Here is a 141,198-nt window from a genome sequence, read left to right on the forward strand (position 1 = left end):
GCACACACACTGCAGTAACGGCAGAGACATATGCAAGCTGAGAAAGTCCTCAAAGTCTGTGTGGCCCCAGGTCCAGGCTGGTGGGAGGATGCTCCTGGAAAAGCCCAGTTGCATGGCAGCCCCAGGGTGACTCGTGGGCTTCTGCTCTGGAGAGGAGACTGTTCTGCAGCTCCTGCCCTGCTTTACCTCACTTTCTGATGGGCTTGGAGGCAGCACCCCTAGGATGTGCAAAGGAAAGATGCTGCTGTTTAGTGATCTAACATGGCACCTTCTCCGCACTGGCTGAAAGGTGATTTGAGATGTCCAGCAGCCTCCAGGATGCTGCCTGCACAGAACATGGGTGAGTTCAAGCAAGCGACAGCAAGAAACAGGGGTGGGTGAAGGGACACCAGGGTTCTCAGTAGTGCAGCCACCCCGCTCCTCTTGGCCCTTTGGACGTAATGGGGACACCGCAACCCTGCGGTGTCTGGGACTCTTCCACTCCAATTGAGCAATTTACTGAAATACTGGGGTTCAGAGCTGGAAGGGAGGCCAGCCTGCCCATCCTAGGATTAGGGATGAAGGTCTGCTTGCCCTCCAAACCTCACTGCAACTGTCCTTCAAGCTACGCCCAAAAGGCCCTCCGTCTGCAGCCTGGTTCCCCCTCTGGTCTTATGGCTGTTACTCACCTATGTTGATGTGTCCTTCTCCTTAAGCTGAAGATCCCCATAAGGACAATCCCTACTATTGTTTGTCATCCTTGGGGAATCATGATATTGCTGAACACCCCAGAAATAAAGGGGAACAGAGATAAAAGGGGTTTTCCTTAAATACAAGGGTTTACTCATGTTTATGTCTTGTGGTGTGATAATGTAGGCAACAACCATCCCAAAGGTCAAAGCAACATCCCCCGAATACTTACAGCAGTGCAGATGTTGATCAACAGCTGGGCCCGGAGACAATGGCCCCATCCCATGCTTTCTCCTTGTTCTGGCTCAGCTTTCTTTGTGAAGAATGCAAGCAAAAAACAGCTGGAGGTCCCAACCCACTGTCCTCTCCAAGCTGCAATCTAGGGCTGGAGGGCAGAAGTATCCCAGTCGTTCTTCCTCCAAAACACTTAGCTGATTACCTACAGCTTGTTGCCTTTGGTCAGATTATCCTCTTGGAGTAGGTTGTACAGCATCCCTCAATGAATGAAGAAATAAAAGGGCAAAAGAATCTCAGCTTTAGGAAAAAGTCAAAAGAGCCCATGAAAATCACCCTCCTTTCTCCAGACTTCATTGCCTGCACAAGTCCAGCCAGCAGGGAACGATCACATTCATACCATTCTTACTCCTTTCCAACCCAAATTAAAAGTCAGGCAGCAGCCAAGAGGAGGCTTTTCAAGGCAAACCCTTTGCCTGGTTCTCACCACATTTTGTGCAAAGGGATGGATTTCTTCCACACACACAAACCGTTTTCAGAGCCATCTCTCCCATGTCAGCTCACAGCACCAGACAGTGAAAAGCTTCTGCCACGGCCATGGACAATTCAGCTCTGGGGAGTCTCATTTCCAGGGACAGATAAACAAAAAGCCACAAAACATCGGGAGAAATGGCTAATGACAAGCAAGTCAAAGAGGTAGGTCCAACACATTAGCAGCGAGCCTGGTGAGGGTTGGTGAAGCAGAGGGTAATGACAGCAGCCTACCACAGCCCAGAGAGGACCGATTGTGAAAGCAGGGCAAAAGGGATGCGTGAGGAAGTGTCTGAAGGGCTGCAAAGCCACAATTGTTGCAGAGATGCTCTCGGTTTCAGGGACAGCTGCTACCATCCTCATTCAGGTTTATTCAGGCTCTGGTCTACCAGAGCTGGAGATGCCTGGGCTGAAGCAAAGGGTTAGAGATAAACCCTCTTGCACCCATTCCTCCGGCTTGCACGGACTGGTGCTGGAAGCCACCAGAGGGTGGTATCAGGGTCCAGGTTTTCTCATCTTTTTATCCCAGGGAGTGCTTGCGCTAGTGGGTCCTGGCACCTTCCTGAGGGCTTTTCTGCCCAAGCAGGGTTAGAGAGAGAGGGTGCATCCAGTCAGATGGATCCCCTTAGCCTTTGGGACAAAGCACAGGGTTTATTCCCTCTGGATCCGTTGTCTGATGCCAGCTGCCCTGCTCTGGCTCTCAATACAGGACACTTTTCCAGCCCAGCAGCCCTCACAATCCTGGCGAGCCCAGGTGTGGGTCCAGATTACAGGGGCCCCCACTCAGAGCGTTGTCACTTCACTGTCACCTCCCCACCACCCTCCTTCCTGCCAGCCTGACCCTTTGCACCCTTCAGCTAATTACAGGGCTTTCCGATTTCCCGCAGGACACAAACGGAGCCCTCGCTGCTGCTGGACCCCCTCGAGTCCTTTCCCAGCTCTTCCCTTTTGGGCTCGCAGTCGAGGGGCTAGGATGGAGAGGAGGGGGCTCTGCATATCCAGCACTCGACCCTGCCTTTTCCCAGGCAGAAATTCAGAGGGGACCTCGCTAGGAGGGGACCCCGACAGCTCCCTGGGGCGCTCCTTGCTATTGTGGCTCCTCTCCCCTACCCCGGGCGATGTGTGTTTGTAGTTACCAAATGCAAATCACATTTCCCACCCTCCTGGCTGAATCTCTCACCCTCAGAAGATCCTTCCCCTGTTTTTTCTTTTTCTCACCAGCTCGTTTTGCAATGCTCTGCGGAGTTCACAGTCCCTCTGGGTTTCTCCTCCCTCTGATCTGAAGATGCTCAGAGGAGGTGGCTGTTGGGAAGGTATTTAAGCAATCCTCTTAATTAAGTACCTGCATCACCTCTCTGGGGACACAGAAACTGCATCTGTTTTGCAGCCCAGCAGCCGAAGACTCCCTTTTGTGAGGAATGCTGGTGACTAACCCCTAATTGCATTTTAAAAGGAAAACTGGAGATAGCTTCTTGGCCTTCAGCAGCTGTGAGAGAAGACTCGCAGCTGTGGCTCTACTGTCACTCTGGGAAGGCTAGATGTCAGCAGCCAGAGCAAGTCAATGGCTCATTAACAACTGATAATGGTGGTTAACTCACTTGGTTAACTATGTGAGCCTGTGCTTCACCCCTGAGCATTTCACCTCCCAGCTCCCAGGCTCCTCAAGCCACCTTTGCCTCTCGGCTTTGCTTCTCTGTTGATACAGAAACCTGGAGCACATTAAGCAGAGGGGATGGTTTACAAGAAGAGCTCATGAATTGATACCGTGCCCCAGCAGAGGCTGTTAAAAATGATTGAATGAATATGGAAATGAGTACAGCTGGGCTCGGGGCTGAACGCAGCCAACTCCATTCAGTGCAAACCACAAATAAACCAAAGCGCGCAGGCGAAGCCGCCCGAGCCTCTGGGTCATGGTGAGAGCTGCAGGGAATTGCCTCAGGATTTCCATCATGTTTACCTGCCCTTGTGTTGTGGCTTTTCCTCAGCACCTGTGTATTCACTCATCTTTTCTCTCCAAAGGCTTCATGAACAGGAATCCCTTATCCCATGCAAGCGCTTGGCCAGATTCCGTGCTAGGGGACACGAGGGGCCAGCGGAGCCCCCATCCCTGGCTTGGGTCTCATTGCTGCTCACACTCACGCTTGGCTGGCCCAGCCCGCGATCACAGGATCAGAACATAATCCCAGACTGCCTCGGTTTCCAGGCACCAATGCTGAATCCCAGGAAGCTGGATTCCTTACTGGCCTCAGAGACCTGAGGGAGCAGGTGATAGAAACCTTCCAACAGCTTTTCCATGTGTGTGCAGGAGCTGAGCCTGACAGTTTTCTGTAATTAAAGGGCAAACTTGGGCCGATCACCAGCAGAGAAAAATAAAACACATCACAGAAGCAAACTGTTCCTCTGCTTTGTGCAAGGGTACAGAACCAGGACTTCAGGCTTCTTTTGATGCAGCCCAGGATACGGTTGGCCTTCTGGGCTGCGAGTGCACATAATGGAGGAAAGACATTCTCCTAGGAAACAGGACAGAGAGGTGTGACAGAATACATTTATTTAAAAACACACACCAGAATCTCACTTACATTAATACAGAGACAAGTTTCATCCTCATTTCCCTAGTGCCCTGGAGTCCTGTTCTCTCTTCAGGCTGGAGTGCCAGCACACCTGGTGTTAAGAGGATGGAAGAAGTGGGCTGAAGACCTTAGTGTTCTAAAAGAAGGGAGAGGAAGGACAAGCCATGAGTAAGCCACAAGCTGAGTGGACTTCCACCTCCAACAGAAGCTCAGAAGGCAGATGCTACCACGCTGCCGTGGCTGCCTTGTTAATATGAGGCTGCTCGATGCAGTTTTGCCAGGCTGCCCTGCTTCAGCAGCCTCTGGGACTGCTCCTGTCCTTAGGTCTGTTCGCTGCCATCAGTCAAAGACAAGGCCCATGTCTGCGAAAGCAGCAGTGAACTCCATGCAGGTCATAGAGAAGACTGATGAGTCTCCTGGAGCAACAACTGGTTCTGCTTGAGTCCAATCCTGGTTTTCATGGCAGGTGCTGTGAAGGGCACCAGATCAGTGTTTGGCCCAGAGGAGGAACGTTCAGTGGTGTTGGGTGAGAACAGAAACCTGCCCCGAAAGGAGCTGCCCATGACCCCCTCACCCGAAGCAGCTTTCTTCCCCTGCAGCCTTCTCCCAACGGGCAATTCTCTACCCCACTTCCCATCCATCACTCTTGGCTTTCAGGCCACTGTCAGGAACCTCTGCAAAGAGACAATGGCAGCCCAGGGTCCCCATTCACCCCTGGAGAAAAGGCCCTGTGCGTACACAGTGATAAATAGTTTGTCCCCAGCTGGAGACAGAGGGCCGGACGCCCCCGATCAGCTGCGGGAGGGCAGCCCTTTGTCTTTCTCCAGAGAGATAGAGCAGAGGTCGGCCTCCGGTCTCAGGCTTCCTGGTAGCTCTCAGTTTGGGGTCTTCCGTGGAAAAGCGAGAGGTCCAGGCTTCCCGCACAGCCTCCTTCTTGCCGTAGCTCACAGCATCCCTCGGAGCTGGCGTTCGGTCTCCAGCCGTGCCCCAGCGGCGCAGAAATCCTCCCGCCTGCCTCCTCTGGCGTTATTTACAGACGTATCTCTCCACCTTCCGCCGACACTTCTTGCACACCACGTAGCAGCACCAGTGGTACTTGCAGTGACACCGCTCCACCACCTCCTCCGTGTAGGCATTGTAGCCGCGGCCGCAGCACAGCAGGTTGCAGCTGTCGCTGCCCACGGAGGTCTTGTTGCACGGCCTGCCGAGAGGAGAAATCACAAGTGGGAGCTGAGGGACCATCCCTGCCCACCACAGCTACCTGAGCTTACGTCCCCGTATGTCTGCTGGTAAAGCAGGGCTGGTACCAGCTCGTGTCGCTGCTCAGCCATGGCCAAGGTTGGACTCACTGTGTATCACGCTGGGGGCAGAAATTTCCCATGGAGCAGGAAGGACGGATGGTTAGGACCAGGAACTTCTGCTGCTGTTCAATCTAACAGGGACCGCAAGTCACAGCCCCGGCTCAGCCTTCTGACAAGGCTTCCCCCTCCCTCTGGAAACTCCCCTGGCCCTGCAATTGTTCCAGAAGGGAGATATCTAGGAAGCACCGCAGCCTCCAAGGACTGCTGAACCCTCTGGTTACAGGCAGGCAGCACCCAAGCTTGCAGGGAGAGACGGTATTTCCCTTTCTGACTCCTCACTGGGTGGATCCTGTCCTGGAGAGTGGAGCTGATGGACTCCCAGTGAGGGCTCTCCCTTGCCTTTACACCTGCATAGCTCTGTAAAAATAATACCTACCTGCCTTCCTGCTATCCCTAGGACTTGAAGATGCAAAGACTTCACAGCAGTCCCTGTGGTGTCCTCATCTGTCAGAGGACATCCATACCAGCTTCCCCAAGCAAGCTCTCAAACCCAATGGTACAGATGCTCACGAAATGGGAGGCTGAGTTAGAACACATTTGCTGCAGTTTCTTACCTGTCCTGTGTCCCCACAGACCCCAGGTGGGGATTCGGTGTGCAGTAGTCAGGGGAGTTGCTGAGATAGACCAGATCCATCTCTGTCACTGGCCTGACACCCACTTCTTTGGGTACCAGCTGCTTCCTGGGCCCTGTGAGCCGGTGGGTCACCTTGATGGCTGCCAGGTACTTGCTCTTGAGGTCAGAGGCAATTTCATCCAGCTTTGGTAGTCCTTTCCAACAGGTCTTCACTGAACAGGAGCCTGAAACACCGTGGCATTTACACTTGGTATCCAGGGAGTCACTCAGCACCTGCAGAGGACAGGAACTAGGGTGAATTTGCTTCTCTTTCTCCTGGTACCCACCTACTGATTGATTTGCAAGAGCATCCGCGGGATTTTCAAGAGATGAAAGAGCTCAGCTGGTTACTGCCTCTTTAACTGAATATAATGGGGCCATCAAGGACCCAGCCCTGCTCTGTTCCCCTTGTGATAAGAACCTCACCCTTGGGGAACTCCCTGCTGAAGCTCCTAGTGGGGCTGGTGGCTCCCTGGCCAACACGTGTGCAGGATGAGCACATCTTCACCTGGGGAACACGAGGGCATGAAAGCTCAGAAACACACAGGATGGGCCTCTGCTCCCATGAGAGGGGTGGAAAGAAGCACTGGGAATACTGGAGTGAAGTGGCAGATACCTTGCCCTAGTCTGGAAAGGGTGAAGGGATGTCTGGGGAGGGGTAGCAGTGGGGGATGTCTTTGAACACTGGCACTCTGTTTTAACCATGCAGTTGTCTCTGCACCTTAAGGACAGCATCCCGACAGCCTGGCCAGAGTCTGCTGCCTTACATTAGGCACCTCTCTGCCCCAGGCTGCTGTAAGATGGGCTGGGTCCTAGGAACCCAGGTGGGCACCGTACCCACCTGCCGGCCCACCGCATTGTTTTGCAGATTCATGGCCTTGAGCGCTGGTGTCCTCATCTTGCTGGATTTTAAGGGGCTGTCAGCAAAGGCGGCGCCAAGCTGGAGGCCGTAGTGCAGGTTGTCCCCACAGCCGCCCCATCGGAAGCCTGGCCCGGGCACCTCGGAGGGGACAGAGCCACAGGAGCAGTGAGGAAGCTCTCCCAGGGTGCAGGCTTGGGCGATGGAGTGCGTGACCGCGGCGGCAGCCAGCGCGTAGACAAAGGCAGATTCCCGGGTTCCTGGGAAGAAGAGGGGGAGAAGTCCTTCCTCCCTTCCCAGCCAAATACTCCTCTCAGATCTCACAATGCAAATGAGCGGTTTCCTTCTTGCAGCAGGATAAAACGGGGGCCCAGAGGTTTTCATGTGCTGTATTTTTGACCTGTGCCACCTAAGATGTTACAGTGTCCGCCTACAGCCTGTATCCCCACTTCTTCCCTCTTTTTTTTGCAGCCTCCAGCAGCTGTTTTTGTTGCTGTCAGTCATCTCCTGCAGACCTAACTCGTAGCATTAACACTAGTCTACTGCAGCAGCAAAGAAGGCCAACAGAATGCTGGGGAGCATCAAGAAGGGCATCACCAGCAAAGATAAAGAAGTCATTATCCCACTGTACTCAGTGCTTATCAAGCTGCACCTGGACTGCTGTGTCCAGTTGTGGTCCCCACTATACAAAAAAAGATGAGGCCAGGCTGGAGAGGATGCAGAGAAGCCACGGAGATGGGGAGAGAGAGGGCTAGGAAACCTTCCATAAAGCTGAGAGAACTGGGTTTGTTCAGACTAGAGAGGAGAAAGCCAAAGGGAGCCTTAATACCACGTACCAGTACATAAAGGGTGGCTGCCAAGAGGAAGGAGACTCCCTGTTTACAAGGAGTCACCTGGAAAAGACAAGGGGGCTTGGGGATAAGTTGCTCCCAGTAGTGGGCAGCTACGGTCGCGCTTGATGATCTTAAAGGTCTTTTCCAACTTAGTGATTCTATGATTCCGATTGGATTCCAGAAGAAGTTTTTTCCCCATGAGAACAGTGAACCATTGGAATGTCCTCCCCGGGGCAGCAGTGGATCCCTCTGCACTGGCCACTTTTAAGGCTCACCTTGGCAGGGTGCTGGGCCATCTCATTTAAATTATAGATCACCCAGAAAGGTTGGACCAGGTGATCCTTGAGGTTCCTTCCAACCCAATATTCTATGACTGATGATATGATTCAGTGTAATGACAGCAAGTTCCTCCAAACCTGACGCCCGCTATCTGAAAAGCAGCGCTGTGCAGTGAAGCACTGCCTGCCTGGGGCAGAAAGAGGAGCACAAACCCAGCGGACAAAGCATCCTTTACCTTTCAGCAGGTCGGGGCCAAAGCTGGGGGCGTGCTGGATGGAGGAGCAGTTCCACCTCATGTCAGCCAAGGTCTTCTGGCAGACGCTCTTGGTCTGGTGGGCGGCGCGGACGATGCTGGGCATGACCTCCAGGTTCCTGCGGCACAACTCGAGCTGGTCCGGCACCAGCCCCGCCAGCAGCCGGCAGTGGTGGCTTTCATTCCAGGCCACCCAGCTGCCACCCTCTGTCAGCCCCCTGTGGGGACACAATGGGGTCAGCGCTCGGGGGGGACCAGGGGGACCCCAACCAAACAAGGAGACCCCAAAGGGGGCCAACGGGGAGGGTGTGTGTCCTCAAAGGAGACACTGCGGAGGGGGTGCATCCCCAAAGAGGGGACATTGGGGAGGGGGTGCATCCCCAAAGAGGGGGGACTGGAGAGAGAATGTGTCCCCAAAGGGGGCACTGGGGAGGGTGTGCATCCCTGAAAAGGGGGGCACCAGGGAGAGTATACATCCCCAAAAAGGGGGCATTGGGGAGGGGGTGCATCCACAAAAGGGGGGGGGGGACTGAGGAGGGGGTGCATTCCCAGAAAAGGGGACTGGGAAAGGGATTTGTTCCCAGAAAGGGAGACTGGGGAGAGGATGCATCCCCAAAAGGGGGGACCAGGGAGGGCGTGCATCCCCAAAAGGGGGGCACTGGAGAGGGGTGCGTTCCAGAGGGGTGGACCGAAGAGGGGGCGCGTCGCCAAGAAGGTGACACGGGAGGGGATGCGCTCCCAGCAAGGGGAGCAGGAGAGGGGGAGCATCCCCAAAACGGGGACTGGGAAGGGCTGTGAACCCAGAAGGGGGGCACGGGGAAGGGGTGCCTCCCCAGAAGGATGCCCGGGAGGGTTGGGGCTGTACTCACAGCCAGCGGACGGCGGCGACCAGCCCCAGCTGGCAGAGCAGCGCGGCCCCGACCAGCCGCATTGCTGCGGGGGCCGGGCGGGCAGCGCCTTTATAGCCCGGCCGGGAGAACAAAGGCGGGGGTTGGGGCCGGGGGCAGCCTCAGCATCCCCAGCATCCCCAGAAAAAGCGCCTGGGGGGCGAGCGGGGGGTGCGGGAGCCGCTGTGGCAGCGGGGGGACAGTCCTTGTGTGCCGGTGGGAAAGGCAGAAGGGGTTGGTATCAATTTCTGACTTTTTCCTCTTGCTTTCTTTGCAAGAAGCTTTAAAACCCACGGTTTGACCCCGAAAGTGCGAAAGTGTCAGCCGTCTGCCTGCTCGTCTCTGAACCCCAGGAGGGCAGCGAGGACTCTGGACTGTTGATGCACCCACTGAGGTCTCACCAGCCTGGAAAGGACACGGACGAGCACCACACAGGGACTGAAGATGGTCAGGCACAGGGAAACCTGCCCCAGACAGCAACTCTGCAGCTTCAGCCCCTTTCCTCCCAGGCAAACCAACTCACTGACCCGTCATCTCAGCTGTGGCTCCATCATAGAATCACCAGGTTGGAAAGGACCCACGGGACCATCGAGTCCAACCATTCCCATCAATCACTAACCCATGTCCCTCAGCACCTTGTCCACCCGTCCCTTAAACCCCTCCAGAAAAGGTGACTCAACCCCCTCCCTGGGCAGCCTCTGCCAGGGCCCAGTGACCCTTTCTGTGAAAAACTTTTTCCTGATGTCCAGCCTGAACCTCTCCTGGTGGAGCTTGAGGCCATTCCCTCTTGTCCTGTCCCCTGTCACTTGGGAGAAGAGCCCAGCTCCCTCCTCTCTACAACCTCCTTTCAGGTAGTTGTAGAGAGCAATGAGGTCTCCCCTCAGCCTCCTCTTCTCCAGGCTAAACACCCCCAGCTCTCTCAGCCGCTCCTCATAAGACTTGTTCTCCAGGCCCCTCACCTGCTGACAGGTTCCAGACCTGCAGAGGAAGAGGATGAGCAGACGGGGACACGTGAAGAGCTGTTGGCGTGCAGCCCCTGAGCACTTTTCCAAGTAACAGGGTCAAAGCAGCCACTCCTGCTGCAGGAAGGTGCTGGCTGCAACGCAGCAGCTCCGTGTGCCACTCCTCCTCAGCCCTGCGAATTTTGCTTATACTCATCACAGGGTCTCGAGGGCTGAGGTAGAAAAGCCCCATGAAGCAGCACCCGCTGGTGGGACCAGATGCTGGTGCTGTGTGGGGCAGGGTGAGAGCACGCCGGGGCCCTGTGAGCAACAGCCTGGTGCTGGGACACTCCTTGGGGTCTGGGATAAAGCTCGGCTCCTTTGCCATGAGGTTATCCCTTGTGCTTGGTGGGGCTGAGATCAGACTGGTGTCACCACAGTGACACGGTTGAGCTTTTGCCTTTCTTCTCTGTCCTGCTGGCACTCACTGCTCTCTGAAAGTCCGTGGTGTTTCTCTGACATCCCACCTTCCCGGTCACGGCTTTAGCGGATCCTTCCCTTACCTTGACCCACAATCAGATACGGCGTCCACGCTTCTTCCTCACACTGGCCTTAGCGTGTATTTCATTCTAACCCTGAGGATTTTGATGTTATGAAATCGTATTCTCTGTAAGTTCCTTTTTCCGCCTTGGGAAAATGGGGAAATGCCTTGGGTGCCAAGGGGGAGATTGCGGGGAAATCTGAGCGGCTTCTGGAGGGATTAGGAATTTTCTGACCAGGAAAACCTGCTTTTATCTGTGCTGGGAGGTGCTCGGGTGCTTTTTTTGGGCAACATGTGCTCATCAGGCAGAGGGAAGGCATTGGTTCACCAAACACGTGCAAGGCAGGAGTTGCTAAGCAAAGGCAATTCTGCGTGCTGGGCATGTCTAACCAGACACCTCCTTCTCCAGGTTCCAGCCAGAGGGATGCTGAAGGCCCAGTGGCTTCCAGCCCCTCCCAGTAAGTCACTCTGTCCTAGACTCCTTTGCAGGAGGTGCCCTGCATCCAGCCTGCCTGGAGCAGCTGCTTTGCTGGTTGTTGCTCCCAAGTCTCCCAGTGCCACTTCTCTGCTGAGAGATGAGGAGATCTCGATGGAAACATGGGCTTGGCTGGAGATGCTGATGCTCCTGCCGGCCGTGTTGGTGCTGCCGTGTCCCAGCACAGCACTTTTCCCCTCCACGTTAACCATATTGCTTTTGAGCAAACTCCTTAAGGTGGAGAAGATGTCTTATTCTGGGATCTGGAGGATCTCAAATGGGTCAGCACGGCCAGCACTTACTGGGGCTGGATGGCAGCTGGGAAGGCAAAAGCACCTGGGGTCCCAGGGGATCCAGAAGAAGCCATGAGCACGTCAGGAAAAGCTGCTGGAGTGCAGTGAGGACACATGTGAGAATGGTCTGGCAGGTGAAGGCATCTCATAGCTTTGCTGGTGCTGGGAGCTGTGATCAACACTGGAGCAGAGGGGTTTGGTATCACCCCGTCCCCTTCCTCTGGGATGTCAGGTCGCTGTAGGAGCAGGGGCACGAGAAGCCAGGAAACAGGGAACAGCATCCAGCGATGACTGCTGCCTCCTGTGAAAGGTGATTCTACCAATCCCTCTTCACAGAAATGCTTTGCAATGACTGAGTAATAGGGGGAAAAAAGAAAGGCTTCCTTTTGAAGCAAAAGAATCCTTCATTTGATGTCAATTCCTCTTCTTAGCTCAATCCTTGAAACAACCATAGGGTAAGTGCTAAAAATACCCCTTCCCTTTCCACGTCAGGCGCTCTCTTGAGGAAGGAGGTGGGTGGGAGGGGGTTCCCGGTCCAGGAGAAAGGCTTCCCTTCCCCAAGCTGCCTGTGCCACGGGGCCACCGCGGGGAGAAAGTGCAGCCACGCTGCTGGGGCTGCATCTGCAGGCACTGAAAGAGGGAAAAACCAAAGGGGAGCAGGTGAGGAACGTTGGAAAAAGTCCACCTGTCTGGTGTTGGCTGCCTTAGGGACACAGCCAGGGTGGGAAAACTCAAGGAGGAGCTCACAGGAAGGTGAGGAGAAGACCAGCTGCTGGGTTGGAGCTTCCAAGCACACAGAGCTTGCTTCTGGGATTAAGCTAATCAGTGGAGGATCATTAAATAGTTGGCCTGGATGGCCAAACGATTGTGTCCTCCACTACTGGGACTCAGACAGGGGCCAAAGCAAATGCCTGTGTGTGGTTTGTGACCTGCACAAGCACACAGGGACTCGTCCCCACGTACCACCCCAGCTGGCAACGGCTTGTAGCTTCTAGGATGAGGAGAGGCATCTTCCTACAAGGACCTTCCAGGGGTTCCTCTGCCACCCACTTGCTCATAATCCCCCTCAAGCCCTTGGCAACCTCCCCTACCCCACGCTCACCTACTGACTGACCACGTGAGGGGCCATATCCTTTTTCCTGGGAGGTGGTGACAGCACCGGGTTGCGGTGACGCAGGCGGTGGTGGCGCGCTGTCATGTGGCACGGATGTCTTGGTGAGGAGGCAGATTGCGTGTGCCAGCCTGCTTCCACCTTGTCCTGGAGGCTGTGGATGGGATTCCCGCTGTGGGCAGTCACCTCGGAGCATCCCGTCCCCTCTGGAGGCTGGAGAGGTGGCAGGTGACTGTCCTGCAGCAGACAGCTGCTTTCCTTGAGTGAAACCATCCTCCTTCCTCTTTTGGATGTCGTGGTGGAGTCAGTGACCCCCCCACAGGACAGATACTGAGATGCAGGCTGGGGGCAGTGGGGATCTTCAAGAACTTGCTCCTGGCAGCTGATCTGCTCAAGACCCACTTACACATGGTGCTGTCCTCCAGCTTCACCTGGCCCAGCGGCCTCCCTCCCACCTGTCCAGCTGGAGGAGTCCTGGAGCTGGGACCAGGACCCGGTTTGCACCTCCCTGTGTGTCCCAGCTGTGATGCTGGTTCACCTGGCGAGGCTCGATGTGCTGCTCTGACCGTGGCAATGCCCCGTATCCCACCAAGGCCGCCCAGAGCAGGCTCTGGAGCACGCCCCGTCCCCAGGGCCCCGGCACAGCTGGTTTGGGGTGATCCAGCTGCACAACATGTGTCGGCATCTGCACGCCCTGCCAGCAGCCCGGGACAGGGATGTTGCAAGGCAAGGGAGACGCGGGGAGCTGCGTTCCTCATCTGCTCCCTGCCAGCCTCCTCTGCCCCAAGCTCTGCGTGCTGGAGAGCCGGCGGCAGGTCCCAGCCTGGCCGGAGACCCACCAGAGAGGAAGAAAGTGTCATGAATAACATGCCCGACCTCACTAACTAGGCCAGAAATAGCTGCCAGGGGAGTTTTGTTGAGTCACGCAGAAGAGGCCGTGGCAGTGAGCGATAATGGAAAGCAGCAGCGGCGCAGCCCTACGGGTGGGAGGGACACGGAGGCTGATGTCCTGAAGGTGACACATGGGGACGAGCCCCATCCCCAAGCCTCAGAACAAACACCACATCAGCTGGGACGTATAAAATGTGGTGTGGAGCCAGGGTATGGTGAAAGGACAGTGGTTTATGGGATCAGACGCGTTTGGGAACGCGTATGGCAGCGATATCAGCAAAAAAAAGAAAAGAAATGATACCTTCCACACCTGTGCAGGTGTTGTCTGTGCTCGAGGGGACTCGCTCGAGCTCTCCGGTCAGTGGAACCCAGAGCAGGGGCTGCTGGGCAGAGGGAGGGAGGCAGCGTTCTCTGCTGTGATGGTCTCGTGTCTCGAAGCAGCCTAAAACATGTTGTCTTCTAACAGAGTTGGGGTGATTTAAGCAACCTCCGCTCTGTCGAAACCCAGAGGATGAGAAGCGCTCCCCTTGCTCTGCTGGGCTGGGGCAGCTCGAGGAGCGAAACCCACCGGGCAGCAACCAGGAAATTCTTCAGCTTTCGAAAAAGATGAACTTCTGTCCCTCATGTCCATGGAGAAAAAGGGGAAAAGGAAAAAAACTCCTCTAATTGAAGTGAGTTGCGGCCGAGGTGATTTCCACACGAGCTGGCACAGCAGCTAGCTGGAAATTTTTGATAAAATCTATTTTTCATTTGAAATTGCAGATCCAGTGAAATGTGAAGGCTTTCCACTGGAAAGAATGAGCTTGGCTGGATTTCTCAACTACTTCTCTAGAAAATGTGTAAATGATCGCAATATTTCACCCACACCAGATCTTTTTTCAGCCCAAAATTTATACTCCTAGTGTCTTCCAGCTTGACACAAAAATGCCACATTTTTGGCATCATCACTTTATTTGTTTGAACTTCGATATTCTACAGATCTTTGACCCTTGTTTGGGATGAAGAAGAAACTTGAGATGCCAAGACATCCCTGGGATAAGGAAGACATTTCCCCTAAACTGTGGGAGATCAGGCTGAGGAGCAATGAAGAACATAGGACACACCTCTCCCAGTAATACCAGTCAGTACCACAGCTGGGTTTCTCCTGACCTCGTGCTGGTTTCTGCTGGTGTGACTGGGGTTCAAAGGGGCAGGGTCTGGCCAGCCCGGTCACCTCGTTGTCCCCTGCGTCAGGATGATCCACAGGTGCTCATCTAGAGCCCTGCTTCCAGCCAAGCTGGAAGCATGTTTCTACTCCCATTGCTGGGAGAAGAGGCCATTGCCCTGGGTGCTGACATGGATTCGGTTCTTCTTCGGTACCTGTGAGACCACAACCTGGAATCCTGGTTTTCTTTGAAGGAGGAAAGCACGTGGACTTATAAACATAATAACCTGACACAGCATTTCAGAGTCGCAGAATGGTTTGGATTGGAAGGGATGCTTGGAGCCCATCCAGTGGATGCAATAAGCAGGGACATCTTCAATTTGATCAGGTTGCTCAGAGCCCCATCCAACCTGACCGTGAATGTTTCCCAGGGAGCTGGTGCCACCCCCAGGGCACGGGACCCGCTGAGAAGTGCGGAAGAGACCAAGGTGGGATGGTGGCTTCTGGCGTCCTGTGCTTCATGCCCAGAGCCCAGCTGGCTGCGTCTCCCCTGGGACGTCGTCTGGGGTCCGTGCTGGAACAGGGAGCACCAGGATGGGAGAGGATGAGGGCTTGTGGCCATGAGGGGGTGACCGGCATGCATGGGGATTTTGGCAAAGGAGAGGGACACGGGAGCAGGAATAGAAAAGGGATGGGTGCGTGTGGAAGCGGAAGATCCAGCAAAGGGCCACGCTTGCGCGGGGGGCTGGGTTTTCACCCGTGGTGAAGGCTGCTTGCCCATGCCAAGGGTCCCTGCAGGGTGGTGGCACTCAGTACCAGGCTCCCCTGCCATGCCCCGGGCAGCAGCACGGCTGGTCATTCACCGCGATGAGGTGCAGAGCACCAGATCAAAGGGAAACTGAGGCGAGGATGGAAACACGGGGCCATCAAAGGCTCCCTTCAGAGCTCGATGCCCATCAAAGCCGGGAAACTGCAGCCCCAGCGGCAACTCAGGCTGCATGGGGAAGGCATATGCTTTACAGCAAAAATGCCCTTTGCTTCACAGTAAAACCACTATAGGCTTGAAAGGAAAAAAAAAAAAAAAAAAAAAGACAGTTAAGTAGCTGGGATTTTAAGTGACTTCCAAGCCATTTTGCTCTCACATCCTCTAAACCACCAGGTGTGTGGAGAAGTAGGTGGCCTGAGCCAGCTGGGGACTTCTGAGGTGGAACCGAAGAGATGTGAAATGTAAGAGGTTTTATCACAGCCCTATTTTCACTCTCCTGCAGAGCCAGCCCCGGCCATCGGGTGCTCAGCAGCACCTGGGTGCTGGGCAGGGGTGCATCACCTCCCTGCCCTGGCAAGCTGGATATAAAATCATCGAATCACAGGATCATTCATATTGGAAAAGAGCTTTAAGTCCAGCCTTTAACCCAGCACTGCTGACTCCACCATGAAACCACATCCCTCAGCACCACATCCACAGGGCTCAGCCCCTTCCCTGGGCAGCGGGGTCCCTGTTCCAATGCCCGCCCCCCCTCCCAGAGCATCGCACCCATCCCACCACGACAGCAGCCACCCCCCTTTGCCGGGGCACCTCACCAGCCCACCTGGCACCTTCTGGTGCTGAGGGTGGAACCCACCTCAAATTGCTCACAACCCAGCGTCGGCCAAGGACAGGTTTTCCTCTCTCATTCTCACGCTCCCAGTGGGTGAGACAGTGGTGCCCCGGGTGGTTTTACGCCCTGCCAACTCCACAGCATCGTTGGATGACAGCTTGTCAGGGAAAGGCAGGAGAGGAGGGTGGAGGGTCCTGCAGAACCCCCCTCTCAGCTGGGCACTCAGTGACCAGAGCGACCAATAAGACCCGTTCCCTGCCACTGGCCATTCCTGCCGGGCTGGGAATGCCCTGGGGAGCAGGAGAAGGGATTCAACCAAGCTATTAAACCTTCTTAAAAGGCAGATAGTGACTGCTGGGAAAGCTGTGACCCACTCAGGTGGCACCAATAGAGACAATTCCCTCTGTGTGATGGATTCAGGGTGGGGCAGATCAATTCGAGCAGCCTCCAGCTTGTTTTCTTGTCCTGGGTGATGATAACCTACGACAGCAGGTAAGAAACCCCACCTGCAACTGTTTGTGGTACATTTAATTTCTTGCGGGGAACAGAACTGATGGGGGCACCTTCCTTCTAGAGAGGGAGACGGGGACCAGAGACCCCCTCTGCCCAGCCCAGGGTTCAGCACCAACCATGCTCCTTCTGTTGGGCTTGTGAATGCAAAACACATGGGATACCAGTGGGGGTTGGAGACCAAAAATACAATAATATTAATTAATATTATTAATAATAATTAGAGTTCTGCCTGAGCAGTGCAGTTCCTCCTGCCAGGGCTGGGCTATACTTTGGTGATGCTCTCTGTCGGCCTCGCCTCGCCTGGCCCCTCTGTTTTGGGGCACTGGGGGAAGACCCCAACCTTGTTGTTGCAGAGTCCTGCACCCCCTGGGGAGTCCTGCCCTTTCTTCAGAAGGCAGCAAACCGCAGAGCTGAGAAAGAACAGGCTCAGTACGACCACAAGCAGAGCCAGAAAGCCAGTGCCCTTGGGACGTGGACAAAGCCACCGAGGGCTGCTGGTTATCTTGGTGGAGAAGTTCCTGCTCCCGTCCTGGTAGGCACAAAGGGCTTCGTCCAGGTCCCGCACGCCCACGCCGGCTGCCCGCAGTGCGTCCAGCCAGGCCAGCGAGCAGCAGCTGAAGGGGTTTCCAGCGATGGACACGTCCTTCAGGCTGTGTGACCAGCTCGTGAGCGCCAGCTTCTCCAGTGTCAGAAGGCTGTTATTGCGAACATCCAGGCTTTCCAGCTGGGAGCAGAAAATCCCTGGGGGCAAAAGGCTCAAATTATTGCCTGAGAGGTCCAAGACCTTGAGTGTGTGCAGGCAGGGGAGCTCTGCCTTGCTGTCGTCCATCTGGTTGCCCCTCAGCGAGAGTTTCTGCAGGGAGAACTCCAGCCCCTGCAGCGCTTCCTTAGAGACAAACAAGCCCTCGTTCCCCGAGAGGTCGAGGGAGAGCAGCCAGGTCTGGTTGAAGGTGTAGGGGTGCAGCCTGGTGATGTTGTTGTTGTGAAGGCTCAGATGCTTCAAGCGAGGCGCGTTGTCGAAGGGCGTGCAGGTGCCTCCTGGGGCTGGCGTGTGAGAGAGCCGCTCGCCCCCCTGGCCCTCGCAAGGCTGGAGGCTGTTGGAGCCCAGATCGATCCTTTCCAGCTGCGGCAGAGAATCAAAAAACCAGCGCGGCACCACGCGGAGGGCATTGTCGTGGAGGTCCAGCGAGCGCACGGAGAGGGTGTCGTGCTTCAGAGGAGTATCCGAGAGGTTGCTGGACTCTGTGCTGCTGGTGAGCGACTCCATGGCCACGTCCCGGAGGCAATTCCTGGCCAGGCTGAGGCTGTGCAGGGAGCCCAGGCTGCGCAAGAAGGGGAATGGGAACAGTTGCAGCTGGTTATTGCTGAGATCCAAGTCAGCTACACGTGTCAGACCAGCCACGGTATGCAAGGTTCTATTAAACCTCAACATCTCCTCGTAGGGAAGCGCAAACTCCCTTGGATGGTGTGAGCCTGGGAGCAGGGAAGCAATAAGGTTGTTGGAGAGGTTTAAGTGTGTGAGATAATGGGCTTTGGGGAGCTCTGGAAAATAGAGGAGTCTGTTATAGCTCAAGTCGAGCACTTGAAGCAGGTAGGGCTCTGCTCCCTCCTCCGAGATGAAGAGCTCCAGGGCGTTGTGACTGAGATTTAAAACTCGCAGCTGCGTGAGGCTGAAGCCAGAGATACAGTGGAGGGAATTCAAAGCCAAGTTCACCACCTCCAGCTCTTCCAGAGCCTCAAACACTCCCTCCTCGATTTCCATGATGTAGTTGTTGCTGAGGTCGAGGTTGCGCAGCTGGGACGTGCTCCAGAAGATCCCTGCCGGCAGCCTGACCATCTTGTTGCCGGAGAGATCCAGAGTCCTCAGCGTGGTGAGGTTGCTGATGTACCAGCTCGCCATGTGGCTCTCCAGGTTATTTGCTGACAGGTCCAGCTCCTCTATATTCCTGAGCAGACGAAGAGCTCGCCCATTTGCACGGTAATTGCGATCCAGGCGGTTCGATCCCAGGAGCAGGGAGCGCAGCTGGGGCAGCTGGGACAGGGCTGTATCCAACACGGTTTCCAGCTGGTTGGAGCACAAGTCCAGGTACTCAAGCTGCCCAAAGCCTGGCACGTAGCTGTCCGACAGGTTTTGGATGAAGTTGTTGGAGAGCTCGAGGTACCTAATTCCTTGGCCAAGCTCCTTTGGAAACTCGTGCAGGCCAGCCCCTTTGCAAGACGTCTTTGTGGGGCTCTGCGGAGAGACGAGAGAAGCCGTCAGCGTGAGGGGGGGCTACAAACCACAGCTACAGCCAAGCCGCTGCTGTCAAAGATGGGCACGAGCAACATGGAAATGAGCACAGGTCCTCCTTCCCAAGCCTGCGATGGGAAGGGCCAGACCACCTATGGCCTCTGCTCAGAAACAAGGAGCTTGTCCCCAGGGTTAGGGTGGGCTTTCTGAGGCTCTGGCTGATACTGCTGAGTTGTTTTTGGTGGAGCAAGGAGGAGACTCTGTCTTTGGCCCTGCAGGTCCTCCCAGGAACAAACCCAGGTTCTGGAGGGCCTGGTCCAGAGCATCCCTGTCCCGTCCGGGCAGAGGAGGGGCACCGTGCTGGTGGGCTCCCCCTTCCCTCTCCCTCCAAACCAGTTTCCTCCACCAGTTTGGAGTCGCAAGTCTGGATGTGGAGCAGCTGGTTTCTGCCTCCCCTACCCCACCACCTTTCTGGTGGGGGTGGAACATAAACCAGCTGCTCTGCGTCCAGACTCCCAACTGCCTTGCTAACACCCGGTGGGACCCCACACTCCCTCCTGTCTCCTAGCAAACATCTCGAGCTGACACCCCCGTGGCACGGGCTGCTGGAACAGCAGGACGGGGACATGGGACAGTTGGATGCTGGGGACCGGCTAGTGGGAGACCAACTTGGAGACAGGAGAGCAGAGAGGAGAGCAGAGCCAGGAAGGTTAAAGAGATGGAAGCTGAGGGAGACGAGAGCTGTGGGGAGGAGATGCACCGAGGGATGCTCGCAGCCCCATTTGGACCCAGCGGTGCTGCTGGTGCCATCCCAGCCCAGAGGCTCCTCAGAAAGCAGCCTTACCTGCTGGCACAGGCTGGACCTGGGCCTCACCTCCCCGTCGGACTGGGCTCTGAGCATGGATGGGAGCAGCCAGAGCAGCAAGCACCCTCCTTCAGGCAGCCGGTGTGCAGAGAGGAGCATGTTGGGCTGCGGGCACTGCCAGCCCCGTCCCGCTCCTCCAGCTCCCTCTGGCAAGCCGGGCACGAGCCGGGCTCTGTATAAATAGGCTTCAGGATGGGACGGGGGAAGGAGATAACGCATGTGGGTGTTGGTAGCTACGGAAGTGGGAAAAGAAAGACATAAGATTGCAGAGGGGGAAAAACAGTGCAGAAAGTCACAAGGAAGGGAAAGAGAAACAGCAGGATGGGGAGGAGGCAGGGCTGCACCGGCGCCCAGGTGATCGCTGGAGCCGCTGCCCGGCTGGAATGCCAGGCGGCAGGGTTGGTACTTGGGAAAGCCAATAGGGTTTGGGGAGTTCCCCTGCGTGGACCTGCTCTTCCTCCAGCTGCCTCTGCCCTGTGCCAGCTCTGGCCAGGCAGCTGGTGCCGCGGATGCCGAGGGCTCCCCAGCCATCCCGGGTCAGGGACTGAGCTCTTGGCTGCCAGCGATCACCACAAGACTCCCAGCACCTCCAGGGCTGCAGGTGAGCTCACCACACCGAGGTGAGTGAATTCCCCTCCCTGTGCCACCGCAGCCCAGCCGAGGGGACTCTCCCATGGCACCTGCCCCTCCTTGGGGCAACACCAGCTCTCCAGGGCTCACCACCCGTTCCCAGCGGGATGCGCAGTGCTGGCATCCCCCTTCCTCCCTCCCCAGGGATCCGCTGCACCGCAAGCGCTGACTCCTCGCTGCCACATCCCGTGTCCCTGCCAGGCCTGGGGGGACGCCTGCCGGGTCACCTCCTTATCCAGAGCAGGAACCAGACGGGGACTTTCCCTGCGGCAGCTCCAGGTGGTATCTGGGTGCCCAGACCTGCACACCACCCACAGGGACTTTTTCTGCTGTGACATCTCCATGTCCCTGTGCCACCTAACGCCGCTCCCTGCACGCTGCGTGGGCTGTTCTGCAGAACACACACATTTGGGGTCTTTGGCTCATTGTGGCTGATCGCCTTCCCGTTCAAAGGAGAACCTCCAGGCTGCTCCACAGCTGCCCAAGGACGCGTTGCGCTGGAGTTTTAGCTGTGGAGCTGATGCTCCAGTCCTAGCTGGGTCTGGCAGGGAAAAAAAATTATGTATATAGATATATATAAATGTTAAATATATAAATATATATACATGTACTCACATACCTACACGTCTAGAAGATGAAGCAGCCCAGCTTCTGCTGCTGTTGCCCCTCAGGTTCCTCACAGCCAGGGCAGTGAGAGGCACTAGGTCACCTCTGGGATGTGGTTCAGCTCAGGGCACGCACGGCGGTGATGCCAGCTCGCCGGGCTCAGCCGGAGGCCAGGGCCAGAGCTTTATGGCGATGCCCTCTCTGCTCACCCATGTGGACCTGGGCTCCAGCAGCAGCCGGGGCCAGAGGCGGCTGCGAGCCACCAGCCCGTGGTTGTTGGAGGCTCCGTGAGGACAGCACATCTGTGTAGCTGTGCAATCCTGCGCTCCAGCCAGGGAAACACCGACCTCTGGATGAACCTTTGCCTCCAGCATCCCTCGTCCCCTATCACCCATCAGCAGCCGAGCAGAGCCCTGAAAGCGGAAGGTGGCACCGGGGAGGAACCGCACCGTGCAAGAGCTCCAGCCCCTGGCACAGCCCCCGGCTCCCGCACCCGGGGAACCCCAGCCCTCTCCTCCCCGCACCCCCAATTGCTGGGCGCGGGTCTGCACAGCACGCCCGGCCGATTAAATCAGCTGAAAGTCCCTCGTTTTGATCAGGGACTGTTGCGGAGAATCCCTGGGCATTTGCATCCCAAGGCCGTGAACCCCCTTTGCAGGAGTGCCCGGCTGAGCGCCCGCACGCACCCAGGGGCTTTGCAAGGACCGGGTTGAGGGCAGAGCGAACCGCACGGCACGAAGGGGAGAGATTTGCTCCTGCAAATCACAGGGCATCCCACTGGCTCAGGATCCAGAGCGATAGAATCATGGAAGGGACCTCAAAGCCCATCCAGTCCCACTCCTGCCACGGGCAGAGACACCTCCCTCTGGATCAGGGGCTCCAAGCCCCATCCAACCTGGCCTTGAACCCCTCCAGGAGTGGGACATGTGACTTCTTGTCCATAAAGACACCCCGGAGGCTCTCTTGGAGAGGTCACCACAGGACCAGAGGGACGAGCAGCAGGACAGAGGCTTGGCAGAAGAGAGGATAAAGCCACTTGCCCAAGGTCACAGCCGTGCCATGGGGTGACAGAGCTTGCTGCCATCCTGGGTGATAAGGAAGCAGAAAAGCATCTGGTGATGTTCACACATCCAACCTGTAGTTCCTTCCTAACGAGCGGTGCCAGCGATGCTGTTTTCTGCACACTCGCCCCCACGAGGGGACCGGAGCCTCCACACCAGCAGCCGCAGCAGCTGCACAGCGAAGAGTCCCGAAAGAGGGAGACAGGCTTTGCTGCATCCCGTCGCGGAAGCGCAGTCAAAATACTTCCCACAGAAACTCCTGGTTTGGCTGGGGAAGGAAGTCCCGGCCAGGACAGCAAGATCAGGAAAAAGCTTTATTTGCAAAGAAAATATTGACAATTTACATAAACTTACATCCTAATTTATATACATTATGTATATTTTATATACAGGTAGTGTCTTGGAGAAAGATGTCGAAGGACAAAACAGCATCAGTACATCACCGTGCAGCTGAAACGGGTAATGGGGGCAGTCGGGTCTCTCTTCCCACAACTCCTCTCCTGTTACGCTTCTGTTGGGGACTCAGAAGCTTCCTCCTAGCCTGGGAGTGAACACGGTGTGGGGGGTGTCCAGCTCGTAGCTGGGGGCAGCCACGAAGCACAGCTGCAGTTGTCCCCTTCCCCCAAAGGTGGGGCCAGGATGGGAGATAGGGCAGGTGCCACCAGCCTGGAGCCAGTGGGAAGGGCTCTCCGTGCTCCACCTCTTACCGGGAAGAGGGGAAGCAACGTGGATGAGCCAATGCACTTAGCTCATCACCCTCCCAATCACAGAATCCTAGAATGGTTTGGGTTGGAAAGGACCTTAAAGCCCATCCAGTCCCACCCCTGCCATGGGAAAGGACACCTCCCACTGGATCAGGGGCTCCAAGCCCCATCCAACCTGGCCTTGAACCCCTCCAGGGATGGGGCAGCCACCCCTGCTCTGGGCAACCTGGGCCAGGGCTCCCCACCCTCATCATGAAGAAATTCCTCCTTATGTCTAATCTAAATCTCCCCCTCTCTGATTTAAAGCCAATGCAGTTCAGGTGCCCTTTTCTAAGCACGTGATGTTGGAAGTCCCTTGAAGGAGACAGTGGGTGGGAGGGAGACCACAACTGCTTACCTGGGTGAGAAAGGCACAGGAGGGAAGCAAGAGCCAGGTAGTTCAGGGTGGGGATGTAAAGCCCTTACTGAAGGGAATCCTTTCCTGAACGCAGCAGCTGAGCTGCCTTCCCTATAAATTGCCTCCCTAGAGAGGAGCTTGGGAGGAAGAGGGGTTTCAGGTGATGTGTTCTACACGGCTGCAGCTGGAGCCCAGCTGAAGGGCAGTAGAGCCAAGGCACGTGGGTAAAAGCAGAGCCAGCAAGTACCACCAGAGGAAGGCTGGCACCGGGGAACCCAGCAGTGACTGCTTTTTGTTCACTGTCCCGGACACACAGACGTTTGTCTATAAATGAAGCGCTTCCTTCTCAACCAGACTAAGAACTGAGATACATCAAAACTCAAAGACATCAGAGGGAAAGACTAGAGCAAGGCTCTTCCTGCTGGAGTTTGTTGAAGCCTCCCATACATAACCCCCTCACGCTCCTCTGAGTTCTTTCCAGGCCATTTCAGCTCCAGTTAAGGGGAAGAGGCACCAAAGACGGTGGGACAGCATCTGGAGAAGCATCATACAGAAGAAGCCACGCTCCAGCCCAGGTAACCTGCACTGTCACCCTTCATTAACGAGAACTTGCTGGTAGAGGCCAAAGGGTTTCAAGTATAAAGAGTCTCCATGGCGGCTACAGGACTGGTGATGGAGCCGCTCATCCCAGGGATGAACACGCCTCTCAGTAGCAAGGCCACCAGCAATCAGGTATTCCCTGCTCTCCATGTCCAACTCTGTGTATCCAAGCTGGCCCGCACCAAGCTCACGCTTTGGTGTAATACGAGCATCAGAAAAAGCCCGTAAGCACCTTCCACGGCTCACGCTGCGGGAGGCGAGACCCGCTCCCTTCTGCTCTCTTCCCGCATCCCAGCGAGGGAACAGCCACGCATGGGGCTCTGACAGAGAGAAGGGATTCTCCCTCTGCCCCCTCCTGCCACCATCAGGAGCAAATCACAGATCCTACCAGTGGGGGACAAGGAATGCAAACTCCATCCGCTGCGCTCTCTCCCGTTATTTATGCTTGCCCCTAAGTCTTGTTGTTCAGGCTTATTCTAAAGCAATTCTGTTAACGATTTGCTTAATGTTCTCACTATACACGGTTGTCCCGATTCATTCTTGTCAGAGGAACATGTCCTTCTTAATCCATTTTAAAGGAAATAAACCACAAAGACTAGTTAAGCGCCCTTAAGGCTCCTGCTAGCCCAACATGTTAAGGCTAGAAAAGAGAACATATTGAAAAAGAAATAGCAGGCAATTTTTCATGCAGTTATTTTACAAACTGCACGCCTCCTGTGAATAGCGAGGCTGTAGCCAAAGCTGGGTGCCCCCAAGAAATATTTATCTCCCAATAACTGCAATACTTGGCAAGTGAGATCACTCGCTATGGATGGGGAAAAGCCACGGAGCCAAGAACGCTTCAGGCAGGGCGGACCCTGCTCCAGCCAGATCAATCGCTGCAGCCCCGCGCTGAGCCCTCCGCGCCCACGTCCCTGCAGGTGACCACGGCCGAGCCACCTCTGCCTGGAGACGGAGCTCATCACCAAGACATCGGTTTGGGACTTGTCCCATTTGCTACACAGGCTGAAACTTCACTACTTTCTTCAGCTTTTAGAAAAAACATGTTCTGAAATGAAATCCAGTTAAAAAAAACACCCAGCACAACCAAGCGCAAACCAAGGCACGACACAAGAGAGCAATTAGCGCTTCAGCCTCTTCCTCAGCTCGAGCACATCTTATAGCTTTTGGTGGCCCCAGCTGAGGGGAGGTAATGAGAGAGAGTTGCTCAAGAAGCCAAAAGAAACAATAGCATCCCAGCTCTTCTCTTAGTCATCACAAATCGAGTTATGACTGGACTCAGCAGGGCTCGGAGAACAGAAAAAGTGGTGACTTCATGCTGGACCAGACTTAAATACAACTCTTCTGCTAGAGACTCCATCACCACTTATTGGAGTCTTTTAGGTAGAAGGGTGCCAAAAGGAAAAGGGTTGGGGGGAGGAAGGATAAAACCCACATCTAAAAGCAGGACAGTTGCTATTAAAACAGAAAAAAAAAAGTCCTGTTTGAATAATTTTATTCTTAAACATGACAAACTTCTTCAGAGTGTTTCCACAAGGACTCGTGTCTGCTCTATGCAGCTCGGTGAAGCCTGTAGAAATGTGTTCTGGTTTGCAAAATATTAATTAAAAAGACAAAAAACCCCAAAAAACAAAACCCCAACAAAACACAAATGGCTGGAACAGCAGCAGAACTTTAAGGCAGCCCCATTAGGGCAAGGTACACCTCTGGGGTTATGGCAGGAGCTGAAAGTAGCAGAGGCTCTGGACCCGGTAATTGGCATTTTCTCTGGGACTTGGGTGATTTCTGGAATGTGGAGGCAGTTTCCCATCTGCCAAGCCTGCTCTATTTCATATTCACCTTCCTCGCGCACTTAACTGCTTTTGCAGCCTGCTTCCAAGCTCTAGGTAGAGGCACTTCGCCACCTTTGCACTCCTGAGGATGAATGTAAACACCACCGACCCTGTCTTATTCACCTCCCTTTGCACCCCGTGGCCATTACACTTCCAACTGGGAAGGCAGAAAACCAGAACCCCCCCTTTCTTGCTTTCGTTAGCGTGCAGAAGCAGGACAATTTGGACTCGAGTCTGTCTTCTCCTGCTACCGCTTGGTATGCTCTTGCTAGTGCAACATAAAGCAGAGACCCACACCACTCTCCACAAGCCTCGTGTGAAGATCACAGAGCAGAATATCAGTGCAGTAATACTTGAAATACTGAGACAAGGCAGACACCACAGCCTTTCTTCCTCACAACGCTTCTTCAACTAGCTTTTTGATCCAAGTCTCCATGCAAGTCACAGAAGACAATTGTGCTTCCTGCGTTCACATATAGGAATAAATAGCTCTGGATCAGTTTTCTTTATGGCCGGATTACAGAACCCCCTGAAATACTGATACGCTTATGAACAGCAGCACTGTGCAGTTCTGTGAGTATCCTTGGACTCGCCAAGTTCATCTAGGACGCTGGTGCATCTCCTAGGCGTATGGCCCCAAAGAAAGTTGTGTGCTTGCTCATGTTGATGGAGATGTCAGCATGGACCATTTTCACAGCGATCTTCTGCCTGGCTTTGAGGAGGCAGACCCCAGCTGTGTAGCAGGTATTGAAGTTGGTCTTGCCGGTCTCAATACTCCGAGTGCATTGCAGAAAGGGCTTTTCGTCCACCACCACCTCATAGCTGGCAAAATCTGTGAAGTTTATGTAGTATACCTGATGTGAAGCAGGGAGAAGAAAGGTATTAGGGAGCATATTTGGGCACGTGGAAGAAGTCCACATCCCTTTCAGTGTCTACATATGTGTTCCCTCTGCTAACAATCCCTTCCTTGGCCCCAGGACACCTATACTCATGGGAGGTTGACTTGTTTGAGGCAGAAAGAACCCCAAGCCAGCCAAACATGAGGAAACTCTGTGTTCTAATTCATACTAACAACAAGCAGGCAAGCGTCTGTGGATCCACTTATCTAAGGCTGAGCTATGAATCCTTGCTTTGGACCCTGCTCATTACAGGAAGAATTACAAACCCGCACAAGCCTGGTTAAAAAATCCTGTGGACAACCCTATCTGCTACAAACAGCTTTTCATCCAACAGACAAACAGAAATACTTGAACTGAAGTCCTCTTTCACTTACCTGGCCAGTCCTGGTTTCTGGGTCCCATGAGCCTCCTTTAGGGTTGACATCAAAAATGCCCTAAGATGTACTGGGAGTTGCCTTCTTTGTAATTGGACTTGATGTGTTTTCAAAGGCATGAGCTATTACAGGGAAGACACTCTCCCAACCTCCACAGCTTGGAAGGAAATGACCTTACAGTGTGTGTACTGGTTTACCTCTCAGATCTAGCGCCTAAGTCCCCGTGACTCCGCTGCTCGTTATTTAACTGCCTCCCACGCACTGATTCTGAAGAACTGCAAGATGCATGAGAAAGACCTGTCCAAAGAGAACTTGGTTCCTGGGAGCTGCTTCTTCCCGACAGAAGAAAACCAGCCATTTTGGATGCATCTGCTAATTCTTCTTAGTCTACACCCTGACATCACAAGCCTGAGTCCTCTTTTACCTCGACTGGCTAGAAATGCCAAAGGCTTCCAGCAGTTGGCATTAAGCACCTGGGAAATGATTATAGTTTGGCCCATGTAGAGCTATTTTTCCTGTCCCCATCCAAACCAGACAGGTAACCGGATCTGGGGAAAAGCATCTGAGCCATTCATAACCCACTTTATCCAACTGAGTACAGTCCCAGTGGGGCTGCCACCTGAAGAGATGCAAATCATGAGCAGGAGGTAATATCAGAAGCCTAGAGCGAGGTGGGAGTTAGTTGTGGTTGCCACACATAAACCCTCTTGCCTTGCTAAAATCCTTCTCAGAACCTAGATGGTTTTTCAGCCCACAGGTGGTTGGACACTCTGCATGCTCTGGAAGGGCTGGGGAGAGCTCAGGACTCGTGCTCCGTGCAGCTCAGCAATTCTGTTCTGCGATTTGCAAGAAACTGAGAGCACTGCGTTGAATGACAGCCCATCACCTCCTGCATTTTATTTGCGTGGGGAGAGGAAATGATGTCTTAATAAGCTATCATAATACAAGAATTTATTACTTTGTCCAGCCCTTTTTACAGAAGCAGGTCTGCATATCCAAGGCCGGTACCAACTACAGCAGCAGCTGAGCCATCGCCCCGCGCCATGCGGTTGCTGGCACGTGGCGTGGGTCTCAAGCTACACGAGGGAGGTGGGTGCAAAATGGAGCGCCCTGGGCTGGAGTTTGGCCAAGGCACCCAAGGGGCCTGTGCTTACAAAGAGAGACACGGCTTCACCATGATCACGAGCTGCTGGGGTTCTGTGGGACCCTCGTTCTGCAAGGAGGTTTAGGTGGGCTGGCGAATGACCGCACAGCCAACGTGGAGGAGTAAGGAGGCGTTGGCGGCGTGTGGGATCTGGCTGGGCATCTGCGTGTGTGTTTCGGTAACTAATCTCTCGCCGCTGGTGTCACGGTGACACGTGTGACCTCGCACTTGGAAACTCTAACGTCTTCCTCCGACACACATCTAGAGCACGAAGGGGTTAAGAGCACACACAAGTTCTTGGCATTTGCTAGTTGTCTGGAGCCCTCTCGTGGTTCATGCAAGGCTTCCAATGGAACACAAGAATAGGAGTTAGGCCTAGGACCGTACTCACTTCTACCTGACTATAGATGAAGTATGTGCCGTCCACCAGTACCTCCAGCTCCCCACTGCGGGCATGCAGCTTAAACACCTTGGGGTTCATAGTGATGCGAGACCAGTCATTGAGGACTCCACCTGAAAGATCTCAGTATGAGAAAACGGCAGTCACTCAGTACCCGTCAGAATGAAAAGCGCAGGAGCACAGAAATACAGTGACATTGCAAGGTTTCATACACAACGGCTGGCACAGGCTCAACTTGAAAAGTCAAGTAACTCGGTAAGAAAATCCCAAAATTAACAGTTTGGATTCCTCTCTAACCACACCATCACTTGCTGGTGGATGTTCATTTTGTTCAGAGCACAGCACAACTGGTTTACATCCCTACTGTCCTCATCAAGAGTAGTTCTCACCCTCGAACACCCGTGTACGGCCTTTGTACCACACCACATTCGCCCCAGCACTGGATACAGACAAGCTTGCCTCCTCCTGACACTAAATTCAGCTTATTATCATATTTAAGTGTTTTACTGGTCTGAAAACCCGTTCCCAGTATCACCCCCACTCCAGAGCAAAGACACTCCGGCACAGGCAAATCTAGGCGAGTACTGTAGGGTGTTTGCTAAGTTTTCCCAACTCACCAGAGGCCAGGGGCTGATGTTTCACACTGCTTTTGCATGTTCAGCCACAGATCACAAATGAATTATCACAGCTGTGATTAGAAAAGCATTTCTACAACTCAGACCCCAAGCACCCCCCTGAAAAGTATCTGTTTGTGGCCCTTGTAAGAGCTTTATTCCTGGTGACTTCCCTGGCATCACGGAAAAAACTCTACAGCAGAGGCAGGACCAGGATCGAGCTCTCCCAGAAAGATCCTCAGCTGACATTACCCAGCCCCGAGACCATTAAATCCCTTCCTCTACTTTCCATGTCACTCATTCCTCTCCCCACACCTCTGCCCAGTGGCCACACTAAGGACACTGAGCTGTCACGGTACAGCCTTCACCCTCATCTTAAAGCTTGGGATCATCCCTAGAAGAAAACCAGTCCTTATAGCAAAAGAGGGACGAGTATTATGGAAAAAGTCACGTGCAACTACAGACTGAACCATCTCTCAGGGCTCGTATGTGCATGGAGGCCAACTTAGGATTACACAATCAATTTAATTCTGGTATTCCTTGACTTTGACATTCTTGACTCTGTAACTAGCATTATTTTAACAAACACCTTGTCATTATATTTCCTAGGGTCTTAAAAAGCCAAAATAACAAGCAAATATGAAATTGCATCACATCACAACACACCATCCCCTGACTGGGGTCCTCAGCAGGGTCAGGGGTTCATAGATCCACCACCCAGTCCTCTGGCACTGGAGCCAGTGGAATAATGACCAATGTGAGTAGAGCTCTGCTCTCTGGATGGGCCAACAGGCAGGTCCAGAGGATACATCAGTCTCTGTAGGTGCCTTGTTTGGTCAAATACAACTCTCTTCAGCCCAGTCTTCATCTGTTCCCCGTCCCCAGTGGCAAAGGAGCCAGGCTGCGCTTTCTGCTGGCTGCCAGCTGGACAGCATTAACGGCTCGCAGCGTCGGATTGTTCCCAAGCAGCAGGGAAGTACACTCACAGGGCAATTCCCACTCTTAGAGAAAAGTGTACACTTTGTAAACATACAGCCTTCTCACTAATAAAGGGGTAATTACTTTCTGAACGCAAGCAAACCAGCATCTCTTCCCTTGTATTGTTCCTAGGAACAGCCAGGTTCCTTTCTGTGTCAGGGAGCTTTCCCCCACCCTGCTGTAACCACTCCCTAACCAAAAGAAATTTCAGCTCCCGTCTGCTGAAAGAGAGAAATCACCTTCCAACGAGAGTGTTGGGCAGCCCCCCTGTCCCACGTGCGGGGCAGGAGTTGGCAGCCGGGGGTCCTGCAGCCCTGTCCTGGCTGCACCAACCCGTGGGAGCTGCAGCCTTCTGGGTCTGGGATGGGGTTTATGCACCAGGGCTGCTGCCCGTGCTCCTCGGGGACCTGCCCATGGTGACTCAGGCTGGGGACAAGACAACCAGCTCCGCTCTGGTCCAACCAGCCATGGCAAGCAGGGAGGCAGCAGCTAATGAATGAGAGCCAGCTGTTGGCAAGAGGAGCAGGAACTCAAGCAGAAAGAGGGATCCATGGAGGAAGGAGGAGAGCAAGGAGCTGCTTGTGGACGTGAAACGGCTCAGCAGGACTGAAGCTTCAAGACTGAAAGGCTGAAGGGCTGTCAGTTGGGGGTAAAGATGCTCAAGGGACAGTGGAGCCTGCATGTGTGCATGCTTGCAGCATAACATGGGAGGAGATGGTGGCTGTGCCACTCACACTACAGCTGGGCCTCCCCCCTGCCATAAATCATAGAATTATAGAATGGTTTTGGTTGGAAAAGACCTTTAAGATCATCGACTCCAACCATTGATCCAGCCCTGCTAAGTCCATCATCAGACCATGTCCCCCAAGTATGACTTTTACTCATCTTCTAAACCCCTCCAGGGCTGGAGACTCAACCACCTCCCTGGGGAGCCTCTGCCAGTGCTTGACAACCCTTTCAGGAATGAAGTTCATCCTAATACCCAAAATAAATCTCCCCTGGTGCATCTTGAGGCCAAATTACTGGGAAAACTGGAGGAAAACACAGGCTAACAGGGCTGAGACAGGAAAAGGATACACTGAGGGCTTAAAATAGAGAAAGAAGGGAAAGAAGGCTGGCCATGGAGGGGCTGAGGAAATCTGATACGACAGCAGGTTGGAGGAGGCACATCGTGTATCTGGAGGGCAAGGAGAAGGGAGATTCAGCAGGACAGAATTACTGGAAAGCACAAGACAGAGATAATCTGGGAGACAAACAGGAGAGCAGGAGAAATGGGGATGGAGACTCAACAGCAAGGCAAAGCAGAGCACTGTGGAGGGAGGCCAACAGCAGGGATCACCAGGGACCCAAGATACAGGATGGACTCAGGACCAGGGACGAGGCTACGGGAGCAGGACAGGGTCTTTTCAGTAACTGCCAATATCATGAGATCCTTACCATTTTTCACTTGGATTGCAGAGCCTTGGCCTTGGAGGTGAACCACCGCTGGCTGCAAAGGAGATCACAGACATTTACCATTAATGGGAATCACTGCGTCATTTTATCATCACTTAACACACTCCACAGCCCTGGTGACCAGTATAGAGGTACGACAGCACCCCAAGATCATCAGTGCTTTTCAGAAATGAAGAAGGACAATCAGAGCAGCTGACACCACCATGTTTAAGCACTGGAGAAGAGGTGAGAGGCCCAAGCCAGATTAACCAGGCTTTCTTTTTACAGAATCACAGAATGGTTTCTGTTGGAAAAGACCTTTAAGATCATCGAGTCCATCCATCGACCCTGCCCTGCTAAGTCCACCATTAGACTATGCCCCCAAGTACAACATCTACTCGTCTCTTAAGCACCTCCAGGGATGGGGACCCAATCCCCTCCCGGGGAGGGAGCTCGGGCAGTCTCTCTGTGTAGCTATGATTTAGCAGGGAAGGAAGGAGTGGGTTTCTCAGAGCTATACCATCGCACACAACATTAGCAAACGCAGCTGGTAATGTTTACAAAAATCCAGCCAAAGGTGGGTTTTTTACTCTTCAAAGATCAACCAACCTGAGTATCTCTGGAGCCAGCCTTGTCCGTGGCACCTGGAAATAAACCAATTTCACATAATTGAAGGGGAAGCTTGAAAGAGCTGCAGTAAATATTCCTATAACTACAACTTCTCTTACCCCACAGTAATCATTAAACCCCCATTTTTAAAAGGAAGAAGACAGTAACAGCGCTATCACAGAATCACACAGAATAAGCAGGTTGGAAGAGACCCACCGGATCATCGAGTCCAACCGTTCCCATCAAACACTAAACCATATCCCTCAGCACCTCATCCACCCGTGCCTTAAACACCTCCAGGGAAGGTGACTCAACCACCTCCCTGGGCAGCTGCTATGGGGTGCAGCTAAATGCTAAAGGTACATAGACAAGAAAGATTCACCCTGCTTCTCCCCATTTTATGCCTACATTTCTGTCTAACACAAATAACAGCGTTATTCAACCAGTTTCCACCAGAAGGAAAAATTGCACAACCCTTTTCCTGATCGGTAGTGCCAGTAAAGCCTCTTGGCTGTGAAGATCACAAATTCCACTCAGCAGTAACTCAGGTCATTCATTGCATTCAAGCTCCAGGCTGAAATTTCTTTTTTCCAAGAGCCCTTCAGTGGGATGCTTCAGAGCAACTGAGGCTCTGCAGGTCTTTGCTGCTTGCTCTTTCTCTGCATCCTCTTCAGACAGACACCACCTCACCCCTGGCATCGCACCCGACACCCCCACTGCCAGGCTCCCCCCACTCCCCTAATCCCACCACACTGGGACCCTACACTGTCCTCAGATGGAATCCTGAAGCTTTATTTATTTGTAGAGCAGCGATGCCACTGTGGCATCTCCTGCGTCCCCCCAGCGTGCGAGGGCTCTGAGCAGAGGGGGGCACAAACCAGTTACCTGAGGGACCCTGCAGTCCAGGTGGACCCTGAGGGCCTGGAGGGCCAGGGGGGCCGGGAGGTCCCATGACAGTTGTGCCGGGAATCCCAGGGATGCCGGGAATGCCAGGAGGGCCCTGAGGCCCAGGAGGACCTGGTGGCCCTTGGGGACCATTGGGCCCTGGAGGACCAGCCTTTTTACCTGAAAAATAGAAAGTCAAATGTTAGTTTCTTCACAGACTGAGTACGAGATGGTCTTTTACCTACAGGAAAGCCCTGGGAACAAGGAAAGCAGATTGGGGATGGCTTGCTGCTGGTTGGAGCTGGGGTCCCACAGCTCTGCACCACGAGGACAACGCTGCTGGCAGGGCCGAAGCTGGACATCATTCTGCATGCTCCTCCCAGCATACGTAATTAGATTTAAATGAGGCACAGCGACCAAGAGGTGAAGGCTCAGACGGTCTCTGCTCCAGGTTTCTGGCTGCAGCCGTGTCCTGGCAGCTGGGAGGTCCCACAGCCCCCAACGGCAACGTCCCCGAGAGCTGGACAAGCTTAGGATGCTCACTTTGACCGACGGCGCAATGTGGTGCTGTGAAAGTTGGAGGATCCATAGCTGAGAGGAGCTGCTCTGCAGTTTCTGCTCTCCGTTTTCGGACGGAATTGGTTGCAATCGCTTCTACCTGCTGTACGTGCGACAGCACATCACCCCACGGCTTGGACTCTTGTCCGAGGGTGAGCGGTGCCTCCAGAGGGCAGTTCAGAGCTGAAGCAGTGCAGAGCGGAACCTCAGCTCCTCTTCATCTTCATCGCCCGCTTCCATGACTTTGGATGGAGGGGTAAGGGAAAGACCAGTCCATTTGGGAGGATGGAAGCCCTGAGGAATTGCCATGATCCTCAAACACATCTCATCATTCGTTTCCGGGAAAAGAAGCTGCACAACCATGTAAGCAAAGACTCAGGCACACACAGAGCAGCTGAAATCCCACCTGCAAGAAAAGCCTCATCCGCGCTCTCCTGATTTTCCAGATCCCTGATAGAAATTACGTTCTTTTGATGTAGTTTTTAAAAAGCAACTTTGGAACAGCCTTTATGCCAAAGAGCTTCATTAATTCAGCAAAATTGCCTCAATTGCTGAAACAAAGCCTGCTCTAGGACGGAATTAAAAACTTCTTTAGGTGACAGGAGCAGTTAGGATATGAAATAATGGATAGTGGAATGGTTTCTGAGCACATTTATGTACTTGTTTCTCTACTAAATACCCATCTTTGCCACAGAACAGAACTATAAGGAAAACCCCATCTATTTTAGGTAGCAGAGAGGTGGGAATCTCCAAATGTCATAGAACCACAAAATCATAGAATCATAGAATAACCAGGTTGGAAGAGACCCACCAGATCATCGAGTCCAACCATTCCTATTAAACACTAAACCATGTCCCCCAGCACCTCCACATGGAAACCAGAGTAGGACAACTGTGCGGTTCAGTTTCAATGTGCAGTAAATGAAGTCAAAGTAAGCACGGGTGATTAAAGTAATACTGGCATCCTACAGCCATGGGACAAAGGCTAAGGGTAGAAATCACTTGCCACAGTGAGTGAGAGGGGATGTGAGTTGGGAATCCTGCTGCTGTCACTCCCGGCTTTCCTTCCCACGAGGGATACGCGTTACAGCTGCTTTAACTGATCTGCCTCAGAAATCTGCTTTGCTACTAAATAAGCTGCCAGTTTGGCAGTCAAACAATTGCACATAACTCTGATGCCGCACAGGGACACTTATTTTCTGTGCATTCCTGCTCTTTCAAGCAATTTCAGCTACTTTTCTGCACTGATGGAATCACACACACAGAATCACAGAATGCCAGGCTGGAAGAGACCTCAAGGATCATCTGGTCCAACCTTCCTTGGCAAAAGCACAGTCTAGACAAGATGGCCCAGCACCCACCCAGCTGAATCTTCAGAGAGGCACTGCTGGGGAATCCACCACTGCCACCAGGAGATTATTCCAATGGCTGATTCTTCACATTTAGTATTTTTTTCCTCAGTTTATCTTGTGACCAAGGGGACCCCAGCTCTCCAGGGAGGGTCCCAGCATTCCAAGTCTCCGTCTTTACCCACGCACACTAGGCAGGCTCCACAACTCAAAGCAGGGAGAACCAGGATGGTTTCCTTAATCACCGTTTACATGCTGGTTCCACGACAGTTCGCCAAACAATACACTCTAATTCTAAACAAAATTAAATGTGACAATACCATAAAATTAAACTATTTTATACAGCGCTCCAGCTGTATGTAATACAGCTCCACGCCATCCCCTGCTACTGCAGAAACACTGTGAACCCCACAGCCATCACTTGCGATTAGCGTGGCTGATTTAACACCGGTTTCGAGGCTCGGGGTTTTGTTAGGACAAACTTGTCAAGCATAATATGTTACACTGCTTTTCAGGGTAAATATATCCCAATTTTCTAACTGTGATGGGATGTGCAATTACAGCAGAACAGAAAGACAGTGTTCAGCCACTCGTGCAGCCGCAGGTGATGATGGAGGGCAAGGAGCCCCGGCCACGCGCCGGCACACACGGAGAGGACACAGCAAGGTGCTGAACCGCTAACTTCCCTCTTAATTAAACGCTCATTAGCTACAATAGCAGAGAGCTGACACTGAAGCTGTTCACGCTGCGCAGGCTTGGCCCTGAGCACACGCTGCACGAGCCCCGCGATGCCCTGAGCTCCCTGGGCTTCAGAGGCAGTTGCACATGGTGTTTGCATTTCTAGTAACCTACAGCACATTGTGAGCATGCAGCACCACAGCTCTTAAAACGTGCACAGAAGGATTTGGGTGGTTACGAGCAGCAAAAATGGGCTGAAATGGGTTCCCTGAAATGGGGGAACTCAGACCTTTTGACTCGCTCAGGTAGAAAAGAAGCGAGTGACCGTGAGGAACCCCACACAAACAGGGACGGCGTTGGACCTCCAGGCTGACTCCCAAATAACCCACCTCACAACTCATTGACAGGGGTTTTCAAACACACCCGATTACCAGTTGCAACCAGCTTGAGGGACATAAGCAAGTCAGACCAAACACCCAGACAGTCCAGAGCTCAGAACAGACACAGAAAATCCTACTTTGGTGGTTAATACACACCCAGAAGCGAGATGCAGAGCGTATCCGCACTGAGTTCGGTGGCTCTGAAGGAGACCACAACCTGCAGCAAGTCCTTGGAGGGCCGAGATGAAAGCTAAAGTTCTGGCAGAGATGGTCTGGCAAACAGCAAGCAGCTCCCAGTAGCTGGTACGTGACTCAATTCCACTCAACTGTTTAATTCTACCATCTTTGGAATGACTTCTATACAATGGAATTAACTTCCTTGAGCTTTTAAGGAGGGCCTTAGTGAGCACGGATGCTCCCCTGCTGACAGGTCCCACAGTCCTACCATGGGAGCAGCTGGGTTGTGGGACCACGCACCACGTTAACCCCTGCCCTTCCTGGAGAAGAGAACCTGTGCTTTCTCCTTGATGCTGGCTAAAGAGAATTCATAGCCAGGCAACACAGGCACAGAAAGGAAAATGAAATTAAAACTCAAAACTTACCCTTTTTCTTGTTTTTCACTGAACTTGGACCTACAAAGGAAAAGAAGAAAACTCGTGAAATTCAGCGATCATCTCATTGTAGAAAATCCCCAACAACACCCACTGACCCAGAGGGGGAAGAGAACTGGCAACAAAACCAGAAAGCTGAAGGAGTAGAGTTCTCTGTTTTGTACAAACCACTGCTGTGAAGCTATAACAACTTTACTGGCACCCAGATCTGCTTCACCCTCCCTCAAACCAGCAACACACGACTGGTACAACACCAGCAGGAGCAGGGACAGGATTGTCCCCTGGACTCAGCACAGGGGAGGCCACATCTCAAATCTTGGGTTCACAGTCTTGGGCCCCTCACTACAAGAAGGACATTGAGGGGCTGGAGCGTGTCTGGTGAAGGGAAATGGAGCTGGGGAAGGGGCTGGAGAACAAGGGTTGCAGAGAGTGACTGAGGGACCTGGGGCTCTTTAGCCTGGAGAAAAGGAGGCTGAGGGGAGACCTCATTGCTCTCTGCAGCTCCTGGAAAGCTGGAGCAAGGTGGGTGCTGGTTTCTTCTCCCAAGCAACAAGTGATAGATCTCAAGTTGTTCCAGGGGAGGTTTAGATTACACATCAGGAAAAATTTCTTTACTGAAAGGGTGGTGAAGCCCTGGCAGAGGCTGCCCAGGGCAGTGGTGGAGTCTCCATCCCTGGAGAGGTTCAAAAAGTGAGCGCCCGTGGCATTTCAGGACATGGTTCAGTCACCACAGTGGGGTTGGACTGGATGAGCTTAGAGGGCTTTTCCAACCTTAATGATTCTGTGATTCTGTGAACACTCTTCAGAATTTTGTTCAGAGATCTGCCACACAGATCCCCTGAAGATGCTTAAAGCAGCACAGCTTGTGTTCAGAGAGCAGAAACCCTGAGATTCAGCAGAAACCACTTAAAACCACGATCCCCACACAGCAGATTATTTTCCAAGTGGACAAGGGATGCATTTGTGGTCTATGCAGCCATAAGTGAATTTTCTCTGCTAGCTTGAAATTGCCAAGCTTAACATTTAAAGCCGACACATTTCACTTCCTGATGAGGACAAGTCAGAAGAAAGTTAGCGTGACTCAGCTCTCATTTGAGAGCAGCAACCCAAATACTTGTGAGCCAAATTGTTTGAAGATAATAAAATACTAAAAAAAGCCCAAAAGCAAAGGATTAGTATGAACTGGGTTATTCAAACAATAGGAATACAGCCTCCCTCGCAAGAGCTGAGAATATTTATAGTGAGGCTGAGAAACTACATGACTTTTTGAGCAGAAGCTGAAGCATGAAACATGTTCCATTGCTTCCTCAAAAATTCATCAGGGATGGGAATGATCTGCAAAAATCCCTGAATATTGCCTCACCGCACATCACTGAAATCCCTCTAAAATCTGGGTTTAAACACACATCGAGGATTGCAGTCACCTTTAACCGAGACGCGCTTATAATGAATGGAAGGTAATGAGGTTGCTTTGAGTCAGCGCTTCTAGAGAAAGACAAATGACCAATTAGTACAGAAATGCCACATTCCCGTGGCTAAAGGGAAAAAAAAAATAGCCGGCAACCTTACCAATGCCTTTTCAACAGGAATATTAATTTGCTGACATTATACTACAACATACGTTATACGGGTTGCCCAGAGCAGGGGTGGCTGCCCCATCCCTGGAGGGGTTCAAGGCCAGGCTGGATGGGGCTTGGAGCCCCTGATCCAGTGGGAGGTGTCCCTGCCCATGGCAAGGGTGGGACTGGATGGGCTTTAAGGTCCCTTACAACTCAAACCATTACCTGATTCTATGATTCCATGATTTTATACTGTTGGGTCATGGGACAGTTATGGCATTACCTAATTTATTATTCCAGCTAATATACTACTCTTTACTAATCCATATGTTCACACTTAGATAGGACAACACATCAGTCCCACTCTCTTGCCAGGGAGCCACCCTGAAGCCAACCAGCAGGTCCACCACCAGCAGATGAACTGCAAAACCATCAATGTTTGGCAAATGCCAACTCCTCTTTCTGCATTTCATAGAATCATAGAATAGAATCATAGAACAACCAGGTTGGAAGAGACCCACCGGATCATCGAGTCCAACCATTCCTATCAAACACTAAACCATGTCCCTCAGCACCTTGTCCACCCGTGCCTTAAACACCTCCAGGGAAGGGGACTCAACCCCCTCCCTGGGCAGCCTGTTCCAGTGCCCAATGACCCTTTCTGTGAAGAATTTTCCTGAGCCCCCATAAAGCTGAATGAGCCGCGATCGTGCCAGCCATCTCCACCAGCCCTCGTCTTCGCCACCAGCTAGTTAATAACGTTTTCAGTGCAGAGGGAAAAACTGTCTAGGGGACATAATTTAAAAAAACAAACCCAACCCAGCCCAGCAAGCAAAATGCAAGGGCTGCGTCTGTGTCTCTGCAGACCTCGGAGTCACGAGAGTTTATTTCATGTTATATATATCACACCATTAGCGCTATAACCAGAGTGAAAGTACAAATAGCTGCGGCAAGCCAAACACATTTGAGATGGATGGAACCAATTAGCTTCAAAGATGAATGGGAGGAATGAGAACCACATGCGATGTCAATGTTCGCAGTCTATATTACAACACACGCATCTGTTCCAGGCACGGCAGAGAGAGATGTTACGGCTGTGGAAGTGAATCTTTTGACAAACACAAAAATACTTCTGACATGAAAAAACCCCAATATTATTAGCCTTGGGAGCTTCTGAGTCGCTGGAGTTTGCATCTGTGTGTCTCCCAATAGGAGGAGGTGGATAATTTAATCGTAGCAGGGAGCCCTAAGGTTCATCTGATACACCAGAAGATGGAATTTTCCTAATTATTGCTCAAAATGGTAAACTCATCAGATCTTTCCCAATTGAGTCTAAACTGGTAACAGTCTCTTAGCAACTCTAGAGCAGCTTCCAGTACTGAGAGAGGCTCCAGGAAAGCTGGGAAGGGACTTTTTATAAGGGCCTGGAGTGATGGGATGAGGGGCAATGGCTTTAAATTGGAAGGGGAAAGGCCTAGATTAGACTTTGGGAAGAAATTCTTCCCATTCCTGGGGGTGTTCAAGGCCAGGATGGATGGTGTCTTGAGCCCCATGATCCAGTGGGAGGTGTCCCTGCCCACGGCAGGGGTTGGGACTGGATGGGCTTCGAGGCTCCATCCAACTCAAACCATTCTATGATTCTAATACCACCTCTGTTCCTCGTGAATTCCTTAAAGTATCTGGTATGAACTTGCTAGAGATCAAGCTCGTGATCTTGTCTGCTGGTATTCTACATGACAGCTTCTCAAGCATTGCTACTTTTCTCCATATGTGCTTGCACTTGACTTCTGTCCTTCTTCCTACCAATCCCACCTACCTCCCCACCTCCTTTCCGCATGCTGCCCGCTCATGTTTGAGGTCAGACCAGAGCCCAGACCTAGGGAAATCCACCCCCTTCTACATTTCCTGTCTTTCATCTGAAATTAAATTTATGCTTAGGCTCTAATCCGTCCTCGAAGGAGCCGTCAGCTCTATTCAACCCTTCATTTGAGCTTTGCTTTGCAGAAGAAGGGAGGCTGACAGGAACTGTTAATGCAGAAGAGAACTGGGGTATCAGAGAAGACAGGCTGGACAGCTGTGAAGGATATAGTAAAAAGCACAGGATGAGATTCAGTCATACGAAATGCATAGTCCTATAAATTATATAAGCATAGGGAACAATAAAGTTTTCTGCTGGATGGTGAAGCTCCTCAGATGGAGCTGTGGAGGACACAGCCTGCTGTCACACAGCCAGGAAAGGCAGAATCGCAATCCTAAAACAAAGCAGTGGAAATGTGTCCAGCAGACGTGGGGCAACGCTGGTGGGGCTGAAAATCCTGGGAGTAATGCAGTCCATCCTGATCATCTACATAAAGATGAACTTAAATGAGGACAATTTCACACAAGGGCTCCTGGGCAGGTCAAGAAGTGGTCAAGCACTGCTCACCTATTGGCTGTCAATGCTAGGAATGGGATGAGGGCACCACCAGGGAATAAGAAGGCTTCTAACCTCCAGAAGGAGTAGGACAGGTTTAGAAGAGGTCTTCTGGCTCACAGCGAGCCCTCTGACATCACAGGTCACTGCTTACAAGTCCATCAAAAGTTCATCAGTGCCTTCGGGAAGTGGTGAGGTTAGTTTTTGCCTAGCTACTAAAGCCACAGCTACTAAGGTACGAAGCAGCCACTACCCTGACTTGAGACCTCTAAGCCAGCTACCTGATCTATAATCTCTTCCATTGTTATTTCCTGCAGGGAAAGCTCACTGGCTCCTGCTCTAATAACTCAGCTCCATCACCTGCCAGTCGAGTTTCTCATCACAGGACAGGATTTCCCCAGCAAAGGTGTTTGAGCAGCAACACTGCCTGCTGGGCTTTTGAAGACCCTGGCTTTGCATGGCACGTGAGACCTAGACTTCTCCAAAAGCTTATTTTCCACATCTGTGGGGAGAAAAGGGGATAATAACAGAAAAGGAGGAAACAGAAAGCCAGCAAGAGCAGTGAACTTTGAGAGAAGGGTACAAGCAGGAGAAGACAGCTCTATATGATAACAACCCCACGCAAAGAACAGCCGCTCTGGAAGCCTTCTCCTCACAGAGCCATCCAGCCGGGCATCTGCAAAGAGAAAGCTCCGAGCAATGCCAGTCCCTTCTAGCACTATGGCCACGGGCTTTAGTGATGAGCCAGTTGAGATACAAGCTACTCACTTAAGAAAATAATTGCAATCGATGAGGCCTTTGTTGTGTAAACCCACAGCTGTGGCCCAGCAAGCAGCAGAAGACATCTAACCATGCTTCAGGGAGCAGGTTCTTGCCCCCAGCTCCTGCAGCCCCAGCATCTGCTGGATCATTTCTAAGGGCTTCAGAAAAAATAAAACAGATGGCGATGCAACTCAAGGATATTACATATGACATGTTTTCTCTTATAAAGATTAATAGTTTACTTTCTCCCCCCTTGATTTTTCTTTCTGCACGCTACACGCTGCTGTGATTTACTATAAATACAGAAATATCCAAAACTTCTTTAGGACATATGCTGATATAAATTGTTCATTTAAAAAACCCTGCATTCCCTTATTAGTTGTGTGTGTGGATTAACAAGAAATAGTTTAAATTCCTGCAAAACAGTTCAAACTGGTTTTACCAATGGGAACAGAACTTTGTAATCACGCTTATTTATGTAAAATCCATCCAAAGTTGATCACTACAGAAATCGGTCAAACAAAGGATCGGCACCCAGGAGCTGAGATATCGCTAATTCTCAGTTGCCAAGAGCAGAACTAAGTCAACAAGTGCCACCACCACTCTAGAAGCATCCACATCCAATTCAGAACAAAGGCACCTACCGATGTCTTCAAGGTGTTCAACCAGTTTCAGAAGGCGCGCTGCAGGAGTCACCGTGTCCTCTACAGCCTGTGCCAACCCATTGGAAAAGAGAGTGGATGGGAGACTTTATCACTATCTACAACTAACTGAAAGGAGGCTGGAGTGAGGTGGGTGCTGGTCTCTTCTCCCAAGTGACAGGCGATAGGAGGAGAGGGAATGTCCTTAAGCTGGGCCAGGGCAGGTTCAGATTGGACATCAGGAAAAATTTCTTCACCGAAAGGGTTCTCAGGCACTGGGAGAGGCTGCCAGGGAAGTGGTGGAGTCACCATCCCTGGAAAGGTTTAAAAGACAGGCAGATGAGGTGCTCAGGGATATGGCTTAGTAGCAGACAGGTACAGTTGGACTTGAAGATCTCTTTTCCAACCAAATGATTCTATGCTTCTATGATTATTAAGGCTCCCTTGTCTATTTGCCTAGCTCTAAGTCACCATGCTATAACATCAATCTGCTTATCTAAGCGTGACTCTGCTTTGGGGAATGTGTAAGACTGGACAATACAACCAAGCCATCTCCATATTGTCATCATTGCTCTGTCTTTGAGAAATAAGAGCCTGGAGGTACTGAGAAGTCATCCTCATCCCAGGTTACAAACAGAATCAGAGACAAAATCTGGGTGATTAATGAGATGTTAGCTTCTCCCAGAAAAACCACATCGCTTCTCACTCATGCATAACATAAGCATAAGGTGACCCAAAATCATCAAGTCCACAGCTACTTTCAAGTTGAACATCTAATTTTGAAGATGAAAACAGAAGCAGGGTACTCTGTAAGTCTTATCTAACATGCACATTTTCAAAACTATATTGCCTTTGTGCACTAAAAAAAGAACATGCAGCTTTTTCTTTGAAGTACGAGCTTCTGGCTGTAGTTGGAAGAAGAATATTAGGTTTAATGATCACTATTGTCAACAGCTATGGAAATTTGTGTAAAGTATTTTTCCAGCCCCTGCTAACCATCTGGTTTAACAAAGAGACCACTTGCTAAATCTCAGACAAAGCACTGAATACTGCCCAAATCCACCAGTAACTTCTGGAGAATAGATAGCTAACAGGATTTGAAATGAGCTCCTGGACATTAGTTGGGATACCATTATTGATGGAGGAGAAACAGAAGCCGAGCACAACAACCAGGCTCTGCAGTCCAGCAGATGAGGGTCACAGGACTCAGGTCCTGTGAACCGTTTAACCCAACAACGCAGTGTGTTTCCATCTGTTGCAGAAAGCTCTGACCACCAAGTACCCTCCAGCCATGAAAAGATTCCACCTCTCCAGGAAGGAAGCTCTCTGCCACTTGGAGCTTCCTAACAAAAGAGGGTCAAAGCAGCAATTAAAATGTTATCGTTCTTGACCCATGCCTGAGAATTAAATGGTCCTGCCAACTTTCACAGACAAGAAGATCAGAAGGAATCGTTACGATGATCAGGTATTAAAGAAATCCTACCTGTTAAGGCTCCCATCAATCCCTCTGTCTCTATCTGACTAAAAGTGGAGGGGGTGGAATGAAAAGCTCAAGTGTCCCTTGAGATTTCAAGTGATGAGGAATCTTCTGCCTTCTTTGATGTGAGTTGTTCCAATGAATAAGATCAAAGAACTCCACCTTAGTCAAAACTCCAAAATTCAGGTTGCAGATCTGGTGTAGTGACATTGGCTTCATTCACACAGGTACGAGATACGTAAGGCTTTGCAAATATCTTTAAGTGCAGCGTTATTAATGCCAGACTATGGTGGAGTTGGGGAAAGAAGGATGTTAGCTCCCAAACACATGCTTAATCTAGAACACATGGGTTCGGGGGAGGTTTGGAACCAATCTGTTTTCAACATTTTCAGGAAATTTGGTCTATCCAGACGAAAGCTTCTTGGACCTTGCTGAAATATCAGGGATACAAATAGTGAAACACGATGAATTTTTTCCCTTCCCTGAAAAAGAAAGTGCTTCTTCACCAATTCCAGAGGATTTCCACAAAAAAAGAGTAGGAGTAGGTGGCTGCGGGCAGGGCAGAATGAAGTTCATCAGTTCCAGCGTCTGACAAATCCTAGACTGGGTCTTAGAGAGAAATGTTTTCCTGTGAGAGTCGGGAGGACCTGGCCCAGGTTGCCCAGAGCAGGGGTGGCTGCCCCATCCCTGGAGGGGTTCAAGGCCAGGTTGGATGGGGCTTGGAGCCCCTGATCCAGTGGGAGGTGTCCCTGCCCATGGCAGGAGGTGGAACTGGATGGGCTTTGAGGTCCCTTCCAACCCAAACCATTCCATCATTCTATGATTTTTCCCTCAACCACCACCATTGCTTCTCTTTCTGCTTTTGTTTCAATTTTGTTTTAAACACTTCAAAACTCATGTATGAACACAGTCACCCTTAATCATCTTTTTTCTGGTTACATATGAAATGATGGCATCCCATAAACCAGCGTTTCCTCTCTGTCCTTCATCTACTGCACCTTCCTTCCACAGCAACACCAAGAGTCACGCCTGGAGGACCTCCCAGCCTGCTGCTCTAACTTCACCACACAAACTCTGTGCACAGTAGAAACACTAAACCCTACACATCAGGAATCTTTGCTTAGTGGCAGCCCTGTCATATTCTGGAGTTATAGGCTGCTAAGCCCCCAAGGCTGCCCTCGAGCCAATTTATAGCTGACACTTCTTCTGATACCCCACCCCTGTGCTGAATTAAACTGCCTAACGCTCAAAGCCAGTCTCCTCCAGTCTGAGAGATCAAGAAGAGTTTGCAGCTCATCTTGTACTCTTTTGAGGCACTCCCTTGGCCACAGCCAATTTTTGAGGCTATTCTTCATGTTTCCATATGTCTCCAGGGCAAGTGTTCCACACTGAGGTCCCCCCTTCTGTGACACTTCTGGGACGCTATACTCCTTGGCCGGAGGGTCTGAGAAGAGCTTGGGCACCAACACCAAAGGCTGAGAATCATTTCTCTTGCGGTGAGTTAGGCATGAGAGATGCCTTCTGTCGCCTCACTGCTCTTCTCCTCTGAGCAATCAATCAAAGGACAAGCCTACAGTCATGTGTCATCCAGATGATCAGATGGTGCTCCAGGAGCTCCATGGATCAGCAGCCTACTCCATCTTTATTCCTCTGATCCCATAGAACAGACCCCAGTTCAAGTCTATCAGTCTAAAAACAAATAGAGAGAAGTCACAGCTCATCCCTGCCTCATCTCTCGAGTCCCTGGAGTGACACTAGATGCCAGAGAGCAGCAATCTCTCTTCCTCAGACAGCTTCAAACAACGCAGGATCTCATCATGTAACAGGTTCTTTGAGTTGTTGCCAACATTTTTTTCTCCTGCCAACGCTCAGAGAGATTCTTGGTTTGAAAAATGGAAATCAAGACTTTTCTCACCAGGGAGTAACGTGGTCAAGCTCATAAGGAATGGAAGGATGGTTAAATGCAAAAATACAGAGCTATTGACAGAGACAGTAGGCTGGGATGTGTGTTATACTGAGCTTTAAGTGTACTAAAGGTAAAAATAAGTCTTTAGTTGCTGAAATTCAAGATGATCAGAACTGAAGGGGCGGCAAGCAAAACGAACAGGACTAAGAGACCATCAGCCACCAATCTGTTTTACTTGTCCAGGAAAAGGCACCTTGTTGAGCAACTGCCTCTGCCCAAGCTGGAGATGGGGAAGGAGTAGGACGAATGTGGTTGTTCTGATGCATTTACCAGTTTTTCTACCTTAAAAAGGATGGTGCAACTCGTAAGTCATCAGCTGCTCTTTGAAGGGACCTGTGCTGGAGCATGTAGAGACCCTGAAGCCTTGCGTACCTCTCTCTTAAGGGTTTTTTGGCACAAGGAACATCACTGGTGCGGGGTCATGGAAGAAACAGGCTGGAACAGCAACTCTCCTTTAAAAGTCTGTCACCTCTGGATGGAGGTGACAGAGCTGGATCCGGTCATCTCCTGGGGTCCCCTCCCTCCAACCTCCTCCCAGTATGGGAAGGGGCTTCAGGAAAGCTGGGGAGGGGCTCAAGGTCAGGGAGTGCAGGGACAGGACGAGGGGGAACAGATTCCAGCTGAAAGAGGGGAGATGGAGGTGACATTTTAGGGAGAAATGTTCTCCTGTGAGGGTGGGGAGGCCCTGTCCCAGGTTGCCCAGAGCAGTGGTGGCTGCCCCATCCCTGGAGGTGTTCCAGGCCAGGCTGGATGGGGCTTGGAGCCCCTGATCCAGTGGGAGGTGTCCCTGCCCGTGGCAGAGGTGGAACTGGGTGGGCTTTAAGGTTCCTTCCAACCCAAACCATTCCATGATTCTATGATTCTCAATCCAATGAGGCAGAATTACATACAAGAAGAAGAAAAACATGTGATATTCTGCAGGGATGAGATAGCTGAAGAGATTTCCTCCCACCTGCCCTTGATTCCTTATGGAGAGCCGTGGTGGGGACGAGTACATTGAAAACATCCAGCAAACAGTTTAAGAGAGCCTTTTGTATGCTTGGTTAAGACTTTGCTGCAGCACCACTTGGGGATCATTTCTACTGGAATTCATGACATATGTTAGTTGTTTATCTTAGTGGGATATGACTTAAAATGTCAGAATGTTTTGTGTTAAGCAACAACCGAATAAAACAAACAAAATAAAAACACAGCTGTAATACTACGCTTTAAATTGCTGGATTCGAATATGTGGTATTGATAAAGTAAGCACTAAGGCACAGTGGTATATAGAAAATACGCCTTGTGAGTCCAGCCAGCAAGCCGAAAAAAAAAGCCTTGAGATACTTGAATCCAAAATAGGAATGTTATTTGTCAGCTCTGCTGTAAAGATCCAGCATTTGGAATCCAACCTAAACGCCTGAAGGAAAACAAAAGGCACATCATATTCTTCTTCCCTGGCTGGTGAGAGTGTGGAAAATGAAGTATGATGGCCACAGGTTCTGGTGGGAACCCCAGGAACTTGGCTGGGGTGGGTTCTGTGGAAGCAGAGGTACGAAGGGTGGAGATTTATGTCTGATTGGGTTTCTGTGTTTTTGAGAAGGCAGTACAGTATTATTTTTCCAGCAACAGTGGCTCTGTAGATAATTGGGAACAGGGTTTTGTCTTTGTTCATGAACACATCTGTGGTGTGGTGTGCTTGCACCTACTCGATGGAGACTGGGTACTTTTCCTTTAGGATGCTTTTAAGCTTCATGGTACCAGGCCCTTTGGAAAGGTCTACGTGCTCCAGCTCAGCACCAGTTCCTCAGCTTTTGAGAGCTGATCTGCAATCAGATGAGCTTAGAGCATGTGCTAGCAAACTTGTGTCTGTCTGCAAAATAGTCTGTGGATGTGGCCAGAGAACCAGTTTATTCACAGAAATCAAAGCTCAGCTGCAAATCCTTCGGTAGGAGAGACAAAAGAGCCTCTCACACTGTGGGAAAGGAATCACCAGCTCCGAGCCGAGTTCAGGATTTACAATGCTCGGTGCGTGGCATCCATAGTTCAGATACACACATAGTTCAGATGCAATCACATTCCTGCTTGGCTGGAACATCTGTTCTCCTCTCATTAGTCCTGGCCATCCTTTGTAAGAGAAGAATCTATTTGAGATTCCTGAACTTCAGTATTTGACCCGAGGGGTTATGAAAAGCCCCGTTTTTCAGAAGTGAAATTAATACGGAATCACCAGTCACTCCTAATAATGTCAGTCCCCGCTTAACGTGCAGTTGTAGCTTAGGAGTTTAGCTCAAGCCTCAGTAAAGCCTGCTGACACACAGCCGCAGGCTGAGCACTAAGGATCCATCAGGGCAACTCTGAAATCCACCCCAAAGTGGAATCAGCACAAGTGGAATCTGAAACTGCAACTGAGGGAAGATTCTGACTGGTGAACCCCTTCTCAAGCCTTCTGAATATCCTCTGCATCTCCCAACCTGTCAGTTGTCATCCCACCACCTAATCCAAACCACACAGGAGGTACCAGGGAAGGGCAAAGACAAACCAAAGCAGCTCTATGGATGGAACAAACCAACAGCACCTAACCACGGCTTTAGGAATATTAAGAAAAATTAAGCAAGGTTTCTTTTGGAACAATCCAGATCCCACATGGAAGGGCTGGTGAAGAACACACAAGGCAAGTTGATCAGGTCATGTCAACCAATACACTATGAACCTTGGCACCTGGAACAATTCCTCATCACAGCCTTCACTCAATTAGGCTTGTACCTCTTAGCCAGTTAATTAATTGCTTTTAATATTAAACATCCAGTTGGGACAACATACTAGAGTTCAACAAAGAATTCTGGACTCCACCAGTTTTCACATCCTGGTTCCTCCTTCATGAGCACATCCTCATGAAATTATCACCCTCAGCACATAATGCAGGAATGAACATCACCAGTTGGGCTTTCAGCATCACACACAGTCTTGGTACAGAAAGTGACTCCAAAGTCTTTAAGGAGAAACAACATATTGGCTCTAGCCTAGATGATAACACCTCAGCTTTCCCAGTGTGCCTGGGCTACATGGAGCTTCCCACAAAGTGTGTCTTGCGTGGGTATCCACCACATCACGGTGCTGGTGGACCAACAACTGCCTATGGTTTCCCAGGATGAGCTTCAGCAAAGATTGACAAGGGTCACTGCAGCTAATTGACCTCAAAGCAATTTCAGTATTAAAACAAACAATTCAGAGCAGTTTGAACCCAGGATACGCTGACAATGCCACAGCTGTCTAAAAATGCTTTCTCTTAAATGTTACACCTACGGCACCCGAGGTATTAGACCTGCCACCATCAGAACAGGTATAACATGTGGGTAAGGATCTGTAAATGAGCTGTAGTCTTAATTTTATCACAGTAATAACAGGCTCTGACAGCAATGTTACAGGGAAGGGATGGAGATTGTTCACAAGAAATCAAACATCATCTTAATTCCTTCCTTCTCCAATTTTGGGGGAAACCACAGAGAAATTTTAGAAGAAACCACTAAACGCAAGCACTTCGTGGTGAGCCTTTCTGTTGGGATCGTCTCCTGCGCTCCAGTATCCAGGAAATGTTCTGTATTTACTGCGTGCTCATCACCATGGTTTCGGAGCACAATTAGGCTCTATCGCCCTTCATACATCTGTGTTTCTGGGAATGCCTGGGCTTTGGGGAATTGCACGGGGCTGACACAAAGGATCTGATTGTTCTGGAGGCAGAGGGACGAACCTGCCCTTTCCAAAGGAGAGGAAGCTGGCAGGAAAGTTCACTATTGTGATCTGGATATAAAAAAAGCCACCCCAAACCAGCCCTATTGCATCATCAGTGCCGCCAGGTCAGGGAGGACGGAGACGGCTGAGATGCAGCACCTGTGGGATCGGGGTCAGAGGGAGCCAGGCACCCCCAGCCAGGCTCTGACCTGCTAAACCATCTTAAAATCATCCTAAACCCAACTCCAAATCCACCCTAAAGCTGCTCTAAACACAGCAATGAATGCTACAAGGTGAAATCCCAAACCCATGCAGCTGGCCCATCCCTTCCAATGCTCCAGGTAGAAGCTGGGATCGAGATGAGCTTCGGCTCTCCCAGGATTTAATTTTCATCTCAACAAAAGCCGTTTGCGGCGTAGAAACCCACGAGTTCTCACCAAGGTCTTTCCTCAGCAGTAAGCCCTGCCAAAGTAGTAGGAACCAAATTGTTGTCAGCTTAAGGACAGCCATCTGCTCAGGCTCTTCCCAGCTGCCATGCTCCAAATCAAAGAATGGATAACAATCACTTCTGTTTCTCACCAATATGAAAAAATCTAGGAAGGGGAAAAAAAACCCAAACCAAAAAGCAAAAACCAAACAAACCAGGAAAGCAGCACGGCAGGGACTGAACTGGAAACAGAGATGAAAGTAGGAGAGAAAGAAACTAGGGTTTGAGTTCTTTTTTTTTTTTTAAACGTTTTTTAAAAAGTCCTATTGCCATCTGCTTTGTAAATGCTCTGTCATTATTTACAACCTCCAGAGCACGGAATTGTCTCTGTAGTTACAACCATGCTACTCCCATATTTTGGCTCTGTTAGCAAAGAGCCAGCAGCATTTTTACTGGTGCTCTGGGAATACAGATGTAACATTTCATACACAGTTTATTTAAAAGTGGACTAATTTAACATTCTTGATGGTTCCTTTTAGCACAACTGCTGCTAATTACCAGCTCCAGGATGATTTGTTAATCTGGGAGCAGCAGCGGTTCCACAGCAGCATAAACACACCAAGGCAAAAAGGAAAGAGGGGGGAAAGGAAAATAAGAGAGATGTTGGAGGGGGTCACGTTTTAGTGAAGTAAAGGGAATTAAGTGACAGGTGGAGTGGGTAACACAGAGCAGAACGCATCGTAAAATATAGCTGCAAGGGGGGTAACCCTGGCCCTTGAGAAGAAGGAAAGAACAGTGGCAGCGTTTAAAGCCGTGCAAGCGTTGGTTTTGGTGGCGCGGGCAGGGAGCTGGCCTGAAAGCCGAGCTGTGCTCCCCGGGACGGGGCCAGGCGCCCCGCAAAGCCCGCTTGCCCGCGGCACCGTGGCCCGTGCCAGGGCAGCCACGCAGGCTCCTCGGCCCGGGACACGGCCCTGGCGGCCTTAATTGGTTCCAGGGCACCGCGCGTGGAGGGGCACAAACAAACATTAAGCAAACGCGGCCATAAAACATGACAGGCGGGTAGGAGAACTGAAGCCGGAATCCTCAAAGGAGGAGCCCTTGAGTTATTGGAGTCTTGTTTGAGGCGACAGGATCCAACCGATAGCTCTGCACTATTGCACACAGTTTTATTGGGGTTTTTCAGCAAGCAACAAAGTGGCACCGACGCAGCTTTGCTGCCCGTGGCCTCTTGTGTCCCATCCCGACGGGTCTGTGCTCGGGGCACGGCCACGGCCGTCACCCTCGCCTGGCCCTACGGGACCAGCTCTGACCTGTCTCAAAAACACCTTTTCACAGACAGCAAAAGACTTGAAAGCAAATTTTCCTAAAAGAAAAGACACAGCTCCTTTCCCGAAAGTTACCTTTGACATTCATAAATCATCAGAACCATCCCGTTGTTGGCACCAAGACGAGCCCGACTCAAAGAGCTGGGAAGGGGATGGAGCAGCCTCCCTCCAACCACGCCTTCCACACTCTGGTCTTTCACTGCATGCGTGAAAGGACTTGAAAGTTCATCAAATTAATTCCAGACAAATATTAGTGAAGCCTCACGTGGAAAGCACAGCTCCTTCCTTCTAGGAATTTATAGTTCAGCCACTTTTATCTCTGGGAGGCTCTCTAGAGATCAAAGATTTGATCGACTTTCCCTTTGCAACACCCATGAAGGAAACAGCGTTATCAATACCGTGATATGATTCTTCCTATTTGTTTTTAAATGATTTGCTGCCTTTCTCTAAAAAGGAAGATTCCTCCATATAGATTTAAAATAAAATTACACAAGAAAGCTGTTCTGTTTATTTATTGACTTTACGGTCGTGACAAGGTCAATCCCTACCCTGACAGCTTCTACTGGTTCAATACTGCTCTACCTAATAAAACCGCGATGGCCAGACACGCAGTAACTGCCTGCCAACACAGTGACATTAGCAAGACCGGTTAAGATAATGACCTGTCGCTCTGGCATTTTTCCCCCTCCCCTTATCAGAGAATCATTTGGTTGGAAAAGACCTTTGAGATTGAGTCCAACTGTACCTGTCTGCTAATAATCCATATCCCTGAGCACTTCATCTGCCTGTCTTTTAAACCCCTCCAGGGATGGGGACCCAACCACCTCCCCACACAACCTCTGCCTTCTTCACCCTTTTGGCGAAGAAATTTTTCCTGATGTCCAATCTGAACCTGCTCTGGTGGAGCCTGAGGACATTTCCTCTCGTCCTATCGCCTGTCACTTGGGAGAAGAGACCAGCACCCACCTCTCCTTTCAGGTAGTTGTAGATAGTGACAAGGTCTCCCCTCAGCCTCCTCTTCTCAAGGCAACCCCCTGGCATGCAAAAAGACATCTAGAATTGGTGGAAGTGTGCTATGACTCTGGAGTGATTCAACTCCGAGGCACTCAGGGAACACAAATAAAACCCGGGAAAGCACAGGGAAAGGCAGGTTTTCACTGGGCACAAGGATGAGGAGAAAAGCTCTCGCTAGGTCACCGACTTCCAGCATCTCTCTCTCCCCGTGCAGCAGCTCTCGGCACATCTGGCAGCGGGAAGGCAGCACGCAGGCAGCCACAGGGACTAGGCTGATCCCCCTGAACATCTGCCTGCGGCACGCCACTCACTCCGCTCCCATACAGCGCAAACTTGCTACTGAGACAAGCGACTTGCGAAGGCACTGGAATAGATTCCAAGGAGTCGGTGCAAAAGGACTTGGATCCTGCCTGAGCCATCTGAGCATCAGAGCCAGCGGCTCTCCAGATGAGGGACCGCATCGCACTGGAATCCCTCGGGGCGTCTGTACCAAATGCATTGCACTTGTCAGCATTTTGGGGAAGAGGAATCCAGGGAGTTTCATGAAGCTCCCTCTTGGAGCAGAGCCACAGAGAAGTGCTTTTCCGCTGTGAAACTGTGAAGGCTTCATGGGAGATGGAAAACTCATGGACTCAGGCAGCCGAAAAGGAAAACTAATGATAGCCAAGAGGTTTACAATGCAGTCAGGACTGGACAAGCTCGCCAGGCATCAAGCCACACACAGACCACCACTTCATAGGTACAGCCTGTCCCACCACAGAGCAGGCAATGGGAACGTCCATGTAGGGCAGGCGCCCAAAACCAGCCAGGAGGTCTGAAATAAAGGGACCAGATACAAGAGATGTGTGGAAGATGATGCTCTTGCCAAGGGACAGTGATGGCAATGGCGAGCAGCAGCCACTGCCCTGTGAACCAGAAGTACAGACAGCACTGTCACACCAGGGAGGCCTTGGGCTGTCACCCAGGGCCACCGAGGAAGCCCCGATGCGCCTTGGGTTTGTATCACGCTTCCTCATTTTTATATTTATCGAGTCACAGATAAGTAATATTGATTTTTGGGTACTTTTCCACTCTGTGCAACTCTGATTTCCCTTCCCAGACCCCTGCTGCACTGCAAAACCCTGTTAGAACTCAGTTACTATTTTGTGGTGCAGATGTTCAAGCTGTTTGTTAGACTACAAATAGCTACGTGATGGTTTTGAGCGGAGACAGGTGTACAGAATAACAAACAGAGGTATGTAAGTACAAATTATAGCCTTAAAAGAGCACAGACCTTCACTATTAGAGAAGAAGAGACAAGGATGAAACTACTAAGCAGCATTAATTTGCACAAAATCACTAGATCTACAGTTAGAGAGATCAGAACAACTGGAATTCCTCATCTGGAACACAAGCATATTCGAACAGAATCTTAAAAGCCACAGATGCCAATTTTTTTCCTCACATAAAGAATTCTGTACCATGACCATAACCACTATCAGAACAAAGCCCATCAGCCCTCTCCTCCTCTGGGCAAAGATGTGAAGCTCAGCAGTGAGGAACAAATCAGGACTCACCGTCTGGCCCCTCGCTGCCTTTACTCCTTTTATTCCGACGGACGCGTCTCCCTTCTTCTCCAACGTGCAGCTTTTCTTCAGGGTGAAAGAAGTTCAGCAAGGCCAGCTGGAAGAAGAAGGAGAAGTTTAAGCGTCTTTGGCAAGGGTGGCTTAGCCAAGTGGAGCGATCGGAGCCTGAACGCCAAATCCTTTCCATCGGGGACAGCTCTGCTGAGCCAAGGGGCAGACATGAAATAGCTGCTTGTGGATGCCCATTCCATCCCAAGGGGAACTGCAAGGGGCTTTTCCCCCTTGGATGCAGCTTAGGACTTGGGAAAACTCAACCTGAAGGGTTTTGGCAGAGAAAAGCATCCCCTGGGGCCTGGGGGTCTGCAGGGATAAGGATGCAGGCAGTGTCAGGGGAGATCAATAGCTGGAAAAAATCAAATGCCCCAAACGCCGATGCGATCATTTCTAATTCTCCTCTGCAAAACTTGCTCAATCCTGGAGCTCTTTCACCACTATTACTCACTGCCAGTAATTTTTGCCTCTCTCAAGCTCTCTTCTGCAAGCCTCATTAGCTACTGAGATTCAAAGGTCTTCAGGGACCTTTAAATCCAATTCAGTATTCCACATAAATTTACACTTTAAACCTAGAGCGAGTACATCTTTATAACATTTTTGCCAAGAGGCAAAAATTTTATGTAGCGACCTCTTATTCATGAAATTTTACTGCATTAAAAACTCCTTGACAGTTATTAAATCAGCATCCCTACCCAGAAACTGGAATCTTGGTTTAGAAGGTCCACCAGTCCTCCCAGCTGCCCCAGGGCGCGGCAGCTCATCACCAGCAGCGCTCCCCCAGCTATTTCCACTTCCTAAAATAAGGAATTTCACAAAGGATGAATCAGGAGGGAAACACCTTGTTCTGTGTGTTCCCGCAGCTGCCTCCAACCAGGGCTGCTTTCACCACATTGGGGTTTTCTTTATGCTGAGGAAATCTGATCACAGTTATTTAAGCCATAAACACACACATGGGCCAAACCCAGCCTAAGAGAAGAATGAAAAGCCTTCAGAAAAGCAGCACCAAAGGTTATCAAGTGCGTTATTGTTCTGAGAACAAAACCTGTAGCATCAAAAGCACCTCAGATAGCAAAGAAGAATCAACTCCTTCCATGAATTGCTGGTGAAGAGTGGCTCGCTGGGCTGCAGGCCATAAAAGTCCCTATAAAAGCAATGATCATCACAGGTCTCTCTGCCTTTGACATGCCCTGGGGCTCTAGCTTCCCCTCTCCCACCCGCTCCACCTCTCCATGTCCCCCTCCACTCTGCACACAAATACCTGTTCCCAAGTTATTTCCCCCACACGCACTCTTCTTCCAGCATAAGGGCATCCCGATGAGCAGCCACCGCATTCCACCTTTGCCTCTTGCATCACTCCAACAAGCCCCAGCACACCCTCATGAAGGGGATTTAGGAAACAAAAGCGTTTCCCTCTCCAAATTCCCAAGCTGTTGTTATTTATCTGCATTTACTGCAATTCCTGATGTTTTGTCACTGCAATGATGTCTCTAAAAACGACACTGAAATGCTGCAGGATGGCCAGGGACCAGGTCCCTGAAGCCTCTCCTACCTTAAAGGAGTGAACAAGTAAAAGCCAGCAATTCCCCACCTCGGGAAGGACCCATCACAGCGTCGGATGGAGAACTGAAGGCTCTCATTACACCAGCATTTTGTAAGCAGAGGGAACAAGTTGCACACCCCTCCTCTGCCCATTTTCCCTCTGCTCCCGCATCCCGGAGCACAGGAGCATCACTGCTGTGGGCATCACCGGTACCTGCCTTGACACAACAACAGGGCAAGGGAGGAGCAAAAAACTAAGGCGTTTTTAAAACCACAACCAAATATTGCTAACATTAATTGGAGAAACAAATGATATTTTAATTCAGGTTAAAACTTCCATGAAGTCATCAGTGCTGCTTCCAAATGCTGATATTGCCCAGGCTGGTCAGAGCAGTTGTGGCTGCCCCATCCCTGGAGGTGTTCAAGGCGAGGTTGGATGCAGCTTGGAGCAACCTATGAAGGTTTGAGCTTCACAGGAAGGAGCTTTGACGGTTGCTTCTGGAAACACCTCCCTGAGCCTCTCAGGAGCACTCCTGGAGCTCGGTGGCAAGGCAAAGGACGGCCAAGCTGCTTGCCAGCGCAGTGCATGGCTCAACCCCACTCAGCTGTGAGCTCCACACGCCGATGAAGGCGAAGCTTCTCTCCAATGACTGAAGGGGTCCCTTGTTCCAGGGGCCACAGCTGCTGGAGGTCGGGGAGGCTTGGCCACCGGGTCAGCCCGTGAAGGGCCGCGCTGTTCGGCTGGGGACCAGCGGCTGGCACAGCTGTGCTGGTTGGAAAAGCAAGCAACACTTTTTCCATTCACCGCTCCCTGCGATATGATTAATATCTTCACTTGTAGCTTGTGAACTGTGCAGCTCTTGGTGTGGACGTCAGGGTGCATGTTGTTGTGCCTCAAATTAAACTCGTCTACTCCCTGTTACTGTGTGGCCAGAACAAGGGAGAGGATTCTCAGAGCAGAACGAGCAGATGTTCGCCACCCATCTAGCAAAACATGATGTAGCCACACAGACAGATGCAAGAGGAGAAATAACCTTCAGTTATTTATAACCTTCAGTTAACTGCTGGCTGGACACCGGCACAGCATTATGATGTGGAGGTTGCTGAAAGCAACATCTGAAAACCATGCCAAACAGCAAGGACACAGCTTCTGCAGGCTCCATCCCTGCACAGGCTGGGCAGGTGCCTTGGTCGACCCACTGTGACCGTTCCCATGGCTGACCGTGTCCCAGCACCTTAATTATAGTATGGTTTGGGTTGGAAAGGACCTTTACAGGTCATCCAGTCTAAGCACCCTGCAGAGGCAGGGACACCTTTAACTCAATCATGTTGCTCAGAGCCCCATCCAAGCTGGTCTTGAATATTTCCCGGGATGGGGCCTCCCCTGCCTCCCTGGGCAACCTGTGCCAGTGTTTCACCACCCTCACTGTAAAACATTTCTTCCTTATACCCAAGAAACATTTTGTACAACTATCAGTTGCATCCTTTGAGCTAAAAGCAGAGCAAACACGCTTGCAGGGCTTGAACAGGCACTGCCCGCTAAGCTTGGGTGCCCCATGCTCATCCCCCTAATCCCAGCTCATCATTTAGAGCTGGAAGCCCTGGACCTGGGGTATCTATCCCTTCTGGGGAGGGCTGAAAGGAATTACTGTCCTAGTCCAGCATTTAATGGAACCTCCTCATCCTCAAAGTCACCAGGAACCGATTCTCTCAGCCTCTGAGCTTGTGGAGCAAGAGCATTTTTGAGGAGCCCAGCAAGCACATACCTGCTCCTACGAAAGCTGCCCTATTTTCTCTACGCAGCTACGCAACAGTGACAGAAGAGCTTGGAACAATCACCAGTTCCCTCCTCCCTCCAACTGAAAGTCCTCAAATTACCTTAATTTTAGAAACAACACGTCAACCCATTATGACTCCACACTCTTAATCAAGAAAATCACTATAGGATGTGAAAAGGTCAAAAAGCCAAGAGAGGAAAAATCCTAGGGGAAACCGTATCTCAAAATAACCTGTGAAACAATGGTAAAGGCAAGGCTGGCCAGGCTGGATCCACTCTACCTTGGTTTCTCACAGTAAAATAAAGAAAAACAAAGGCATGCATACAAAAGCAGCAATTTTCTCTGCAGCCACGCACAGAACCTGCTCGGGAAACACGGAGCAAAGCTGCTCTGCGATGTCAAGGGAGCACAGTGGGAACCCCAAAAACAACGTACCCTGTAGTCATGCAGAAACTCATCTGCTGTGTAAGGATGGATGCTCCACACTCTACGGAAGTAACAATAAAGACATACGTGTGTGTGTGTATATATATTTGTATGTAAGTGACTTTTTTTTAAGGTACCATAAAATACGAAGATTTCTTCAAGCTATAAACATCTAACGAATCACGGCGTTATGGCTTGGATGTACAAACCACGTGCAATAAGAAAAACAGTGCTCAGATGCTGAAATACCTGTTAAAGTTTGTGGCTTTGACTGCATCCCTCTGCAAATGCTTTAAGTGGCGCCCATCCCTTAAAACATTTTACAGGAACAAAGACCCACTGGACACCAAGAGAACATAGAGAACTGTTTGGCTGGAAAAGACCTTTGACGTGATGGAGTCCAACCATACCTGTCCACCACTAAACCATCCCTGAGCAATGGTCAAACATCTTCAAAATGAGAGAAATGAAAATATAGAACCTGGCCTCTGCAATTACATGCAAACAGCACATTTTTCCCTCAGGTAAAGCCCTGCTGGCAGAAAGAACTGGTACGTTCTTCCTGATTGAAAGCAGAATTGGGAAAAGCACACAAGTGTTCAGGTGCACAAGCCCTTTTCAATGAAGGGTGCATTCCTGCAACGTCGTTCAGAGCGTATTTATCACTAACAAAGCCCCCAAAGACTCCTCTGCTGCATTACAACGTTGGCTTCCAATTAGTCATAAGAAAGCTGGACCAGCTTTTGACCTAATCAAGAAACCCCACGCTCTCCTACAGCACAATATCTTAAAGCACCAGAGGAAAAAAGCACAAAATCGCCCTCTTTCTTGCATTATTGTTTAATGGCATTGTTAAAGTCAAATTCTCTCATCATTTGCAGTTTTGGAGATCATCAAGCAAGAGTGGGCTCAGAACAAGCCCAGGCTCTGTCAGGCATTCTTTGCAAGCACTGCTGCTGGTTTCTGGCGCTCTGAACATCAGCTGCCAGAGGTTGTGGTTCAGAGTAGCAGCTACTTGAATATCAGCCCCATTGTCCTCCATCAGAAATTTGCCTCTGGTAACACAGGGTGCATAAAAAAAATTAAGTAGCTTATTTATTCTCAAACAGACTAGAAAGAAGTTTTGGAAGCAGCTTTGCTTTATTGAAAAAAACAAAACCCCATTCAACATATTTTCAGCCTTGTTTTTATCATTGTTTTCCCTCATAAAAATGCAAGAAGGGAAAGAGTAAACAATTCCCATTTCAACATGACAAGAGCTCATACGCGATGCCTTGTCCGCAAGACAAGCCATAGCCCTGAATGAAAACCCCTGGAACATGGGACTGACCGTGAGCCAGGACACGGCCAGGGGTGGCGATGGAGAGTTGAGATGATATTTTCTATAAACTGGAATTCTCATGACTCACTCTCCTCCCCCAAAATGTGGTGTTTTCAGCCCAGCTTGACCGCATGGAGCTTTTCCAGGGGTCTGGAGCGGATCCTCTCCATCCTCTGCAAACTCCTCCACTGGCTTTTTTACTGCATGAAAGCTCAAGCACACCCTTTTCCTTCAAGACTTCCCACAACTGTTCCAATTCCTACTGCTTCATCAATCCCATCGCTCCTCATCATCCCCCCTCCTCTCCCAATGCCAGTCACAGCCCTGCTCTCACCAGCTACCCACCCCAACACCCGAGGTCCCAGGGGCACAAACCATCAGCTTGGAGTTCACATGGAAACCCACCACGATTTCCCCCTTAAGGATCCTCCAAAGCTATGAGTCAAAGCAATTCTATAACCTAGAGAATAAAACCACCAGTGATGCTAACAAGTTAATCCAAGGCCACGGGGGAAGCTTGGGGGGAAGGAGGGACTGAGCGATGTCTCCATGCAGGAGCTGTAGCAGCCGAGCCACCTCTGTCCCAACACTCACGAGAAGCTTTATAACAAGAGAGGACCAAGGAGCCAACCAAGTATTTGGCTGTTAGGAAACAGAAGTGACCTGGGTCTGATGGAGGGAGGACCATGTCACGCCACGGAGCAGTGGCACCACCTCAACACGTCACCACCACTTTTAAGAAGCACATTGGAGATGCTTTCAATCCACTGAGCATTTCTGTCCTTGAGTTGAAAAGCTTTTCCACAGGGGACTGCGCAATCCCAGTTTTCAGAAGGCCAGTGAGTCACGCTCCTGGGTCTTCTAGGCACTGTGGTAACAGAAAATCATTAGGGAACAATAAATGAGGAGGGAGCATATTTTCCCAAGTTTTTTATTGGTATTTTAACTTCATTACCCAGGAAAGCCACTGTATTTTTCAGCACAGAACATTAAATCCAATCGCTCGTTATCGGTTCAAGCTTCGTTACAACTGGATAAACACAGCAAATTAATTGCCATTGGAGGGTATGATGCAACTCATCAGCCTTTCTCCAGAACCAAACCCTCCCCAGAACCTTTCTTCTCCATTCCTCTTTAAAGCATTACAGAGCTTTAAGTTGCAGACCTAGCTACATGACAGTGGTCATCTCACTCTGCAGACTCCCCCAGTTACAGCTACCAAGCTTTTACTGCTCAAATCAATAACCTGTCTTAATGAAGGGATACCAAAGCACAGATTAACTACCACACAATTTCACTTGAACATCAGCAGTAAACTGGCTGGATCAAATGAACGCACCAAACTCCACACCTTTCTCCAGGAACAAGCCTGTCTTTAAAACAAAAGCCTTTCTTTCCCCCACCAAAAGACCCTCAAAACCAGGAGCAGGTCACTCTCAACATCTCCTATGGGTGGCAAATTCCAGCAATGTCGGCAGGAAGGCAAGTTAAAGCTGCACACCGATTAAACTGCTACTGAAACTGCCCAGCTCATGATGTGTCAGGTGTTACTTCCCAACCTGAAGTGCCTCACCACATATTTCCAACTTCAAATCCTCCAGGATGGACCCCAGCCATTGAGCTCCATAGACACTGCAGGAGACCAAACCCGAGCTGCAAGCTAAAAGCAAGACGAAAGCAGTTCCAGGCCAACACTGACAGCAAACCACATGGAGAATAACTCCTCATGGCGTTATTTTCACGATATCCTTTAGCAGCCATACCTGGACTGTGGGTCAAGGTTAATCGGAGGTGCCAACGTCCACATACAACATCCCTTACTTCCACCTAGATCCTTCATGGATGACTACCCAAGGATTTCACCCTGGCACACCTAAAACAGATGTCACCCATGGGAGAATAGACTCCAATGATCAATTCTATCAAAAGTGGCGTTTTCCACACCTTTAAAAAAAAGAATAGGAAATAGAAGTGTAAGTGAAAGGAAAACCTGATCTGACTGAATATACCACTTGGTTTTTACTTTCTATCAACCTGAATCAAACACACTTAGACTGTGACATGAACACAGCAGAAGCAGCAGAGAGATGGATTTGCTTTTCATAGGAGAAGGAAGATCATAACTTTGGAGAAGGAAGGGTTCTGGTATTCCTTCAGTACAGGCAAAATTACCCATACAACACCAAGAAACAACGCTTCTGCCACTGATCTCCAGATAAAATCTGCTTCTACTAAAAAATAGAACCAGGTCAAGTCCCTTGTTTATCCCTTGTTTACATGTGTACAACTTTTAAACAGCTTTTTAGCTCCTAAATAGCTAAATGTTATACCAAACCAACATCAGCTCGAGCTTAGATGACTGTGGTTTGGTTTACAAGGTTGTTTCCCTGTCTGAAGACACCTTTGTGCAGAGCTGCTGTGGTCTGGAGGTGAGCTGGTGCCTCCCAGGAGGATGCTGGAGGGAGCAGTGATGCTGCTGGTGCTGCAGGCAGACACAACCTCAGCGGCGCATCTGCTCCGCTCCGCACCGAGCAAGGACTGAGGCTTCCAATCTATTACACCTGTTGGCACCGAAAGGGAAAGCTAAAAACACAACCCAGATGCTAGGTAGAACGAGGTCAAAGCTGTGTTTCACACCCTGTATGAGGACACCTGTAGTGAATTTTTTAATGGCAGCAAGAGATTCCTGCTGCAGGCTTCCAGCCCGGGCACCGCAGACCTGCAGGACCTGAGCACTTCACGTGGAACACACTTGTTAAAATACTGAAAAGTATCGATGTCAGTGCAAGGTAAGGAACCTGAATCAGTTCCTTTCATCTTCCAAGGAAATCAGATTAAGCTGTGAACCAGCACCAGACAGAGATCTGCTGTTCATTAACATGAATTCTCAGTTTTTCACATTTTAATTAGGCCTCGTAGCCTTTTTCAGCCCCATTTTCAGCCAGCTGGGCCATGTTCCCCTCCATATGGAGGTCACGGTCTCTTCTCCTGCACACCAACAGCAGTTCTCTTTTTATTTTAGCAGTTACATTATCAAAGCCTTTGTGCACTTCTAAAAAGCACTGTGCATGTTTGCTTTGGGGGAAACCCTGCAAGCCTAAGCGACTCAATATTAGCCGTATTTTCTCCCTTTGCCTGTTTTTCCATCTGTGCTTTTGCTCATGTTTCCTCATCCCCTGGATCTTCTCCAGTACATGCAGGACAGTATGAGGTCAATAGCACAGCCCTCCTCAAAGCCATAGCAGCTCTTCAAAACCTCCTCAAATCAGGCACTGTTCCAGCAAAGAGCTTCAGGACTATGTTGCTTTACTTGGAGCACCTCTGCTGGCCTGAGAAATTAAGAACTGGGATTTCTCCAGCCTGAAAATTCTTGCTTTCAACCACCCTCAGGTCTCCTTCATGTTTGAAAAGCATTAAGAATACCTGGCACGACAGGAACATTGACCTTATCTGGCTTCCACAACCAATATAACGCAAACCATAACAAGATGGAGAGACCACTCCCAGAAGATGCCCCGCTGAAGCATGCTTTTCATCCACTCAACATCTCCAACTTGCACCACATTCAGATACCATGAGAGGCAGAGGCACTGAAGTCCCAACATCTCAGACAGCTGAGAAGAACAGCTTCTTGACTGAAGTCATCTCTTTCCTGAACCCCACTTCCAAAGCAGACACAAACTCAAGGTGACAATGACACTATTCTTGCAAGACGTGACCAGCCAGCAGAAGAGATACAACCAGATCTTGCTCCAGAGCTTTCCATTGAGAATACGGCTGCAGTACCTGAATTTATGCCATTTTTCAGTCTTCTGGTGCCCACTGCTTAAGATGGGAGTTGCTGCAGCAAAGACTGGGTTTGGGTCCACTCACTGAGATGATCCCTACAGTATAATGTTATAGAGGGACATTTAGATTCATGGAATGGTTTGGGTTGGAAGAGATCCTTACAGATCACCTGGTGCCACAGGCAGGGGTAACTCGCACCTGGCCTCGAACCCCTCCAGGGATGGGGCAGCCACTTCTTCTCTGGACAACCTGGGCCAGGGCCTCCCCACCCTCACAGGAAAATATTTCTTCCTAAGATCCAGTCTAGGATTAGTCAGACACCGGAACTGATGAGCTTCATTCTGCCCTGCCGCAGCCACCCACTCCTCTTCTTTTTTTTGTGGAAATCCTCAAAAATCTTCATAATTTGGAAATCTTTTTGTTATTAAACTATTCAGACAGATAAAGTTTTTAAAACCTTTTTTCTTCGCTCCATAACAAAACAAAGACTTCCTGTTAGAGTGCATTTCTCCTTTCAGCACAAGGGTTTTAAAATCCTGTTTTCTAAATCTGGATGTTAGAATTGGCCTTCAGCTATGATTAATTTTTATGACATTTTATTGGAAGGAGAAAACCAGAAGGAAAGGAAACAGGAGGAGGGATTCAAGTAGTCCAAATCAAATAGCACTACCATTAAAACAAGGCCACTGGAAATGTAACATCCATGAAATAACGCATCCAATAGAAAGATAAAAAGTCCTCTACAGCAACTGGGAAATAATCTCCATGGTATTATTGCACACACATTTAACTGTTTTCATACTTAAGCCCTCAATGAAAAAGTGAGAAACCCAAGAATAAACTAATTGCCCACTTTCCTGTCATGCAGCAGAGCATCCCTAATCATAGAACCATGGAACGGGTTGGGTTGGAAGGAACCTCAAAGCCCATCCAGTCCCACCTCTGCCATGGGCAGGGACACCTCCCACTGGATCAGGGGCTCCAAGCCCCATCCAACCTGGCCTTGAACCCCTCCAGGGATGGGGCAGCCACCACTGCTCTGGGCAGCCTGTGCCAGGACCTCCCCATCCTCAGCGTGAAGAATTTCTTCCCAAAGTCTAATCTAAACTTTCCCCCTTCCACTTTGAAGCCGCTCCCTCTCATCCTATCACTCCAGGCCCTTGTAAAAGCCCCTCCTCAGCTTCCCTGCAGCCCCTTTCAGCACTGGAAGCTGCTCTAAGGTCTCCCCGCAGCCCTCTCCCCTCCAGGCTGAGCACCCCCAGCTCTCTGACTCGGTCGCAGGGATGAGCCAGCAGCACTGTGGTGCCTCCAGACTCACACAGCCCCCACATCAGACAGTTCACAACCTTGGACTTGAATTGCGTTTGTAAAGACATCTATGCAGGCGGTGAAGGTTTTAATGCTGACTCCCAAACCTGCAGGAAGGCACCATGTGATGGGAGACGGCAGCTGCCCGTTTAGTTCCATAAAAATCAATCTCATCAAATCAATTATGCTTTGTTGCCTAACTAATCAGATCCACTGCAATTACTGTCAAATCAGAGTGTGATCTCATACCAACAGGATTAAAAGCTCTGAAAGGGTTTTGTTTCGGGGCACAAGCGTGCAAACAAGTCACTGCAAGGCAGAGCCGGGGGGCTCCTTCCATGTGGGAATTGCAAAACACCAAATCCCGGGACTCACCAGAAGCAAAGAGGACACAGCACGGGAATGGGAAGGAGGGAACATCCCCTCAAGTCCCAGTTCCAGAAAGCAGGGAGCACAGAGGTGCTGCTCAGCACATGGCCAGTTCTCTCCAGATAAAAGTATTTCTTGCCAAACCCTGAAATCACACTGCTGCTTAGTCCCCTCCTGGCTTGGTTTCCCCTGGCTGTGTCAGCTCAGCTGTAGGAGCCGTCATCTGTGGAAGCAGAGACAACCGTATCATGCTCCCCGGGACCCAGCACTTGCCAAAACCACCAACACGAGAAGGAAAAAAGCCCAGCTACAGCACTTCATGTGTGCCTCCTTCAAGAAGTGAAGTCTCACCTGGAGCCCTGATGCAGTTCTGGAGCCCACAGCACAGGAAGGACGCGGAGCTCTTGGAGCAGGTCCAGAGGAGGCCACGAAGATGATGCAAGGGCTGGAGAACCTCTGCTATGAGGACAGGCTGAGAGAGCTGGGGTTGTTCAGCCTGGAGAAGGCTCTGGGGAGACCTTTAGCAGCTTCCAGTGCTGAAAGGGGCTGCAGGAAAGCTGGGGTGGGGCTTGATGAGGGAGTGCAGGGATAGGACGAGGGGTAAAGGTTTTCAGCTGAAAGAAGGGAGATTGAGATGAGATCTTAGGGAGAAATGTTTCCCTGTGAGGGTAGGAGGCCCTTCCAACCCAAACCATTCTATGATTCTATGAACCCCAGGGCAGCCTGACCGCGTTTCTGGCTGTGCCACCTTGCCACATCTACAAACTTGTCCTGTGCTTTCTTGGCAGCCGGAGGTGTCCCCCAGGAACTGTGAGAGCTCTGTAGAGACAGAGGCTGCTGTGCTCGCTGGGTCCACCGCGGGACCTCACAACCCCTGTTCCATGCGCAGCCGAACAGCAGAGAACGGAGCTTTGAAGGAGCGAATGGTGCCTGGCTGGTCTGAACAAGAAACACCAGGATGTGCTGTAGGAATGGAAACTACTGGAAAAGATCTGGGAGGAGTTCAGGAATCTGCATTTTCCATAAGACGCTATCTCACACAGTTGGTCCCAAATACTGGCAACGCGCACATCCCAGCCGTATTCTAGACTGAGCTTCGGGGCTGCCAAAAAACTCCACTTGCTGGTGTCAGGACTCATAATCAGAAAAATATTCTCCTTTTAGTCTCTAGGACTGCTGGTGCTCGAACTAAAACTGCCCCAAACCGCACCACCGTGTGAGCAGCCGCCTGTCCATCAAGCAGGAGGTGCAGCTGGCACAGCACTAGCAAATGTGTTTTGAAGCTGAGCAAAGGAATCCTATCCTCTTTTCAGCAAACGAATCTCCATTCCACCACTCGGTCTCCGGCTGTGGACAAGAGACCCAGCAGCACCAGACAAGAAAGGAGAGGTGTGCGTTTATCCTCTGCTTTGTGCAAGCCAAGCCCTTCTGCTTCAGACTTTGATGTGATGAACCAGAGAGCACGTCTTTCAAACAGGCGCGAGCAGCGACAGCGAGATGCTGCACACAGCAGCAGTCGGCACAGCATCCACGCCGTGAGGGTCCCTCGCTTGTCAGACCGTCCAGATGTTTCCACCCAGCGCGCCAGGCCAGCTGCTGCACAGCTGCCTCAAGCTGGGCTCTGTCAGCTCTGCTGCGCGAGCAGCACTTGGGAAGTGCTCGCTCGTGGCTCCCTTACAGGTTCTGACATTCTGCTGCAAAAACAAACGCTTTTGTTTAGTTCGACTGGTGTGTCAAGGCAAGTTAGTGTGTCAGTATTCTTTTAAGTCAGTGGGTGTTGCTTCTGCTGCTGTGGCAGCTGCTTTCTGCACTGCATGGACACCTCAAACCAAGGCACTGAAGGATAAAGTGATGTTCTGAAGGTTTACGAACAAGTCACAGGAGAAAAAAATCATAATCAGTTCTGTCCTAAAATGAGGACTGCGTTGGCTTGCAAGATTCGCAAACTGGCTCTAGAGTCTTTCTGAAATACCACTTACTCCCAGTTTCCAACATTTCAAGTCCAAAATTCACTTGTAAGTCTGCATCCAACCTGCTCCCATGAGACAGAGCCCAGGAAAAGATAATCTTGCCATTCTCTTCTTGTACAACCATTCATTTTATCATCATCCTCCTCTTTTTACCTAAGAAACTGCTGGGTACCAGATCTGGAAGAGTCAAGTCCTCCTGCATCAACCATGTCCTGCTGGCAATGAGGTTTCATAGGCACCTATGGACAGTTCTGGATCTATTTAGGGAACTCCAGCAGCCCAAGCTCTGGACCATGGGTGCCAAGTGTGCTGCGTGTGGTGCTGTGCCAAAAAGCTCTTGCTGGTCAGTGGGATGCATATGTGCATCCGTGCATCGGTAACCGAGAGCATGGAGCCACTGGAGAGCATCTCTGAGGCTCCCACGGCTGGATCCATCCTGCTCCCCAGCCCCATCAGCGTGCACACACAGCGAACAACCCGCTCCAGCACATCTAGGGACCCGCCGTGGCTGACACCAACTCACCGCATCACATCCACAATGATGCAGGTCTATCGTTCCCTGGAAACCATCGCGGGCGCCTTGATACCAGCAGAACTCCTGGGCTCCTGGAGCTGGCTGGCAGCTTTTTGACCAGTTTCTGGCACTGGGAAACAGGCAACAAGTCCAGCAACAGAGGATGGGGAACTCACCACTGCATCTCATGAACTTTGTTTGTGGCAGGCACACTGGGAATCCCATCCGGGCATTCTGCATGCTCCCCAATACAAGGAAACATTGCTGGAGCAGAGGAAAATCAGGAAAACAACCCACTCCCCCAGCCCGGGAGTGTTTTCCTACTCTTCTTTGCGAGATGAACAGCTATATGGCTTCGGGCTCAGTGTAAGCCAAAAAAAAGTACTGTTTACAGATAGAATTTTGCAACTTCTCCAAATGTCACCCCAGGTCGTGTTTTGCCTGTGATGGGGACACAAAACCTGAGCCAAAATCAGAGCCTGCGCAGCCCCGCAGCACATGAGCACGGACAGGGACAGGCAGCAAACATGTGCTCAAGGAGGACCCATAACCCTTCCAAAGGCTTGAAACCAAAGAAGGATGGAAACTGTTTAATTATTGCCAGGAAAAAGTATCAAATATATCCTCCCTGGATTTTTCAGACAGTTCGCTTTGGGTTTGTTTGTTGTATTTTCTTTCCCTAAAGCTGAAACTAAATCATCCCAGACAAATAGGGACATCGCACTGAGTCAATGCCCAACCAGAAATTATTCTACTGGCCAGATTTTGCTACAAATTTAGGGGACTGAAGCCTTTATTTTTCTCATAGCACACTCTGAATCTGCAAAGAATTGGGCATCGAAGCAGCAAGCCACCCCGCTTGCCAAGCCCAAGACAGGTCAAGGGCAGGATGTGGCTGAAATTGCACTCCTGGGGAGCAAAGCATCAGTGACCAGCTGGAACCACCAGTGCCTGGGTTACACTGGGGCCCTTGGGGTAATCTTAGAATCATAGAATGGTTTGAGTTGGAAGAAACCTCAAAGCCCATCCAGTCCCACCCCTGCCATGGGCAGGGACACCTCCCACTGGATCAGGGGCTCCAAGCCCCATCCAACCTGGCCTTGAACCCCTCCAGGGATAGGGCAGCCACCCCTGCTCTGGGCAACCTGGACCAGGGCTCCCCACCCACACAGGGGAACATTTCTCCCCAAGGTCTCATTTCAATCTCCTGTCTTTCAGCTCTTGCTGATCCAGAGCCCCTCCCCAGCTTTCCTGGAGCCTCTTTCAGCACTGGAAGGACTTGGTGTCATGGGGTTTTATTCCCTTGACCCCCAGGATCAGCCAAACTGGAAAAGGCTTCCATCCACCCCCAAGGAAAGGGATATTTTACCATAACCTTAACTAAACAAAAAGCAGAGGAGAGAAGATGCTGCCAGGAACTACAAAGGGCAATTGTAAACACAAAGGCAGATAAAGCAGATGGATGTTTTAAACAATCATTTGCACTGGAGAACAACATATGGGATACGTCCCCGAGCCCACAGGGTATGAATTTACTGCAGCCAGACACCACGTTACGCAGTCAAATTTCCATTTGTAAGCATTACCTGCTTAGCCTGAAAAAAAGCCACAGATAAAATCCAGGACAGTAGAAATTAGTAATACTGCGATGAGAAAAACCAAATGCTAGAGAAAAACCAAATGGAGAGAAGCTGCTGGAGATCCTGACAGCAGGAGCTCAAGACCCCAGGGTGGGAAACGCTTTGGGTGTTATTATCACAGAGATCTGATGCCCAGCACCCAGGAAGTGATGGAGATGCTTGGTCCAGGTCCAATTCAGCCTCAGGTGTGGCTCTCTTTAGCTTTTGGCACTGAGAGAACAATATGGGGGTTTCTGAGCAGCCTGGAGAAGCGCGAGGTTGAGGTGGAAAGCTGGGCGAACGCAGTCAGTGCAAGGAACTGGCCTCACTTGAAGAAAGAAAGCCCCATAATGAGAAGGTAGCAAAGAAAAGGAATCACCAATGAAACAGCATTATAAAACGGGTCACTTCGGAATGACACCGATGTTTAGAGGATGTTGTTTCGGTTGCAGCAGTCCATGGGATTCGTGCCCCGCCAGAGGGTCGCTCTGCTCCCCCACAGCACCTTCACCCATAGCCCAGCAGTAGCAGTGTTTTAACTTAAAACATTAAAACTGCTTTCTGACTGATGAGGCTCTGGGGCGCTGTCTGGTCCCTCGGTCCCAGGTTTCTCCCCAGGATCAGTGAATCCAACTGCCAAGCGCGCAGCCACTCAGGAGCAGCACCAGCCAAGGGGCACATTTAGCCAGAGCAGGTTAATCTTTCTAAAGCACAACCCTGCCTCTTCCCACCAACTCCCCTGACCCCACTCTGCTGACACTCAGTACGTCCACAACCGACTGCTCAGCTCAGATCACGTTCAATTTGAATCCCATCTTCCCGAAGGAGCCACTTACAAGTGGATAAACCCACCCAGGAGTTAAAACGGGGGCTTTAGCCACATCTTGATGCTCAGTGTCATTCAAAACAAAGAAGAGGCAGGTCTCCAGGCTGGGCCTTCCTGCTGGAGAAGCTACAGCAGCTTGGACATCAAGAGGAGAGCAGGTTGCTGAGATGCTGTGATGCCAAGAGCAGAAACACAGGCTGCATGGAGCTCCAGCTGCCTCTGCCTCGAGGTGCTGGGAAGGGGATGGGCACTTTGTGTGACTCTGCGCAGCATCCGTGGGCTGTTTGCTCAGCCAAGCTCCAGCTGCAGGAAAGCAGAGCAAAGCAGGAAAGCTGGTGTCCTCAGGGCAGCTGAGGAGGAAGGGAAACACTCCCTTCTGCACTCCCTGCTGCCTAGGAGCGGCTGAGGTCCGCTTTTAAGATATGAGCACAGGAAGACCCTATGGGGTCTCAGCTTTGCAGAGCTGGGGCCAGAGCTGCCACACACATCTGGAATGGGTATGATGGGGGCTCACACCTTCATCTGCCACCTCCCTTCCCAGAGCAACCCCTCATGTTCATCTAAAGGGAACACTAAAACCATCCTAACACCCATACTAATGTCACAACCACAGCTGAGGATATACAGCAGCCTACCAAACCCCCCGAGACGTGACCAGGAAGGCAGGAGGAGAGCCTGCTGCTTCAGATCAGAGGTGAACTCAAATAATGGATGCGTACATGGGACTAATTCAGATTCACTTAGCAACACCAGAATATGCCAGACCCCTGAAAGGGCCCATTTGCCACTTGGCTTTGCTCAGAGGGGAGGCTCTGCCCACAGCCCAACAACCCACACCTCTGGGTCTGAAGTGGGAATGCTCCACCAGTGCAGCAATACCAGGAAGAGACCCTGATGTACATGCGTGATCTTAGTTATAGAAACTCAGAAATTCCAACAATCAGCCCCCCTCGGCACCAGATGCTCGCATATATCACACGTCCGGGAGAGCAGAAAGCCAGACAACTTTATGCAGTGAGGTCAACATTCAAAAGAAGAAATCCAAACCTTGTTTCAACTGCTAGAGGCAAGGGAAAAAGAGAAAAGGAGAAGGAGCATCTGAAAGGGATGAAATATGAAAAGCACCCCAGAAGCACTAACGTAAACCCCACAACAGTCACCTAACTCAACTGAACGTGCGAACCACCCTGCCCCTCCTGAACCTGCTTTCCTTCTGGGATGCTCTCAGTTTTCCATTAACAAAAGAGCGGATGGATTTACAAACCAGCTGTTTCTGCGCAGACACGATCTCCAGCAGCGTGTCCCAACACCTACCCTTGGGTCCTGGCTCCGCCGTCCCGCCCACAGCCGAAGTGGCTCTTTGTCAGGCACCTGAGAGTTGAAACAGCCTGTTCTGCTGAATTATTCAAAGTGGAAAGCAACAAAAGGTTGGGCTGCACAAGTTTCTGTGGATTAGCTGCTATCATCCTTCTCGCCAGGAGCAGAACTTGTACTGTGCGCTTATCCTTTTACATGCATTAACCAGATACCAAGTAAAAGCAACAGTTTAAAGCACCACAACAGTCGCTGCTCCTGCACTACCCGGAGAGGAGATGCACAAGCTTTCATCAAAACCCTCTCAAAAGGCTTTAACTTCAAGTGGAAGAGCAAGCAATCACCACTGACTGCACGCAGAGCGCTGAGTAACAGGGCAGGGGAACGTGGGAGCAGGCAACGATGGAAGCTGCTCTTTATTTCTAGTTTAGCATCTCCAAGGCAGCTTCCAGAGCCTCTCAAAGGGCCTTGGCTGGGCTGCACATAAAGCTTCATCCGTGTTCCAGCATCCCTTCTTGACACCAATGTCAGACCATATCTTTGAAGATCCGTTATTTACAAGCAAGAAGATTTTGAGATGCATCATTATGCAGTACTGAAGTCTTTCCATCAACATGGTCAGGGGAGTCAACGCTTCTCACTGTAACCACATCAGGAAACCTCTGACCTGGGGAAAGGCAAAGTGTACCAGCCAAATCCCAGGTCACAAGCGCTAGAAGCCCAGAGCACAAGACTGATGTCCCACACGAGTGCCGTGGAGAAGACCTCCATGGTCAGGTCACCTTGCCTGCAGCCCCTGCAGAGGCACCTCCAAGCACCTATGCTTCCTGCAAAAGCCCAGGCTCTGCTTTCCCATGGCCCCATCTCATGAAACCCTCCAATATAAAAGCAATCAAGTGACAGAACCACCATTCCCAGGTCAGGGAGGGTTCTGACTCACATTGGGATAATCCCTTAAGAGCTGCTCTGCTCCCTGATGCACTCCCACAGTGCACAGCCTTGAACCTCTCTTGGCAGGAGACGCAGGGCAGTTTGGGGGATGAGAAGGAATTACAAATTGCAATTAAACAGCTTTAATTAACCTCACCCTTTGGCAGATTTACAGGCTTATCACTCATTTTTCAGTGGAGAGCAGGGAGTGCTGCAGTTACAAGAACCCTTTCAAACAGTTGTAAGGAAAATACGCACATGGGTTGGAGATGCGTTTGGCCAGCTTGAAGTCATCTGTTGCAAAAGAGACTTTACAACATAATCTGGAGAAAGAACAGCACAAACACAGTGCCTACATAAGCAAAGAGCTTCAAAAAAAAAGAAAAAGAAGAAAGGTTGCCGAAGCTTCTGGCAGGGTTTGAAAGAGATTCCATATCAGCTGACAATCTTCCCAGATTAACACAGATAACGCACCCATGCTTGAACTCTTAAAGATTTATTTTGCAGAGTGAGAAGCAGCCATCAGAGCACCATGAGCTTGGTCTAAATGTAAAAATACTTACAGAAAGAGCAAAGCAATGTGGAAAACTGCCTGTTACATAGTGATAGAAACAGGAAAAATGAGAGTATCTGGTTTGTGCATGACCTACCCAGGAAAATGTGATTTCCATCACTGGTACTGGAGGCATCGGTGGCTGGTGCTGCTCCTCCACCAGCTCCTGGAGCCAACAAAGGGAACGGGTGACCAAAAGAGATCCCCCTCCAAACACAAACCACAGCTGCAAGCCCGCTTTGGGGAGAGGAGTGGGGCTCCCCCGAAGGGCAGGGTGGAGGCGAGGTGAGGCATCGCTGCTCTGCACAACTGGAAAACATCCACAGTTGTCCTATGCGGGTGTTAAAGGGAGCAGAGCTGCAGCCGAGCGAGCGTGGTGGAGAGGATGAAGCAGCATCGCGCGTAGATCTGGTGGATTAGAGTCTAGCACTAATTGCAAATTAGTCATATGTATTTAGGAGCACATTCACATCCATTCTGCCCTGGCTGGGGCAGTTACTGTGGCTCAGACACGCTGTGCCGAACAGCTGTTTGGCCACGTTCACTGCTTAATGAGGATTCTGCCAATTCTTTGCATTTTGACCACAGAATCTTATGTTTTTCTAACTGTTCATGGCTAGTGTACAAAAAAAGCAACCTGGGATGTCTTCTTTTTGACCCTGTGGCTGGTGTTTGCCTTGCTGCTGCCAGCTCATGCCTTCCCAGATGTAGATTTGAGCAAGATAAAGCAGTCAATGTCCCTGGGAAGCAGCTCCAGCCCGGGCACTCAGCCCTGGCGGGCAAATGCCCCGTCCTACCCTCGCAGCGCATTGCATCCCCAGCTTGGAGTAAGGATTAAGAGAAGCACTGACTCACAGGCAAACCCAAACCCAATGGCCATTAAAAAGCAGAAATTAACAGTGTTAAATGAATCAAGCCACCACCAGAGCGGCTGAGGCTGCACTTGCCCCCTTGCCAAGCCTCGGAGGCTACCAGCTCATCAGGAAGGATCCAACACACTTCTGTGATCTGCAACTTGCTCCTATTTCAATCACTCTCGTTTTTTCACATCCTCTACAAGGGCAGGTCCTTGCCGGTGGTTTTCCTGCAGATACAGGAGGGATTTTGTGGGGAAATGCCATTTGAAGGCCACCCAGCTGCCCGGGAGCAGGCAAAGACCTGGAATTTCCAGTCCACTGCATCAGTACTGGAATTTTCACCCCACAAACCTTTGGGACAGACCTCATTTCTGGCAACTTGTAGCTTCTCAAACCCAAACCTGTTGCTGAACTTCCTCTACAACAATACCCCACTAAATTGTGTTTGAACCACCAGGCTTGCAGAACATTTTCCTACAGCTGTAAATTATCCTCCAAACCCAAACCTGCCTGGGCAACTCAGCATCATGGGAGACCCCAGGAGAGACAGAGACACGCTACGCCCTACCTTTCTTATTGTTTTGATGATCATAACTGTCTGCCAGACAGACCAGAGCAGTCCCCAAGAGGTCTACAAGCCATAAATCATGGCAGCCCTGACCCCAGGGAACACGTAGTCACCCATTAATCTCTGTGGTAGCTCAATACCAACACAAGGACAACTCAGAGCCTTGGGCCCAGACAGTACAAATTAGTTCTAACTATGCAAATCGCAGCCATAGACCAAAACAATTTAAAACAATAGAAGAGAATCCAAACCTTACCAAGGGATCATTTTCCCGCAGTATAATTTTTTGTCAAGGCTTGCTCCATAAATCAGAGCAGAAACAGCCTGGGTTTGATGACTTCATTTGAGGATGAACACATGGAAGCCTCTTCCAGCACAAACAAGACTTTTCCAGAAGCACCTTACATGCTGAGGAGCAGGAGGAGACCCACCGATCGCAGGCACGTGTTGGCAGGGTTCCCTGCACCACTTGGGAGCAGAGGGCACACGGCGCAATTCCCATCCCCTTGGCTCAGGAATAGCTGCAATCCAGAAAGCTCATTTTCCAAACCACATTTCCCATCTCCACGGAACAGCCTGCCCGTGCCTGACACTTGGGCAGGGCAGGAGGAAGGTGCCTGCTGTCCCACCAGAGAACAGGCAGTGGTGGAGAGGGATAAACCGCAACCACAAGACAACCCGCAGCCCTTTTCCAATTAACCAGATACGAATGTTAACCTGGAGCAAAATACTCCTACATTCAGCTAAGACAAGATGCAACCCCAGACGATGTGCTGCTCCCAGAAGACGTGACGCTCGGGTACCACAGCGATGCACTCACCTGAGCAGCAATGCCACAGCACACAGTGCTCCATCTCTGTTCCAGGGCTTCACCACTCTGTCAGTAAAGAAATTGTTCCTAATATCCAGTCTAAACCTTCCCAGCACAACTTGAGGCCATTCCCTCTCGTCCTATCACTTGTTCCTAGGGAGAAATACCTCCAAAGGAGCTGCCAGAGCGTGGAAAATCAGAATCGATGGCTCCGAAAAGCCAAGCACCATCCTGCCTGCACGCATCCAGCCAACAGCAGTTGATGCAGGTTTCAGGGCACGCACCTCTCGCACTCAAAATGGTTAAGTCCCACTTTGACAGCCTCCTGCGAGTGAAAGCCAGGCTCTTCCTCAAGCTGCTCTGGCAGTTTGGGAGGCCTTTTTTTCATTAAATCACTCGGTCCAAGTTGAGAGCTTTCCGTAAATTTAATTTGAGTTAATCACTTTCTTGCCAAAGGAGAAAAACAAATCAAAGGTTTATTTTAATGCTATTGAATTCAATGCCCATAAATTTAATTTCTATCTGTACTTTTGTTTAAACATTTTACAATGTTAATTACAACAAGCAATGCAAATTAGCCTTCCAGTGTAATAAAAGGCTTGTTATAACAGATAATAAATAGCTTTCAACCATAAGCTCATTAAGATGCCATTGAAGTGCGTGCTCTGACTCACAGGTTAAGATCAAAATCTTCATCCTAAAACCAGGATGAGGATCATTGTGGCAACTATGAGCTGTGAGCACTGATGCAGAACATCACATTCTTTCCAAAGGAAGATCCTGGAGCAAGCAGATGGTCTGAAACCAAAGACACAGAAACCGAAAACCTCAACATCTGGACTCAGGACTCTGATTAAGCTGTTTTAGACAGGTACCATGAAACACTACTCAACTATTTCTTCTTATCCATGACCTAAGTGCCAAGGTTGGTGCCAAGGTCTAAGTGCCAAGGTTGGTGCAAATACATGATTGTTTTATTTCAATAATTGACATCCTCTGAGTCATGCAGCCCTTATCCCCTGAAATATCTTGCAGCACGAGCTCAGCATCCTCCTGGTATTCCACATGGACACGATGAGGTCTCACCTCATCCTGCTCTCAAGCTGCAGCCCGAGGGAGAAACACTGACCGAGGAGAGGCAGCTCTTACCGTGGCAACTCTGAACTCCAGCTTCTTGTCAGCAGCTGCCAGGCTGGAAGGGCTTTGCTGAAACCCCACCACATGCCCCATGCCAGCCTGCAGCGCTCGGGCAGGATCAGGCACGTCCCTGGCTGAGGCGCCCAGGCACAGGGCAGGAGCTGAGATCAGAAACTATTCTGTTTTACAAGACCTGGAAGAGATTTGGCAGACATGGACATGGAGCTAAGCAGCAAAGCTCTCCTTGCTGGACTCCAGACCGACTGCAGGAAAGATACAGGATACGAAGGATTTTGAGGACATCTGGTTGATCCTCCCCTTGTGATCCAAAAGCCTGAGAAAGACGAAGGTTGCCTGCCAACACGCTTACATGCCTGATAAACTGCTGACACAAAGCCAGAAAAGACTTACCACTTCCAACAAGGAGCAGGTGATGGCCGCTATGATTTGCTGATAGGAAATACGGCAGTGCTGCTGCCAGCCGAGGCTTGCACGGGACGCTGCTCTGTCCAAGAGAAAACTGGCCAGCAGCCCTGCACTGTGACACGCAGATGCATGAATGTCCTCCTACCCAGGGCCACCACATCCCAAGAGGCAGATCTGAGTCCTCAGCCAGGAGAGGAGCTGCTGCAGCTCTGCACCAGGATGGAGACGTGCGATCTGAAAAGGCACACGCTCAAATATAGTCAGTGAGCAAAAGGAAAACCTTTTTCTCACAGGTGAGAAATGAGATATTCATACAAACCTTGCCAGTCAGCAGGATGTTCCAGTCCTGTTCTCGACTTCACCATCCTTAACATGCACCCAACTCCAACAAGCCGGGGTGGCCATGCACCGGCATCAAGATCCTGCTGATGTTCCTTCTCCCTTGCCTTTCAGCAGGACATCAGCCCTAGCACCAGATACAAGAGTCCCCATGGTCTTCACAGCACCTCTCAGGGACCAGAGATGATGCAGCATCAGCCTGAGGAACGTCCCTTTCCTCTGCACAGTAACACAGGGTGGTTCAGCCAGAAAAAGATGTGAATCTTCTCCTTACTGATGGCTCCCAACAGGCTGGACACCAAGATCACCATCTCACTTTCTGCTGGATGGATGTGCAAAGGCTGTGTGTTTGGAGCATCAGCTCAGCATGCACAAATAGCTTTGATCCTTGCAGTTTTGTCCTAAGGTGACTGATAATTTCTCATTTAGTGAGAATGGTAAGAACTGTAAGTCAAGAAAGTCTATCCTTAACACCATCACTGGCTGTTCTATTCAAGCCATGTCCTGCCTAGTGAGAAAGATGTTTAGAGAACAACCCAAGAATCTATATTAAAGAAGCACCATGTGCTGGACTGCCAATGTGTGCTAGCAAATGCTGCCTGAGCTCTGCCTCCCTGCCTCTTGTGACTAAGCAGCAGCATTTACCACAGAGAGGAGACCACTGCTTGCAGCCTTTTCAGGCACCATCTCCCTACCTACTTTCCTCACCCCAAACCAAGAAATCCTGGGCAAACAACCACCAGCCGCTCCGCTCTCACGCAGCCACAAAGGAGGCGGATTTTACAACCGCACATCTGGCACATCAATGGCTTTCCTTGATTCCTTCGGCATGGTACAAATGACATCAACTCATTGATCTCATAAGTTAATATGGATTTCAAAATAAAACAAGCAGGCAGGTGTTTTTCTCCACAGCTGGCCTTTTATCTCTGTTTTCAATGTAAGAACAGCTAACGAGCTTTAGGGGAGTTGCACAGGTCTGGCTGGAGGTGGTGGCATCGTGTCCTGCCTTTCAGGGCCAGATTCAAAATGTTGGCTCAGCCACAAACCTCGGGGGTGACCTCTGGCCAACGAGTCTCCTCCACACCAGCATCTTCCATTTATGAACCAGGGTGACACTGTCCCCAGCCCAACCGATCTCCTCACACTCTGCAGAGCTCCTGCGAGGACAAAGCCCACCCACCTTACAAACATGACTGGAGAGCAAAAGCAAAGCCTATATTTGCAGTTAAAAAGGAAAAGCCTTGACCAGATTCTCCAGGTATATAAAATAATCACAATGTGCAAGAAAGAGGAAGGGGCTGAGGCTTAGAGAGACAAAGAAAACGAGGCCAAACCCAAAGAAAAAGCGATGTTTAAAAGCAAGGTGCGCAAAGGGTAGCGTGGTGCCCTTCTGGGGTCATGGAAAGGGTCTGGGGAAGGCTGGGCTCCGTTCAATCCAAGGGTGCGTGGAGAGGCGAGATGCCTCCAGCTCCCAGTTCTGGAAACATAAGCCTCATTTATTCTTCCTGGAAAAGTATGGGCAGCCAGAGAGAGGTCTGCTAGGTTTACACTGTGAAAGAGAATGGCACAACACAGGGTTGAAGGAATTTTCCATTCAGAATTAATTTGTAGTCATTAACATCCCATTCCATTGCTCTCTATTAGAAGAAAAGCTCCTTTGTGAAAACTCCTAGGGGCTAAAAAGGCCAATGAAGGGCTGAAAAGGCTCCTCCCCATAACAATGGATTCGCTACACCAAACTGCCTGCAGAAAAAAGTGATATCAGGCTTCATATTCCTGATATTTCTGAGGTTAGAAAGTGTAGGGAATCCACTTAAAAGCAGAGTTTGGTCTCCTCTTGCCCTGAACTGCTGAGTTATTTTGTCTTCAACACAGGAATCCCACAACCCCCAGGGAAAGCAGCAGCCACGCAGGGGTGAGCATCTTCATTAATGAGCTCCTTCCATACTTCAGAGAAAAGCATAACCCAGCTAAAGCATAACCCAGCTAAGGTGTCAGAGCAAGGAAGGAAATCCAATAGAATCAGATTAACACAGAAATACACAGAAAGGTGACTCTGCCCTCTTCCCTGCAGACTAATGTTCAAAAAGTGAAGTGAAACAAGTGTTGAGACAGCTCCGTAGGTGAAAAGAGGAATAAAAATCACTTATCAGGTTGCAAAAGAAGGGTTGGGTTTTTTTTAAACTCATGTATGTTTTAGTTGAGAAATTTAGCACCAATGCAAAACCCTGAGGAGTCCAGAACCAACTGCAAGTATTTTCTCCTGATAAAGATATTTAAACAAGTGATGGGAGATATCACAGAGGAGCCAAATTTGTCAGAGTTATCCCAGCACAGAGCTGTCCCTTTCCAATGGAGCCGCCACCGTTCAGGGTGAAACCAGATTCCTGCCAGCAGCAACCTGTGTTTCAACATCTCAGTGTGTTTCTACTTACAAAGAAGTGATGGCCCCAAAACTCGGGGCATGGCAGCTTCCCAGATGGATGGAAGTAGAGAGGGGTTGGAGATCTTGGCAACAGGGATGTGCTGAGACAGGCGAGGAAGGGACCAGGAGGGACTAATGCCACCTGAGCACTGCCTTGTGCCGCAGTTACGGGAAAGAAAAGCCACATCCACGACACAGACCACGTTGTTATCACCCACAATCCAAGTACGGGTGTCCCAGCCCAGGCATGGGGCATCCCACCCTGGGAAGGGCTCTCACTGCCTCTTGCAGCGCAGGGGCTGGAAAGCTCCGTTTCCAACTCAAGCTGCAGCAGCCGAGCCTGCGCTTGCCCCTCTTGCCCACCCTGCAGCTCAGCCCTCCCCAGAGCTCTGCACACAGCAGCAGGCCCAGATGGGACCCACAGACGGACTTTAATGAGAGCACAGGTGATAAAAGATGAAACGGAGAGGAGTAAGGGGATGCCAGCATCATCTCAAAGGTTGAGCAATGGCCTGCGTGAGTTTGCAGCTGCCACAAGCGTCATGAACGTGAGATGCAGCAACGCAGAGAGTGAAGCCACTTGGCCAGGCTGGAAGGTGCAAACCTTGACGGGGCAGCCCTCAACCCTGCAGGGCTCCTGGCCACCCCTCCTTGCAGAGGCCAGGGCTGGAGATAGCCCTGTGAGCGGGAAGCATCGACCACCCCGCGAAGGCAGCTGAGAAAGGACAGGGACATATATGAAACGTTTCCTGGAGGGGCCGCGGAGACAGGCGGCTTTGCTGGAGACCACGTTTCCACATCGCCCCAAAGCTACGAGGGCTGGCGCAGCCCAGTCACGTCTGGCAGCTGAGGGCGAGCTGGAAGCAGCAGCCCCCCCCGAACCCCTACCCACCGGGCACCCCTGAAAGCCACCGCGCTCCCTCCTCTGCTCCCTCCAGCTTGGCAGGTCCCAACTATCCGTGCGTTCAGCTGCTGCCCTGCCGTCCAGCCCAGCTTTGTTAGGGGTTTTGGGTTGGTTTTCTTTTATTTTACTATGTTTAAAGTCGTATATTGTTCCAAAAGTTTCCTTGTTTCATGTCATTGTTTGTTACTGTGTTTGAAAGTTGGCACATATTTGTTCAATTAAAGATTTATTTGCACTATTTGTTGAATAAAGATTATTCTTGCTAAAAGCTAAATAAAGTTTCATAAAAACTCACACATCCCACAAACAAAATACAATGTCCTTTCCAAAAAAGTGGTTGCACAAAGCGTTTCAAAATCCCTCAATTCATTATACAATAAATCCACACACAAAATAACAAGCCCTTGCCAGAATACATAATAAAATCTCATTACAATACTTTCAGACCCGAGCTTCAAAGCGGGAACACAAAGCTTCCATGGCCTTGAAAAACCGCTGATGGTGCGGCCGGAGAGGCTCCTCATACCACCTGAAAGGCTCAGCACCCAGGGGTGTCAGCTCCATGCCCCTTGGCCACCACCGGTGGCTCCCGGCCAGCGGGTCCCCCCTCCCCTGCCCCGGGCAGCCCAACACCATTGTGAAGCTCCTCATGGTTGGAGCTGGGATGCTCTCTCATGGCCCGAGCATCACATAAAAGCGCTGGCAAACCACGGAAACAGAAGGCGAGTGGGGCTTCCAGCATCATCAGGAGGAGTCAGCACAATTGCCACACGAGCCCCGAAAGCAGAGCTCCGCTTTTCATTAAAGCAACAGGCGGAGTTTCTAAAACCACAGATCCTTCCAGAGCCCAGCGCATCAATAATCAGGTTGGTGACGGTTACGGGTTGGCTTTCCAAAGCCCAGTGAGTTGAGAATAACAAAGGCCCTTCAAGTTTGCCATGAGGTTTGGGGCAGAAAGCTGTGTTGCAATACATTCAGGGAATCCCAGCCCTGCAAAAGCATCCCCTGTGCTCCTGGACTCGGCCACAGCCCTCGGCACCGGCTCCAGAGCAAAACGGGAGCTCGGGACAGTTCCATAAAATCATAGAATCATGGAATAACCAGGTTGGAAGAGACCCACTGGATCATCGAGTCCAACCATTCCCATCAATCACTAACCCATGTCCCTCAGCACCTCGTCCACCCGTCCCTTAAACCCCTCCAGGGAAGGTGACTCAACCCCCTCCCTGGGCAGCCTCGGCCAGTGCCCAGTGACCCTTTTCTGTGAAAATTTTTTTCCTAACGTCCAGCCTAAACAGTTTGGGCTGGAAGGGACCATTAAAGCTCATCCAGTTTTAACTCCCCTGCAATGAGCAGGGACATCTTCAACCAGATCAGGCTGCTCAGAGCCCTGTCCTACTTGGCCTTGAATGTTTCCAGGGATGGGGCAACCACCCCCTCTCTGGGCAGCCTGTTCCAGCAGCTGGCAGAGCGTGGCAAACACGCAGGCAGAGACGGCCCCATGCTCCTGCACCCCAGGGGCATCTTAACCTGCTACAGGAGACGACAACAGCGTTTCCCACCCAGATACTCCACTGCCATAGCCACCTGCCTTGGTTTGGCTAAAACTAGATCCAGCTAAGCCTCCTCTAAGCCCCAAACCAAGAAGCCACACTGCGAAAGCCGTGCCACCGGGTCAGCCTGTGGCACGAGCAAGGGCTCGCGCAAGGGTTTCCATCTCCAAGCAGTCGCCATCCCAGTGCACAGCAATATCCACCTGTGCAAAACAGCTCATTGACAGCTCCACAACACCCCAATTCTCCCCACCGACCGCAGTATGGAAGTTGGAGAAGGGATTTTCCCTCTTTTTAAGCGCCGTAAGAAAAGCCGTCCTGCGCACAGGGCTGTGCAGAAGGGTGATCACCGTGCACCCGCTACGCCGCGCTCCCTCCAGCAGAAACCCAACAATTTATGGATGCACTTACCTACTCCCCTCTGAGCAACAGCTGTCCATGTGGACTGAGTTATCTCGAGCAGCTACTCTGAAACAGCACTCACGAGAAACCCTCTGCATGGAGAAGCCCTTGGCAAATATCAAAGAGCGAAGGCAGATATGACAGATCACAAAAGGTGATGGCAATGCCCAAGAGTTGTGTCGATGGGTGCAGAGTTCTCAGGCTCAGCTGAGCAAGGAAACTCTGGGATAACACTGGGAAGACCCTACTAAGAGGCTATGGAACAGGTTTCTAAGAGAAATGGAAATAGAGTTGGCTCTGGTGTCCAAAGAGTGGAGGGTAAATGATGAAAGGCAGCAGAACACAGCCCATAGTGGTGATATCCTTCTCCTGACACCCCATGCTCTCCATCACCTCAACAAGCTCCTTTCATTTATTAAAACAAGCTCCTCGAAATGGGGGCACAGGGAACAAACCCCGCTGAAGACCAAAGACCCCTGGTGAGAAAAGCAGAGATGGACTGGGCGCAGGTCACCCCCAGCCCAAAGCAGGGGTTAAAAATTGGGTTTAGTCCTGCCATTCCAAGCCCATAATCACTTGCATTAGTTGCTAGAGACGCCTCTCTTCCAATTCTTTGCTGAATATATTGTCTCCCCAAGCAGAGGAGTATGAACTCATCGTGGTTTCCCAGCCCTGACCAGGGGCTCTGCGAGCTACTGGCAATACATATAATAAGTTATTATGCAAATAACAACTGGACTCAGCCAAGTGAAAGATGCTGGCTCTTAAAGTCCCATCTGCATCCCAGCAAGGATCTCAATGAACTTTAAAATACTTATTGTCACCACAATGGGCAATATTATATTCTAGTTTGGATCTGTTCCTCCAGAGCATTAGCTCCCATTTGTAGATATTTTTAGGTTTTCCTATCCCACTCCTCGTTATGAAACACTGAGCTGCAGATTGATTTATTTCTTAAAAGCAAGTTGCTGTTTTCCCCAATAACAGATTTAACAAATTTGTTCCACCTGTTCCGTTATGCTTCCAATGGCTTTTTTGTGGTTTCATTGAAGTTTTTTTTAATCCAAACCTCAAAGACTCTAAACTCAGCATTAAAAGACAAGCTCAGCATCATCACTACCACTCACAATTCAAATGCTGCTCCAAATTACTGCAAGCTTTCATTTGTAAGTCGATACAGACAGCGAGGTTATTAAGCTTAATGGCTGTGGGCACAAACACATGCTCTTCGGAGGGCATTCTCCTACCGTAAATCCTACCTCTGCAGCACGCAGGGGCTCGCTGCACAGCATCGTCCTCGGCACCTTTCTCCTGTCCCCGTGGCTAACGTTAGCCACCCGTTACAGACAGAGCTATTAAACTCCATAATCCGACACATGTTCATCAGTCATAGAATCACAGAATGGTTTGCGTTGGAAGGGACCTTAAAGATCATGTAATTCCACCCCGACTGCCACGTGCAGGGACACCTCCCACTGGATCAGGGGCTCCAAGCCCCATCCAACCTGGCCTTGAACCCCTCCAGGGATGGGGCAGCCACCACAGCTCTGGGCAGCCTGGGCCAGGGCTCCCCACCCTCAGCATGAAGAATTCCTTCCTAATGTCCAATCTAAATCTTCCCCCTTCCAATTTAAAGCCATTTCCCCTCGTCCTGTCACTCCGTGCCCTTGTAAATTGTCCCTCCCCAGCTTTCCTGGAGCCCCTTTCAGCACTGGAAGCTGCTCTAAGGTCTCCCCAGAGCCTGCTCTTCTCCGGGCTGAACAACCCCAACTCTTGGAGGGGGAGAAGAGAGATCCCCTTCCAGAGGAGGAGAAAGGAGCTGGGGAAGGGTCTGGGGCACAGGAGTTATAGGGAGCAGCTTGAAGAAACTGAGCTTGGCTGCTGCTCCAAAAGACTCAACGAGCCACTCTTAAGAACAGCTCATTTGCTTAAGCGATAACTTACTTTCATGTAACCTCAATTCAAAAATGACCACGTAAGTTGTCCAAAGTCTAAGTCTTAGAAAAATCATTTTTTAGTTCTCCAAAGTCATTCCTCAGCAAATATTTTCAAAGCAACACTTTACGGTAGCGATTTCCTGGCAGAACGTGTGAGCGTGCAGGTGAGCACAAGAGCCGCCCAAAGAATTCTGCTCAATTTATGTGCGAGCAGGTCTGTTATGGAGATATCAGGGGAAAAAAGAAAACTAGGATCCTGTAAGAGAGAACTCATGCCTCTTCCACCCCAAAATGTCAGCATTGTGCAATGATAGCAGAAATCTGAGAATACACTTTTTCATTCTTAGCATGCGACTGGGAAAAATCAAAATGTTTTTGTTCACCAAAGGGATCCTCAAAGCAGAAAACATACAGGGCAGCAGGAAAATGTAAAACTTAATCTAATTGTAACCTACAGCAAATTTTTCAGAGTATCTGAGGCTTGACATTATCAAAGCAATCCTCAAAAGGCCCAAGATTGAAGCAGGGCTCACTCCTCAAAGACCCACGAAGCCAACCTCCCTGAAATAAGTGTGCAAAGAGGAAGTTTCCTCCCTCTTGCAGCTATTTCCACACACAAGTGCTCCAAAATCTAAAGCAAACCTCGGCTGCCTGCTTTCCTTCACAGAATCATAGAACACCAGCTTGGAAGGGACTTCAAGGTCCAAGCTTTCTGGGTGATCTATAGTTTAAATGAGGTGGTCCAGCACCCTGCCAAGGTGAGCCTTAAAAATGCCCAGTGCAGAGGGACTTCTTCATCCCTGCTGGTGATGCCCTTCTTGATGCCCCCCAGCATCCTCTTGGCCTCCTTTGCTGCTCCAGCAGTGCCAGGACACACTCAGACCCAGCGTGACATCTCCCAAGGCTGCATCTCATCCTGGATACAGATGATCCTCACCAAAATCACTTTGGATTCTCTGCCAGAAAAGGGAAAATGGCTACAAAGCTCAGCTGCACCAACAGAAAGTGATTTTCCAGGGAGTGGATATAGCCCGAGGGTGAACCAAAAAAGTCATTTCATTTGGGTCTTGGAGAGAGCAGGCAACGGGACAACAGCAACAGGGAAATCCTGCCACAGACATGCAATTTGCACATGCACTCGCCTGCTTTTATCCAACAATTAAAGCGGGAGACGCTTCTCACCAGCCGCCACGGCGTAGCCACCGCCGCCTGAGTGACAGCTTTACAGGCCTGAAAGCTATTTGGTGCAGGGAATCAGCAGCGCGACACAGCCCGCGCCGTCCAGACACGAGCCCCGAACGCAGAATGGTACACAGAGCTGTCAGCAGACTTCCCTGATATAATCGACCGAAAATGTATAGAGCCGCCTGGAAAAAAACATCCACCCTGCCAGATTACGCGCTCCGCTGTCTCCGACTGAACAAAACCAGTTCTGACGCGTGCCCGAGTTTGAAATAGGAGTTTCTGGCTGCAAACCAGAGCCAGGCTGGTAAAGGAGCAGCAGGTAGTGCCACACGGTCGAGAGAGATGGAGGTGCACCCACAAGAGTAGGCAAGGCTTGGAAAAGTGGACAGAGTCCAAGAGATTAAGCAGCTCCGCTAAGAAGCCAACTTATTTTCCTTTCCCTTTTTAAGTGTTTGTTTTGCTCGGAGGCCACTCAAAGAGATAAGAGCCACCCGCCTTGGGGCCTCAAACCCACAGCTCGCACCACAGCTCAGCACTGCTCACAATTACCGCCCCGGTCACCGCAGAGGGTGAACCCCCTCATGATGCCACTGCTGGACCCCTCTCCAGTTTGGAGGTGGAGCTGCCAACCCAACCCACAACGCTGCTGTCATTCCCACCCAATATTTAATCGTTGGCGTTCTCCAACCAGGGGCTAGAAGATGCAGTAAAATCCAATGTGGCATTGGAGCCTCCTCACCAACAAAGCCCAACTCCGGTTATCCTCTGCAGAGGTAGCAAACAGCACTTCCTAAACAGACTGGCACCTCTCTCTTCCCCGTGGTCAACAGCCCCGACAGATCGTGTTGGAAAAAAACTTTTGTAGATGAAGAGTCCAAATTCAGCCCAAACCCACCCATTCATTATCTCTAAAACAAGTGGCACAATTCATTGTCCCTAAAGCAAAAATTGAGCGCTCTGCAAGACAGTTCATCCTTCCTGCAACCCAAGCTGTCAAACACATCTTCACTAGCTTTCAGTCAACCTCCTACATCACTACAACTTCCTACACCACGTCTTCCTAAATCACTCGTCTCAAGGTGTGGAAGCTGTTAGCACGCCAAGCTCAGCTACATCGGCCAAGTCAAGAGCCACTGCAACAGCAGCTGCCCGGGGTACAGGAGCAACAGGGCATCGCTTACATCACGGACAGTCTCTTCAATCTCTAAACCTCTGCTAATCGCCATAGAATTTCCCCACAGAAGTCCAAGATATTCAAGTCTAGAGACTGGTATTAAAAAAGAAACAACCCAAAAGCTAGAAAAAAGCCCTAGAAATTGTGCTGGGTTCCGTTGTTACATTGCAGGCACCCATCATGCTGACACGTACTGACACGAGAGCCCACAGGGGATGCACCGAGACGAAGCACAGGGCTGTCCAGCTCACCCCGTGCACTCGCTCTTTGTCAGACCTTTCCCCCAAGCACAGCCCGTCTGTTCTTCCCTCACAGCCAAGCTCTTTGCTAGCAAGAACATTTAATTTGGGTCCATTTGGGGGCACGACTGAAAAATAAAGAGTAGGGAAGAAGAGTCGCTGGAACAGCAGCGACTCCAGCTCCGTTGCGGAGCCGCGAGGCATGTTTCACGTTACGCTGTCAGTCACTAACGCGAAATGCTAACAGTGTCATTTGCCCTTCAGCGAGAAGAAAGGCATGTAAGCAGCCCTAACCAAACTGAAATTTCCCCGCTGCAGAGCAGTTCTGCCAGGAATCACAATCCCAGTGTCATGTTTCTTGTGCCCTTCTCTGTACAATAACCCTCTCGGTCCATGCTCAGAGACAATGTTTAATTACTTGGTGTCTTACACACCAGTGCTATCGAGACACCCTTTGGGCCAACTCCGTGTCAATGCATTTCGCTATCAAATAAAAAAATATTGAAAGGAAGGGGAACACCTGGCTCAGAATTAGCGTTACCGCTTTAGAACCTGAATGATCATTATTCATTTTTTGCAGCAGAGTGCCCCGATTTCTTACAAAGGCAGCTCTGCTCCGTCCTCCCAACAAGCGAAGGCAGCGGGGCAGACGGGGCAGCAGTTGGATGTGGGGAGAGGCAGCAAGACACGTTGGGGGGCAGCTGGATGCTTTGGGGGGCAGCTGGATGCTTTGGGGGGCAGCAGCCTTCCTCCTCCCAGCCACATTTAAGACCAATCCCACCCCCAGCACACGGCGATGCCACGAAGTCCAAGTGGGGTGGGCGCAAAGCTGGCTTTTGGGGTAACATTTCCATGGCTCCCAGCAGGATGGGCTGCACAAGCTGTTCCCCTCCGCCCTCCTGCCCTTTCCAAACTCCATCTTTCAGCGTCCAAACCAAATGTTTACTTTTAGTTGTTCCTAAACCCCTGCTTCGCCTGCCTCTAACGGCCCCGAGGACTGAAGTTAAAAAGCATAATTCAAAAGCTTTCCATCCTAAAACACCATGTTATGAACTATCCGACCATTCCTGGCCTCGCTCTCATTAACCACTAAATGCCAAGCAGCCAAACAAAGAGAAAAAAAAACATTTGTTATCTTGAAGCTGCATCTGCTGTCAAAACCCACAGTGGTTTTTGTGTTGCTATTGTTCTCGAGGTTCAGGCTTTTCAAGAAAGCGAACTTCACGATAACAAAATTGGTAGGTAAAGATGTCAGCGAGACCTTCGCTGTGAGCCGCAGCCTCGGGCTGCGATTTCTGGGCACGACATAAACATCTCTGCTATTTGCCTGATTTCAGATAGCAAACTTGGCTCCCCTGGAAGATACCGGGCGTTGCTTTCGTACACCAGCAGCAGGAATATTTAACTGCTTGAGTACCTGATCCAGGCAAGTAGCTTGAAGCCACTCAGCACCTTCAGTGGGACCTGCCCGCAAATTTACCCTCCCCAACAACCTCCATCGACCATCGTTACCAGAATTATCCTTTATAAAACTGGTTTTCCATCATCTTTGATACCAACAGCAGAGAACCTCATGGTCCTTGAGATGGGGGGACACCAGCCCAGGGGGCCCTCTGGAGGTTTTCTTCTGAGCCCAGCTGCAGTCACTTGCATGCAACTGGGCTCCAAAGCCCAAAAGTCTTCAATAAGTGGGAACAAGCTAGTTAATAATTAACCCAAAGTCCCCCTGTTGAATACTTTGGTCCAATACTTAGATTATAGAGGAGAACAACTCAAGAGTTTCTTAGCTAGACCTGACCCTCAACCCTTGCCCCCACAATGGGTTTGTGGGGTGCTGCAAGGATGGAGAGAAGGGGATGGGGCTTTGCTGAGTAAGGGGAAGCATCACCAAGGCACCAAGCCACCCCAGCTCCTGCATCACTCCTAAACAGCCTGGTCCTGCTGAAAAGCAAGAGCCAAGCAGACTGGCAGCCTAGGGAGGAAAGAGTTGACAGCGATTTGCTGTATCTGGTGCAATTTTCTTTGGCAAATCCAGCTTGTTGTTCGAAACGTGCGCCAGACGCCTGGATCAGCAGAGGGGAGCCTGCAGGAGCAACGCGCTTTGTATTTAACACTTGAAGACCTCAACTTCCGAGAGCTCATCCTACCATTCCATACCAGCCAGCGCACGAAGACGGCACATATGGAACCGACTAAGGCGCTTGATGCAGCGCCTATAAATTGTCCAAGCCTCGCAGCCGCACATACGAGTGCTAACAACAACTGTGCCGTACACATGTGTTTGAAGTCGGATCCTGCTTTTATTAGGGGTGTGCTGCTTTCCTCTTCAGAGCGGCGCAGCGGCTGCTGCTCCCCGCTACGTGACTTCGCCGCCGGCTGGGACATTTGCACCGAGAGGTGATGCCAAGGTAGCAGGGTGCACCCATGGCTCCCAGCCCGGCTCTCAGCATCACCAGCACGGCACGTGCTCCCTCCGCTCCACTGCCAAGCCCGAAATGAGAAACAGCCTCCCCGCTGGCACGCACAGGCGATGTGCGGGACACAGCCCAGAGCTCCGTGGTGCTTGATTCGATACCAAGTCTCTAGGGATCAAACATGCCAGCATCCATGAGGATATGGAGCAGAGGCTCTCTCCATCTCCTAAGGAAAATCCACCGTTTGAGCAAAAGGTTTGGTATTTCTCCTCACTCTGGTTTCTCGCCAGACACAGAGGCCGAGCACAGCTGTGCAGGATTGGTGCTGAGCCTCCACAGCCTTTAGCCAAAGGACTTTTCTGGCACGTATTCCCTTCTACTTCCAAGACCTCAGCATCACTACTCGAATCTTCTCACTGCACGTGTAAAAGCAAAGCCTTGCTGCAAAGCCCAACTCCATCCTCCCGAGAGCTTTCCTACCCGAACACCTTGTCAGCTGGCAGCATTCCTGGGATTTCCCAAACCTACAGTAATGCTGAGATAGGCAATCCCAGGGCAGTGCTCAGGTGATGTAAGAATACTTCACCACATCGGGACAAAGTGATTTGGGGTCACTCAGTCGCGCACAGCAGAGCAACCGAGTTTTTCGTCTCCTTCACAAAAAAAGAAAAACCAAAACAACCCTAAAGGAGCAGCCTGAAGAGACACAGCTTCCAGCTGCACCGCACTGGGACTACTTCTTCTCATCCTATCACTTGTCACCTCCAGCCCCTCAAGGTCCTTCTTGGAGTGAGGGTCTCAAGAACCTCCCAGGAACAGCCTCGCCAGTGCCGAGTCCAGGGGGACAATCCTGTCCCTGCTCATCCAAGCCACATTGCCACTGGTCCTCTTGGCCACTGCTAGCTCACATCCAGCTGCTGTTAACCAGCACCCCTGGGTCCTCTTCTGACAGGCAGCTTTCCAACCACTCTTTCCTGCGCCTGGAGCGCTGCATGTGGCTGTGTTCCTAAGAACATACAATCCTTTAAAAAAGGCCATTAACATCTTTAAATTCCACCTTTCACCTCTACGTAGAAAAGGTCTCTTGATCTTCAAAAGAGAAAAACCTCCCTGACCAGGGACATCACCCAGCTTCTGGGCTTTCCCTGGGACGGGATCACCCACCTTCCCAGCAAGAGTTAACACCTCAAACCTGACAAGCACCAACAAGGCAAGCACCAACAAGCCCGGTCACAGCTCAAAGGCAGCCAACATGCTCATTTATTCATTATCACTAAAAAGACAGAACAGCTGCAGTGAAAACCCAGCTATTTTCTTTATACCTTTCTCACCCCGCTCTCTAGAAACACCTTGTCCACTGTGATTCCCATTTTGATGGGATTTTTTTAATGGGAAAGCATAAGAATTAAAGCTTTCCAGGCAGAAATGCCACCTCTCCAAACCCCTGCAGCCCCAGCTTTCCCAAAGCCTGAGGAGATTCCAAGCCCAAGGTGCTGACACCTGCAAATGCAGTAAAGACACCTCCAAACCTCATTTTTCAATCTGAGCAGCTCAGCCTTTCAGGGTCACAGCAGCTCAGACACGGTTCCAGCTATTAGCTTTAAATGATTTATCCTATTTTCCTATTCCAAGGGAAAACGAAACCAAGCGCCGGTTAAGGTTAGCAGCGCAACTTAACTGCAAGACTGAAGGAAATAATTGCTCCAAAATGATTTCCTGCATCGGTCTCACGGAGCCCAGCACGAGGAGAAGATGCGGAGGCTCAGCACAGCCTGCTCAGGGCACCAGCGCCTGCCCCACGCGGCCCTGGGAAAGGTGGGAAAAGATTTATTCCCCCCACCGCTGGGCAAAGTACCTACATTTATGCCTTCTTGCCCCTAAAGCTAACCAGGAATTTGCTGTGTTTTGGGGTGCAGGAGCTTACTTTACCTTCCCTAAGCAGCCCTTCCTCTCTGGGGCTGCCCCGGATGGAGCAGGAGCAGATGAGCCTCCTCAGCCAACGCAGCCAAAATATCCATTTTCCTGCTCCAGTGCAAGACCTGCCATCAGGAACATTGGTCTCATCTCTTCTCCTGCTGGGATTTCCTTCCACGCAGGAAAAACCCCACCCGAGCAGATCGACAGAGAAATGCTGGCTGTAACAGAGAAGGAGAGCAAGGGGCTGGGAGGGAGCAGAGGGCAGTGGAAAGGCTCTCTGGGAAGGAACGCAAACACTGCACTCCTTAAAACAAGGAAAAGAAGATGGAGAAACGACAAGACAACAAGAAGTTGATTAGGAAGAATGAGGAGGTTCAGCCACGCAGGAGCAGCAGCACCCAGCTTAACCATCACGGGGTGCCAGGACATCCCAGAGCAGGGCAGAGGCACCAGGGATGGTCAAAGCACGGAGCCAGAGCCACCAGGAGCTCAGCCTTGGCCACACTGCAGACCTCAACCCCAAGAGCTGTTCCTTGCTCTTCCACTCACAGAATCCTGATTATAGACCTGTTCTCAAGCAGATCTGACTTCAAGTGGTGGCTCAAGAAACTTTCCATCTCTCTCCCCCCTCCACCTTGTTGTGTGCCTCAAGAGAGATTGAAAACCCAGGAATTGCAAAGAGGGATTAAGGGCAGCCGGACAAAGGGACAGGGCTGGCCACACCGCCTCGCCCCAGGGGATCGGCATTTAACTGCTGTGGCACCAAGGGCTGCCAAGGCTTGGGAGCCAGCCAGACATCATCAAAGGAGGGGAAGGAGACAGCAAGAGCCTGGCCCTGCAAAGCCACAGTCACCATCGCCTCTGCTGCGACGAGCCCAAAGCCACGCCACACAATAACATGAGTGACCACAGTGCCACACAACACCTTGCCACGCAGTGCAATGCCCACCAAGCAAAGCCACGCAACACAGCACGATGCTGCTGCAACGCCAGACAACACCACGCTGCCTAACACACGCTGCTGCAGGGCCAAGCAGTGCAACATCACGCCATGCAACACCAACCCATGCCATGCAACACACGCTGCTGCAAAGCCATGCAGTGCAACCCCATGCTGTGTAATGCCTGCTGCTGCAAAGCCATGCAATGTAACCCCATGCTGTACAGCATCTGCTGCTGCAAAGCCATGCCATGCCACCCCATACCACGCCACAGAGTCCCACCACGCGCTGCCCGCTGCTGCAGAGCCATGCAACGCACGCCTCCTGACCAGGTCCAATGCTTTCCTCAACACGTTCAGGTCTCCTGAGCGAAGCTGACCAAGCAGCGAGCGCTGGAGGCTGCGATCAGCTTTGCAGGGTATCCCTCCTTTCCATGAACAGACCTGAGGTGCAGCTCCAGCAGCCCAGAGGATGCCAGCACTTGCCATTTGGAATGCATTACAGCACTGGCATCTCAGCAGTACAACCCTGCATATTTACTACTTTGCACTTACAACAGAATTTTAGTGGGCCTTATGGAAAGAGCTCGTTTTCGTACCCACCCATCTGCGAGTGATTATTGCTGCTAGAGCAGCGTCCCAGCCCGACTGGCATCAGCACCACCCGCACAAAACCAGCCCCTTTCCCCCAGAGTTTAACATGAGAACACTCACAACTGCGACATGTAAGAGCCTAGGCAAGGGTTTTATTCCTCTTTCCTATAAAGACTGTTAACTATTTTAAAATTGCATCCAAATCTCACAGTAATTTCCTACTTGGACACAATGAATTCTGACACATGACACATCTTCAGAGACCCACTCATCACTTACTGCGCTGAGCTTACCGAGTGCTTTACACCCACAAAACCCCCTCAGCCTCTCACATATGGGTTACCTTTTGCAGCCAGACACCTCTAAAAATAACATCCTCCCAAAGTGTTGAAAGATATTAAAATATAAAGTCATTAACATATAATAAGGCTGGAACGAGAGCTTTGAACACTCTGAAGCTCTCAGGGTTTGGCTTCCAGTCAAGAAAAATATATTGGATGAGTATGAGAGCAAAATTAGGACAGCGTGCAGTTTAATTAGCATTACAAGATACTACATGTGTATGGAAGAGCAGAGAAGATTTATAGTATTGTGTGGTAAGAAAATTAATGCTAACAGGTTAGAATAATATCGGTTTGATAAAGCACTACATGAAGTGAAAGGTAACTGTGGAATGCCACCGAGGGCTCTTAAACACACAGGCTAGAGCATTTGCCAGTGAACTCACCTAAAAATTGTGAAACCCTCCCAACTCTGTTCATGCATTGGTCACACGCTTTGACAACGGCCACCTTCTCCACCAAGGAATTCAATAGATGCTGATAAAAAGCCCCGAGTCCTTCAACGAAGTTGCAAGATTTGTCCTCATGGAATGAACAGAAAATACAAATAAAGAAAATACAAATAAAGAAAATACAAATAAAGAAAATACAAAGGGGGATGGCGGGGCAATGCTCACGAACCTCAAAAGGAAGGAAGCCTCATGCTCCATGGGCACCATCCAGCCCAGCCTCCTCAGGACAGCGGGGGTGCTTAGCTCACCTGCACACGTGTGCTCGCTCCTTCTGCCACTCGCTCACTGAATTCTACCTCGTGCACGCTTTGTGCGTGCTGCTGCACTCTTCCACCTGCATCCACTCCTCCCAGAGCAGGCGGGATGCCTGGCCTGCCGCTGTCCTGCCGCACTACTCCTCCTTATTCCCATTTTTCTGTTTCTGACAGGACACCACCAACCACACATTGCTCCGGGAGCTAAGGCTGTTGCTCCTCTCCTTCCCGCGCATCACTGAATTCATTTTACACTTGTCCCTGCTCCGTTATCCCTCTGATGGAAAAATCACTCTTTCCCTTTGTACTCCTGCAGTTATTCTCCAAAATAAGCTTCACCCAAGGAGCAGGGCAGCTGCGCTCTCCCCAGGCACTGCCACCATCTGAGAACCTGCCTGATGTTGACACGTGCTTCCAAACAACAGCTGCAGGATATATTCCATGTTTTCCAACAGCTGCTTCTCTCCTAGATGTAAGATTTTACCACTTTTCACCTGTTCGCTCTTCTAACTAGCATCCCCAGCACTCTGAGGCTTTCCCCGGCCACACCTGTGCCTGGAGACCCCAGAGCTGCAGCTATTTTTACTTCTTCCTCTTTCCATAGGGGAATCCCTAAATCAGAGAATCACAGAATGGTTTTGGTTGGAAGAAACCTTTAAGATCATCGAAGCCAACCATAAACCCAGCCCTGCTAAGTCCACCACCAGACCATGTCCCCAGGTATGACATCTACTCATTCTCTAAAGACCTCCAGAGATGGTGACTCAACCACCTCCCTGGGCAGCTGTTCCAATGCTTGACAACCCTTTCAGGAAGAAATTCCTCCTAATAGCCAATCTAAATATCGAAGCCATTTCGTCTTGTCACCAGCTACCTGGGAGATCAACCCCCACCTTGCTACAACCTCCTTTCAGGCAGTTGTAAAGAGCGATGAGGTCTCCCCTCAGCCTTCTTTTCTCCAGACTAAGCTCCAGCCTTCACAGCTGAACAGATTGGTTGTGGTGACATCCCACCACCATCAAATCTGCCTCACCTGCAGGATGCAAGGAGGCTCCCCAGCAGCAGGATAACTCCCTGTCCATCAGCAGAAGGTGCCTGGCAGCCAGGTCCCAGCAGTCCCCACGGAGACGGCTCCTCTGCACACCAGGAGTTAAACCTCCTGCACGGCACATGGATGCACCTCAAACCCTCAGGGCAAAGCACACACTTGCACTTAATTTTCCAATTACTGCAGCCGTCACTGCCATTCTCCTGACGCTCTGTGCCATTTTATTTTTAAAAGGAGCTGTTGATGGATTCATGCCAGATTTTGCACGGAATATTCACAGGCATAGTAGCAGAAATATGTTTTGTATTTGATATCAGGCAACCCCACTGCAGCCCCCTCTTCCCAGCACAGACCCCAAACCTCCCGCAGCCTCAGGAATGTTATCCTTGCTGTTGAGGGACGGGCACTACGAGAGGTGAATGATGGTTAGCAGAGCCCCGAGGTGTTATTAGCCAAAGCATGGACTGACATCTCCCTTTATTGCCCTGCAAGAGCTTCCTCCAAGCCTGCCAAGTGCAATTGGAAGGAAAACCCGCCACGAAATGCATCCCTAAACACCATCTTCCTTCTGCTCCATCATGCTTTCCATAACCTGTGATCACAAGTCATGAAATCCCAAAGCACAAGCCCTGAGCAGGTATTGAAAGGTTCGTGCCCCACCAGGCACTGCACAGGGGCTGCTTTCAGAGGAGGCTGACGCTGGAGAAACCTTCCCAACCAGATGCTCTGTGCAAAGCTTTCAGCGCGCTGTCGGGTCTCGCCTCTTCCCTGATCCATCACGCACGGGCGCAGCCTCCCAGCTCGGGGTGCAGGAGCCAGATACACGCCACGGGGAGGAACGAGTATGGATAAGCTCCAGGTACGCTCGGGGAGGAGCAGCCTCAGGAGCAGCTTCGATGCCTCTGAGACACATTGACAGCAAGGTTGGCAAACCGCACCTCAATGCCATCTTTTACTCTGGAGTTGGGCTTGAGAAGAAAGGGCAAAATAACTGCAATTGCACACTAAAACCCACCGAAGTGCACTCAGAGCCGAGTGATAAAACCCTTCTGCTTCTGAGATGTTTGCCCAACCTTCACAACTCCATTCCAGTGCAGAGATACTCACTCAAGACCGACAACACTGTTCAGAGACACACTGGGCAAGGATTTGAGAACAGACAGCACCAAGCACCTGGCCACAATTCCCTGTTTTCAGTTAAAACCCTTCAGTGGGAGAGAATGGACAATGCGTGAAGTGTGAAGGACAATGTGATGTGCCTCTGTCCTCTGCAACCAACAGCCCTTTCTCATGGCCAACGTGCCCCAAGTTGAACCCCCACAATGAATCCATCAGGAATTCATCTGCCACAGCATCCTGACCAGAAACAATGAAAAACACTACATGATTTCCTAAATTTTTAACTTCCTCCCTGCCAAGTGAAGCCAGTTATTAATTTTTACTAAACATAGCAAAAAGCAGCGTGCACGGACCAAGCTGTGCACTCACACTGTATTTCTTCACACCCACCACTGCGAGCAAAATACTACTTCACCTTCAAAGCTTTATTCCTGTAATTCCCTTATCACAGGAGCAAGCAGGCTTAACGGGGCCGTGTACTGCCTAACACCTGCTGGAACAGGAGGGCCCCGACTGCTGCTCCAGGAGATGGAGAGATACAGGTGGGAAAGGGGAGAAATCCAAGTAAAGGAACGATTAAGGGTTTATAGAGGTTGCTGAGGTGGGATAACAAATGTGGACAGGAAAGCAATGATGCTGTCAGGGATGCAGATGCTACTTGGACGCGGGTACAACCCTCGTTCAAGCGGAGACAAGGAGAGGAGACCTTCGGTGCTGATGAAGGCAGAGGCTGCAGCGCAGCTCTTGCTCAGAAAATTTTTGGGGATGGTTTAGCAGCCGCCCTTACAGCAGTGATCGATCCCCCTGTCTCACTGCGAGTTCAATCTGACCTCTCTGATGATGGATACCCAACATCATTCCAACAGGCTCTGGCTCCTTCAGAGCTGCCTCAGGATCCTCACCAGGGCAAGCACTTCACCTGGTGTTTGCAAAAAAACCAAGTTTTTTTCTGAAGTGTGGCACGGCACAGACTCACTCGGAGAAAAAACACAGAGAGGATGCTCCGCAAGACTCAACTATCTCAAGGACGATTTCTCTGGGCAACAAAACACGATCTACTTTAGGCAGAAATATTTTAATGAGCGCTACGTAGCACCCTGCTGCCTGTTCCCGGCCAGCAGAGCTGCCAGCGAAGCACCTGCCAAACACTAACAAACACACTGACAGAATCCTGTTTGTATCACCCGGCGCATCCACCCAAAGGGATTATTTGGCTCCGATACCCTCAGTGAAGGCTCCCCCGGCCCTCGATCGCACCTCAGAGGGGCGGCAAGCGAGGAGCCGAGGAATTAAAGCAGCTTTAACCAACTTTTCATCTCGACGCCAAGCCGGTGATGCAACACCCCGCGGCTTCTGGGACAAAGATGTGAACTACAATGCCTCAACCTCTGCCATGAAAAATTGCCCTTGTATCTTAAATGAGTTACACATTTGAATACCCTGTAAGATAGGGAAGCGGGGCGTTCCGGAGCTGCCAAATCTCACTCCTGTCATGAGGTAATTTCTGGCAGGCGGCCAGGCAAGGTTTCTGCCAAAATCTCAGTGCTGACCATCGCTCCCCAGCCTCCCCCTCCTCCTGCCCCCGGTCAGGGATGGGGAGAAAAGAAAGGGGAGGTGAGGGGGAAATACAAGAAAAAAAATTGGGTTGTAGGGGAGTGTTTTTTGGTTTTGAATCAGCTTGTGGCATCACAGTGTACGCAGTAATTACTCTTAACTGAAAACACTTTGCACGGCTAAATGCAGGGAAAGGGTGTTTGAGGGCTTGCAGCACCGCGTCCTCTGGGGTGCTGGGTACCCCAAAGCGGTTCAGACAGGACATCAGGAAAAAATTCTTCACCAAAAGGGTTCTCAGCCACTGGAACAGCCGCCCAGCGAGGAGATGGACTCCCCAGCTCTAGAGGGGTTTAAAAGCTGAATATATTAAGTCAGGGATCTGGTTAAGTGGTGGACACTAATGGCTGGATTCAAAGGTCTTTTCCAACCAACCGATCCCACAGTTTTACGATCTAGGCTCTGACCGCTCACTTGCACGTCCCTGGCAGGGAAACATCATCGATCAGAGCTCCTGACATGATTATTTAGTAATTTCTCCTCAATTTATGTCAGCATCTGTCTCCTGACACATGCACGTCACACTCTACTGTGGATTCACCGGTGGCTGCTACAGGTTGGAAGGCAGTGCCGGAACCCAGACATCCCTGGAATTTTTAACCTCAAACAAAGCTGTTTGCAAATGCCTCATTTCACCACGTTTATCACAGAAGGGCTACATCCACAGCACCCTGGGACACACAGGGTGGTTGGTTTCAGCCAACGAACGCTAAGCCAGCAAAGGCAGCAGGAAACGCGAGCAGCAGCAGCACCACAAACATCATTAATTAGCGGCTGTCGCAGCGCCCGTTCCCAAACGGAGCCCTCGGAGCCCTCGGTTCGGCTGCAGGCTGCACGCTGCCCAGTAACTGAGCACTCCACTGGTCCTCACAACAAGGAAACTTTCTCTCACAGCCGACTGCCCCGACACAGCCGAAAGAATTTTTCGTCCTATTCCCGAGAGGCCAGATGTAGCAGAAAGAAATAAATAATTAGCATTACCTTATCTGGAGTACGTCAGCTGTAGCGAGCGATGCTTGGATCTTCGGACACATCCAGAGACAAATGATCTGAGGCTGTGATTTATGAATGCCTCAACTATTTACCCTGGTATTTCATTATACGCTCGCTGGAAAGAAGAGCTCCAAAGACTAAACAGATCCAGCACGATAACACGAAAGGAACTTCAGCCGCATGCTATTACAAGACAACCTAAGAATTCGAACACGACACTGAGCTGCTCTGGCTCACTTTACGGTGACACCGCTTAAGGACGGAAGGAAAAAGAAAGCGATGTCCGGAGAACGCAGCTTCCCACCCGGTTCAGGGCTTATTTAGATTTCATTCTCGGAAGCTGCAGAATCACATACCCACTGGACGGCGCGAGGCTGGCTTTGCCGGGAGCAGCCGAGGCCGGCGCGGCAGAGCGGTTGCCCGCTGCCAAGCACAAGGAACAGTTTCCAAGCTCACCGCTTTATCAAAGCTATTTTTGTCTTGCCCCCTCCCTGCACTGATAACCCGCGAGGCGAGGGCTGCCGGGGCTTGGCGCCTCCGCTTTCCCCCGACCCCCGGGACCCCTCAGCACCTTTGGGGAGCGAACCATCCGCTCGCGAGGCCCAAAGGGGAGGAAACTCCTTCCTCCAGCTTACCCTGCTAGCAGCGAGGTTTCATGCCTGGAAAAAATGAGCTAAGTTTGGGAGCTGAGGCCCCAGCTCCGCGCTCCTGCTCTCCCGGAGGCTCTCAGGACACGCGAGCCCCTCCGGGCTCCCCAGTCCCAGGGGCCGGAGACAGCGGTGAGGAAAATCATAGTTAGAAACCAACCTGTTCTGCACAGCTCAGACCTGGAAGCCGCTGGCGGACACAGAGCCATGGCCAAAAAGGCAGATGCACCTTGGCTGGGGGGTAAGGGGGGAGGAAAAACTCAAATAATCCAACCCACCACCCTGGGAGAGGAGAGGGGAGCACAGGGATGAGGGTTTCTCTGGCCGCTGAGGTGAGCAGGAGGAGGAGGGTGTGCGGAGCCCTCCAAAGCAACATTATCTGCCCCCGTCACCCCGGGGAGAGCAGGTGGAGAGCAGGGAGCCCCTCGGAGCCCCCCGAGCACCGGCTGCCCCTTCCCACCTCCCAGCCAAGGAGAGGGGCGCCAAGTCCTCCCCAGCTCCAACTCCCATCTGCGAGTGACTGGGGCATCCCCCTCTTCTCCTAAACTATCGCAAGCCAGGCGGAGTTAGAAGCCCCAAACCAGCCGCGTGGGTGCGGGGATGGAGCCGCCGGGGGGTGTCCCGGGGGGGGCGGGGAACGGGGTCAGCGCTGCCGGGGAGCCCCGCGCTGGGGGGAGGATGGAGACGGAGCTCCGGGGGACCCCGCGCTGGGGAGGGGATGGAGACGGAGCTCCGGGGGACCCCGGGCTGGGGGGGATGGAGCTAACGGCGCCAGGACCCCGGGCTGCGGGGGGGGCTGGAGCCCGAGCTCCCGGGGACCCTTCCCGCGGGGGGGACGCCTCCGGGGCCGCTCGGCGACAAGTGCGGTCCCCCCGCACCCACCTGCTGGCGCCGGTCGGTGCCGTCCCCGGGGCGCTGCGGGCGGGCGGCGGGGGGCCCGGCGGCGGCGGCGGTGCCGTCCCGGCGCGGCGGGGCGGCGGGCTGCGGGCCGCGGTCGCGGCGGAGCTCGGAGCGCAGCTCCAGGTAGCAGCCGAGCGTCAGGACGTGCAGCGCCAGCGACAGCGCGAAGAACCCCAGGAACAGCCGCCAGCTGCCGCCGCCGCCGCCGCCGCAGGCGCAGCCACCGCGGGGCGCGGCCGCCGCGTCCCCCCTGCGCTCCGCGCCCATGGCCCCGCTGCCGAGCGGCCGCGCCGACAGCCGCTACTGCTCCATGCTCGGCCGGGGCGCGCCGCGCCGGCGGGGGAGCGGCGGCCGGGGCCGCCCCAGCGCCCGGGGGCGGGGCGGGCGGCGCCCGGGGCGGGGCCCGAGCGGCAGCGGAGCCCGGGGCGGGGGGGGCGGGGACAGGGCCGCGGCGCCGCCCGGGGAGGGGGGCGGGGACAGAGGGGAGGGGGCGGGGCCAGGGCGGTGACGGCGCCCGGGGAGGGGGCGGGGCCAGACGCAGGGGGCGGGGCCAAGGCAGGAACGGCGCCCGGGGCGGGGCCATAGGGAGGGGCGGGGCCAGGAGGAGGGGGCGGGGCTAATGGAAGGGGGCGTGGTCAAAGCTGGGGGCGTGGGCAGCGTATCAGCGTGTCCCGTGGGCGGGGCTAAAGGTGGAGGCGGGGTCTGCGAAAGGGGCGTGGTCGGAGGGAGGGGGCGGGGCCGTGGGGGAGGGGGCATGGCTGGACAGGTAGGTGGATGGAGGGATGGACAGACAGACGGATGCCTAGGTGGGCAGATGGATGCAGTGAGGGATGGAGGGGCAAACAAGTGGACAGGTGGGTGGAGGGAGGGATGGGGAGGCAGGCAGAGTGGATGGACAGATGGATGGAGGGACAGAGGGACGGGCAGAGGAATGGATGCGTGGGTGGAGGGATGCAGACAGAGGGATAGGTAGATAGATGAGCCAGCAGGGGCCCAGGTGGCCAAGAAGGCCAATGGCATCTCAGCTTGGATCAGACACGGCGTGACCAGCAGGGCCAGGGAGGTTCTTCTCCCTCTGTACTCGGCACTGGTGAGACCGCTCCTCGAATCCTGGGGTCAGTTCTGGGCCCCTCACCACAAGAAGGATGTTGAGGCTCTGGAGAGAGTCCAGAGAAGGGCAACAAAGCTGGTGAGGGGGCTGGAGAACAGGCCTTATGAGGAGCGGCTGAGAGAGCTGGGGGTGTTTAGCCTGGAGAAGAGGAGGCTGAGGGGAGACCTCGTTGCTCTCTCCAACTACCTGAAAGGAGGTTGTGGAGAGGAGGGAGCTGGGCTCTTCTCCCAAGTGACAGGGGACAGGACGAGAGGGAATGGCCTCAAACTCCACCAGGGGAGGTTTAGGCTGGACATTAGGAAAAAATTTTTCACAGAAAGGGTCATTGGGCACTGGCAGAGGCTGCCCAGGGAGGTGGTTGATTCACCTTCCCTGGAGGGGTTTAAGGGACGGGTGGACGAGGTGCTGAGGGACATGGGTTAGTGTTTGATGGGAATGGTTGGACTCGATGGTCCAGTGGGTCTCTTCCAACCTGGTTATTCTATGATTCTAGATGGAGGGAGGGATGTGTGGATGGGGACATGGACAGACAGAGGGACAGATGGATTGATGGGTGAAAGGAGGGAGGGACAGGAGGATGGGTGGATCGACGGATGGATGGGTGGATGAATGGATGGGTGGATGACTGCAGATGTAGTGGAGGGATAGATGGATGCTCATGGGTGCAGCAGAGGGATGTGCCTCATCCACAGCCGCTCCTCTGGGCAGCCTTTACGCTGTAATCACTGGGTGAAGATGCAAGGTCATGGCTCCGGACGCTGCGAGCTTGCAGAAGCTGGGGGTGTGCGCAGGAGCAGAGCTCATCGAGGGGTGTGGAATGGCCAGATGCGCCCAGGCTGCACGCCGTACACCCCATCTCCCAAGGCCTCCTCAGTCCCCCTGGGCTGCCAGCCCTGTCTTCGCTCTGTTCTCGAGCAGATAGGGCAGAGGGTTCCCTGCTGCAGCTGAAAACCACGAATGGGATGGGTTGCTCGGCACAGGTTGTCCATCTCCAGAGCTGGAAGCAAGCTAGACCGGGGGGAGCTGAGAGCGCGTCTGGTACGGGGGCTGATTCACTGTAGCTCCCGGGCCACCTTGGGCAAATAGTCTCTCAAAATGAGTTTCCCTGCCAGGATGCGAGGAGGATTCTCTGCAGAGAGAAGTCAGAGCAGAGGTTTGAGAGCAGCTGGCAAGGATACCCGAAGCACAGGGCTCGTCGGACGACTTTAATGCTGTAGGTGCCATTTGGAAGGTGAGCATAGCCAAGCACTGGCTGCTCAGAAGGGAGTTTGGATGCTTGGAAGCAGCTTTTCTAAGGTTTCCGACTGCTAGAAACTAATCAGAGGTGGCAAGCAGCTTGGCAAAGGTTAAGCAGGAAGAAATGTGGGGTTTGAGAGGGAAGATGATGAACTGGAAGAAAGCAGGCATGAGTAAACCCCGAGTTTGGGTAGACATCCCTCAGAAAACGCCGGGTGGGGGAGGACATCCAGGGAGCTGCAGGTTCCTTACTGGAATTCGAGTAGCGACCCATCTGCAGAGCAGCCCAGGGCAGAGAAGAGACAGAAAGAGCAGCGTGAGATGAGCTTGGTCATCTCGAACACAATGTAGAACACGTATGGAAAGTATAAATCAGACCTGGCCCTCGATACCGAGGGTAAAAGGAGAGCAGGAGCGTGTGGGGAGAGAGCTGGAAGGAGGAAGGCTCCGTCCGCAGGGAGCACGAGGACAGACAGCGAGTGGTGTGGGAGACAAGGGAACATCAACAAGGATGTCAGTAAACAAGGAGAGAAAAACCAGGTGGTTCTTCTCAGCAACAGGAACACGAACAGCCGGGACAGAAGCGAACAGAAGGGTTGGGGCTGTTTTAGTGGAAAATTAGACTTTAAAACCCCCTGAGTTTCTGTCAGGCAACGGCAAACAGCAGCGACAGGTAGGAGTAAGGAAGAAAGGGGGTGGAGAGATCACAACAGGAGGATTTGTGCACATAGCTGGGCTGAATGGAGATGAGGATTTAGCCTGAAAGAGTGGGAGAGGATGAAAAACTGTTGGGAAATTAACATAGAGGCCGCACAGCTTGGCTAAATATCCCCAAAGCATTGCAGGTAATCAAGGTGCCTGTTAGCACCCAACCAGTGGGTGGGGAAGGACAGGTACCACAGACTTCTCAAGGGAGGGAGAGGGGATGTGGAGGAAGGCAGGAACCCCTGGCAGAGAAGGGAAGCTCCTTAAACGAGCATTTGCACCACCCAGAGCCATTTATCCACAGTTTAGGATCAAGGAACTGCGTATCAAAAGGAGCTCTGCAAAAGCCTTTGCTGTTCTATTGCCAACCAGTGGTTTTACCCAATAACAAAACAGAGGGCGAGATTAATACATTTCTACATGATACCTACATGGCCCAGGCTGCAGGGAAGTTTGAATACAGCATTAACCCCCCAGCCCTCTCTACCACTTACCACAATTTCAAGCGTCTTGATGGCTTCTTATAAGAGAAGGTTTTTTACAACCAAGCAGCAGCTCAAAACACCTTCAAAGGATGCATCAGTTGCAGAACTCCAGAATTCTGTGCTACTGGAATAAACAGACTTGTTTCTTGTTGGCAAAAATGCGTAGATTTTAATGGTTCTTATTTCAGTACATAAACTTTATTAAGAGGGCATTTATTTTTGCCCCAACTTAATATCACCAGATCTCCAGGAAGGGCAGCCGCACCGAGGACTGTAACCTAGCAAATCCCCGAGGCTCAGGTCTGGGTGAGGGATGCCAGCAAATCTTCCCCCAGACATTAGGATTGTTCAGCCTGGAGAAGTGAAGGCTCCAGGGAGACTTTAGAGCAGCTTCCAGTGCTGAAAGGGGCTCCAGGAAAGCTGAGGAGGGACTCTTGGTCAGGGAGTGCAGGGAAAGGATGAAGGTTTCAGCTGAAAGAGGGGAGATTGAGATGAGATCTTAAGGAGAAATGGTTTCCCATGAGCAGTGGTGGCTGCCCCATCCCTGGAGGGGTTCAAGGCCAGGTTGGATGGGGCTTGGAGCCCCTGATCCAGTGGGAGGTGTCCCTGCCCATGGCAGGGGGTGGGACTGGGTGGGCTTTGAGGTCCCTTCCAACCCAAACCATTACCTAATTCCATGATGTAATTAATATATGCTATAATTAAGTTGTGTCATCCCAGACTCAAGAGGAGTCCTCGCGCACTGACCATGATGAAGCCCCACAGAGACCTTGCCTCTTGTTATTTATCTTGTGTTAAGCTTTGCTGGGAGCCAGTCCCTCCCCTGTTTCTTTGGTGAACCAAGGATCCTCTTGCTCTGCTGACTGCAGCCAGTGCCCTTTCTGTTACAATTTCACCTCCTTTTCTGTGCCATCCCTGACAAACTTCGTTACATGGATGAAGAACCTCAAAGATTTAAGTTGTCTTGTGTAGCCCAACCTCATCACTCCAAGGAATTCTGGTCCAGGAGGGGCAGGAGCCAGAGGCTGCAGAACCAACACAGATTCGGGATGTTTGGGATGGGCTGATCAAAGGCAGGGCCCACAATAGGAAAATAAAGAACAGCTCGTTTTAATCAGAAAGAAAGCCTCGCTTCTTTCACAAGGCAGGGGTCCCCCCACCCAAATTCTGCTCCTCTATCTCTGCTCAGCTTTATTGGGTCCAGCTGCCCCCTTTTCCCCTCCACCCTGTGAGCAATGGAGAGAAATCTAGGAAAAAAAAAGGAAACATTCCAAAAGTAAAGGCATTGTTCCCTCCAGCCCCCGTCGTGGGGCAGAGTCCTCGGGAGGGTGAGCAGAGGCGGGAGGGGAGAAGGGGGCAGAGGCAATATTTCTTGTGCCAGGGGACTTTTTCCTCTCGATTCCTGTCTATCCTCACTGATTTTTGCAGCATCCCAGTGCCACGGAGCATTCAGGTCCAAGCAGGACAGAGCCAAAGGTGGGAGGAGGACCTGCTGCAGCAGCCTTGTCGGTTTAGATGATCTCCCTTGTCTTTTGGAATGGATAAAACTCTCTCAGCATAACACAGGGCACTTTATGGCAGGTGAGGATGCCAGTTGCTATGCACATTTAACAGATCAAGGAACCTCTTAGAAAGAGGCTGTAAAGAAGATTTTAGCCCATTTCCCATTCACATTTTGGCACCGGCTGTAATATTTGTGGCAGCAGTAGAGTGGATTTTAACATGTGTGACCTAAAAGCTTTGGAATTCATGTTTTTTCTTTGAGGAAAGCTCCACTGAATCACAGCAAAGCAGGATCTTGCTCTCTGGGTGATGTTAGCAACAACATTAATACAATAAAGTCTCCTGAAACCCCAAGTCATGGCACACAAGCAGCGTGCCCTCAGTCGCGTTTATAAGCCCTTAGGACAGAGGGTCCCGACTCCCACAAGCCCTCCCTACATCCCTGCAATCCCAGGTCTTTTCCTTGGTGGGAGCTGAGATGTTGCATGCAATCTGGTTTACTTTAGGTTGCCTTTTCCAATAACTCTGAGCTCTGCCTGGGCAATAAAGCAGTTATTTGACTGCTTCCACATGGCAGGGACCGAGCAGCGTATCCGCACTCTAAGAGCGACCTGCACTAAGCAATCGCCTCCGTGGCTGCCTCTTCCTTGGCTTTGCCCAGGACTCTTCCGAGACTTCCCCTCTCCCAGGCCATCGCTATTATTCTCAGATAGTCTCTCCCTCTTATATTACTCTGTGAATTCTCAGAACAGTCATTTAAAGCGACACCTGCTGAGCTGCTCATCCCCCTCCCCAGGCTCTCCTGTACCAGGATCACCCCCCCAGTGCCCCGACTTGACTGGCAATCCCTGGCTTTGACAAGATGTGCAAGGCAAGATGATCAGAAAACACCCGATACCCGGTGGCAGCTAAACAGCCGCTGCATTTTAAGCCTGAATTATTCTTTTCTCACGAGCCCTGGGCAGCGTTTATGGCGTGCAGTACATGCAGCATCACTCAAGGGCCCATTTTACAACATTAAATACGAAAAAAGGAAAAGCCAACCCTATAATTCTATTATTCTACCATGATGTATTGACAGACGTTTTCCCTTCGAGACACGCTAATGAATATCAACAAGCAAAAATAATAACAAAAATAGTTACTTATGATTGTGTCCCTTTCACAGCAAGAAAAAAAGACACTGTTGACTTGCTGTGCTTATTTTCACATCCTTCCCTCCATACTACTGGCTTGTAACAATTAGCAGCATGTTTAGATCCAGCTTTCCTGTGTAGGGAAACCTTTGCTTCGTTTTCTGTTTTAAAGGGGATGGAGGTTGCTCAGCCCTGCTCAGGCAGCATCACTATTTCTCTTCATTACAGAGCACACGAGGAGCAAGATTGGCCAGAGCAGGCGAAGTCGAACCTAAACAGCCTCTTCTAGAGAGCGCAACTCGGATGTTGCTCTTGGTTCTGTCATATGTTTATTTATATGTTATTTGGTGATAATGAAAAGCAAATGTCAGGAATCTATTCAGTTCTTAAACTTTTATAGACTCATTGTCTTTATTTTCAACTGTGCAACTGCCTCTCAGCCTCCCCCTCCCTCGGACACATGGAAGTGCAGCCGGTGACCAGCCTCAGCCGCGCTCTTACTCATCCTGGCTGGAACAATGCTGTTCCACACCACGTTATACAACACCCCCTGACTCGCTGCCTCATCACCCCAGATCCTTTGGCCCCCACACCCCAGCTCGCTCGGGCAAGCGGGCAGCGAAGGACTCTTCCAAGTTATTGTCCGGGAGTGCCAGTTCCACCCTCACATCACAGGCTGAGCCCATGCACACAACACAGTCGTGTTAGCAGCATCGATCCTCAATTACACAAGCCCACTGTCTGGGAAGCAGTTGGGCTCGAGTACCACCCTGTGCTCGCGTGTCTCACCTCCGATACGATCCCGTCTGTGTGAGGCTCTTCCCAGCCCCGCATCGCCCTGGCCTGGAGGTCAACACACCTAAAGGCTTGGTACCCACCTGACTAAACTTACCTGCTTTCTGCACCTAGAAGGAAAGCCACAGCTCTTCTTGCGCCGCTGCAGCTCCTCAGGGTATTCCCAGATGTCCATAAGGACAGCAGCTCTCACTGAGCTGCACAAATAGATTAACGATGCTTCATTATTAGCCTTAAAAAGCCGGGGGTGTCCAGGAGGTCTCAGCGGTGCCTCCCTCCTACGGGAGGCTGGGTTGTGGCACAGGGACACCCCAAATCTCTCTGGTCACCGCGGCACGGATGATTCAGGCTGCCACAAGCAGCTTTTCTGGGCTAAGCAGAAAAAAAAGAAAAACATTATTGAACAAAAAATGAAAAAAGAAATGAAGAATTACCCAGATTACAGTGGGTTTTGGTTGGGGAATGACCAGTGTGTCCTCACCCCTGATGCACACAGACATCCTTGTGAAGAAGCTGCCTCCCAGCAGCGTTTCCATGATGCTCAGGGCAGACAGGGGGCGAACAGCGGGGTTGTCCTACTCAAGGACAAGAGTTGGACTTGATGATCCTTGCAAATCCCTTTCTACTGAGGACATTCTGTGATTCTAGGAGAGCGCAGTGCTGGATGCAGAGGGTCCCAGCTCAGCCCAAGCCTCAGCCACCGCGCAGCCCCCGTCTGCCCTCCGAGCTCACCCAGCAAACTAAGCTGCAGGGCTGGAGCTGGGGGATGAAGCCTCCTCACCCGCAGCTCCAGCATTCCAAGCGCTTCCCTCTGCTCCTGAGCTGTGCCTGCAAAGGTGCCAGCGGGGAGGAGAGGTCGGTAGCTGTGGGAGCCAGGGACACCCACCTTCCCATGGAGCTCCACTTGAATTTTGAAGCACCTCAGGTAAGGTAGAGCGAGCGCAGGGTAAAGCACTGGAGCCCTGCCTTTGGAAAGGACAAATCCCAGGGATTTACATCAAAGCGGGAGCAGTGGTAAGGAGGACATATGGAACTATCTTTTTCTGCTCACATCTCCAGTTATTGGAAACCGCACTCCCAAGGCCCCGACCTGGCTGTGGGACCCCCACCTCAGGGGCTTTAGTTTCCAGGTGAGCAGGGATTCCAGCGATTTGCTAGCTCGAGACTGTTAATATTACACGACAGCAATAACCAGGGGAAGGAAAGCCTGAGCGTTTGTTCTTCGATGCATCCCAGCAGCTGCAGATTTAAGAGAGGAAAAAAGATCACAAGGCTGAGACGTAATATCCTAGAGTAACACAGCCTTAAACCAGCAATTTCCTCTGCGGAGCCCCCATCGGATCAAGGCTTGATAAAAGCACGCGGTGTGCACATCATTAGGGGATCTGGAAAGGGGCAGTAGCCATTTGTTAGGGGGTGGAAAAGGAGAAATCAAATTGCTTCTTACAGAGGCATATTTCAAACAGCGAACAGGCACAGCTCTAACGAGCACCGTTCGTCTGCATCTCTTTTATCATCGGCCGGGGCTCCACGAGCTCTGGATTGCCAGCCTGGGGAACGCTGCGTTTCCAGGCTAAAGCGGCCAATATGAACATGTGCATTTCATCTCAGCATAAGAAAAATGATTGAAAAATAGCAAACCATGTAATTTTTGAAAGGAGTAATTTGTGATTTGGAATAACATACTCTTGGATGCAAGGGCCAGTTTCTCTGCATCCATTGGGTGAGGACATCTGCTTTATTTCAACGAGATCTGAAGAGGTAAGACTTGACAGCTCTTTGTTGCAATCTTTGCTATCTCCTTTGTATACCTAAATTACATTTATTGATATACAACGCTGACGTTTTTGTAATACTTCTAAATCTCATAACCTTCTGTTTCACATTCACAGTCTCCTACCGCTTGAGTTGCTATTATTATTTTTACCAGTCCCGAGGGTGTGTTAGCATCTCTTTGGACAAATTAGAAAGGCTTTTATGTAAAACTTACAGTTTATATAAAAGAAGTTCTCTTTGGCTTCCCAACACCACCCCCAATGCCAACACAGTGACAGCTCCCAGCACACACTCACCCAGGACAGGTCTCCAAGGCATCTGGCGTTTCAGGGCTGATGCTGAGCTTGTTCACAACCAGGCTGGGAGGATCTGAAGGGTTGTCAGAAACTGTAGCAATTTTCCTCAAAAGAGGGGGAAGAAAGCAGCCAAACGTTGACAAGCATTTGAAGACAAACACGTTGGAGGATCTTCTGACAGCAAGATATATCCCCAAGCTGGTCGCAGGCTTGCCTGTGGCTGCATGCTCACCTGGGCTTCACACCTAGTGATGGGAAAATTGATTTTTCTGGGGGAAAACTGAGCAATAACTGAGTTTTCAAGGAGCGAACGCTGGGCACAGGCACAGAGGGCTGTGTGAGGGGTGGGTCAGTGTTGGCTGGCACTGGGTGAGCACGCGTGGCATCCTGGATGTGCCGTGCAGCAGGTCAGTGTTGCTCCCCCAACACCAAACTCGCCTCCTGAATCTCCTTCCGTGAGCCCTCACCTTCACCAGATGAAAGGTCTTGGTTGCTCTCCCCAGGAGTGATATTTCTCCACATACAGGTGCATTTGTAGTAGGGATTAGATGTTTGTGGGGGAGGACGTCAGCAAGATGCTGATCTGGGGATGGTGGCTGGAGCAGGGCTGCAAGAACGAGGGTGCCTTGGGGCCTGAGAATAGAAGGGGGACTTGACAGGCAACAAAATACAACCCTGGGCTGCTTTTGGGGTAATGCAGTTGGACTGGAAATAACTCCTAACTAAGCACACCCTCTCAGCAGCTGGGGACCTGCTCTCTGCAAAAGGGGAGCGCAGTGACCAGGGCCACCCCACTTCCAGCCCTTCACTCACAGGCTTTTCAATTTATTCCGTACTGGGCCCTACAGTCTCATCAGCTGTGGTTTAACTAATGGGGTTTGGGGTAAACCGCTAGCTCAGAGCAAGCTCACGAGAAAGGATGATCATCCCAGTCCCACGTGGCACCAGCAACACCTTCTTCTGTGCCTGACACTCTTCTTGAAATCTCTATAAATATAGATGAAAACGAGGAAAGGAACTTCTATTGCTTTCACGTGAAGGCAGAAAAAACACTCCTTCCCAGCCCTTTCCCATCAAGGGCTTCCACTTCACCACAACAGAGCTGATTTCATAAAGACGCTGATATTTTCAGTGGAGGAAACACACCTTGATCTTCCTCAAAAACTGAGGATGACCTAGACCATCGTGCAGGGCGAAGGCCACGAGCTAAACAGGCGAGAGACCAGGAGAGAAAAAGAAGTCGCCCAGTGAAACCCATCTGGCTCATGGCATCTAACTTATAAACGCATCTTCTACAGCCCGTCCAGGCAGCTCCTGCTCTGCCGCGGCAAGGGGGTTGTTCATGAAAAATGAGCTGCAAGCTCTTACTTAACGCAAATTTTAGACAAAAAGAAGAGAACAAAGGAGTCCTCCAGGCAAAAAAAATGTGGAAAATTATGATCATTAATAATTTCTCCAACTCATAACTACAAGATTTTCATCGGTTTTCTGAGGTGGCTTCACACTAACTTTCCAGTCACAAAATGCATGAGCCCACAAAAAAAATACCTGTTTGATCACATAAAAGTAAAGGGAGAGCTTCTCGCCGGGAGCAGCGTGCTCCGATTCCAGAGCATCCAAACATACAGGCTTGGAAAGGCCTAGAAACACCCTTGAGCTTCCTGGGAGGTGGAGAACATGGACGGAGACTGTATTCCTACAGCAGAGTAGGAAGGACTATAAAACATGGCTCGCGCTTCAGGATTTAATGTCCCGTGTTCAAATGTTGGGGTGAAAAACGAGGCCCTCAAGCACATCTTGAGATCTGTGGTAAGAAGTTGCCCAACTTCCATGAGCCCTCCTCTGCCCAGGGGGGACGGAGAAGCTTCAGGAGCTCTGAAGTTGTTCAGAAATATAGAAAGAAAGGGCTCTCCTAGCTCACATCCAGAAGAGATTATGTTGGAAACCTGGCCCCACCTGATTTCTGTCTCATCTCACACCTCCGAGCTTCTCCAAGCTTGAAGTTCAGTTGTTTTCACAGGGGTGCAGCATTTTCCATGCTCTTTCCAGCAGAATTATTTTTCTTGCTGCCCATTTCAGTTTTTATAGACTTACAAGGCAAATTTACAGCCGAGAAGTTTCTCTCTCGCCCCACGCCGCCTTCCAGCTCTCGAGTCCGCAGGCCCTATAGCCATGAAAATTTATACCCACTTAGCTCGCATCAACTTTTAACGGCTGCTAATGAAATCCCTGGGAAGCTGCACATTATTGGCTGGATTTTTGGCTGCTGCATCAATTTGGACACCACGGGGCCACCAAGATCTTTCCCTGCGCTTTGCCTGATGCTCATTGCAAGCTAAGGAACAGCATCGCTCCCCCCAGGCTGGGTAACCAGGCGTCTTCCTGCCCTCATAAATCTTGGGGTTGGAGACTATATGAAAAGAGGCCAAGAGCTTCTGCTCTCTTTCAGGGCATCCTGGAGGCAGGGCAACGGGGCACACACGGAATCATGGGGTGGTTTGGGTTGGAAGGGACCTCAAAGCCCATCCAGTCCCACCCCCTTGCCATGGGCAGGGACACCTCCCACTGGATCAGGGGCTCCCAGCCCCATCCAACCTGGCCTTGAACCCCTCCAGGGATGGGGCAGCCACCCCTGCTCTGGGCAACCTGGGCCAGGGCTCCCCACCCTCACAGGAGAGCATTTCTTCCTAAGATCTCATCTCAATCTCTCCACTTTTTCACCATTCCCCTCATCCTCTCCCTGCACCCCCTGATCCAGAGCCCCTCCCCAGCTTTCCTGGAGCCTCTTCCAGCACTGGAAGGACTTGGTGTCATGGGGTTTTATCCCCTTGACCCCCAGGATCAGCCAAACTGGAAAAGGCTCCCAATCCACCCCCAAGGAAAGGGATATTTTACCATAACCTTAACTAAACAAAAAGCAGAGGAGAGAAGATGCTGCCAGGAACTACAAAGGGCAACTGTAAACACAAAGGCAGAGAAAGCATGGTACCCCTCTCCTTGGGAAGGCAGCAAGCGGGGAGAGATGCTCGGCATCTGTTACATCAGGAGAGGTCTGAAGAACATGGGTGAGGGGCGCAGGCTCTCAGATGATGAGACACAGAGGCATTGAGAGGAGCTGCCAAAACCAAATACCTTCTCAAGCATGCAGCACGGCGCTCCGGCAATCGCTGCCACCAGAAGAGGGATACCAGGGGAGTCGCTGGATCCAAGAACGCAGCTATACAAATTCAGCAGTTCAACATTATCCCAGAGCTGTTACATAAAGCAATACCAGGAAATCCCTTGCATTTGGCTCAGAAATCCCCTTGATTGCATGTAGGCATATGGTTATTTCAGGAGCAGTGTTGCTTTATTCTTGCCCTGCTCCTCTCCAACTCCCCTGGACACCCACCCAGCCCCACCATGGTGTATCTCCCCCAGGCTCAAACTACATCTCCCACCCTTTAGCTTTGTGCCTCCTCCCAGGCCAACAACCCCACCTTTCAGTCTCCAGCATCAGAGGCGCTTCGGAAGGCACCACAGCAAAGAGCCACCACCGACCCAGGGCAGCAGAGACGCCAAGCTCTTCTTCTTCACCCTGGAGCAGGGTGACCCATCCTGCCAGCAGCTCCCAAAAGAAAAAGAGACCCCAAACACATTTTCTGAGAAGCCAGCTGCTATCCTGAGAGTATTTAAGAGCTCAAGCCCTTTGCTGGGCTATTCCATGTAGTTCATAGATCCCACCTGAAACCCAGAGCTGCCCCAGCTGGGGTAGTTCAGGTCACAGCTGTGAGTAGCCACTACTGAAAGCACCTGACAAGCAAGTGTGGAGCCTGCAGACCTTACAAAGTGCCTTCAGCAGGGTGTGTGCTCACTGGAGACACCTGAGTGCTTTCTGCAGAGCCTCTGGCACGTGCCTCTCTGCTCGTCTGGGGGTGTGATGCGTGACCCCCCCCCCCCACCATGAGACACCCCCCTGTTTCTGCTGGCTGGCCATCACACTTCGACATTAAAAATCCAAATTCACGCACAGCCTCTGCTCCAGCTCCTCTCTTTGGGGAACTCCAGTAAATATAAATTTGTTCTCCATCCTGAGCCACAAAGGAAACCTCTCTCTTTAGATGATTTCATCAGGGCAGAGGGGAATGGGAACTTTGTTTGAGGCCAGAAAACGACATCTCCCGGTCTAGCTGTGATCTATCCTGCTAATTACTCATCTTCCCAGCCCCTCACGCAGTTCCAACCCAGAGCCCTGCTCCCTGGCCGTGCTCTCCACGTCTCCCCTGCTGCACCCCCCACGTTTGCCTTCTCCATCCAATTTCATCCCCGTTTTTTCGCTCTCCTTTCCTCATCTTCTTTCCAAACTGCAAACTCTCAGCTCGGGGTAGGAATGGCCGAAGTGGAACTTCAGAGTTTTATTACATGGCCTTTTCCAGCCTGGCACGCAGCACTCAATTTGGAGCGGAGTGTCCTAGCGCTGTTGCATGCCGAGATCTGTTGTCCAGACGAATTAATTCCAGATTATATGTGGGTGTGGACTTCAGCTGGGCAAAATTTGGATACCCTGGTTTAGTCATTATTCTCTGATGAATCTCTTGGTGACAGTCTTTGCTCCTATTGTTCCGAGGTGAGCCCCGTGGCAAGAAATGTGAAGGCAAGAAACAAAAGAATATAAAGAAAGGTTACGAAATCAAATTCAGTGAGGCAGGGTTATTGTCCCTCCATTCTGCCTCTTTCTGTCCTCCATTTAAGATTGGATTTTGCAGGAAGAAAATGCCCGCGGGACACAGAGATGAAGCTGGCAGGGCAGGTTCTGGGGGGAGCCGGCAGCCCGTCCCACCGCCGCGACCTGCCTGGCCCCAATCAAAGCGCAGAGAAAGGGAAATTATCATCAACTCTTAACATTTTATTTCTTTACTGGGTTAAACACGGAGCGGAGAAAACCTCTGCCCCAAAATACAACAGAACTGAAAGCATTACAGGTACAGAGACTATTGAACACAGAGAGTAGTAGGATAATATTTTTAATACAACTGAATTATAGCATGGTTTTGTGTTTTTGTTGGGTTTTTTTGTTTGTTTTTTGTCAAACCATTTTGGAAAATAAATGTAATAGGAACTAGTGCAAAAAAGTTCTAAACATGAAGCACAGTGTATAAAATGGCATAAGAAAACTGTCCCCTCGAGGACACAGTCACTTTCTTATGACAGAGGGGAGAAAGAGAAACAGAAGGAGGGGTGGGAACAGAAAGGGAGGGTCCGGGAGGCGGAGGAAGAAAGCTGGAAAGAAAGACAAACCGGGCAGGGGGATTAGAAAGAATATTTTGACTTCAGCAGTATGGTTTTGTTTCACCCCGCCACCGCGTGCTGTAAAAGGACCTTTTTTTTCTCCTAGGTCTGAGCTCTGTAACCACCGACATATCACAAGCACTTGAGAAGGGTTCGGTCACCAGCAGCTCACGCACGGGCAAAGCCACCCCGGGGTCCCCCCTGCGCCCACCGGGACCCTTGCCAGGGACAGCACCTCCCACGCTCCCAGAGGAGAAGGGCCGAGGAGCTCCCTTTGGGGTTCCTTTCCACACCCTCCCTCAAACACTCCTGGTGGAACCGCAGCGTTGGCTTTTCTCGCCTTGCGGCACCCGTGCCAGATCCCCATTTCTGCCAAATTTAAAGTCCCACGGCCACGTGGGAGCATCTCCCGCTTTGAAGGCATCCCGTATCCGTGACGCCTGAAGGTACCGGAGGCCAGAGGAAGCTGGATTCAGTTTGGTTTGGACAAGGAAATAGGGTCTAGGGAGAGGGATGGCTGGGGCAGCCACCACCGGCTGAGGACCTGGAGAAGGTGAGATGCTTCTTCCCAGGCAGCAGAGCCTCGTCGGCTAATTCCCAAGGAGAACACACCCCAGCAGTTCCCAAGGTGTGTTCCCTCAGACTGAAACCATCCCAGTAAGAAAGCAGCTCTCCAGTTTGCTTCCACCCCAGAGCCGCTCAGCCCACTGCCCCCAAGAAACCGGCTGGACGCTATTTTAAGCAGAGCTGGGTGGAATTCCTTACAAATTGCTATTCTCTCCCAATCCACTGTCACCAGTTCCAACTGTGCGAGCAGAAAAAGTGTGATGGAATTCTTTTTTTTTTTGCTTTATTTTTTAAAAATAAAGGTTTTGTGGGAAAGGGCTGGTCCTGATGCGTTTCTCAATTTGGAAAAGATTGGCCATAATCATCAATATGGGTTGTTTTGACAAGTTTCAAATTAAAAAAAAATAGCTGTCTGGCTTGAAATGTCTTTTTCTTTCACAACTGAAGCACGTACAGTTCCCAAATAAATACATTTAAAAATGGTAAAACCAACCCCAAATTTCATAAGCCAATCTTATTTTTTTTTGGGAGGCGGGAGGGGGGAGATGTGTGCGTGTGTTTCAATTTCCAACAAGCAAAGCTGCCAGCTTCCCAGGCTGAAAAAGGAAAATCATCATCATCAAGTGCTAATGAGAGGGGAAACCACTCCTGACCTTGTTTTGAGCAAAAGCACTGGATAGGCAGCGTATGAAAGGCAGCTGGAGGAACAGGGACGGCAACACAGCCCATTGCCTGCCTCTCAACACCAGGGTCTGCGATGAAATCCCAACAACCTTTAAAAAGAACGATTATTATCTTTTTACTATTGGTATTTGAAAATGATTTATGCTTTGGGTATGGGCACAGCGTTCCCCCTGCTCCCTTCCTCTAGCAGCACAGAACTGAAGGTCCCTGTGGAAACGGCCCTGGAGCAGCTGATGGTGCTGAGCTCCCTCCTTCCCTGCCGCCCCGTGCTCCCCGGGCGGCTGCACATCCACCTCTGGGACCCCAGCGTGCAGCCCCCCTGCTCTGGGGAAGATGTAAACTGCTGGGATTTTCATCATTCAAATCCCACTCTTGGCTGGCACTGAGGACAAGCGGAGCAGGCTTTCCTATCTCCCTCCCAGCAGTGATGCACAGGACTGGAAGCAGTTGTCCAGAGCCGCATAGACTGAGAACAAACAAAAAGAGCTGCTAGAAAGCCCCAGAGAGGCTTCTCCTGCGGGGAAGAGTGATCCTGGGGTTTATATTGTAGGTACCTCTCCCCCTGCCAGGATGCCCAGGGACTGACAGGTTGATGGGTTGAAGTGGCTGGTTACGAGCGTCCCGCCTGCACATCAGACGCTGCCCCTCCTCACCTTTCAAGTGTGATTTAAGAGAGATTTATGCCCCTGTGGATGAGAAGCCACAGGACAGCTCAAAAAGTCTATAAAATTGTCTGCCACATCGCATAGATTTTAACAAGGATTTTTTTTGTGAAATCTGCGTGTTTCTGCCCTGAATTTGTCTCTATCCATCCTACAGGCATTCCTGCCTCGGGTGGCAGGAGGGAATCACACTGTAATCCATCACAAGCCGCTGCATGATTTTTTGAGGGCAGAGCCTTCAGTCGTGAGACTAAGCAAAAGGCAGGGCCCTTCCCTGAGGAGGGGGGTCGCTGTCCCTCTGTCCCCCGTCCCTCTGTCCCTCCACTGGCGCCCTGCTCTGGGCTGTGCATCACCCACCTCCCCTGCAAATGCTGGCCAGAAGGGACCGACAGGGCTCAGCAACAGGAAGCTCCATCACATCTCCGAGGAGGATCCTGCCCCAGGAGTAGCAGATATCATGGATTTTCTTTTTTCCCTTCTCAAACACGGGCAGAGGAACCGTCTCCCAGCATCGCCTGCAGTCCTGAGTGGCAGTGAATGAACTGCCCTGACATCTCCTATTGAAGCAAAGCAAAATGTGTTGAACAAAAACCATTTCAAGATGTTTTCTGAGTGTTGCCAAGTTACTCAACATGTTCTGCTTTAGTTGTCAGATGCTTTCAAAGCGATTTCCCTAACTCAGAGCACGAATGGTGAGGGCTCTCCCTGGGAATCTTCTGCCTGGGGCTACCATGGATCTGTATTTTCATAAGAAAAAGGCTCAACTAATGATTAATCTTCACCAGAGGAAGCAGGGCCTTTTTTGGGGATTTTTCTTCAGTTATTTTTAATTAATTTGTACAACTGGCAGTTACATTAAAGTGCAAAACCCAGGGCTAATGCTCCAGCCGGGCTACCTTCCCTCCTGCAGCCCTGCCTGCTCTGCCCGCGCCCGCTCCTGCATCCCGCAGGGACAGCATCACCCCTCGGCTCCCCGGGCAAAGCAGCAGGATCCTCTCAACAGGGACGCATCCCTGCTTTCCCATGGGCATTTTTGCCTGAGCATCAAGTTGGGAAAAGGAAAGCTCTCTCTCCTCTCGCTCCTCATCACAAGCACAGCCACCCCACGCTGCCTTACCAACCATGGCAGCAGCATCCACCAAGACAACGTTAACGTCTCCTTTCTGGGCTTTTTTCTTGTATAGCAAAGAGAAAACTAATCTGGATGGAGGATTATTATGGTTCTAATGTCAGTCCAAAGAAAAGATTTTTATCCGATGGGCTTGTAATGCTGGACTGTGACAGACAGCGCTTCCAGCTGCTCCAGCCTCTTCAGTGAACAGCCTGGTCTGGATTCATTTAACGAGATTGGCAAAGTGTTGAATACAGCATATGGTGCCCTAAAACCACAGAACTTATTGACAGCAGCCCAGACTCTCGAAATAAAAGAACTCCTTCCAAAAACCCCAGTCTGTGAAGACTCAGCACTTTCCTTCCAGTCACACTAGGTAAGAGCCCAGCCCTGTGCCTGCCAGCAGAGCTCCACACCCCGCGTCCCCCCCTGCCCGCGAGGCTGACCCAGCACCTCATCCTCATGTGAACACCTCCTGCGAAGCCGCAGCTCGGAGAACGCGCAGATCTCCTCTAGCTATGGCAAAATTGCCCTGCCGAGCCTCCACGCTCCCCAGCTAACGAGGCTGATGCAGTGACACCTCCTCACTCATCACACTAAGACCCCCTCTTTCGAAAGGGCTCAGCTTCCAGACTCAGTGGGACGCAGCATGGGCTGCCTGCCTCTGGAGATGCAGCTCATCAGCTAATGCTATGGAAGCTGAGGACATTTGTCACCTCTTCTAGGTCACTCCAGCAAACCCCTGTCACCTCCCCTAGTCCCTGAAGAGAACTGGGGCTGTCAGACCTCACTCTCGCAGCTCTGTGGAAATTGCCCATCACAAAATCTCGGCACCCAGTGCCACGAAACCCACCCGAGCCTGGCCCAACATCAAAGCTCTGCTTGCCAGCGGTGAGGAAGAGCCTTAGGGCAGACAGAAGGACAGACACCCCTCAAGAACGGTCTTCGTGCTGGATTCACACATGCAGGGTGCAGAAGAGCCAGCCCGTACCCCCACGCCGTCTGCAGTGCGCAGGCTCGGGCGCTGCCCAGTGTCCCCCAGCAGACAATGAATAGGGCCGGTGACTCAGGGCCACTTGCTGACGCACCACACTGGGCTATTCTTCTCTCTCTAGATGAGTCGTTCCAAGATTGGATGCAGCCTATCTCCGAGAGAGGCGCCTGGAATTAGCTTAACTCTTGGCAGTACATGAAAAATCTAATTTCCTTAAGAGTGAACTGGATCCGGCTGTCTCAAGGCAGGAACAGAACCGTGCTCCCTCCCTCGGGCTGGCGGCGTGCTCGCCCCAGTCAGCAAAGCGGCTCCACTGCTCACGTCCCAGCAGCAGAACAAACCAGGAGTCACGTTCCTATTTGCTGAGCTGTCGCACGTCTGAGTTCTCAGGCGGGTGTAAACTAGACTGAAAATACACGGAAGCTACAAGGAACAGTCAAATGAGCACGGTCCTACCTTTTCTGGGTAGCAACAGCAAGGCAATCTGCTCGGGGAACACTCCCTGCATCTTCCAGGACCGCCACCTCTCCTGCCTGATAACCAAGGGACAGCGGGCTTTTTATCTGTGGGACTTTGGTAACAGGTAACTGAGAGCGTGTAAACATCACCACAAAGCTCTGAGATTCAAGTCAAAGCAGAAATCAAACATTCAGCTGCTTCTCAGAGCCTCTTTGGTCTGTAAATGGGCTGGAAATGTCAGGAAACCTGTCCTTCCCATGAGACGCCCGGTACTTCCTTCTTCCAGCCAGGTAGGAAGTAGCTTTGCTCATGGAGCTCTGCTTGGTTTTGCTTCACCTCAACAGACCAGAAGCCACAAAACTCTTATGGTCCTCAACTCTGGGATACTTGGACACTCACAAGGAGCTGGGATCGATTTGAGATGCAGGACCCAGCCTGGGCTCTGCCATGGGCTCCCCCAGCCAGAGGCACCCTAGAAACAACGACCACCTCGCGTCCTCTGTGGGCAACGAGCAGCCTCACATCCACGTGGTGATCAGGACACTTTGCAGCTGACTCGTGCCAAAACACACCCTCCTCCTTCCCCTTGCCCACAACCAGAATGAACCTCCCCATCTCTGGTGCCCGGCCTGAAGACACGGCAGCACCCCTCGTGTACCACCACACAGCATTCCTGCTGGGAACAGCTCCCGGGGGGTGGGGAATTCAGGGATTTCCTAGGGAAGCAGGGACTGATGTCTGTTTTGGGGCTGAACCCTGGGTATGCTGAGCTCAGGCCCAAGTGACCCAGATGGGGCTGCATCAGCCAGCACCTTGCCCGGCTGAGTCCAGCTGTCCCAGCTGGGCTCCTTGGAAACAGTCCGATCTGGGGAGCATCCATGGATAGAAAGTATTCACAAAAACTTTCTTCCCCTGCTGGGCTTTATTAGCGCCTCTTCTTTGTGTGGGAGACTCCCCCTCCAAGCCAGATTTCTCCAGCCCTTTTGCCCAGTTCTCCTGCCATCCAGGCGATGACTTGTAGCTGGGAAGGATGGAAGGATGCCTCCCGACGCCCTGCATCCAATTGTTACCATGTGCGATCCCACTCCCTCGCTGAGCCTGTGCACTGCTGGAGCCACATCTCCCTGTCTCATCTCAGAGCCCAGCTGCTCCAGCCAGGAAAGAAACCAAAAAAAGCTTAAACCAAATCATCAGGACAGAGGGACATGGGGATGCTGTGGACGTTCCTCCTGCTCCGCGCCTCCTCCCTCCCTCTCCACTTCCTTGCACAGAGGAGCAGGAGAGGCGAGCCTGGGGGAGCAGGTTGAGGAGATAATGAGTTGAACCCCAAGTAATAACACAGTGCAGCATAACGCCGTCCCACTCCTGTGCCCCAAATCCCATCAGCGTGGGGACGAGCCCAGGCTGTGTGGCAGGGAATGCCGCGCTGAGGATGCCGCACACCACAGGGATGGCTCCACCTTGAGTTGGTGGGTTTTTCCCTTGGGACAGGAGACGGGTGGGCAAGGCTGTGCTGAGAGATGCTGCCTCCCTGCCCACGTGGCCCTTTGGGATGTAGACTGAGAAGGAAAAGAACCGGGAGCTAGGCTGTCAAACCCTTGGCATGTCGCTGGTGGGTACGGTGCGGGCGCCCAAGGCACTCGCGGCAGGCGGATGGGAGATGCGTGGCAGTCCCAGGCAGACCCCCCCTTCCAACGGGAGCCCCTCTCCTCCGCTCCCCCCGCCGTACCTTCCTGCGCCCGCGCTGCCCGGCTGCTACTGACCGAACCCTTCTCAACGCCGAGTCCCGCAGCCCTGTGCGCATTAGAGACTCTTCATCACGGGGATGCCCCGCGGCGAGCAGCTCTTGGGGGTATGTGCGGGGGTGGGTGTGCGTGCGTCACCCCCAATCCCGTGCCTCCCATTGGAGGAATAGCAAGTGCCCCCTTCGTGGAAAGAGATCTGGTGTTCCTGGAGGTCAGCTGTCCCCTCCGCGTCACTCATCCCGTGCCACGCTCTCCTCCACAGCGGGCAGGGCCTCCAGGCCGAGTCCTCCGCCGCTGCCGTGCACGCTTGAGAAGGACACCATGGTGTGGAGAAGCATCAGGACCAGCACGCAGAGTCTGATCCTGCTGCTGCCGAGGCGAGACCCCGCGGAGACCGGCAGCAAGGATGGCGAGTGGGACTGGTAGTACTGGTGGTGGTGGTGGTAGAGATGGTAGTGGTTCTGCCGCTGGTGGTGGACGTGGGGGTCGTGGCGGTGGAAATGGAGTGACTCGGACGCTGCGGATGTGGGGGATGAGTTGTCGTTGCTGTCTGGGGGGTGGTCGCAGGAGTCCCATTGCACCTCGCAGCACTTGGCCTCCTCCTCGTCGGGGAGTTGGTTCTCCAGCAGGCCTGCGGGAAGGGAGCAGAGGGAGAGGAGGGGGTCAGCAGGAGCCTGCAAATGGGGCTGCGCAGGGACTGAGTCCCCACGCCAGCCAGCTGCGCGCTGCAGGATGGGCAGAGCCCGAGAACTGGGACACCCAGAGCCCCCTGGAGCAGTGTGCAGGCAGAGAGCGTGGCCCTGAGGTGTGCTCAGTGCAGCCCAGATGCTGCTGGTAGCAGTTAAATGTCCCAGACCTGCTTTAATCCCATCACCTTCATCCCTTACGTGCTCCATTTACCATTCAATTCGAGGCCAGGCTTCCAGTCCCTGCGCTACGCTGCAGGCTGTTGCCCTGTCTACGTTAACCTCTTGCCCCTTGCCCCTCGATCGCCACGTTCTGGCAGCCAGGCAGTGCTCCCCGTGTTTCCACACTCTAGCTCCTCCCTCTCCATCCCCAAAAAAGACTTGAAAACTAAGCGCTTGGCTTGCAAAGCATGACAGGGCTCCTCAGCACCCACCCATGCCCCATGCCCGTGGTGTGGGGAGCCCAGCCCCGCTCCCGGACCTCCTTACCCGTACAGATGAAGCCAGGCAAACCTCCATAGATCAGCTCGTCATTGTCCGGTAACACGAACGGACACCTGGTCTGCACCTCCAGGCAGTATTGCTTGCATGGGATCCGCTGTTGGCACTGTTGTTGGGTCACGTTGAAATACTCGGAGCACAGCCAGGCCTTGTAGACAGCCTAGGGAAGTCACCGAGAGGGACGTGTCACCTCCCCACACGCCCGGGCAGCCAAAGCATCGTGGAGACATGGGGTGAAGGGAGAGTGAGGGAGACCTCGGCTCACTTGAGAAACCCGTGTCAGTGCTTCGGCATTACTTAACTCACCCACCGATTGAAAGAAACTGGGTCTGTGGAACTCATCCAATACACGAAACTCATTATAAAGGGAAATAACCACATGTACTAGTGTCCCCGACAGACGGGCTCTGTGACAGACCGCGGTGATGCTGCCAAGGCTGGTGGCCCAAGAGCTTGGTCCGTCATAAGAAACAGCCAAGCACTGCTTATCCCAGAGCATCTTCCTTCCCCACAGTCTGTGGCTCCCCCGGGGCAGGGCAGTGATTTACACCCCCTCTAAAGGACTTTGGTCCCCATCAGCTCTGAATGAGGGACACAGCACAGCAAAACAGACCCTGGGGCGAACTTTATTGGGAATTTCCGACGTTCTTTGCCTGCTGGAAAAGCTGCCAGACAGGAGCAGACGGTGAATGCTGGGAAGCAGCACCCGCAGTCACTCTGGCCTCTGACTCGTCCCTCTCTGCCACCGAAAACCACCTTCTTCAACTGCCCCACCCACCTGGTTCTGGAAGAGATTCTCAATCCATAGGAAAGCAGTGTTTTTTTGCCATGCCATCTCCTTTGGCTCACACGGACGGAGCTTGGTGGGAACACATCCATTTTACAGGATAATGTCACACTCGAATGCACCAAACAGCGGTACAGAGCCCTCCTGTGTGCCCTGCTCCCCTTCCCACTGGCTTGAACCGTGCTTGAAAACACTTCCAGAAGCAAAAGTGACCTGGAGGTTCACCTGCAAGACCGTGCCACAACCATTCCTCTCCAGCCTGTCCAGTCCCCGCTCCTGCTCTCTTGGATCCAGAGCCACATGGCAGCAGGGGTGAGAAAGTGGCTTCCATCCGCAGTGGATGAGGATGACCACCCTCCGCAAAATCCAGCCCTTCCCTCCCACCCTCTGTGTGTTCGTGGCCATCACAGCTGGCCGGGAGCAGCCCAGATGCTTCAGTTAGGACTGTATCTGCCACATCGCCCCTGATCTCCCGAGCATCAGGCACGGGTGGAAAGTGTCTCGGCTTGCTGGAAAACAGAGGGGGGTCCCTTGTTCCTCACGGTCAGTGGTCACTCTCCAGGCTGCGAGCAACCCGTGATGCTGCTGGGAAGAGCAGCGCCGTCCCTGGCACCTCCAGCTCATCTACGGTTCTATCTGGGCGCTAGCGTTAAGGTCATGTTAGTGACCACATCCGACCCCCTTTGAAACCAAGCAGAAAGGACTCCCTGGGATTCAAAGGGAAAAAACTTGCCTCCTCGGCGCGCTTGAAGAAAACCCCAGGCTCCTCCTTCCCAGCTGCATTTGTATTTTCTGGTGGCTTTAAAAACATCACTTCTTTGTTTCCCCATGTTTCCATAGATCCTTATCATTGTTTGTTTGGACCATGGTGGGGGCTCAGGATTAGAGCTGGTTGGGAAATTCTTGGCAAGTTATTTCAGCTTCTTTTTTCCTCTTTCTTTTTCCCCTTGGAAAATGCCAAATCATGAAACCCAGAATTCTCATGGAAGCATGTCAGTTTTGGTGAGACTTTCATCACAATGAGTTTAATCGGGACCAGGCCCAGATCTATGGAGCAGGCTCTTCAGAGCAGTCAATAGCCCTGTGGTCAGGGCTCTCAGCTGGGATGAAGGAGATCCAGCTGGGGTCCTGCCTGTTCTCCCTGCTCTACTGGATGTGAATTATTGAGACCCCATCCCTGGAGGTGTTTAAAGATGAGTAGAGGACATGGTCTAGTGGTGGACTTAGTAGGGCTGGACTGATGGTTGGACTTGATGATCTTAAAGGTCTTTTCTAACCAAAACCATTCTATGATTCCCTGGGAATGAGGAGGAAAGGAGACAGGCAGGGAGAGCGCAGTCCGTGTTCCAGAGATGCTGCAACCCCAGCAGCAACGCGTGTCCTCCCTGCCGTCCTCCTCTACCTCAGGGACAGTGCTGGGAGCAAGGGGATGGTGGGGCAGCGAGGAGGACATGGACCCTCGGTGGGGTGGCCCATGGCTCTTCTTCTTGGGAAAGCACCATCTATTCGTGAAATGTCAACAGGAGGCAAAGCAGGGTTAGACACCTCCATGGACACTGACACCGTACGGTAGATGGGATGGAGGATCAGAAGAAAAAAGAAACATGGAATTCTTTAGGCTGGAAAAGACCTTTAAGACCATCAAGTCCAACCATAAACCTCACACAGCCAACTCCACCCCTAAAGTATGGCCCTCAGTTCTACACCCACATGGCTTTTGCACCCTTCCAGGGATGGGGACTCCACCACTGCCCTGGGCAGCCGTTCCAGTGCTCGTCAATCTGTACAGTAAAGAATGTTGTCCTAATATCCAGTTTAAACCTCCCCTGGTGCAACTTGAGGCCACAGAGAGGTCATCTCATCTCAATCTCCCCTCTTTCAGCTGAGAACCGTTCCCCTTATCCTATCCCTGCCCATCAAGAGCCCCTCCCCAGCTTTGCTGCAGCCCCTTTCAGTACTGGAAGGTGCTTTAAGGTCTCCCCCCAGCCTTCTCTTCTCCAGGCTGAACAACTCCAACTCTCTCAGCCTCTCCTCATACAGGAGGTTCTCCAGCCCTCAGGTCATCTCCATGGCCTCCTCTGGCCTCACTCCAACAGCTCCATGTCCTTCCCATGCTGAGCACTCCAGAACCAGACGCAGGACTCCAGGTGGGGACTCACCAGAGGGGAGCAGAGGGGCAGCATCCCCTCCCTTCCTGCTGGTCACACTAAAACGGCCACAAATTCTATACGCGCTCACAAAAATTCTGCTGCAAACGCTAAGTGGCAGCACCTGCAACAGCAGAGCCTGGAATCCATCCACATGGGGGTCACAAATAGGAAACGAACCAAATCTGCATCGTGCCCCAGGGCCAGCAGCGGGTGCTCCCCTCCCTGGGTGAGCAGTGCTGCGAGGCTGCTGCTCCCCAATTCCTCAGGCACCAACCTGTTTTGTGGTGCCAAGGAGACACAAAAATGCTGCACATGGACCTTTGCAAGCTGTGTAACTGCTCCCCAGGGACAAGGCTGTGAGTCCTAGCTGGCAGCTCTCGGGATCCCCGATGCCCAGCGCAGCCCGCCTGCCCCTGCGTGCCAGCCCGCAGGGTGCGGATGGAAGGACCAGACAGGGCACACCGCATCCATCCCTCCCGCTCAGCCTGCCTTCCAGGCCCTCATCCAGCTTAGTGCTGGGCACCTCCATCAGTGGGACTCCCTCACATCACCCAAGGAGGTTGTTTCCCTGCTGCAAACACACATCTCACTGCCTACAAGTTTCCCTTCATACTTGACCTACATTTTCCCATCCCAAAGTTCACTCCTTTCAATCATTCCATTAACCGTCCCTCTCCCTCCTCTGCGTTTACACGTCTCTAATGTTTGCAGATGCATCACACTCCCCGTTTAGTCATAACTGAGGCAAGCTCGGCTGATTTACTCTCTCGTGTTTCCTGCGAGTCTCCCTCCCAGACTTTTAATCATCCCTGATTCTCCCCCGTGCTGCTGCTTCCCAGAGCCCGGCTGCATCCACAGCTCCTGAGCAGCCCGGCGAGGAGGGATGCTCCAGAGCGTCACCAGCACCATCCCAGCTCTGGCTTTGGGCTGCAGCCACCAGAACAGCTGGCACAGAGACTCCCGAGAGCCTGGGAGGAAGGAGCTCGGGCTCATCCCGCTTTCCTGCAGAAGAACACCTTGCAGAAGCAGCCTCTGTATGGATCTGCATGTTTTCCCCCTAAAACGCTTCCACTGACTCCTACCAGGGAGGTCTGGCAGAGCAGTGCAGGCTTGGACAACGGTATTCCCATGAATTTAATGGAAATGCTGAGTGAAATGCTGCGAAGAGATTGTACTTAGGTCACTGGAGAGGGCAGAGGACGAGATTTGCAGGTCCCTTCCCTTCTCCCTTTCCTTTCCAGGACATTCGCCTGCCCAGAGCGAAGCAGCAGAGCTGGGAGACAGCAGATCCCCGGGCGTTGCTGCCGGTGTTCCTGCAGCCCTGCAGGATGGAAACTGCCCACGGCTGTTTGAAGATAAAGAGGGAAGACCTGATGGAGCGGCCCCACTCCGCAGGGATGAGGCTGGGATGCAGGCAGATCCCTAGGAGACACCAGCATCCTCTTGTCGGAGGATTACAGGCCAGGAGCATCCCCAGGATGCTCCAGCAGCAGCCTCACGGCTCTGGTCTGACAACAGTTTCCAATATCTCTGAGCTTACCCCACGTAACCTGCTTTCTCTTGCCGTTATAAAGGATATGTGGGAATTTAGGACAGGAAGAAATCTATTCACTGGTCCAATGACGAGGGGAAGCTTGTTGTTTTCCATCCTTGCCCTTTATGGTTTCTTCAGGAAGCGCGTTTGTTTGCAATCAGCGTTTCTGCCATTCTGTTTCTGCTTTTGGCTCACCTCCAGCCCAGCCGAGTAAATAGAAGTGACCTGATCTCCGGAAAGCTCTATTTTGGTGCCCTCCTCCTGCATTTTTTAGCTCTGAGGACTGGCTAGATGACTCCAAGAAAGCACAAGGAGTTTTGCTGCCTAGGAAAAGGGCCAACATCAGATTTATACGTGAGGAGGAGGAGAAGCGATCTCTCTGCATCTGAATTTTGCAGGTGTGCCCAAGCGTCCCATCATAAAGGATGTTAAAGAGAAATCAAATGAACTGGATTTCCAGCAGCCACCTAATTAAGCTGCTTGTCTGCTCACACTTCCAGTGATATCCAACAGCAGCAGCCGGAGGGACAGCCTTTGCACAGGCACAGACGGAGTTCCTTGCTGCCCACACTTCTCTCGCTGCCTCCTGTCAGCACCAGGAGGGCATCCCCCATCCAACAGCTTTCCCAGAGTCTTTCTGCACTCTTAAGTCCTTCTGCACAAAATAAGGTATTCCTTTTTTGAATCAATTTGGCCATTTCAATGCAACTCGAGTTGCTGCCAGTATTTTGTAAACCCTGGCATCACCCATTCAACCACCCCAGCTAAATTCTGGGAGAAGCCAGGGGCAGGGATAAAGCAGCACCCTTGGGGTGCAACACCTCTGCAGAGGATGCAGCGCTTGGCACAGTCTGGATGCCCACCACAATCGGTAATTAACCCAACGAGTTGCTGCTTTCCCATTAGAGCTGGAATCAACGCTTGGGAAGTTCTGCTCAGGAAAACCCTGCTAACAGTGCAGGAAGCCCGGCCCAGCTGCCACAACCCCTTTTCTTAAAATCATAGAATCATTAAGGTTAGAAAAGACCTACGAGCTCATCCAGTCCAACCATCAGCCCAATCCCACCATGCTGACTACACCATGTGCCAAAACGCCACGGCCACAGCGTGTTTGAACCCTCCGGTGATGGAGACCCCCCCACTGCCCTGGGCAGCCTCTGCCAGGGCTTCACCACTCTGTCTATAAAGAAACATTTTCCAATATCTAATCAATTCCTCAGAGGCAGGGGCTGGGGCCGCATCCCTGGCCCAGCGCCCTCTCCTCAGGGAGGGAGATTTGTAGACCAGAGGAGAGGAGGATAATGAGGGCAGAGAGGAAAGCAGTAAACTTTCCCCCACAAAACAATCTCATTCTGAGCAGAAAAGGCAACGCTTGCTGCTCACCCTCTGCAAGGTGGGGAGCTCACCCACCGCAAGGTGGGGAGCTCACTCACCAAAACGCCTCGGGGCAGCCCCCGGCACAGCGTGACCGGTTGATCCCCCACTGCAGGATGTCCAGGAAAAGGAATAAGCTGTCACACTAGGTCCTGCCAAGCTGGATGCTTTGAGAAACCAGGCCCAAGTTTACAGCTTGGCAAGGCTGCCCGGGGCTGCATTTAATTGCAATAATATTGGGCTCTGCTGAGTAATCTGAGGAAGCGCTGGGGGCAGCTCTGGAAGGAGACCCAGGAGCGTGCTCGGGCTGGGGATTCATGCTGGAAGCAGATGTGTTCCTATCACAACCCTCTTCTTCTTCTTTGCTGCCGCTGAGGCCAGGAGTGCTGGACCTGCTGGGGAGGTGCAGGAGCACCCTGCTCCCTCGGACCAGACCCTGGAACCTCGCTCCAAACCCCACCTCATTCCTGCCCAGGGAGCTCACTGGGATACGGCGCGCACCCATTTCCAGGTGGGCTGAGAGGAAAACTCCCCACCTACCCCGGCCAGCCCCCACCTCCGGGAGCTGTTCCTGGGACTCACATTTCCATCATGGCCTGAGATGAGCATCTGGAGTGGCTGCGCCTCATTAATCCTGGACACAGGGAAATGAGCACTGCTAATGAGCCGCTCGGGCGTCTCTCCAAGCTCTGGCACATCAGGATGCAGCACGGGAAGCAGGACGCACAGGGAGGGAGGGAAGAGCCCCCTTGGATGGCAGCGGATTAAGGGAACGCTAACGTCCATGGCCGGCCGGGAGGAGTCACGAACACAAGCTGCATTGTCCAATTACCACTGTATCCAATTTCTGCCGCCTGCAACCCTGACATTAACAACACTGAGCTTTTTAAGCAGCACTTTTTTCTGTTAAATGAGCCCTGCCATGGGCTGTTCGGACATCACATCTGTAACAGCTTTGATAGTTCTGGAGCTGCGTTATCCCTGTCCTGCCACATTCACGTGGTTTGGGGGGAAACCCATCTAACCTCAAATCCAAAACATTGTGATTATGCCATTTTTTATTGGTGTTTATTATTTTTATATATATATATAATGCTGACTCGTCCCTCATGCTGACAGCGCCTGGAGCCACGGATCCTGCCTTTCCAAACTCCAGGAGGCAAACGGCTGGGCTGCCAAGCTTCTGCTACCCTGCAGCCCCTCCTCTCCGGGGTTTATTTTCCCACCAGTTTTCCCCCAGCCATCCCATGCATGACCCCAGTTTGCATCCCAGCTCGTCACCCCAGCACTGCCAGGACAGAACCCACCAGTCTCATCCTCAAGGAGCATCCTGGGCAGACGAATTCCCCACTTCCCACCCTCATCCTGGACCAGAGCCCTGTCCCTGCCAGCATCTCCCACGGTTCCTGATCTCATCCCTGAAGTCACTCCAGAACGACTCTAAAGCAACATCAGTCAGAGCATTCCACTCTCACCACCGCAGCGACTGCATGAAGTTCATGGCTTTTAGTATCTTGGTTTTAATTCCCAGCTCTTGGAATAAAGACACGTTCTGAAAGCCCTTTCTTTTCCAGAAAAGAAGGTGCCCCAAAATAAACCCCCTCCAGGCTGCTCAGATCAGTGACACATGCAGTTCCCTAAGCTCTCACCCTTCAAAACTAAGAGAAAACAGCTTTAAAGCACAACCTCCATGCACGCTCCAAGCCCAGGTAACAGTCATGCTAGAGCTCCTGGGTAGCTCTGTGCCTTGGGAACACCTGGAGCTGGGAAAGGGCGGGAGAACCAGCATCACAGCCCTCCCCTGCAAACACACCTCCAGCGCCCGCGGGCAGCTGGCAGCCTGGGGCACGGGTGAACGCTGCCAGCTCCCAGCCCAGGATGCTGTCAGGGGCTGCCACCGCATTTACAGCCTCGTTTGCTAGCTAATCCGCTCATTGGAATCAAGGGCACCACGGCTGGACCAAGGGGAAGGCAGGGACTGCTGCCAAGAGCCCCCCTTGCTCTCCAGAGCTGGCACTTGTGTGCCTGCACACCACAGGTCCCCTCATTTTTCAGCATTCTCCATCAAAACGTCCTGTATGGAGGCAGGAGCTGGTGCTGCAGCCACAGCAATGCGGGTGCAGGGGCAGAGGTGCAAGTGGGAGAGCTCAGCGAGGCAGGTAGGAGGGCTGCTCACAGGCACGATGGGTCTTGGCAGCGGCTGCACCAGCTGGCACGGCTCTGGAAAGACGTGTGCCCATCGCTCACCGGGTGGCAACCTCGGAGTGGCTGCAGGTAACCCAGGGCTAGTTACCAGCCTCGTCTGCTATCACCCAACTCGTTAAAAAGTAATTAAATACCGCTACAAAGCTGAAGCTGACCACGATCGAGTTGGGACAGAGGGAAAGTTGGGTCCCTGCAGTCTATTAGCATCGCTTGAGGGACTGACTCCCATTTGCAGCCAGGAGCTTCGCAGGATCCAAAAGCAGATTAAACATTTATACAGATAATGAGAACATCCTGTTACATGAGATAGGATATAAAAAAATAAATGCGAGACACTTCAGTGCCACCAGTTATAAATTACCCACCAGCCGATGGGGGCAAGGAAGAAGCTTCTCCAGCAGAGCGGGTGCATCTGCCTCCCAGGGAAGCGGTCAGGCTGCAGTATCGCTTTTGGGAGGGCGCGAGAGACCAGCCCAGCGAAGGCCACGCTGGGGCGTCACAGCAGGGCTGCCTTCACAGCTGATGCCTGTGGAAAGGTCCGATCCCGCACGCTGCCTGGAGCCCCTCGTTCCCACTCGAGTGCTGGAACGGTGCAGGACATCCTGCAAGGTCTCATTTTGTACGAGCGGGAACGCAGTGTGCGCTACAGGGTCTAAGGCAACCCTGCAGCGGGAGCTACCTGTCCAGCCTTATGCCTTGCTTGGTGCACCTCATGGAGCAGGGTGAGCAGCAGTACCTGCCCAGTCCCAGCTCCCTCATGCAGCAAACCGCAGGGAGATGGGAGCGTCCCACCTCAGCAGCCTGGCTCCCAGGCACCTTGTACTGTCAGAGGGAGATGCACGGACTCCCACATGATGCTGGGTTTGTTAGGGGGCTCCCGTTACACCTAACTGGTGTGCAGAGGTCCCTTAAACTAAAGGCAAACGCAGCAGGAGATGGCTTCTGGGCTGCTTGTCACCACTCCTGGCAGCTTCTGCCGATGGAGCCCACAGGAGCAGACACGGCTCATCTCAGACCTCAGAGCTGGAACCTCTTTTTTTTTTATCTCCAGCTGAACAGCACTTGCAGAAATCTCCCTTCTAGGAGGAGGCTTAAGGCACCCAGGGAAGTGGGGAGAAATCCAGGATAACTCTCAGTCTCCATGGTGAGCAGCAGGCAGATGCTCCCAGCCAGCACTGCTCCTCCTCAGGCAGCGAGCTTCAAGGGATGCGCTCCTGCGGGGAAGCCCCATCCCTGCTGCTCTCCCTTGGAGCAAGCCCAGGACACGCTGTGGCTCTCCTCCCCTCTCTGTAAAGCTGCCACAAATGCAGCTGCATGACTGCTTGGTCCTCCCTGCCAGTCCTGCCTGCAGGCTGCCTCCCACTCCCAGGTCAGGAGCTGGGATGTGGGCAAACCCTGGGGCTGCTGCTGCCTCCCGCAGCCTTGAAAACAACGGGACTTGGATTCTCCTCTAGTCACTCTCCAGTAGCTTCAGATCATTTCTATCCTGTGGCATCCAAAACTGCACCCAGCGCTCAAGGTGGAGCTGAGCAGGACAATCCCCTCCCTTGACTGGTTGGCAATGTCATGCTGGACGCACTGGGCAAAGTTCACAAACACAACTGAGTCAAATGCCTGGGTTTTTCCAAGCACATCCTCTGATATATTCTCCATAGGCTCAACCAGGTTGGTAGCAGGCTGCAATGCTCCAAGAACTTCCAACCCCAGGCAAATACAGCGAGCAAGTTAGTTTTGTGGGCACGGCCGGGCTGAGGGCACGGGGCAGGGAAGCTCTGCAGTCCCTTCACGGGGAAAAAGAACTCACGGGTGTGTAGATCCAATCCACTCACCTAGAATTCATCTAAAAACTAAGCAGCAGACAGCAAAAATCCCAGGACTTTAGTGTTGCAGATGCCCTGCCTGCACAAGCATCCCTCCTAGACACAGATTTGCAGCCCCCGGCAGCCCCGCGGGAAGCAGAGCCCAGCTGACGGCGGTGCCAGGCGTGCTGGATGGGTTACGGCTTTTTGCCAGACACAAACAACAAGCAGCATTTCTACAGATGGTGTTTCTGCTGCCCTGAAGAGCCCCAGGGATCAAATAAGGATCTGGAGATGGCATCCAGGAGCAAACCCCCCTGACAGCAGCAGGCAGCCAGAGCCAGCAAAACACACAGGACTTTTCCACCCCAGCACCGTTTCTCCTGTCTCCTCCCCATGCTTGGTCCCACCGAGCAGCCGGAGCAATGATGGGTGGGGAACAGGGGTGCCCGGACCCCTCAGAGACCTTTGGGATGGGGACTGGAGCATGGACTACAGGCAACATCTCAAACATAACCTCAGAGAGCTCTGCAAACCAAGTGAGCACCCCCTCTCCCAAACATCCCCTCTCCCCATGCTGGGTGGTGCAGACCCAACAGCAACAGCTCACAGATGGCAGGGGGAGAGCCACTGCCCCTGGAGAAACCATCATCGCCGCCACTGGACCCTGCCTGCATCTCCTGCCCAGAGCAGAGCTCCCGTCCAACCTCGTGGTTAGATGCTTTGCATCCTCAAGCACGAGGACTCACCTCCTTTTACAGCTCACTTGGATGTGGGGGTCATTCTCCAGCTTTCCTTGCTGTGTCTCCCCTTGCCCTTCTGTCCCTCTGCAGCCTCCATCCACCAGAAGCACCACAGAAGCTTCCATGCAGAGATAAAGTACCAGTTGAGATGCCCAATACGCGTCTCTGTTACTCCTAAGGGGATGAGCTGGGCAGGCAGCGTTCACTTCAGCCAGGACCAGGAGCACCAGGATGCTCACGCAGGCTCTGGAAAGCCAACACCTTGCCAGGTGATGCTGTTTCACGCAGCCTTTTTTAACACAACAGTCACATCAGCAGAGTTTGGGGGAGCCCAAAGCCTCCCTCTGGCACCCAGGAGCACGGCTGGGAGACAGGGCCTGGGGTGAAGCCAAGAGCAACAGCCAGGCGGGGAAGAGGAGTGATGCTGAAGCGGCCAAGCCTGCAGGGAAGAGGATTGAGGCTGAAGTGGCCGAGCCGCCCCAGACAGGGAGCTGCCGGCTCTGCCCACGGGAGCCGGGGCTGCAGGCAGCACGGACAGATGGCTACTGCTCGCCCAAGCTGCCTCCGTGTCTCATTCACAGATTTGCTGTCCCTGAGTCATTGCCCTTCAAACGACAGCAGAGCTGAGCTTCCTCTGCGTGAAGCCAGGCATGAGTTGCATCCTAATGGCATCCCGGTGACAGAGGGAATAGCCCCTGGCAGCCAGGTGTATCCTGCGCTCCTGCCTCTAGCCCCAGCAGGCGGCTCTGGAGCCACGCGGCAGAGGAGAAGCCACAATGGGCACCTCTGGGGTGTTTTGAGGAGACCTCGCTGCCTCCCGGTCCTCAGGGCGTCTGGGTGCCGAGCGCAGCGGCGGTGCCAGGGGTCTCTGCCATGGGAGAATCCAGGATGTCCACGACCCCTGCCATTGCAGAAGGCTCTCTTCCTCATGCAAGAGACGCTTGTCCCTGGACGGGGATCACGCAAAGCCCTGCTCATGGGCAAGGCCTGGGTTCAAGCAAACACTGCGTGCATCCCCTTCCACCTCTCGGTGCCGGCTGTGGGCAGGGAGCTGCGTCCCAGCAGCACCAGGATGCTCACAGGCAGCGCAACACCAGTGAATCCCCCTGCCTGTGGGGACAGCCTGTGTCCCTGCCTGTTAGCAAAACCAGCATCACAAACTATCCTGATCTGGGCCACCCTGGGCAGCCAGCAGCCACGGATGCGTCAGCAAGGGAGGATCAGGGGGGTTGTGTCGTTGTACCGACACTGTGGCACGTGCTGCTGAGCTCCCCGACTCCCAACAGCACGGCAGCACACCGAGTGCTTTCCAAAAATCATTGTTAGCCCCCGAAGTGTCGCACCGCACCTCTGCCACCAGAGCTGAACCAGGATCTCCGAGTGGCACGTTCCACCCCGGTGGTGAAGGCCCCCCCCACATCACACTGCTGGGGACAGGCACACATGGAGAGGAACCCGGGCTCACGTGCATCCAGCACCGGTGGCAGCAGGCGCAGCCGGGAGCACGCGGGCACAGGAAGAGGTGCTGGCGCCTGCGTCACTTGTAGCTACTTGGTGACGGTTTGATGGAGACAGATCTCTCGCCCTCCCTCGCGCTCTTCCCTGCACCATTTGCCCACTGCCTGTTGCTGTGCGGAGCCTCGCTACCTTCGCACACAGTTTCTTTTTCCTTTAAGCACCACTGACTGATGTCAACAGGCAGCGACAGACAGACAACCACCCAGCCCGAAGCAGGCAGGCACACGGAGCGGTAAATCCCCTCCTTCTACAGCCCAGAACCAGGGGGAGTGCCCCACAGCCTCAACCCTGGGCTGCTTTGCCCCACAGCACCTCTGTGGTCCCAGGACCAGCCCACCACACCCCAGGCACCTGGAGATGCCTGGACCCCGAGCCACGCACGGGACTGCCCACACACCAGCTCCACCCTCACTTGGAGCCACCAGGCTGAGCAGCCTTTTGGATAAGCCCAGACCAACTCAACGATAACTGCCTTTATCAAGCTAAAAGGCTGCTTTGGTTCCACCAAGAGGCACCTCCAGCCTGAGGTCTCCCTGGGATGTTGCCCTCCTAAAGCTCCTGGTCCCAGCACGCATAGTTTTCAGAAGATGCTCCACAGGGAGAGACGCTGAGCAGAGACAGATCACTGATGCCGTTCCTGGCTAATCAAGAGCAAGCAAACAGTGTGCTGAACCCAGGCACCCCAGATCTGCTCTCCAGCCGCTCCGTAAGGGCTGGGCTGATCCGTAAGAGCTGTGCCAGACGCGATGCTGTGGCACCTCACAGCGAGGACTAGCCTCCACCTCTCACCGTGTCACCCATGCACCCACAGCAGGGGAACACCAACACGTCGCAAAACCCTCAGGAGTGAAATCCTGCCCCACCAGACTCCCTCAGATGGGCCTCTCTGGTGGGTAACAGGGAAACCAGAGATGCAGAAGCAGATCTGGCCATGACCGCAGCGAGATTCAACAGCCTCGGGCGCAGAGAAACCCTGGTAATCTAATATAATTTGAGATGCTACAGGTCCTGTCCAGCCTCGCCTCCCCACCAGCGCTGTTACCAGCCCCAGCTCTGCAGCTCCCGGCTGTCAGGCCTTCCCTCTCCACAGCTTTGTTTCTTGCAACCTAATGAGTCCTTAATTCAGTAGGCTTTGTCCCATAGATCTTGATTTGCCCTGGTAGCGGTGGGAGCGTGCACTTTTCGGAGAGCTCTCGGTAGTGGCTGTCAGAGAGGGAGACAGAACAAACAGCGCTCTGCCTCTACAGAAGAAAACCTCTCGTCTGGCGGTGTCTGAGCTGGAGCAACGCAGCTTTTTCCCTGTTCAGAAAGATGGAAAAAAGGCACAAACCAGCCATAAGCATCCCATAGGGCATCCCTTTGGAGGGACGGGGATTTCTTCCTGCACTATGCCCTGCAAAGCCCGAGCCAATGGCTCACGTGCTGCGAGGGCTCCCAACGTCCCACATCTCACGAGGGAAGCTTGGCTGCAACATCCCCATCCCCCAGCCATGATCTCTTTGAGCCCTTCTCAAGGCTGCAGGACGGTACCAATGTGTCACCAAAACTGTGCAGTGCATCAAGTCCATCGAGTCCTGCAGCGACAAAGAGCACAAGCCACGTGGGAAGAGGGGAGACGGAGGTGGCAGGCAGCTGCTCCCGGCCCATTTAATGAGCCTTCCCTCTTATAGGCAGAGAACCACAAGTATTTTCCACCTCTTTGATGCACATCACCACTAGCGAGCACCAGGACCCCAGCAGCTGGCACTCCAATCTTCTTCACAGCAAGAGGTGGAAGGTATTCCAGAAGATGGATGGGCCTTGCAGACCCACATCATCACCCCCTCCTCCCCTCTTCGCAGGGAGCCGGGGGACCTGCTGGCACGGAGCTGGAGATCCAGCCTCCACCAAACCCCACCAAACGGAAAAGGCAACAAACAATAAACCCGAGAAACGGATTTTCACGACTCGCTGGCTCTCAGCCGTGGGGATTTTTGGTGCGAGCTGTAGGAGTAATAACTAAAACATTTTCAGGGTGTGATTTGGAAGCTGATGGTGCTGCACGGGAACAACAACAACACAAGCAGAAAGTGGGATCTGCCCGGGAATTCTTTCCAAGAAGCAAATAAAAAGGCCTAGGAGAGTATTACAGCAATGAGTAATCAAAGCAGCCCAATTAGAGACCCCACCATTTCATGGCATTCCCAGCTCCCAGAAAGATTTTGGCTCAGCCCTCCCTGAGCTTAGGGTTTGGATATTCAGGGTGCTGCTCACCCCCCAGGTAGCACCTGCCTCTCCCCTACAAGCAAAGCACCCCAAAAATAAATCAGGATAACTTATTAATAGGGAATGACAGGACTTATGCATCTCCTGAAACTAACCCACAACGCTCCACTGCATCCAACTTCTTAACTCGGGGTCAGACCTGTTGCCCTAAGGGGGAACCGGCTGCTCCGGTGCCGCTTTTGTTGTTTTAAAGCAGGTGCAACAGATCCAAAGCCACCGGGGCGGTTTGGCCAACAGAGAGCACCCTGTGTGGTGTTTACTGAGCTGCTCTGCTCCTTGGGGATGGAATTACAGCGGGGATACATGGCTCTGCAGAGGGAGGCTGCGTGCAGGTGAGCTGCTTTGTTTCCCTGCCTTGTTTTTCCAGCTGATATTCCACAACAGCAAGGATACAATGGGGAAGCAGCTCTAACACCCCATGGTGAGCCTCATCCCCTGCCCCGCACGCTCACCCAGCCCCAGAAACCGCGTTTACCCCGCTACAGGGCTCCCTGCAGCTGGAATCCCACCACAAGGATTCTGCAGAAGCCCCTCATGCTGCTATTCTATTTTCCTCTACTCCTCCTCTGTTCTGCTGTCGTTTGCTCTCGTGTGTTGCTACCATCGAGCGGCAGCTCTCTGCTGGGGATTCATGAGCGGCATGCAGCCACAAGTCACATCAGAAAACGCAGTATTATTCGGCATCTGGATAGGAATGACAAATCCAGGTGGCTTTAAAAATCCCGCCAGCCAGATTTTCCCAACGCAACGAGGAACTGCAATCTCTGCTGAAGTCCCGGGGACTCAAAATCAGGCCTCAACTCGCTGGTCAACACCACATTGAAGGGATTTGGCTTCACAAACAGGGAACGGCCACCGACAGGGCAAGAGCGAGACTCGTGGCTGCGATAGGCTGAAGTGAGGCACCTAAATACATATGGAAACACCTTAAATAAGTGGCCTGATTTTCACAAGAGGCAGAAACAAGCAGGAGCTGCTCAGGCTCGGGTCGGTGTGTGCAGCCTTGAGCACCTGCACTGGGAACGGCCTCGCGGGTGGCCCTGCCGCCCGCACCTTCCTGTTGCTTCCCAAACGCCGCCCGTGAAATTGCAAAGCTGGTGCCCACGGAGGCTCCAAGGATGGAGCCGGTGATCTGAGAATGGAGCAAGTTAGGAGGTACATGCCCTGCTGCTGCTGCCTTCAGCTCTGCGTCTTCTGAGCCCCTCTCCTGCTCTCCCATGGAGGATGTGAAGCCCAGGGACACTTCATGAAGACTCATCCAAGCACAGCACTGCGCCCTGAGGCTTTAGAGTCACCAGGAGCATCTTCTTGCCCAAGACCCAAAGGTAATGATTATTTTTTCATCTTCAATAGAATCATGGAATCGCTTGGCTGGAAAAGACCTTTGGGATCATTGAGTCCAACTGTACCTGACCAATACAAAACCAGATCCCTGTGCACCTCCTCTACCCATTTTTAATATGCCTCCAGGGATGGGGACTCCACCACTTCCCCGGGCAGCTGTTCCAGTGCCTGAAGACCCTTTCACAGAATCACAGAACAACCAGGTTGGAAGAGACCCACCGGATCATCGAGTCCAACCGTTCCCATCAAACACTAAACCATATCCCTCAGCACCTCATCCACCCGTGCCTTAAACACCTCCAGGGAAGGTGACTCAACCACCTCCCTGGGCAGCCTGTTCCAGTGCCCAATGACCCTTTTTGTAAAGGGTCTGTGAAAGGATTCTTCCCCAGTGTCTAATCTGAACTTGGCCTGGTGCAACATGAAGCCATTTCCTATCACTAGTTACTTGGGAGAAGAGGCCAACGCTCGCCTCGCCACAACCTCCTTTCAGGCAGTTGTAGACAGCGATGAGGTCTCCCCTTGCCCTCCTTTTCTCCAGGCTAAACAACCCCGGTTGCCCTCAGCTGCCCCTCCTAACCCTTGTTCTCCAGACTCTTTCTTTGCTTCTCTCTCTAGGTCTCTACACCAGCGAACAAAACCAAGTCAGACTGGGCAGAGACGGGCGCTAACCCTGAAGCGAGGGTGCCTGTACAAGCTACCGGACGCAGGATGGGAAGACCCTGCTGGGCTCCTGGGAGCATCGCAACAGCGAGCAATGCTAAATCCTTTCCCTCACCGTAGAAACAGAGCAGCAGGGCCAGAGCACTGGGTGCAGGCTGGTGACCGTGTTCCGTGGGAACCCCCGGGGGGAATCTGGGCAAGCAGGCTGTAATTACCTGGCCTGGCACCAGCCCAGAACACCAGCACTAGCTCCTTTCCAAAACCGGCTCCTCACAAAAGCAAAGCAGAAACATGGGCCTGGGAGCGGTGGCCAGGATCACGCTGTTGTGCCCTTGATGAAAGACATCACCTCAGCGTCCCCAGCGCTGCACCCCACGCTTCCCCAGGAACCAGCTGCCACCGCAGCTCCAAGCATCCCTCAAAACTCTCCCAGAGGAGGACTGGTCAATCCCCATCCTGTCACCAGGGATGCTCAGCCACTGTCCCTCTGGGACGATGCTGTATCCCACCCTGCTGCCTCTCTCCCAGGATGCGGGACCGAGAAAGGGAAAGCAGGTTTAAATACTGAGACCACCGCGCTGCCCGGTGACATCCAGAGGGAGGGCACCCAGGGGAGCCTGGGGAGCTTGAAGCCACAGCACCGGGGGCTGGCGAGTGCTGTGTGGAAGGAGGGCAATGCCCAGAACCACACTGGGCTCCGGACAGAGATACAGCCGTGGCATCGGACAGAGAGGAGATGACACCGCGCTGAGGCTTCATGGATACTGGGAGAGGCAACCCGTTGGCTGTCAGAACGTGGACTGTGCTCCAGGGCTGGGCACGGTCAGCGACACCAGGGGTAACGCCAAGGGAAGGGGTCATCCTGGCACCCCGACTGTCTCCCTGGGGTAGAAGGGATGGAAAACAGCTGCTGCATGCAGAGAAGGGGTTCCAGCAGCACGGTTCATCTCAGGTCACTGCTCGTCTACACACCTCAGCTTAACAACGTCCGGGCAGCAGGCCCGAGGCAGCGGTGAGGGGCCCCGCACTCCTGCATGTGTACAAGTGCAGGTGAGGCTGGGAAAGAGCAAGGTGTCCGGTACCTGCCTGCGCACGGATGCGTTTGGAGGGATGTGCGAGCACACGCACGCTTAGGCCAAGCCCCGCTCTGCTCTCTCGCTCCCACCACCCGCTGCCCCGAGGGGTCTCGACCCACCCTGCCAGCACCGCCAGGCTGGGGTGTCGGGGCAGGGGGAGACCCCTGGCCTGCTGGCAGGCGTGTGGGCAGGAGGGAGCTGGATCCCCTCCTGCAGCTGGGCCCCCAGTTTGTGGGCAGGAGAACCACAGCCCCTCCTGCAGGGAGGGGGTCCCCAGGAGAACCACAGCCCCTCGTGCAGGGAGGGGGTCCCCAGGAGAACCACAGCCCCCTCGTGCAGGGAGGGGGTCCCCAGGAGAACCACAGCCCCCTCGTGCAGGGAGGGGGTCCCCAGGAGAACCACAGCCCTCTCCTGCAGGGAGGGGGTCCCCAGGAGAACCACAGCCCCCTCGTGCAGCCGGGGTCCCCGCAGCTCAGCAGGACAACCCAGGAGGGGCCTCCGGCTGCCCCCCCTCCCCCGGCCCCCCGACTCCTACCTTGCAGTCCGTCAAGCAGGATCTGACCGAGTACTCCTCCGACTGCAAGTACTTCTCCAGGAGGAGGTCGAACTCCTCGTACTTCTCCTGGGCGTGCTGGTCCAGGCGCTGGTAGGCTTGGACGCAGCTGCTGCAGGCGTCCCCGGCCGCCACCAGCTCCAGCACCAGGTTGTCCAGGCTGCAGTCCAGGCCGTCCGGGCCGCGCATCTCCCGCAGCAGGTCCCACACGGTGTAAGTATCACAAAAGGAGAGGTTGAAGTTCCTAAAGTGAGCCTGCAGGAAGGTCCCGGCGGCGGCGGCGGCGGGGGGCGGCGAGCGGAGCGGCGGGCGCTGCAGGGCGTGCAGGCGGCCGCACGCCGAGCCCAGGTCCCCGCGGGGCTGCGCCGGGGGGCAGTGGCCCGCGGCCCGGCTGAGGTTGCCCAGCAGGGCCTCGCAGCCTCCCCCGGCCGCCTCGGCGGCCAGCAGGGCCCTCGGCGCCCGGCCCCGCGCCGCCCTCCCGGCCCCGCTCCGCTCGCGGGCGCGCAGCTTGGCCCCGGCGCAGAGCCACAGATGGTCGGAGAGAAGCACGGTGAAGAAGAGGAGGGAGGCCAGCGAGAGGCGCCATTTCTGCGCGCGCTCCGGGTCCGCCGCCGGCTTGTCGCTGCGGCGCGGGGCGCAGCACACGGCCCCGCCGGCGGCGCCCCCGCGGGGGTACGTCCAGGCGCCGCGGATCATGCCGCGGGGCGCCCGCCGCCGCCGCCTCCGCCGCCGCCCCCCCCGCGCCGTCACCTGCCCGCGCCCGGCGCCGCCCGCGCCCCCCCTCGCCGCCGCCGCCGCCCCCACCACCGCCCCCGCCGCCCCGACAGCGCCGCCGCCATCGCGCCGCCCCCGCTCATCGCGGGGCTTTCCGCTTGCCCGGCCGCCCCCGGGCCGCAACGTGCCCCCCGCGCGGCCCCATCGCCCTCACCGCGGCGCCGCCGCCGCCGCCCGCCGGCCCCCACCGCGGCCCCGCGCCTGCGCGAGCCTGGGACGGCCCCCCAACCCCCCCTCAACCGAGCCGACCCACCGCCACCCCCCCCCCGCAAACACCGGGCTCCGCACACACCGACCCCCCCCCCCGCCCCGCACACACCGGGCCCCGCAAACACCGACCCCCCCCCCGCTTCCAGCCCCGCTCCCCGGCCCTGCCCGCTCGCTGCCTTCTCCCCCCGCCCCTCCCCGGGGCCCATTCACTGTCCTCCCCTCCTCCTCCTCCTCCCCCCCCTGCCCCCACCCCCATCCATTCACTGCCGCCCCTCCTGCCCCGCCCCGCTGCCCCTTCACTCTCCCGCTCCGGTGCCCACTCGTTGCCTCCCCCCCCACCCCCCCATCTGCCCCCTCCCACCGATTTACTGCCCCCTCCGGTGCCCATTCATTGCCTTCTCCCCCCTCCGGTGCTCGCACCCCTCCCAGCCGCCTCCCCGGTGGCCGTTCCATGCCCGGTCTCCCCCCCGGTACCCACTGACTCCCCCCCCCGCCCCGCCGCCCCCTGCCCCGCTGCCCGTTCACTCTCCCCGTTCCCCTCCCGGTGCCGCCCCCGGTGCCGCTCCCGCGGCGGCAGGTGCCGTGGTGCTGAAGGACAGCTCCTCCCGCCGGCACCGGCCGCGCTGCCGGGCACGGGGACCCCGGCCCGGGGACACCGAGTCCCCCCGAGCCCCTGTGTCCCCCCTACCGGTGCCCCGACCCCCTCCCGGGAGCCCCGACACCCCCCTCCCGGTGCCCCGACCCCCTCCCGGGAGCCCCGACACCCCCCTACCGGTGCCCTAACCCGCTCCCAGAGCCCCGACAACCTCCTCCCGGTGCCCCGACCCCCTCCCAGCAGCCCCATCGCCCCCCTACTGGTGCCCTGACCCCCTCCCGGGAGCCCCGTCACCCCCCTACCGGTGCCCTAATCCCATCCTGGGAGCCCCGACACCTACCTACCAGTGCCCTGATGCCCTCCCACGAGCCCTGTCACCCCCACACCGGTGCCCTGACCCCTCTCGGATCCCCGTCACCCACCTACCGGTGCCCTGACCCCCTCCTGGGAGCCCCATCTCCCTCCTACCGGTGCCAGACACCGGGGCTCTCGGGGTCACGCCTCTCAGGGGCTGTAAAACGAGCTCTCCCGTGGCAGATGGATGTTGGGCATCACCAGGCACTGCTCACCCTGAGAAGCATCCCAACAATTCCATGTCTAGATCACCAGGAGCAACTTCCAAACAGGCACCAAAACAAAGAAGAAGCCAGTTTCCAGGGATGCCACTTCTGGGTGTTCCAAACCCTACTGTCCCCATGAGGGTGCCCAAGAGACCTTTAGCTCCCTGGGAGCTCAAACCAAACAGAGCTCTGCAACACAAACTCGTGCCACAAGCAGCGGGCAGAGCCTTCTCCACACCAGACACCATTCTCCGCCCCGCGCACTAACCTGGCTGTGTGGGAATTGGCTCAAGTGTTCCTGTTCCTGGGGTTCTCACCAAGCTGTGTCCCAGACTGAACCAGCTCCTTTGCTGCCCAGCTCTGCTGACAGCTCTCCAGCAACGGAGCTGGTTGTCTCCCTCTGGCTGGCCTGGGTGGGATCCCGTGGGCACGGAGAAAGTCTCTGGAGGCTTCATCCTTCTTCCTTTTGTCACCTTGACCTGTGGAGAAAGGGCTTTGCGTGCACACAGCAGGGCTGCCAGCTCAGCTGGTGCT

The 141,198-nt window shown here is 52.4% G+C and overlaps 4 protein-coding genes across 7 annotated transcripts; all 4 read right to left on the minus strand.

The window, feature by feature from the left end:
* Positions 1-4,674: 4,674 nt before the first annotated feature.
* On the minus strand, positions 4,675-9,133 carry LOC138726344 (protein Wnt-11b-like). Its single transcript, XM_069868028.1, has 5 exons — positions 9,072-9,133; positions 8,185-8,420; positions 6,820-7,097; positions 5,920-6,212; positions 4,675-5,205 (listed from the first exon to the last, which is right to left on the minus strand). Exons 1-5 carry the CDS (start codon positions 9,131-9,133, stop codon positions 5,031-5,033), a joined length of 1,044 nt encoding a protein of 347 aa, XP_069724129.1. The 3' UTR covers positions 4,675-5,030.
* Positions 9,134-16,555: 7,422 nt separating this feature from the next.
* On the minus strand, positions 16,556-19,841 carry LOC138726074 (transforming growth factor beta activator LRRC32-like). The gene is made up of 2 exons (XM_069867489.1): positions 19,671-19,841; positions 16,556-18,829 (listed from the first exon to the last, which is right to left on the minus strand). The coding sequence occupies exons 1-2, from the start codon at positions 19,788-19,790 to the stop codon at positions 16,859-16,861; spliced, it is 2,091 nt and encodes a 696-aa protein (XP_069723590.1). The 5' UTR covers positions 19,791-19,841; the 3' UTR covers positions 16,556-16,858.
* A 2,448-nt stretch (positions 19,842-22,289) lies between these two features.
* Positions 22,290-99,142, minus strand: EDA (ectodysplasin A). Of its 4 annotated transcripts, none has more exons than XM_069867723.1 (8): positions 98,777-99,142; positions 53,286-53,391; positions 36,426-36,455; positions 32,859-33,038; positions 31,974-32,008; positions 31,368-31,419; positions 28,336-28,451; positions 22,290-26,375 (listed from the first exon to the last, which is right to left on the minus strand). In XM_069867723.1, exons 1-8 carry the CDS (start codon positions 99,059-99,061, stop codon positions 26,124-26,126), a joined length of 1,056 nt encoding a protein of 351 aa, XP_069723824.1. In that variant the 5' UTR covers positions 99,062-99,142; the 3' UTR covers positions 22,290-26,123. The 4 variants fall into 4 exon arrangements, with proteins under 4 accessions (XP_069723824.1, XP_069723823.1, XP_069723821.1 ...); XM_069867722.1 differs by having other exon boundaries at positions 28,330-28,451; XM_069867720.1 differs by having other exon boundaries at positions 28,330-28,460.
* A 17,868-nt stretch (positions 99,143-117,010) lies between these two features.
* Positions 117,011-139,230, minus strand: NALF2 (NALCN channel auxiliary factor 2). The gene is made up of 3 exons (XM_069867718.1): positions 138,508-139,230; positions 120,495-120,674; positions 117,011-119,947 (listed from the first exon to the last, which is right to left on the minus strand). The coding sequence occupies exons 1-3, from the start codon at positions 139,219-139,221 to the stop codon at positions 119,558-119,560; spliced, it is 1,284 nt and encodes a 427-aa protein (XP_069723819.1). The 5' UTR covers positions 139,222-139,230; the 3' UTR covers positions 117,011-119,557.
* Positions 139,231-141,198: the final 1,968 nt, after the last annotated feature.

The sequence above is a fragment of the Phaenicophaeus curvirostris genome, chromosome 13 (assembly GCF_032191515.1).
Source record: "Phaenicophaeus curvirostris isolate KB17595 chromosome 13, BPBGC_Pcur_1.0, whole genome shotgun sequence".
NCBI classification, from domain to species: Eukaryota; Metazoa; Chordata; class Aves; order Cuculiformes; family Cuculidae; genus Phaenicophaeus; species Phaenicophaeus curvirostris.

Excerpts from the sequence above, each read along its gene's own strand:
- LOC138726344 (XM_069868028.1), bottom strand. The coding sequence starts at position 9,133 with ATGCGGCTGGTCGGGGCCGCGCTGCTCTGCCAGCTGGGGCTGGTCGCC. Across the intron at positions 8,421-9,071 it reads GTCGCCGCCGTCCGCTGGCT|GGGGCTGACAGAGGGTGGCA; the intron begins GTGAGTACAGCC and ends GTGTCCCCACAG. Across the intron at positions 5,206-5,919 it reads TCTGTGGGGACACAGGACAG|GCCGTGCAACAAGACCTCCG; the intron begins GTAAGAAACTGC and ends TCCTCTCGGCAG.
- LOC138726074 (XM_069867489.1), bottom strand. The coding sequence starts at position 19,790 with ATGCTCCTCTCTGCACACCGGCTGCCTGAAGGAGGGTGCTTGCTGCTC. Across the intron at positions 18,830-19,670 it reads GGTCCAGCCTGTGCCAGCAG|AGCCCCACAAAGACGTCTTG; the intron begins GTAAGGCTGCTT and ends GTCTCTCCGCAG.
- EDA (XM_069867720.1), bottom strand. The coding sequence starts at position 99,061 with ATGGGCGCGGAGCGCAGGGGGGACGCGGCGGCCGCGCCCCGCGGTGGC. Across the intron at positions 28,461-31,367 it reads TGCAATCCAAGTGAAAAATG|ATCTTTCAGGTGGAGTCCTC; the intron begins GTAAGGATCTCA and ends TCTCATACTGAG. Across the intron at positions 26,376-28,329 it reads TCATCTATAGTCAGGTAGAA|GTATACTACATAAACTTCAC; the intron begins GTGAGTACGGTC and ends GCTTCACATCAG.
- NALF2 (XM_069867718.1), bottom strand. The coding sequence starts at position 139,221 with ATGATCCGCGGCGCCTGGACGTACCCCCGCGGGGGCGCCGCCGGCGGG. Across the intron at positions 120,675-138,507 it reads CCTGCTTGACGGACTGCAAG|GCTGTCTACAAGGCCTGGCT; the intron begins GTAGGAGTCGGG and ends TGACTTCCCTAG. Across the intron at positions 119,948-120,494 it reads TCATCTGTACGGGTAAGGAG|AACCAACTCCCCGACGAGGA; the intron begins GTCCGGGAGCGG and ends GGCCTGCTGGAG.